The 121896-nt window shown below is 32.7% G+C and overlaps 2 protein-coding genes across 2 annotated transcripts; both read left to right on the top strand.

Annotated features, from left to right (window-relative positions):
* Nucleotides 1-269: 269 nt before the first annotated feature.
* LOC124361030 lies at nt 270-1076 on the top strand. Its single transcript, XM_046815066.1, has one exon. It carries the CDS (start codon nt 270-272, stop codon nt 1074-1076), a length of 807 nt encoding a protein of 268 aa, XP_046671022.1.
* A 5804-nt stretch (nt 1077-6880) lies between these two features.
* LOC124359329 (transcription factor E2F3-like) lies at nt 6881-74671 on the top strand. Its single transcript, XM_046811988.1, has 10 exons — nt 6881-7220; nt 17979-18048; nt 20572-20708; nt 29823-29931; nt 32314-32524; nt 34237-34337; nt 35373-35536; nt 40384-40551; nt 41758-41926; nt 72612-74671. The coding sequence occupies exons 2-10, from the start codon at nt 17979-17981 to the stop codon at nt 72755-72757; spliced, it is 1275 nt and encodes a 424-aa protein (XP_046667944.1). The 5' UTR covers nt 6881-7220; the 3' UTR covers nt 72758-74671.
* Nucleotides 74672-121896: the final 47225 nt, after the last annotated feature.

The raw sequence follows: 121896 nt of genomic DNA, 5'->3' as shown, positions 1-121896 counted from the left end.
TGTTCATAAATGTAATATATTTTATGAGCAAGAATATTAATGCATATGTGTGCAAGTGTATATCTGGCGTGTGTTTGTGCCTGTTGCAGCGTGACCTGTTGTGCCAACTGTCGTATTTGCAAATTAATTCCTATAGTATTTATTTACTTATCAACATGGCAAATTGTAAAACGTGTCTAACAGTAATTAAAAAGGGTCAGTTTAAAGTGCAGTGTGGCGATTGTTCGCAAGAATTTCATGGAAGATGTTTTAATACAACACAAAAAGACATGGACTACCTTAAGGAGCAAAACCTGGAGTTTAGGTGTGAGCCGTGCAACAAAACTAGAAGGAAAAGTATGCGTCTGGAGTATGCCGAGGGAGGGCTGACGCTGGAGACCGTCATGAACACTCTAAAGGAAATGCAGGAAGTGCAGAAAAACAATGCGGCGGACTTCAACAAAGTGTATGAGGCTCTGCATACTGGGCTACAAGAGAACACCGGTACTCTGAGAGGCGGCATGGAGAGAATTGAGGAGTACGTTAAGGAAATTGATGAACTGAAACGTGAAAATGCAGCACTAAAGAGTAAAGTGGTGAATCTGGAGCAGCGGGTTGAAGATCTGGAAAACTACTCTAGGAGGAATTGTCTAGAAATACACGGGATTCCTGAAGGGCGGGGTGAGAGGGTCTCTGACGTCGTGAAAGAGGTGGGGAAAGCACTGAACATGAACATTGATGAGGGAATGATTGATGCTTGTCACCGAATCGGTAGGAAAGGTTCTGAGAAGGACCGTCCAAGGGGAATCATCGTGAAGTTTGTGCGTAGAACTGACAGGGATGCGCTGATGAACAAGAGGCGAGAGCGAAAGAAGGACTTCTCGACCCGTCACTTAGGCTTGAACACCGACATCCCCATCTTCGTCAACGACTCACTGTCACCATCAAGGAGGAGGCTCTTCGCACTGGCTCGGCAACAGAAGAAGGACAAAGGCTACAAATATCTATGGCTGCGGAATGGAAACATCCTGATGAGGCAACACGACGGAGGGGAAATTATTGAAATTAGAACCCAGGCTGATCTCAGTAATCTGTAAATATTTGTAAGTAGGTACTGTAGAAAGGTTCTTTAAACATATGTTCATATTAATTAGTAGAAAATGTTTTATTTCCCTTTTGTGTATATTATGTTTTATAAATTATAAAATAGCTGTAAGTAGTGTTATTTTATAGAACACTAATATAAAAGGCAATAATGATGAAATAATAGATTCGCTGTTCATTGTACAACAAAATATCCGTAGCTTAAGAGCAAACTTTGATAATTTTTTGGCTGAAATATCAACTTGGGATAAATATCCCGATATTTTATATTTTCCTAAATATGAACTAAACAAAATGAGATTAATTTTTTCAATATTCCTGGTTACAATTTGATAGTTAATACAAATGAAAATCATCGGTCAGCAGGAGTAGCGGTATTTATTAGGGATAATTGTGTAAATATAGTAGAACAGGAAATTCCTCAGTTTAGGTCAGCAGATATAATAAGAATTAAGTTTAGTTTTTTAAGTAATGAGTTTAACCTTTTAGCTATTTATAGAATATTGCAACCGACAATAAATCAGTTTGTTGGCGAATTATTTGGTTATTTAAATGGGGAAAGTGTTAATAAACCTGCAATAAATTTATTAATTCTTGGTGATCACAACGTGGATATACTAAGTGGGGATATTTATGATGTAGATCATTACAAAATAAAGCTGGCAAGTTTAGGTCTAGAATCATTAGTAAATGAACCAACACGAGTAACAAATATTTCTCAGACTTGCATTGATCACGTGTTTGTTAGACTAGCCAGTAAACGTAAATTTGAGTGTAAAGCTTATGTATTGCAGACACAGATAACAGATCACTACATGACGGGCCTACGGTTGTGGGGTGTGATGGGGGGGATGCGGGGGGACCGGTCAGCTGACTGTGCTGCCTCCGCCCCTCCCCGCGTCACCTTCACTAGGGTCTGTTATGATAGACTGATAAGCTTACTTGAGACTGTAGACTGGTCTATAGTAAAAACACAAGGTGATGCGTCAATTGCTTATGATGTCTTTGAAGCGCAACTTTTTACTTGTATTTCTGCCTGTACATTCGAAGTTGGGAGTGACAGTGATGTTGACAAAAAACTTAAGCCTTGGATAACAAATAACATATGTAGACATATTAAAAAAGGAAATGAGTTATTTAAGAAAGTTAAGTATAGATCTAGTGATGATAAGTTTAAGCAGTATTACATACGTTTTAGAAATAAACTAAAGAAAGATATAAAGCTAGCGAAAATTAATTATTATACTGATAAGTTTTGTACAAATAACAGTAATCTGAGAAAAATATGGAATACTGTTAACGAAATAGCCGGCCAAAGAAAAACGACAAAACACGTTTCTTTAAATATTAATGGTAATATAATAAATGACTCAGAGGCGGTAGCTGAAGAATTTAATAAATACTTTTTAGCTGTAGTAAAAGATGTGGTAGGTAACTATTCTATTGATACTACAATCACAAACTTGGTTTACAGTAATAGCTTTACTGAGTGTCATGAAGTTAATTCTATATTCCTGGGGGTAGTTTTGAGCCGGGATGTAGAAAAAGCAATCAATTCTCTAAAAAACGGTAAATCACCAGGTCTGGATGGCATTAATACAGTAATGCTAAAGAAAATTTACCCCACAATTTTGGACGTTTGACTTTTTTAATAGATTTAAGTTTTAAAACAGGAGTTTTTCCAGAAAAATTAAAAAATACAGTAGTAATACCAATACATAAGAGTGGCTCAGCAAGCAATTGTTCCAATTTTAGGCCTATCTCATTAATTTCAACATTTTCAAAGATATATGAGAAGGTCATGAAAGAAAAAATGTTAACTTTCTTAAACAAAATAAAATTTTTTTCTGAAAATCAGTTTGGATTTAGGTTGGGTATGAGTACAGAGCTCACTTTATATAAGTTTATGGAATCAATAAATGAAGGTATAAATAAAGGAGATAATGTGAGGGGACTTTTTTTGGATATTAAAAAAGCTTTCGATACGGTAGATCATGATTTACTACTAAAGAAATTATATAATTGTGGTTTTAGAGGTGTAGCTCAGAATTGGTTTAAAAGTTACTTGAATAAGAGGCAGCAGTGTGTTAAAGTAAATGGTAAGATAAGTCAAATGGGAGAAATATGCTGTGGAGTCCCACAGGGATCAGTTCTTGGAGCGGTCCTGTTTATAATATTTATTAATGACTTATGCAATGGCACGTTTAGGGGTAAAGTAACAGCATTTGCTGACGACACTGCTCTTTGCTATGTTGGGGGGTCGTGGGACTTAATTAATTATAATATGAATGAGGATTTAAATTCATTAAATTGGTGGTTTTTAAACAATAAGTTAGTATTAAATACAGAAAAAACCATGTATATTGATTTTTCATTGCGAAAGAACGTTAAACTGCAACAATATTGTTTTTTCAAATGTATTGATTGTTTGCGAAATTCAAAAACCTGCACTCAGTGTTCAAAAATTAACCAAACTTCGAAAATGAAATACTTGGGAATAATTTTGGATAGTGAATTGAACTGGAAAACTCATATAGAGAGATTGAAAAACAAAGTAATTACCAGTGTGCGTTTGTTTTATTTTTTAAAAGATATTTGTCCATTGGCTGTTTTAAGATCATTATATTTCGCTTTGATTAATAGTAGGTTAGAGTATGGGATAATGTGCTGGGGAGGAACTTATTTTACGAGCTTAAAACCACTTGTTACATTGCAAAAATTATTTGTGAGATTGATTTTAAAAAAGGAAAAATTTTGTTCATCTTTTCCATGTTTTCAACAGGTAAAGATTTTGCCACTAAGATCTCTATTTCTATATAAAGTAATAAAAATGTTTTTTATTGGTGGAAGATTCTTAGTTCAGGAGAATATTTACACATTAAGATTAAGAAATGCAAATCAATGTCAAGTTCCGAAACCTAATTCAACATTTTATACTAAAACGTTCAATTTTATAGCACCAAGATTATTTAATAAATTGCCAACCAACATAAAAAGTGAGACAAATTGTATAAAGTTTTTGAGGTTATTGAGAGAATGGTTAATGATTCAGCAAAACACGGAGGCATTTTTACAAATAGTAAGTTAGTTATATTTAATTATTGTTCAATTTATATTTCAAAACTGCGTTAAAGTTGGTTGATTAGTTGTTTACTAAAAGTAGTATTATCTGGTTTTATTTTGTTTATAAATAGTAATTTTGTTATTATCTGAAATTTAATAATAGGCAGTAAGCACACGTATTGATTGTGATGTTAGATGATTTTAAATTTCTACTTCTATTTTAAATAAACTGTTTCGCTCTGAGCTCTGAAAACTTTAAGTTTATTTCTGGTTTTATTTTAATGAAGGAACCCCTACCTAATCAGATTAATTATAATCTTAGGGGCCCTATATTTTTCTCAAAGTTGTATTTTATTTTTAGTAAAAATGTTATAATAAGTTTAAAAGTTAAGTTAGTATATAGGTCAGCCTGGGAAAAAAGTATATTTTGTAAAGTGATATTTGTTGACTTGATATACATAATATTGTTTTTCATAATATTGCTATGTGCATTATGTTTCTTGAGAAAAATAAATAATTTGATTTGATTTGATTTCTTTCTGCATATTTATAACTCATGGTTAAAAAAATAAAGAATTTTGTTTTAATAACTGCATTTATACTGTGCAGACACACAGCTCACAATAATCAACTAAGACAAAATATAGTACTGTATACTCTTAAGCTTCCTCAATTCTTAAGCTGTGGAGTCATCCATATCTCTGGTAGGCATCAAACAATATTTAGGATATTAGATTAAGAAAAAGGTACACTTTAATCACATGCAATAATAAAATTATATGGCAATGATATGACCTATCAATGTGAATAAAATTTCAAGTTTGCAATTAAGTGTTACTGTTGATACTGTTTCATAGTTAAACATTGAAATAAAGCGTGCAAATCCTATTTAATAAAATAAATTAATAGAAGATATAAATAGAAAAAAAACTGTTGGAACTCTAGGCTTTTAAAATAGTAGTAAACTGTGTTCATGCCTGGCTCCAGACATGATTCGCAAAGATCTATTATGCAGCATGAGTAAGGTGAGACTGATGAGTGGTGCCCCCATACAATAGGGCAGTAACAAAGATGGCTATGAAAATGGGCATAATACAAACTCTTTTAAAACATCAACTTTAATTCACCCACTTAATCCCTGACGCATACAAATTCTTTTGGAAACTCTTTTTGCAACTGACTTTTCATAGTTATCCCAATTAAGATTCAACTGTATTTTAATGCCCAAAAACATTACTGTGGAAGACTTATGACCATGTTTAAAAGAAAATTGAATGTTTTGAGATTTTTACATTTAGCTTTAGTTTGTTGGCTGTGCACAAGTTTTACAGTTTCATTTTTTGATTTCTTAAACTATCTAATTCAAATAAATGATTGTGGTTTGAATTCAAAGTAATGACATCTGCAAAAAGGTATCAAGAAGTGTGTGGGCAATAATTAAGGTTTGATGGCAGGTCATTTATATAAATTATAAACGAAAGAGGTCCCAAAACTGATCCCTGTGGGGGATAATTCACATAGTTCAGGTTATCATTAATCTTTTGATCATTCCTTCCTTCTCCAATTTTGATTAATATTTTCTGTCTAAAATTAAAGAAAATAATTTAAGAATAGTTTGCAATAGTTTGATATGACTTTTTATATGTTTATATAATATTATGGTGCCAATATTACCCACTTACAGTTATTAACTACATTTACTATAACTACTTTCGTTGCTTTGCCATCGTGTCAGCATATTCAACATGTTCAACCGCTTGCTTAGATACTTATTTTTTTATTCATTTATTTTGTTTGTCGTAACTATTATTTGATTTTGTGGAACTGGGTGTGTGAGATGAATTTAGCTTATTGTATGGATATATAAAAAAGTCTGTTCTATTAAAATTGTTTTAAATAAGAGCTCGCTGCCACGCACAGGCCTCGGCCCATGTGGTGGTATTTTCATAATAGTATGCTTGAAATTGTAATTATTGTATATTTGAAAATAGAGAGTAATTTGATTTGATGTTAACAGAAATATAAATAATCACAATTGATATAGTGTTATACAACAAAATGGATTATAATTAAATTATTGATAATGCTTTCAAATCCATTATATGAAAACTTAGTGTTAAAAGTTATAGTTAAAAATAAATTAAATTATTTAATCGTTTGGTGCCTAATAATATCCTATGTTATATAGGTAGCCTAATTTTGTATTTTCACAATTATCATATACTTCATTTTAGATTATTACTAATTTGTGGTTGTTCAAATTGTGAAACTATAATTACAATAGTATTAGTATGAAATTAGAATATGCTGATACTGTTAAATGTGATAATTATAAAAATTTAATTTAATTTAAATTTGGTGCTTTCAAATTCAAATAAATCCCGCGAAATCCGTAGATATTTTGTCCACAGTTCCTAGTCTAAAAGTGTCATGGCTGTTCCCGGGAACACTGACAAAGCAATAACAAATCGGAATAGAATGAACAGTAATATAACGTAAATCAAGATTTAACCATATTTGTCACTGATATAAATGTAACAGAACCTAGTTGAAGATAAGCAAATCTCAAAAATGTTGCTAAGGATTTTGCATGAGGATTTATAATTACTATTATTCACTTATACAACACAATTGCTTGCTACAGGGCCTCGTAGTAAGTTCAATTTTGCGGGAAATACAAAGGTTCCCTTTTCGCGCCATTTCGATTTGATGCTTCTACTGGCTGAAGCAGCTGCTGGCTGCTGCAGATGGCTGCAACAAGCTTAGGTGTTCGAAAGTTGTCGTGTGGCAAATGCGTTCGTGTTAACGGAACATAACTCATTTAATACCTCTAAGTTATTAAGTGATAAACCTTGGATTGTGTGACGTTAAAGTTAGTGATCCTTAAACAAAAAACATTTAAGGAGACTTAACCACAAGCTCCACAATTATGCGGTGACGGTGGCTTGCAAAGTCGATCTAAACAAAAGACTCCCCTACACGTTCAATGTCGGCATCATAGGGGAAAGGTGAACATGTAGCACCTCTATATAATTCCTTCAAGGATTTATTAAGCCTTTACAGTCCTTCGAAGTGTAAGTTCAAAGTTCTTAAACTATTCTGATTGATTTTAAGTCAGGTGAAACCATTTTGGTCCCTCCTGAAATGATAAGAAAATCGACCTCACAGGATGTGATGCGTCGTTATTTTTGTCACCCGTAGGCGATATTTGTGGGAGTTTATTTTTGCCGAGGTAGATAAACTCAATAGCTAATATTCAAGCATGAGAATAATGTGTATATATTGAATTTTATTTTTATTGTACGTTTCAGAAACGTGAATTTGTATGGAAAGTTAAACTGAGTGTTTGTAGATTGTTGAATTTTCAGATTTTTCGTATTTCTTTAATAATATTATAAATTACCAAGAGGCATTTAAATAATAAAGTTAATAACTTATATTTCAGTTTGGATGATAAAAAATGGGACGTATTGAATTTTGTGCTTTATAAATGAACAAGAAAGAATGGCTTACAGCAAGAACACCCATCATGTTCAGTTAGGTAGTTCATGATTTGTGTTTTGACCCAAACTTGTGATGTTCTCTTTAAAGTGGATTATTTTGCAACAGACTTAGAGCTGCTTACAGGCCTTAGGTCCATGTTCAACATGTGTGGATATAACTTATTTTAGAATTCTGTTAGGAATTAAAACTAATCAAGCACATAGGTTAGGCCTAGCAAAGACTTTTGTTGATTGTGAAACAGAGGTGAAAATTAGAATGGTTAAAGTTTACAGTGTGCTTGCTATTTACCTCCAGGTGGCAATTTGTACTAGTTATTGTAATTTGGTGTAATAGAAGCCCAGTTAGTTTGATTTTTCTATTAGTTTTGGTTAAATTTTATTACTGACTCCTCATTTTTCTGTTTTATCCTCAAGGTTTGTAACTGATATGCTTAGTTATTAACCTATGATGTATTCTCTTAAAGATCAGAAAGGTCCTATCTGTTCTTAAATATAAGCCTAAACCTAGGCCTACGCCTATAGCTGTTACTTACACTCTTCATAGGGTTATTATACCCTCTTCTTTTTTAGTAGGCTAAGCTAATTTATCTTATGTTATTTTAGTTTGTTTTTAGTGGAGTAAGTACTTGTACTGTTTTATTGGTTTTGGGGAGACCGAGCTGAGACTTTAATTAGCGGCCTACATTCGTTATTTGATTGCTATTATCGAACAATTGGATATACTAACCAACTGCAATATGTACAAATTGTACACAATAAGAGTGATAATAAATTATGGTACAAGAGGAATCTTGTGCATTAAAATTTTGGGTACGGTCCAATAAGCGGACCCGGTTTTTTATATTGAAGAATATAATCATCGATACCTAATATTCGCATATCGAATCATAGACTATCAATCGATATAAAAGTAATAACAATCATATGTTTAAATTAAAATGTGAATTTAATGATAACAAATAATAAATGAACATAACCATAACTCATAACTTTAACTAAATGAAACAGAACGAAAACGTTTTTACTAAAGTTGTGTCCACCATTACCTTCTTTTTTTGCATCTGAAGACGACCATGTTAGCTCCTCTGACAGTTACATTTGTTACCTTTCCACAAATATCACATAATGGATTCTTAGGTACTAACCCAACATCCTGAAGCCATAAAAAACATATTTTATCGTCTTTTAAAGCAATTTCGTGAAGCTTCCTAAGATTGACGGCCATTTTAATACACAATGTTACGTGAAATTTAAAATATTACCTTAATTGTATTATTTGAAAGTGTTTACAGCTGTTCATATAGATTATTTAAGTTGTTAAAAATAATTCATCAGTATCGATTGATTATATCGATGGTTATGATTAAGTAATATCGTTTGCCAATTTCGATATAAAAAACCGGGTCCGCTTATTGGACCGTACCCAAAATTTTAAAAACATAAATTTAACAACATTACAAAACAACAAAACCAATATGGCCTAGACTTAGATATCAAAGAAACCTCACAATATATAAAACTTTCCCAGCTTGATATATGAGTAACCGCTTTTGTGTAATGGAGGAATGAATTCTCCCCATGTGTTACCAGGAGCCAAACCCACATGTTGAAGCCACTTAAACAAATCTTGTAGCTTGTGAGAAATATCTCATATATTTTCCTCATATTCATCGCGATTTTTAGAGTCTCAAAATGTTAGTTACTTCTTGTTGTTGGTTATTGTTTACATTAAAATTACTATAAATAACAAGTTGAAATCATATGCTAAGTTAAATAAATTGTAATACCAAATTATTCCTTCAGATAAAAACAATCGAACCATTTGATATAATAGCAATTGGATAATGAGTGTAGGCCACTTATTAAAGTCTACCCGAAACCAATAAGTGGCTTACGTTTGTTGTTCGATTGTTATTGAACGATTCAGTATGTTATCCAACTTCTATATTATATAACAATTGTACGCAACAAGAATTGTAATACATTATAACAAGACAATTACAATTTTCAATAACATAATTTAACAATAACATTACAAAAAAACAAAACCAACTGTGGCCTAGACCACATATAAGACAAACAACACATAAAAGACAAATGTTAAAACATTTATAGCTTGCCCGAATAGCAATGAGCAACAACTGCTTTTTGTGAACCGAAGGAAAGAATTCTCTCCATGCTTTTCAGGAGCCAAATCTACATGTCTATCCAGAAATAACTCACATTATTTCCTCATATTCATCACAATTTTCAAATTCTCTAAAAAAATTATTACTTTTTACTGTTTATATTGTTTACATAAAAAATTACTGTAACTAGTACTAATAAGTCTTTTGTATATTTATTTAAATAAATTTGAATGTTGGATTATTTATTTGGATAAAAACAACTAAATAATGATCTTATGCCGCTTATTAAAGTCTACCTAAGGTGTCTTAAACAGTTCAAAGTACTACTAGGTTATTGCAGAAATTAAATAAAATTATGTAGCCTAAAATAGTTTTTTGATCAATATTAACAAACAAAGTAGCTAACTCATTACACGTCTATACAATCGACCAATACTGATAAATTAATTTGAACAAATTTGACTAATCTGTTCCAACATAAAAACATTATTTTACTTCATCTAAATAAAAATGGGGGGTAGGGTCCAATAAGCGGACCCGGTTTTTTATATCGAAGAATATAATCATCGATACCTAATATTCGTATATCGAATCATAGACTATCAATCGATATAAAAGTAATAACAATCATATGTTTAAATTAAAATGTGAATTTAATTATAACAAATAATAAATGAACATAACCAAAATCAGGGAAACTCATAACTTTAACTAAATGAAACAGAACGAAAACGTTTTTACTAAAGTTGTGTCCACCATTACCTTCTTTTTTTGCATCTGAAGACGGCCATGTTAGCTCCTCTGACAGTTACATTTGTTACCTTTCCACAAATATCACATAATGGATTCTTAGGTACTAACCCAACATCCTGAAGCCATAAAAAAAACATATTTTATCGTCTTTTAAAGCAATTTCGTGAAGCTTCCTAAGATTGACGGCCATTTTAATACACAATGTTACGTGAAATTTAAAATATTACCTTGTATTATTTGAAAGTGTTTACAGCTGTTCATATAGATTATTTAAGTTGTTAAAAATAATTCATCAGTATCGATTGATTATATCGATGGTTATGATTAAGTAATATCGTTTGCCAATTTCGATATAAAAAACCGGGTCCGCTTATTGGACCGTACCCAAAAATGGGTGCCTTGGTATTGTCCGGAGCCCACTATTTTATGAAGAAATTTTTCTTACCAGAGATATATGTTGATTGGTTCTTGTTTTCTTCCTCCCAAAAGGACGTGGTGCCAGTGTGAAGAGGTTATTCTGTTCCTGTCTACTATTTGTTAGACTAGCTAAGTAGGTATAGATTAGATTATCATAAGTATGTTGTAGTAGTACCAGAGTTAAAGAAAATCTTTATGATTGCTCATGTGATCTGAGCTTAAATTAACCAGAGGAATCTTGGAGGGATGTTCTCTCGAGTATGGGGTGGTCAGAGGCGCCTCTGAAGCCTACGCTGATGGCCAGAGGCGCCTCTGAAGCCTATGCTGATGGCCAGAGGCATCCGAAAAATTTGGAGGGTAGAGTACAATAGCGGACCCGGTTTTTTTTATATCAATATCAAATGATAATTATTATACCCGTCGATATAATCAACCAATTGTTTAATTTGAACAATAACTAAATCAACTGTACATGCATTTTCATGCTCTAAACTCGAATTGTTCTACAAGTAACTTCTTTTAAATAAAAAAGATAGTTAAATTTAGAAAACTATACAAAATTACAGTAAAAGATGATTTACTTTACGTCTTTCTTGATTTCTAGGTGTTTTTTGTTATGATTTCTTTATTATTTAGATATAATTTTTCCTATCACCTGTTATTTGATCGTTTGATTAATGATGATTGTAATAAGCGATATAAAAACTGAATCCGTTTATCATACTCTGCTGAAGTTGGCTCTGGCCATCAGTGTGGGCTTCGGTGGCACCTCACCCCGCTCTTCCAAGTGAATATAGAAAAAAATTCCTCAAGATCACGTTAGCACTCATAACTTTTTATATGTACGTATGTACTTACCTACTTATATAGCCTAATCAAAATATTAGATAGTAGTAGAGTGGCTTCCTTCTCACCTACATTGCTTTCTTTAGTGAGGCAAAAAATTAGATTCACTGATCGTCATAATTACATTTAATTTTTATGATATTTCCAATAAAGTCCGTTCTTTCCAATACGGTAATGTAATTTTTTTAGATCTCCGGTATGAAAAACTTCCTAAAATAGTGGGCCTCTGGATAATATCAAAGTAGGCCTACCTAAAAATGATACTTAGCCTAACTGTAGAAAACTAATCAAAATAGTATTGGAAGACGATTTTGTGTGATTGTTGTAGTTCCTGTATAATTTAAGAGGTGTTGTCATTGTATATATCACATTAATTCTTTGAATTTTAGAAATACAACTTTTATTGAGTACTTTAGATATGTTGGTATTGATTGATAGTTTTCTTATTCAACTGTATACATAAAGTACCTGATGATAATACTAAACAATGTGAAAACCTGGTTTACTTACCTTTGCCGAACATTTCATTTAAGGTTAGTGAGATGCACATTTTTGAATTTATTAATCGTTAGTAGTATGATTTTTAGATTTTTGACCCATAGTAATTTTTTTGTATAGTGTAATTGGATAAGTAATTCTCTAAAATACTGTATCAACTTCCAATTTCCTTAATATATAAATAAGTTAACCTTTATTTCAAAGTTTAAATCTTTAACATTGGATGAATCGTCTCAAAGATACGTTATTTCCTAGCCAGTTGCTACTGTAATACATCACACATCACCTGTTCTGTCCAGGGGTGGAGGGTTGGCATTATGCTTTTGAATATAAACTATTTTGCTTGTTTATATTTATGTACAAGTTATCGTTCATGGAACCACTTCGATTGACTCGGGTCACATACTTTACTATCAAACTGTATTTGAAGCAAATATTTTAAATTACATTTTAGATTATTACGGGTCACACAAAGACCAGATCTAATGTAAACCATTTAAAAAATATCAAATGAAGGAAACTAATCTTCTGTTCCTTGCAAATATTGGTTGTTTTGTGATATAGGTAAGTAAGTGTCATAGATATAAAATTAAAATTAAATCTTTACCAGGGCTTCCATGATCTAAGCTTGAATTAAGGTACTACCTCGAGGAATGTTTTTCTATTATACCAGAAGTGCGGAGTGACAATGAACTGAATTATGTTAGTCAAAACTGTTTTGGACACATTATTATGGAATGCGGTGATAGTTCTTGATCTGATTAGAATGTAGACAGTCAACAAGACAGGATTAAATTGATTTAGTTAAAAGTTTAAAAGTTCCATGCACACTATTTTTGTTTATTATTATTTTAGTGAAAACACTTGAAGTGAATAATAAACAATGGAGAATAAATAAAAGTGAGGAAATACTGAAAATTTATAAATAACTCAAGAGAAACATTTCCGAAGGTGGGAAATTGCTAAGAAACTCAGGTCCAAAAAATATTTGAATTTTTAAACAAAAATAAGAAACACTTGCCATGAACGGTTACGGACATGCATTAATCTACCAGGACGGTTGGTGTGGGGTCTACATTCTATCCTGTCCCAACCTTCAATCTCTCTATTGCCATGAATTAACATGTCTAGTGCTAGTGAAATTGTTGGTCTGCAACCAAGAATAACACTTGTAACCTAGAATATAGCACAGGTACATAGAATTGCCAAGTTACTTTTGAAAATTTTCAAGAGTTTGGAGAAAAAACTGAAGTAATTATTCATACTATAAATAGGTTAATATTTATTGTATTGTGGGATTATCAAGCTTGTGTTTTTATTTTTATTATATTTGGTATTTATATAATAATACTTGGTTCTCGTGAGAAAATAATTGCATGTTTCTTGCCTATTTTTAAGTAAAAATAGCCTACTTGATGAACACGATTAGGCTGTACTGGTAATACACTCAAAATAAATATCAATTGTTCATAAATATTGTATTATTAATCAATTTTAATTACAGTTATTATTTTTAACTCATATGTACATTTAGTCTCTTAATATTAATCAATGGTTTAGATTGTTTTAAGTGAAAATATTGAATGTGTACTGTAATTAGTTTAATAATGAACAAAAACACTTATAAATTTGTTACATGCGTTTCGGAATTCCGCCATCTACAGTGTACATTAACCTCTAAATAAAATAATAAACAACTAAATATACACATGTGGACCATTTGATGAACGGATGGTAAATTTATATGACACTGTTGTAATTTTGATTAGAATTCTGTATTTAATATTTTAATTTGCTAATAAGTTGGGTTTGCCTTATTTTTCATGCTGTTTAGAATATTATGAAGATCTTTATTATAACTAAGATAATATGTAATTTTTCTCCTTTACTTTAGGTATCTAAAATATCGATGTTCTTTTCAATATTTGTGTAATTATGGTCCATTTCTAATAAATGTTCAGCGAAATTTGTTTTTGTTGTAGACATGTTATTAATTTTAAACCTTGTATATGTTCTTTTAAACCTTTTATAAAACTTTCTGACAGTTTGTCCAATATAATAGCATTCATAGTTAGTACAGGTTATTTTGTGTACTTCATATTTTTATTTGTGAATTTGTTTATCATCACTTTAATGGTCCACATGTTTATTTTTAGTTTATTATTTTATATAGATGTTAATGTATACTGAAGAATGTCGAAACATGTGTAACAAATAAATGTTTGATAAAAAGGGATTTTAGTTTATTATTATACTAATATAAAGATAACCTTATGATGTGCAGAAAATGACATAACTGAATGTGTAATGTTTATGTTATTGTTAAATGCTTGTTTTCTAATAAACAATCAACCTCAGATTTAGTCTTATGTATGATGTACACCTATGAATAAAAATTGATTTCACAAATTAAAGAGTAGGCATAAGGAGAGGGGTTTTGAGTGGGGAGAGATCTTTGCGCATCTCATTGATTTATTTTTGCGTTTCCTGATTGGTTACATTTATTATCGAGCCAGACACTGTTCTCCCTCTATTGTGGTCATTTTGTGATTCTAGTGAAAATGTTTATATGTTTTGTTCGAGGTTTTGAGAGGTTTTTTATGCTGTGAGCCCCTAAAGTAGGCTACTCTTTAAACAGAATAGACTTTTCATTTTAGTTTGTAAATTCTTTGTGTACCCAAAAGTGTGGAGGACATTATCCTGTCGCTTTGTAGAATAATAGGCTTGGGGACAGGCTGAGGAGATCTAGGATATGACTGACTTCTCACGGACATGTCTGAGCCACTGATCACAGTATCAAGTTTTTAAATATAGTCTAGAATCACTGTCATCCCTTGGTCTGTTACTAACTCTTCTACTATTTACCTCTGATTCAGAAGCAAAATCACAATATCAATTAACTTCATTAATAGCTAAATTATTTTGAATCATGTTGATTACTACTTTTATTATATATTTTACTCAGAATTAAAACATAGGCTGCTACGCCAAGACTTGTGTAGTACTGATAAAAGTCAAGTATGATTCCAGTTATCTCCTGTGACAATGCCAAATTCTAATTGGCATTTTTACTAGCTAACATGCTTAGTTTTATTTTGGGTAGGTTTCTTACACTGAGTGGCAGACAGTTGTACAGCATTATACCTAAAAAAGGTTCTAAGATCTTCAATATTTTGCCTAAGCCTGGGCCTAAATAGGTTTGGACTATTTCTCATGTTGTGATTGTGTACTTTGGCATTTATTATGACAATCCCTTAATGGCCAAGATTCAAAACGTCACATATTCACAAAAAACAATCCGAATGCTCATTTCCTCAAATAAATGTCTGCAGTGTTCTCTAAAACTTGCATTGCACAAAATTCTTAGTGATTTTTGAATTATTAGTACTTTGGCTGATACATAGGACAGTACAAGTATTTAGTCTGGTAATACCCACTTAATTTATCTGATATCCTTCTCAGCAAGAATAAAACATGGCCTAAGTGTACTGTACAGCAAGTTAGTATGTTGATTCAAAGCTAGGACGGAATCTAGCATGAAGGCAACCACCCCTCTCATCATCATGGTTCTTTGTTCGTATATTTTGAAAAATTAACCCATTCCCGAACATCTTCACACAGTTCATTACAGAGAGCAAAGTTTGTTTTGGATTGTTGTTACTGAATATTGCTTGGCTGTAAATAATTATGTCAGAACGCATCTCACATCTGGTGGGACTTTTTATTACAGAGGACATGTAAAAAATTCATAGAAAACTACTTTGCAATAACAGTTGTACTACCCCATTCACTTCCCATACAGGTAGTAAGCAAACAGAGGTTACTTTCCGAACGCCCTTGTAGCATTGTTGTCATTTCTTATAAACTGACATTCTCTAATAGCTATGTAAAGAACAGTTCTTAGAATAGTAAATGACTACCACAATTCACTAATAATTTAATATCTTTAATTTAATAAGTTAAAGAAAATTATTAATTTAAGCTTGGAAAAAAAGTATATTTGAGTAAAATAGAAAATCTGTCAATAGTAACTGTTATACATGTGGGCAGTGCTAAAATTTGCCATCCCCAATTGATATGGAGTACATATCCTGGTAAGTCTGTCTGTGATGCTTGGCAAGGAAACTGTTGCAATGTCAATGCTATTTACTTTTAAATCGGTCTTAAGTGTTTTGTAAACCACTGTCCATTTTTATATAGTAAATAATTTAAGGCCTGATTTTTGTTTTAAGGATTCTATAGACCTTAAGTATTATGTACTTCTCGAGCACTGCTTGTATTTAATGTACTCTAAACTCCTTGTATGAGGTTCCCTATACAATGAACAATAAATTATTAGCTTGAAAACTGGATATTCAGGTATAGTATCAATGTGTAAAGTTTTACTGCTTTATCTGCAATGGTTAGAAAAAATGTAAAACAGTCCCCATACATTTTGTACGCCCTAGATAAGTAATATTGTTTATTGTAGGCTAGATTATATTAAATAAAGTTCTATAACTTTTTATGTATGAAAAACATAAAACATGTAATTATTATTTAGAAAAAATATAATAACAATAAATATAATATTATGTTATAGCTGAGAATCAATGCTTTTGATTTATATAAAACTAGTTGAAAACTAATTTTTATCTGTATCAAGGTAAAATACTGAAATAATATATCAATGTTTTGGTGGGCTCAAACTGCTCATTATGTTTTTCATGCTATTTAAAATTCACTGACACAATTGTTAAAATTATAAGTTCCTCTTTTTGATAGTTTAATTAATTAAGAATACACAGATAATAAATCTATTGGGATTTATATTTGAATTGATGGTTTAATATGTTCTAAACGCATCACTTCAATTAGATTCTACTTGATATCCATTTTACAAACACACCTATTTACTGGAAACTAGTCGATGGTCAGTTGAAGGGTTATTAATAATTAATTTTAACTATAAATGATTTTAATTAGTGTCCGATTTATTCTAATCTGTATTTATTTCTTACTCCAGATAAAAATCGTAAGCCTACCTCTTTAAAAGTGAAAATACAGCATTTGTTTAAATTTTCTATAAAAGCACAATTTGCACATTTTTTACAAGTTTTCTTATGGTGAAACCTGTCATATCCAGGCCTTGTGATACCTGATACCTCTGGTGACGAACTATCAAATGCTTGTAAATGTAAGCTTTGCGAACAAGAAATGCCACACTGGCAAGTTACATTACTTTTTCTCGCACACATCGGACATGGGAGTGAGGAGGGATGTGCGCTTTGTTTTCCCTCACAATACACACCCACAATATTTTTAGAAAACAATTATCTACGCAATTTGTACTTATACTTTATTGTACGTACCTAACTATAAACATTAGAATATCCAGTGCATTAGTTATTCAAAGTTTGAAATAGAATAAACTTTTTTGTATCATAAGTTGATAAAATTTCATGGAAAATAGTTTCAATACAGTATTATGTTTTCATAATTACAGTAGTGCCTTCAAAAAGTTAACTGTAAGCAGTAGTTCAAAAAGTAATTAGTAGTTTATTTGCTATAATTTAACTTACGTGTGGCAATGTTCCATAGCCTTGCTTTATTTGATGTATCATTTGTAAGTTTATGTTTTGTATTTTGTCAGTCCGTGTATTGACTATTTTAAAAATATTGGGTGATTGATTGTTTTATATTTCAGATGTCTCGGGTGCAAAGAGCTCTCCGGCTTGACGATGAAGATACAGATCCAGATGTCACAGTCAAGTTGGGTAAGTTCTTTCAGCTCAATTTAAAAGGATTTTTTAGCAGTAAAGTTCTTAAAAATTCTATTACAATTATTTTTAGTGGAGAGTTTTGTACTATAAGAACACATTATATACCCCATACAACAAAAGATGTTTCTTAATTACTAGAAAATTTTTCATTCTTTGAAGTTTATTTTTGACAATGGAAGGATTGTGATGGAAACAGGATTTTTCCAGACATTTGCCATCGTTCAGTGAAACAAAAAATCAGTAACACTACAATTTGAGATCTGAAATCTGATCTCTTCTTCAGGTAAATAACTAACCTAATACATAATTACAAACTAGGTTAAAATAAACAAATCGTACCAAAGCATTGTGGCATGCCTAAGTCAGGAATCACAACCACCATGTTGTGTGTCAACTTCACCAACTCTAAAACATGCACTTAATAAAATACTTTACACAAAACTAATTATTAAAACCGAACTACAGAATACAGGTCACAATACGTCTGCATTCGTCTACCAACCACCTACAGTCTCGTCTACCGACGAAGATAGATAGGTCTACCACCACGGTTGTACCACGTATTATGACCTGTATTTTATTGCTTCTGCCACGTCCCATCTATTGAGACTGATATATCTCTAGATTCATTATTAGCTGCTACTGCATCTGATACAACAGCTCTCATGGAATATTTGCAAACTGTTTCTGAAACTGCAAAACTGAATTTTTGCAAACTTTTCCTGTGGCCCGCATTTCATACACTAATCTTAATATTTAGATCTTAAAGTTTAGTTGTTTTTCCTGATTGTAAGCCTAGTGAGATTTTCACATTTTCAATATTGTTCATAGTAGCGTTATTATCACAATTTATACACTGTAAAGCTATTTCACAAGCTAATTCTGCAATATGTTTTTTACTTATTAAAATTTTGCTAAAGCACACTTTGCATACTGCAACACTTTCCAAACTCGATTCTAATCTCCTCAAGTCAACCATATTGTAGTCAAAATCATTATCAATCTGATCTTACAACAATAAAGAAGGAGTCTTTTTGGTTTTTTAAGATGAATTGGTCACAACCTTCAAGACTGACTTCAGTCTGAGGTCTAGGGTGTTCAAAAGTTTCAAGGTTGTTCAAGGTTCAATTTCTAAATTTTCGCTTTCACTTGTAATATTTATATATTTGTTCCCACGGAATTTCCTTTTCATAGTAAGATGCTTACTTTTCATTATCTTAAAGCATTTACTTTACCAGATAAAATACAATCACAACTGGAAGTAAACCACAAGATTTCCTTCACACATTTTTAACAAGAAGCAGTCTATTGTTGATAAATACTGGCAGAAGACAGCTGTTTTTGTTTGCAACGAAGTAGAACAAAAAATACAGGTGAGCCAACCTACTGCAGGTCAATAAATTAGTACAACGTAACTTTTACTATATAAAACTTTGAAATTGTGTAAGCGGAGGATGCATACCAATATTTAAATATTGTTTTAGAACAGTTATTGTTGTAGGATATTTATAATTTATGCACCATTTTTACTGCAACACTCTCATCTATTAAATTAAAAATACATATTATAAAACTTTTCATACTTTTAGCCATGTGGTTCCCTTAAGTGGGTGGATGGAGTCAACATTAAAATAAAATAGTTGACAAATAATCATTTCTAATTTATCATCTCAGAAGTAGAGAAGAAGAATAAGAGAGTTCATCTCACAATGCTTGTTACAAGTGTTATGTTTTCTTTCTTGTTTTGAAGAAATGATGTATAACAGTGAAATATCAATGATTTCTTGTGTTAATTTTTACTGTGCAAGATTATTGTCATATTTATTTATCTGGAATTATCTTTGGAATTAACTGTTACCAATTGGGAACAAAAACTTAGATGCTGAACAGAGCAAGATAATTTCCTGCTGTGAAACAATATAGAATGGGCACTTGAATGAAGCCCCAGTGATGGTGTCACTTTCCAAGAGGGTGAATTTACCTTTTGCATTGTCTGCATTAAGGGCTTCTTGGACTTTCTTTATTCTTTTTCACTCTACCTTATACAGTTTCATAAAATGAATTGATTTGGGTTTTTAACATTGTAAGACAATTTTCTCCAAGTGTTAAAAAAAAATGTCTATACCAATCTCAGCTCAATTTGTAGACCTAAGATAACAAATTTTACTAATATATTACAGAAACGTTTATTTTACTTTTTTTATTGCTTCAGTGAAAACAGGATTAGATAACCAGGCACAAATAAGTTTTTGAATTTTTAAAATTAATCTCTACAAATAAATATTAGTTTGTATAAAAATCTGTACAGAACAGATAGTTGTTCTATAATTTTAGTAAATGTTATAAAACCTCAAATATGAAAACTGGTGTGGTAGAGAAGACAATTTGCCAAACAGAATAATTTAATTATTCGAACCTATACTATATGAAAATGATTTAAATATTTGATTTTGCAATTTTATTTTATAAACCCTAATTTGAGAGTAGGTATGATAGTTTTGCATGTTGGTGTTGCAGAGTATGTGGACCCGTCGGAGATGGTGAAGAGTGTGATGAGCAGTCCCTCACCCTATCACCTGCTGGACCACGAGTATGGCCAGACTCCGCAGAACCAGATCATGACTGGGCCACCAACACAGCCTCCTCGCTCACAGGTAACTCAGCAATGGAGCAGTTTTGTTCTTAAGAAATAATTAAACTCAACTCTTCATATGTCTGTTGATCATACAGGTAAGTTGGAGGTGGTGCATATACTATCAACTTTTCGGACTTAGCTTTTACAAGATTTTGTTCAATTGAAATGAAATAGGGCAGAAGGTTGTCTTCATATTATGTATGTCTATTGAATAGAATATAATTCAATTTTAAAATAAAAATAAAATTACTTAAAAAACCAAGGAACTATAGAGTAAAAAATAATTTTTGAAAACAAAAGTTAATTAAATTAGTCACTAAAAATGTTTGAAGGTTGTGCCAAATTGTATGAAACACATGAGTATTATAAAGTTAATTTAAATTGTAATGAATTAATTCCAAAATATCCTATATAGACAATACCCCCTTATTACAGTTCTTCTAAATGTAACGTGTAATAATTAATAAGCAACAAAATAAATCATTCACACGGTTTAGTACTTTAAATCATAGCAATAACAAATTTTTTTATTGAATATCAATAGGTACACTGCATTATCCGTTATGTACTGAATGTAGATACATTTGATAAACTTTCGTTTTTCCAAATTAAAATGATTTTTTTTCTTTGTAATTCCTTGGTATTAGAAGTCTATTTATTTTGATTTTAAACATTGTATTATTTCAAAAAATGTTAGTGGTTTATGTAGTGCATCTTCTCCTGTAATTTGAAATGCATATGATCTGTGCAAGTTATACGGGGATTAGAACCTTATACTTAATGAATATTTTTAATGAACATTTTTAGCAGATATGTTATTTTGTTGTTGACTGTGCCAGTTTTTAGTAAATTCAAGAGTCACCCTTTGACACCCCTAGTTAGTAGTATTTATTAGTGATAAGGGTTCCTTTTGTTAGTTTTTGTATTGTTCCTTGTTATGCCAATCAGAGTCACTAATGGATCAGAACTTAAAATTTGGACAGAAAGAAAAACATCCCATCCCATGTCATAGATTTGTGGTGATTAAAGTAAACCATAATCTCTGTACTACATACTGTCCCTTTTGCTCCATGAAATACATTCAACATGTAAACTAACTGAGGTGCTATCCAATAATATATTCTTATGTAAGTACATCATAATCTCTGCAATCTATACTGTCCTCCTGCTCCATGAAATACATTCAACATATAAACTAACTGAGGTGCTATCCAATAATATATTCTTATGTAAGTAAATCATAATCTCTGCAATCTATACTGTCCTCCTGCTCCATGAAATACATTCAACATGTAAACCAACTGAGGTGCTATCCAATAATGTATTCTTATGTAAGTAAATCATAATCTCTGCAATCTATACTGTCCCTTTTGCTCCATGAAATACATTCAACATATAAACTAACTGAGGTGCTATCCAATAATATATTCTTATGTAAGTAAATCATAATCTCTGCAATCTATACTGTCCTCCTGCTCCATGAAATACATTCAACATATAAACTAACTGAGGTGCTATCCAATAATATATTCTTATGTAAGTAAATCATAATCTCTGCAATCCATACTGTCCCTTTTGCTCCATGAAATACATTCAACATATAAACTAACTGAGGTGCTATCCAATAATATATTCTTATGTAAGTAAATCATAATCTCTGCAATCTATACTGTCCCTTTTGCTGCTCCATGAAATACATTCAACATATAAACTAACTGAGGTGCTATCCAATAATATATGCTTATGTAAATAAATCATAATCTCTGCTATCTATACTGTCCTCCTGCTCCATGAAATACATTCAACATATAAACCAACTGAGGTGCTATCCAATAATGTATTCTTATGTAAGTAAATCATAATCTCTGCAATCTATACTGTCCCTTTTGCTCCATGAAATACATTCAACATGAAAACCAACTGAGGTGCTATCCAATAATGTATTCTTATGTAAGTAAATCATAATCTCTGCAATCCATACTGTCCCTTTTGCTCCATGAAATATATTCAACATATAAACTAACTGAGGTGCTATCCAATAATGTATTCTTATGTAAGTAAATCATAATCTCTGCAATCTATACTGTCCCTTTTGCTCCATGAAATACATTCAACATATAAACCAACTGAGGTGCTATCCAATAATGTATTCTTATGTAAGTAAATCATAATCTCTGCACTCTATACTGTCCTCCTGCTCCATGAAATACATTCAACATGTAAACCAACTGATGTGCTATCTAATAATGTATCCTTATCTCGCATTTTTCTATTAATCGTAGTTAATGAAATTAAATTCTTATTCAGCAAATTAATCTGTTTACAATTGGAATATGAATGACAAAACATCTAGGAACGTTGGCTGTGATTTTAATTGATTAAATCATAACCTATTTACTCTATCCTTTCTCTCTACTCTACGAATTTTGTGGCGACCCGTCTCATGCCCAAATTATCGATTAAAATTTAATGGCACGAGCCAATCGATATGCCTAGGTCCTCGGCAATTTCTCTAACAGTGATTCGATGATTGGCCAATACCATTTTCTTCACTTCATCAATTTTTTCGTCTGTTGTTGAAGTGCTCGGGCGTCCGGCACGCTCTTCGTCGTTCACATCTTCTCGGCCTTCTGAAAACATTTTGTACCACCCATAAACATTGCTTTTGTCCAAAGTAGCTTCTCCGTATGCCACAGTCAACATCCGGAATGCATCCGCGCACGTAATTTCGTTTTTCACACAAAATTTGATACAGGTTCTTTGTTCCATTTTTTTGAATAGGTAAAAATTGAAGACGAACTAAAACACGTGCAAACAAAGCAGCTGTCAACTATTAACTGAACATTCAAAATGGCCGAAATTGTCAACATAAGTGAGAGACATATGTACCAACATAATATACGTAACCCGCGAAAATTCAAAATTTGCGATACTCTTTTTGAACACACCTTGTAGGTCTCTAAAAATTTGTAAACATGATTTACAATCTAAAACATTTTTTACTCAATGCTTTTTCTACCAGATGAAAACACTTTGTTAGCTCCATGCTGTTTCCCAAAAGAGTTATTCCATAACTTAAATGAGAATGAAAAAATGCATAATACGAGGAAAGCAACATTTGTTTTAGGGAAAATATAATATGTTCCGTTTTTGTACAGTTCACTATCAATCTACAGTATTTGCTCCAAGCCACTTTAACCCTAGAAAGTTATCGTGTTACAGCATGGCGCTAAGGGTATCGATACGTAAATTTGACGTATTTATTTAATTTTTTTATGATATAATTACAAAATAAAAAGTTATTTTAATAGTTTTTAGATATAATAGATGTTCAAAATGTTTTAATAAGATTTTAATTGCCAAAATATAATCCTTTGAATATGTCATACTCATCTCTAAATATTGAAATATTCAATTTTTAGGCAATGAATATTGAATGTGCCAACTATTATTGTTGCAATAAGGCATTATTATTGTACACCTGTTTTAAAAAATTATTTCGTGAAAGATGTATATTTTTGGTATATTTACCTTGCAAGTTGTTGTGTTTTATTTTTACCCAAGTGTAAGGCAATTCAAAGAAAATTCATGGAAAATATCATACAGTCATATATTTTACAGCTAATATAATTGAATAATATAATAATAATTGAATAATGTAATTGAACAATCGAATAACATCAAACAGAAGTTTACTTTTAGCATTTAGTAAATGTTTGTAACGTAAAAATGTTCTTCTTGTTTGCTTTTTTCGCTCTAACCGCAATCAGGGCAAAGTTTCTTCTAGTGCTCTCCACAGATTGCATTCCCACAAGCATAGTAGGTGGTTGTCATTTTTTTCTTTTTTGTGTCACAAAAAGAACAATATTTCCGTCTCCCTTGCTGATCTGGCTGAGCTGGTACTGGTATGTTGCATTGGCCTGTCAGAACTGTTTGAATTGTTCGTTTCAATGATCGGCTCATGTTCCTTTGGTTCAACCTAACCTCTTGCCAAGGTTTAGTTAGCTCTTTGTGTAGTTCGAACATAAATTCTTGTCTTGGCATGGGCTTAGCTGTACCTCCACTACGTCTAACAGTGTTGTGCGCATATATTACATAAGCGTTGACAACAGCAATATTCATCATGTTGTAGAAAATGCAAAGTGGCCATCGCTGGGTTTTCCTGTTGCAGTTCATGTGACCACACATTTGATCAAATGTGTCAACTGCTCCTTTGGTTGCATTATAAACCATTATCATTTCTGGTTTTCCATTTTCATGAATTGCATTATCATCATGCATTGATGACACCAACGTAACTACCTTATCATTAGGTTTGTATGATACAGCTGTCATTTCATCTCTGAATAAAAACACTGAGGAACCAACCTTACGCTTTTTGTACTTTTTGTCAGAAAATTCTGGTGGAAATTCTGGTTTGTTTCTTTTTATTGTTCCTACTACTGTCAAACCCTTCTCAAACAATAATTTTTGAACAAGTGAAACACTGGTAAATCAGTTGTCCATGGTTATGTTTCTGTTGGTATTTTCTACCGAAGTCACTAACTCTCCAAAGAAGAACTCTGCTGCTGATCTATTTCCAGGTACTGATCCTTTTCCTAAGTACACACGAGCATCCACCATGTATTTAGTCGAATTATCACAAATCATAATGATTTTTATTCCATACTTATTTGGTTTGGAGGGCATATACATTCTAAATGGACACCGCCCGCGGAACCCGACTAATTGTTCATCTATAGCCAGATATGTGCCGGGCTTGTACAGAGATCTACAGTTTTCTAACAGCATATATGCCAAATGTTTCTGATAGGAGCAAACTTGTCTGTCTTCTTACGCTCATCTCTAGTAGCCCTATCGTCAAATCTTAGACAGTTGATCAAAAATTTGAAACACCTCTCACTCATAGTGGCTTTATATCGCTCGCCACTGTATGTATTATCAAACATAATATTTGTGCTTAAATGATTGTCTTTTAGCGCAGCAGCTAAAATGATCAAACCAAACAAGGCATACAGCTCTTCTAAGCACAAATCTCTGACTATGCCATCAGTATTGTTTTCATTGTAATTTCTTTTTTGTTTTTGTATTTCTTCATTTGTATGTTTAAGAACTTGTTCAACAAGGTTAGGGTTAAAAAATAATGTGAAGCATTCCGATGGAATATACTTCTCCCTTGCAGGTTGACTAGGACCGGGTCGTATGTGAACAACATTTTTTGCTGGAGTTTTCCCAACTGATGTTTCGCATTCAGACCCCCAAAGAAACCCATTTTCTGAAACCACAATTCCGTCTTCCATGTCCATTGTAAGCACAGATCCAGTAATATCTGTGTGGGTTCCTAAGTTTGGAGAAGTTTGTCTATTAGGCCTACCTGTTGGAGAAAGTTGCCTGCGCAATTGACCAGGTTGCTTTTTCGGTCTAGTGGTAGTTGGTTGCTCAACTGTCTGGAGATGTTCGATTTCTCTGATTGCATCTATGTTGTCATTTTCTAGCCGAAGTAAGTCCTCTTCGTCAGGAATGTACTCTGGATCCGCATCGCTGTCATACTCGTCTGAAAGCTCATCGTATTCGACGTTGTCCTCTTCTTCCAGACACTCACGTTCGGCATCGGCTTCAGACCGATCGTTTAGTGCATTCAAAATATCATCGTCTGTTAGCAAATGATCCGCCATTGTTGAAAAACACTCAATATTACAACTTATAACAACACTATTTACTTATATTACAAAACATTTGCATATCTCATAAAGGTATTGACACGTAAACGTTACGTCTACTGAAGTCTACACAAAGGGCCTACTTAAGTTGACACGTAAGTTTGACGTACGGGTTCCAAGAAACCGGCTAGTAGGGCTACAAAGAAACGCGCTCCAATCTAACCAGGACAGCTGTCACACGGCAACTGACTGCCAAGAGCACTGCTGGAAGGAGGAGAGCCTCGGTGGAGGGGTAAAAGAGTGGGGTGCCAAAAATAACCGGTTATACGTCAAATTTATGTGCGATACCTATCTAGGGTTAAGGCCACTTTTTCAGAATTTTCTTTCTCTTGTAATAGAGCATTTAAATCTTTGTTGTGATTTAGTAAGGTGGTATCATATGCATAGAGAACAGACATACATGAATTTTTATGAGAAAAATCTTTTATAGCAATAATGAACAAGACAGTCCAGGAACACTTCTCTATAGTACCCTTACAACATTTGTTTTAAAAGCAAACTTCTTTTCCCCTTGAACCACCATTTATTCGCTTACAGTCAAATAAGAAAGTAATAACTTTAACTCATTGTTCTTTATACCAATACCTCTATACCATAATGTGTAATCTTTTTGTAGCAGTAGCTCATAATTATTAATGCAGTCATAACATTTACTAAAATCAATTAGCGTTGTTTCTGATAGTAATTTGTTCCTTGTTTGAAGTTTATTTTTGACAATGGAAGAATTGTGAAGCAAACATGATTTTTCCGGACATTTGCCATCGTTCAGTGAAACAAAAAATCAGTAACACTACGTTTTGAGATCTGCAATCTGATCTCTTCTTTAGGTAAATAACTAACCTAACACACAATTACAAACTAGGCTAAAATAAACAAATCACGCCAGAGCGTTGTGACACCCCTAAGTCAGGAATCACAACCAAGTGTGTCAACTTCACTAACTCTAAAACATGCACTGAATAAAAAACTAAAAACAACACTAATTACTCAAACTGAACTATAGAATACAGGTCACAATATGTCTGCATTCGTTGATCAACCACCTTCAACTGACCAAAGACCAATAGCAAATGGCGATTGTCACGGCAGAAACAAGATTGTGGCAATGAAAAGGAAGGGAGACAGGAATCAGCCTTTTGTTATTATTGGTTCATGCGAGATGAACTTCTTAAAACCATATTATGACTCCGCATTGGTTTATTACAAATATCTGATCCGTTTGATAATTTTGATTTTTTCTTTAGTTAATTTTTTAGAATTGGCAACCAAAGCGGCCTAATCATGACTGATGGTTGACTGATTGATTGGTCTGCCAATTTAATGAATGTTGCCTCTATTAATTTCCTTTTAAAAAATGTGGTTCCCGAAGTAATAATGTTGGCTTCATCCCAATTCATATGATGGTCTTCAGACCAACAATGGTGTGCAATTTCTGACTTTTCTGTGAGACCCTTTCTTGTATTTTCTTTGTGTTTATTTATCCTTACGTTGAATGATCTTTTGTCTTGCCTATTTATTCCCCATTGCAACTAAATTTTATACTATAAACACAGTTTTTGGAATCCTGTGTGCCATATTTTGGTTTTGTTTTTATGAGACTGCGTTTTAAACACTGTTCTAATGTTGTACTTTCTACCTACTCTTCTAATTTTCTCCGATAATCCTGGCACATAAGGGTTTGACATAGACGCAAATTTATCACTATTTTGTTTTTCTCACTCAGGAATGATTCTTCTGGTTCGTTTGCACTTGTTTATTACTAATTGAACGTATCCATTGCGTCTAAAATCCGATTCAACTTTCTTAAATTCCTCTTTTAATCCATCTTTATCTGAGCATAAGCTCTTTGCTCTATCAAATAGTAGGCCAAGTAGGCCACTCCTTCTTTGGCATATTTTTGATGGTTTGATTGATAATTTAAATATTTTCCTGTTTCAAAAAACAGTTGTCTTATGGACATCCCTATCTCTTAATACACACACATCCAAAAAAGGAAGCTTGTTTTGGACTTCCACTTCCATTGTGAGGCGGATGGAAGGAGAAATACTACCTGAGTAATTTGTTTTCAAAATTTATTATTTACTATTGTTTCTACCGCTTTTATTGTTCTTTTTAGGAAGGAAACCAAATAGTTCATTACAGAAAAGATTGCTATTGAAGAAGAAACTATATAATTGTTCCTTTAAACAGCACTCAAATATTTTACTCAATATTGGAACTAGGGAAATGGGTCGATAGCTAGAGGGATCCGATTTGACTCCTTTCTTAAAGACTGATATAACTTTGGTAATTTTAATGCTTTGGGAAATAAGCCTTGTGATAAAATCCAGTTAAACAGAAGAGTTATTGGTTTAACTATTGTAGCCTATAATTTCCTTAACGATTTTAGAAAAAAAACAAAATGGTCTTCACTTTTAGAATTGCTCAGCCTGGCGACATATTTCAATACTTCAGGTTTTGTTATTACTTGAGACTGGAAAGTTTGAACTGCTTAATCAAACTTGACATAAAGTTTCCGAATATTTCCAAAGCAGGTTCAAAGTTATTATACATTGTAATACCATTTATCCTAGATACCATATTAATAAAATAGTTATCAAAACAGAGTCTCTAATTGTATCAACGTTGTTAACATTTTGGTTCATTTCATTTTTTACAATACGCCAAGCTGCTTTGCATGGATTCTCATGGGCCACTGGCCTGTGCTAGGATCTTATCAAATAGATAAAGGGGGAGAGTCAATACAGTACAAGGTGGATGGTACTGATAAAATGTGCTAGTACCACAGACAGGATTTGAACCTGCACTATCTCTACTCAGATCCAAAAGTGTGATGTCTTAGACTGCGTGGTCATCAGACTCTTATAACAAATGTTTACATTAATTTTTTTATTACCCAATGTACAATGTACAATGATCTAGGTGAACATGCTTTCAATACTACTCTTGTGATTCAATAATTTTTTATTTGGCAAATTCTGTCCTATAATTAGTTTTAGCTTTTTTTGACACTTCTTTGATAATTCAGAATATGTTGTTTATTTTTATCATAGCTTAAAAAAGTATCATTGAATTTTTTCTTAAATGTAGGTTACTTACATTGTTAATAAAAGTTTAAGGGAAAAATTATTATTATTCTTTTAGGTACATATTACTGTTTAAATATTCAATAAAGTATTACACTGAAACAAGAAAACCTAAAAAGTGTTTGATTGCATATAAATTATATGCTTAAATCAAGACATCTCTTGTACGACCAAAACAAGGTCGTAAAAGTGTTTAATATTGCTCTTATGGGGTAAAACTCAGTCGTTCCACTAAAGCTAGCTTGTAACCTGATTTAAACCAATTAAATACCACCGCACATCATTTAATGTTTGAAATAAGTAAAATGTATGGCATTTGATTCCCAGGCAGTAAAGCGGAGGCTTAATTTAGATATCGCCTCGGGAGAAGAAGGCTTTAAAACACCAAAGTCAACCAAGAAAATGAGGGCTACTAGTGCCAGTCCAGCTAATAAGAGTAAGTGCATATAAATATTAGTATATAGATGTAGCCTTAACAACACTTAAACATTGTATGATATTATCTCTTCCTTGTTTTAGTATTACAAAATAATGTTATGAAAGGTATGATAGAGCGAGTGTTAGCGACTTTGCCACTTCGCAACATTGAAAACACTCGAGGTAGAACCTGAGAGTCCATGACACTTATATCTGAATTTTTTCAGATCAAATAAAAGTGATGAAAATATTAAGAACTTTGAATTTGCTGCCGTTAGAGAAAATGAGATAAATGTCCGCTATTAATGAATCAAAATCAAAGGCAGTGGATGCAGACGATGTATCTATTTAAATTACAAAAGCAGTGAGTCCATATGTTTTGGGGGTAATTTCTAAGATAGATCCTGTCCAAGGTATTGGAAAAAATTGCAATCAAACAAATCGTGGGATAAATGGAAGTAAAAAGAATATTTCCAAAACTATAATCAGGATTTAGAAAAAATCGTAATACCCATACAGCCCTCACAAATTAATTTATTGATGTAATTGAGGTGAAATGTAATGGCAAGTGTAGTATCATGGTGATAATCGATTATTCCCAAATATTCAACTCAATCAATCATGATATGCTGCCAGCGAAAATGAACTATCATGGTTTTGGAGAGGAGGTAGTAATGTGGATCAGATCTTATCTAGGTGATAGACAACAGGTCACTAAGTTTGGCAATGATACTTCGCAGTGACTCCCTAAACTGCGTAGTGTCCCTCAAGGTAGTTGTCTTGGCCCAATTTTATTCAATTTATACAGATCTCATACACATCTGAATTTCCAGGCTGTGTACAAAGTTGTGCTGCACATATATGTATGTAGATGTCAGCTGCATTTGGCATTTGAGCCTGCAAAATTGGAGTCGTTCATTAATCATGTAAATTATGACCTAAAACGCATTTCCACTTGGTCAGTTAAAAATGGTCTGATACTCAACATGAGCAAATGCACAGTCCTTTATGTTACACGAAACGATCGGGCACGGACCCTTAACGAGCGTGGGATTGCGGTCGTGCTCGATGGCGAGGCTTGACTGTTTGTGTGATAAAGTGAAGACTCTCAGTGTCGTGCTTGACTGTGATCTTATGTTTTCTGACCAAATCACCCACACTTCCCAACGTGTTCATGGCAGGTTGGGGGGTCTGTATAGATTCATAACGCTGCTGCCTTAGACTGTAAAGCTACAGCTCTCATGCATTCGTTATTTCTGTCAGTTCTTTGCTATTGCTATCTTGCATACGGAATCAGCATCTCAAGGAAGGATATAAATAGACTTCAAAAGTCAGTGATAAGGTTCATTTTCAATTTAAAGCGCTTTGATCATGTATCCTATCCTCCTTTTCAGAGACTGCCATAATGCTATCCGTGGAAGTGGTATGTAGAATGCTGACATATTGCATGATTCAAGAAAGCTCTTATTCTCACAGAGCCACAGTACTTATGTGAGAGGTTCTTATATTGGGAGAAGGTCTCTGAATGCATCACCCGACAGAACCGTAATCTCCATTTTCCCAAAGTAAAGCTTGAGATCGGGAGGAAGGGCTTTTCAAACTTGGACCCATAATTGTTCAATGACCTCCCCTAGTAAGTCAAAGTGTAGTTTCTTATGAAAACTTTAAACATAAGTTGAGAGATACACTAGGAAGAAATTACACGCTTTAAGTAAGAATAATTAATCTGTAATTAGTTTTATCACTTTATAATACCACAACAATTTCTTTATCTTTAAGGTTAAGTTTGGTTTTACTTATGTGTATTTATTTTTAATTTACTGGATAACAGTTGATTTGAAAAGCAATTGCAAGTTGAAATACGCTGGCTAAATAAAGGTATTTTTATTTATTTATATATCAAACTTGTAGTTTTTATAGATCTTGTTATTCATGCTCTCAAAAAATACCCTGTTCTGATGTTTAATAAAGATGTTCATAGTTATAACACAAGAGGTAAAAGTAATCTGTATTTTGGTCATTGTAGGTTGAGTAAAACTTTGATGAGTGATACGTAACGTCAAAGAGAGTTTACAATAAGTTTAGTAACCTCATTAATAAGTATAACATGCAGACCTTTAAAAATGATTTAATTGCCTGGCTCTTGAAGAACCCCTTTTATTCTTTGACTGACTTCCTGACATTTCAAGATATATCCTTTTAATGTAATAATTTGTTATTGTTTTATTAATTTATTAAAATTTGACATGCTGTTACTTTGTTAGATTCAGGACAGCCAGCAGTGTTATCTCTGTGCCATATTTGTTGTTTTATGAACATTTATGTAATCTTTCAAAAATACCAATACTTGTACCTATTTTATTTTATTATTTGTTGTTTATCTCTATGGCATTGATTGCAGGTAAACCGGCCCTGACGAGGTATGACACGTCACTGGGCCTGTTGACTAAGAAGTTTGTAGGTCTGCTGCAGTCTTCACCCAAGGGAGTGGTTGACCTCAATGTAGCTTCTGAGTGCCTTGAAGTACAAAAACGGAGAATTTATGATATAACTAATGTCTTAGAAGGCATTGGCATTTTAGAAAAGAAATCAAAAAACAATATTCAATGGAAGTAAGTACAACAAATCTAATTAAGAATGACATATAACTAGTTTAATTCAAAATGAATTCATGACTGACTTCGTAATTAAAAAATTAGTCATTATATAGGTTAGTTAAAATCAGTGGAAAATACTGATAGATAACAGTTTGTCTCAATCAGATAATATTTTTGTGACCTATTTATTAGTTGCTGTGAAATAGATAAAAATATTATTATTATATTTAATAATATTTAAAATGTAAAATGATTTAAAATGTTAATTTACTATAAGAATAGCATTTACATTAAATTTACAATAGATTATACAGAGTGATCAAAGTGGTACTGATATAATTTCACTCAAGTCAAAGTTTTCATAAGCATTCAGTTATTAAAATAAGCATATGAAAAATAGAGAAATGAAAGTTTTATGACATGTTTTTATTCTCAAGAATACTGAGCTGAAATTACTATTATTTGATAATTCTCTTTCAGATCTCCAATTATAATATAATTTCATTTTATGTATATATCTTTTTTTATATGTTCAAGGAATATAATATATCTCTTTTAGGAAGAGTTGTATGTCAACTCTTCCTAAAAGATTGGACCGATTTTGACGAAATTTTGTGTGTGTGTTGAAGGGGATTAGAGAATGGTTTAGATTTACAACTCTATCCAATTTAAATAGTTTATTTAATTAATTTTTTAATCATGAATTGTTGTCGATTTTTGGAATGTTTTACCTTTATTCCGGCAGACTGCGCTACGACACATTAATTGATACTTAACAGCTGTTAATACTTTCAGCTGATGTTCATCAAAGAGGCAGAAACATTAATAATAATAATTAATTAATTATTATTGTAAAGTGCTTGATCAGTAGTGTAATGCAGATTGCATAGACAAAGATATTACCTAATTTTAAATTTAGACTGCACCAATGATCAATAAACTATCTAATGCAAAGAAAATACTATTAAACACTGTTATAAAAACCACCTCATTGTACAATGCTGTGAATGTTTGCACATAAGGTAATCGAATTTGGTTAGATCGAAGGTCAATGAAAAGATCGGAAAGAAAGACGCTTTATGATCGAAATTGGTTTTTGTTGATACATTTTCTTGGATCGGAGCACAAGGCAAACTCCACAATAATACTGGAAATATCTTAGACAGAAAATTCATTTTAACAGACCAAATTTGATTCTTTATAATCAAATTAGTTTCTCGATATTCATACATATAAATTAATTGTACTGAATAACTTATCAACACCTAGCAAAAATCATGAAAGATAGTGGCAGGAAATATGGTACATACCTTCATAATGTGCCCGAGGCTCACAAAGGAATGACATCTATCTCAGGAGTGTTTAGAATGTGATAGAAAAAGAATACGTGTATATAGTGTACTGTTTTTCAACAGGAAATTGCGTGCGAAGCCGCGGACAACTGTTAGTATATATATTAGCAGTTGCCCGCAGCTATATATATACACATACACACAACAATCAGTGACTTAAATGACAAAGCAGAAAGATTTTTATTTGTGTCAAAAGACAAAACAAATATTATATAAACTGTTATTATTCAAGTTTGTTAGAAAATTAAGTTACCTTGTTTCTCTTTGATATAAAGTAATTATTTGTAGGTGGTCTTCAACATTTTATTTGCATGGAATATTGTCACAAAGACTGTGCATTATGTAAGAAACATAATTTTTCTTGAATTGCTTCAGAGGTGGTCAGATACCAATGGATTCACAAAACATTCTGCAAGCTGAAATAGAAGACCTTCAAAGACAAGAAAGACAACTAGATCAACTTATCAGAAATGCAGGTGGGTGTTGTTAAGAAACATATCCCTTCCGGCTCAGTCAGAAGAAAGATAGAGTTTACATGATGTTCAATATCTATATTAAGATGCGCTATTAAATTAAATGTTTGATTCTCACAACACTGATGGGACAATAACTCTCAATGCTGGCATGTTAATATAATCTGAACACTTACAAACATTTAGTAAGTCCGTAATCTAATAACCTTACAGGACAAACATTTGTATAACCCTATAAATTTCTTATTACAAATAATTTGGAAGTTTTAAAATTTTGTTATGGCAGCAATTTTTTCAAAATGGTGGCCAATTCAAAAATTTTAAACAACACCATTTTTGTTGTTGATTTCCTGAATAAAATCAACCACTGTTACTTCCCTCATTCAGTGGGGATTTTCAATGGACCAATACCTCATGTTATGCCATTCTAATTCTCCGTAGATATGGAATGTTGACTCATCACACTTCTAAAAAAATGGATTTTGTTGGAGGTCTTTGTCCAAATATTGAAGTTCATTTGATTAAGGTAGATATCTCCTTGAAGCTCCTGATATAAATTTTCTTTACATCAGGAGCTTATAAATTTTCTTTACAAGGTTTGAATTTGTTGTCTTTTAGAATCCTCCAAATTGTTGAGCTGAACACTGCTGAATCAAAAGCCCTCCTTTATTCTTTAAATCCTTTATATAATAAATCCTTTATATAATAAATCCTTCTAACTGAAACTAAAACATCAGGTGTTTTTTTATCCCTAACAGGACTGATAATCTGCTTATCTTGTTTCTGTTCTGGCTGAATTATTTTTTTATAAATATCCAGTATAAAATTATAAACAGTAAATAATTTTGTTTTAATTTCACTTTTTATTATAAAAAATGTACAAGTGCATAATAAAGTAAAAATAGTTTTAATCTCCTCATAATCATCATAGGAGACCATACATGTATTAAATGTTAGAAAAGTTATCCTTAGTTAAATTAATATTAATCCTGTTAGTTAAATTATGTATAACATTGAGATTTATTTTGTGATTTATAGAGCGTGATCTCCAAATTATGAATGATGACAAACGATATGCGTACATTACTTACTGTGATTTGCGCAATTCGTTGTCTTACAAGCAGACTACAATGGTAGTTAAAGCCCCACCTGAGTCCAAGCTAGAAGTACCTGATATGTATTATAATGAAAAGGAGAAACAGGTAAACTTTCTTAATTCAACCTGTGGTTTATCCATAAAAATTACTATTTTAAGATTAGCTTAATATAGGATGGATTGTTATTGTATTATACCGGGTGTATCAAAAAGAATGACCTGATTTTGTACGGTAATAATTACGAAACATAAGGCGTGCGGGCAAGGAAAGCTGTGTATTTGGAATGGGCGTGGCCTAAAGTTTTATAAAATCGCCGCTAGATGTCGGTCAGTGCATCTTCTTCGTTTCCAGTCAGTCTGAAGTAAAATGGCGTCCGCTCAACAAAAGGCGTTTTGTGTGTTGCAGTTTGCCAAGGATGAGTCAGTTGTTTTGGTCCAGTGTGCTTTTCGTCGTCGTTTCGGCATTGATCCGCCTTCACCTAAAAACATTCGTCGATGGTATCGCCAATTTGAAGAGAAAGGGTGCTTGTGCAAAGGTAAAAGTTCAGGCCGACCTCGCACTTCTGACGAAATAGTGGAAACAGTTCGGCAAACGTATGAGCACAGTCCACGAACGTGTACTCGCCGTGCAAGCAGACAACTGGGTATGCCTCACATGATTGTTTGGCGAGTGTTAAGACGTCGTTTGCTGTACAAACCATACAGACTAAAATTAGTACACGCTCTCCGGGTTGATGATAAAAGGAAACGTGTTGAATTTAATAATGCTCTACTTGAGGACATGGAAGTGGATACATTTTTATCACGATTAATTTTCAGTGATGAAGCAACATTTCATACTAGTGGTAAAGTAAACCGACATAACGTGCGCACATGGGGACTCGAACAACCTCACGACGTTATTCAGCATGAACGAGACTCGCCGAAAGTGAACGTATTTTGTGCAGTCTCTCGTAAAAAAGTGTACGGTCCCTTCTTTTTTGAGGGAGACACTGTTAATGGAATGAGCTATCTTCAAATGCTGCAGAATTGGCTTTTTCCACAACTTCAGGCAGACTCTGGTGACTTCATTTTCTAACAGGATGGAGCTCCGCCTCACTGGCACAACAATGTTCGGCAGCTTCTCAACAACACTCTGCCCCACTGCTGGATAGGGCGCACAGGACCTCGAGACAATGCCCTTCATTCTTGGCCTCCAAGATCACCAGACTTGACCCCATGCGACTTTTTCTTGTGGGGATATGTGAAGGAAAAAGTTTTTGTTCCCCCCTCTAACTCATGACATCGAAGAACTAAAGAACAGAATAACTGTCGCAATAAGGTCTGTGAACGCAGATACGTTGTGTAAGGTTTATGAGGAATTTAACTATCGTCTGGATGTTGTTCGTGCTGCTGCTGGTGTACATACAGAACATTTGTAATAACATACCTTAAACTTTAAGATTTTGTGAGTATTTTGCAATAAATATTATTTTTTTAGTACATTTTTAGCAATAGATATTGAGTTTTAAAATCAGGTAATTCATTTTGATACACGCTGTATAACGATGGATGTCCCTGATGTTATGTTGTATCTTTTGACACAGTCTACATTGTCAGCAAGTTACCTCAGAGTCGGGAAAGAAAAAAAATATTTGTCTTAAACTCTAGCTATAAAAAGATAAATCGTACATACAAATGCACAATGTTTGTCTATAGATACAACAAATATATTACCAACACTATACAATTTTTAATTCTCAGTACCATTAAGTTTTTAATTAAGCTGGTTGAAATGGCCAAAATATCTCCTAGTATGCAAAATGCATCCCTAAAGCTCATTCATCTGATTGCTCCAGAAAATGTTGCATTCTAGTAGCCTATCAACAGAAAGCAGTTTATCTCGTAACTCTTACAAGCATGCTCTTCACAGGAAATGTAACTCTGTACTGTACGTCTGCTGTTCAGAGTCTAATTCTGTACATAACTTTTTGAACATACGTAACTTCACCATTCTTATAGCCAATTTCATTATATTTAATGTCTTTTCGCAATGTTTTAAAATTTAATGATTGGTGAAGATACTTGCACTGCATTAATTATTGGAGTTCTTTCGTTTACTACTATTGAGTACTAGGCCTGAAGGTGATCTTAGCATAGCAGAAGCTTTGTCTTGTCAGCCTATTCCACTCAATGCCATTCTTCTCAAAGTTGTTAGTTTCATGTTTTTTATCACATTCTTTTACTATATCATCATTAAAACAAGATCTTCTGACAAGACCAAATAGTGGTTTGCCTTAGACAATAGACAATAGACAAATATTTATTGTACAATACGTTTTCTGGTATCACAATGTAATAAAAACTGGTACATAGTCAATGATTAAAAACTACATAACTAAACTTATTCTAAAACATTACTTTCATACTTATAAAAAATAACTTTTGATACATTGATCTATAAAACATAAAAAAACATTGATTAAATCCAAGGCTAAACCCATTGTAGATATTTTTAAAGATACATTTTTACTATTCGTTATCATCATAAACTATCTTCAAAGAATTCATTTACACTATAATATGTTTTTTGACAAAGAGCTTCTTTAATTTTTTTGTAAATGTAGATAAGGGAAGTTTTTTATATGCCTGTGGAATATTATTATATAATTTCAAACCTAGATAAAGAGGACTAGTTTCAAATTTTTTTAGTTTATGTGCCGGATATTGAAACAAATTACAATTTCTTGTGTCATATCTATGATTAAATTTGTATTTTTCAAATTGATCAGGATTCTTATGTACTAATTTAAGCATTTAAAAAATGTATATACATGGCAAAGTAAGGATGTTAAATTTTTTAAATAAAGGTTTACATGTTGTTCTTGAGTTGCAATGACCTATTGTTCTAATAATTGACTTTTGACTAATAAAGAGTTTTTGCACATCTGAGCAGTTACCCCACAAAGTAATTCCATAACTCAACATCGAGTATACATGGGCATAATATACAGCTAAACAAACTTCCAAAGATGTTATTCGAACTAGTATACTCAAAGCATATCTGGTTGAATTAAGTTTCTTATTTAACATATTGATATGGTCGGAAAAATTTAATTTAGTGTCTAAATGTATGCCTAAAAATTTTACTACATGTGTTATTACTAAACCCTTTACAAAAATGATCATTTCTTAATTTAAAGTGTAATGTATTAGTCTTGTCTCGATTTAACAACAGACCGTGAGTAAGAAAAATTTTGTGAAGTTGGTGTCAAGTTCTAAGTCACTTAACATTTTTCGTTTAATTAGAGCAATTGTATCATCTGCATATAAAAAGAGGCTACAAACTTCTTTAGGGAGGTAATTTGGCAGATCATTGACATAGACAATGAATAACAATGGGCCTAATATTGACCCTTGGGGTACACCATGTTTTACATCTGTCCAATTAGAATAATATTTTCCTGATTTATAGAATCCCTGGGAGTTGCGTCACTAAATTGTTTTTAACACTTAGAGTGCTAATCCCGTAATTTTACGGAGCAGCAAAACTTCCGAAGAATGCTAATCCCGTAGTTTTACGTGGTTGTCATTTCAATTGGTATTATATTACATTGTCCGTATTTAAACGGGTTTTGCCTACTCTACAATGTTATTTGGGTTTTTAGTAACACAATTCACCGCTAGAAAGCGTCAGATGTATTGAATGAGCTTGATGACAAAGCAACTTCGGTCGCTTTGGTTACATGCCGCTGACGTCAGCGCCCAAAATATGCTAAAGATCTTATCGTGATTGGGAATGATCTTAGTTTGTATAACCCTGATCTAGAACCTAGTGATTATCATGTGTATTTCTAACTAAATTATGAGTAAGATCAAATTTTGGAGGTCAGCACTACAACGACAACAGTAACATCGAAACGACCGTGTTGCAGTGGTTGTTGAAATCAGGTGGCAAATTTTTATTATAACAGTTTTCAAAAACATGTTTGATAAAACAAGAGTCTTAATGTTGGTGTAGATAGAGTAGATGCATTGGAAAGTAGATAAAAGTGTGAGCTTTCATTTAAAAATATCATTCTTAAACAAAATTAGTTGTTTTTTTATATTAATTTATCAAAACTTCTTACTTAAAAGCAAACCTTGTATAGTAGTATTTCTTTTAAATACAAATTAGTTTCTTTAATCCTATAAGAGCTGTTGCCATTTATTAATTAAATGAACAATAAGGGTCAATGTTACATAATAAATACCATTTATATCTGTATATAGGAAGTAATAAGTATTGTTGTATGTATCAGATATTATTTGGTGAAGAATTTTGATTTGTAAGGGGCTGGTCGAAAATAAAACAAATTATGATTATTTAAACATTTTATTGTTTTAAAAGCTGTGATGTTAATTAAAGAGGATTCTTCCTTTTTGAAATTTTTTGTTAGTCCTTAAAACATGGTGGTGTGGTTACTGATGAGCAAATTATTGCTGCGAGCATAAATACAAATGACGGTAGCAGTGATTATTTGAAGGAAGAAAACAATCAAGAATCTGCCGTTTTTGGTCAAACAAAAGTGGCATCTGCCGTAGATGGATTGACGGCTTATTTTGAGTGCCAACAGGTAATGATGATGACTGAGCATGAAATAAATGTGTGAACATGCTTACACAGCATAAACTAAAAAGTTCTTTTGCCAAGAAGTAAATAACAGTAATTCTTTATTTTGTGATGTTCTTTTTCCACAGTGTCATATGTTGTATTTTTTATGTGATGTTCCTTTACAATAAATATATATTTTAATCGTTTACAAATTTGTTTTCGTATTCTTCCTGGCGTGTCTGGTAACCTGGATTAAAGGGGTTACACCGTAATTAATTTTGTATGGATTGCATTATTTCTCAAATTCTTCATCTCTTCATTGTATCAGTATATTTTTCCATTTATTTTCTATTCTTGGAGATAATCCCAATTTCCATTAGTTACAGTATACAATGCACCTCAAAAGTGATACTGGAGAAATTGAGGTGTTTCTTTGTCCGGATGAGAAGAGCTCTAACCAAAAATTACAGTTTGAAGAACACATAACACCATCCACATCATCACAATCGTCAGAACTTTCTCGGCCAAGTACTTCTAGTGACCCAGCTGTAAGTATCTATTAATTTGTGTTTTCTAAATATAAATATTTAGAACTATGAGAGTATCAATTATAAATGTAGCTGGTTATCTAAAACATTCTGGAGGAGTCATTGGCCTACAATTGGTTGATGAGCAGGTAGCCTATACTGTTAGGGATAGGATAGAACTAACTGCAACTCTTGGTTCCCTTTACTATCAAAACAAAACATAATTGAATAGGAATCGCATGTCTCTGATGTGGTTTTATAGAAGTATGGGTGGTGGTTTTTACTCTTCTTGCAACTTTGTAACTGTTGCTAAGCTCACAACTACTTTATACATTGCTAAAGTCAAGTGATGTGGTTTAACGGAAATTTAAATAACTATTTGGAATAGTTTCATTCATTGGAAATACAGGTATGTAGATATCATATTTGTCGGGATCAAATACGTCATAAAATTGGAGAAGACACAGCGACTCAATACTTGCTTGCCATTACATAGTGAACTTAGAGAAACTCAAAATGAGATGCTGGCTGGTTGGAAGATTAAGTGGTCTCTACTCTAGATTTGAAGTCTTAAATGATGTAAGTAGTACAGTCTATTGACAAGGACGTGTGATATTTGAGATTTTATAAACATGACTGTAGACCTAACAATCAATATTAGATTAAGTAAACAAATACAAAGCAGTGTAAATTTTCCAATCTGTATTTTGTTACATGACTGTAGACCTATTTACAATCAATATTAGGTGAAATAAAATAATAAAAAACAATGTAATTTTCCAATCTGTATCTTTTTACAAAAAAATTTAATAAATATAAATATTAGAAAACAAAATAAAGTGGTAAAAAACAGCTGTCACCTGATGACAAACTTAGAGGGACTAAAGGGGTAAAAAACAGCTGTCACCTGATGACAAACTTAGAGGGACTAAAGTGGTAAAAAACAGCTGTCACCTGATGACAAACTTAGAGGGACATGCAGTTGTTTGTAAGGGTCACTTGTAACTATTGCTACCACTAATTAAATATGCATCATCTGAGACACATAAAAATATAAAAGAATGGTAATTTTTTTATTAAATGTATCTGAATGTTTTAACATTTTCTTTTATTGTTTAATCGAAAACAGGTTTTTTTTATTTGTTGTTTCCCAGAAAAATAATTGCCACATGCATATGAACATTGATAATTTATATGCCTTACCTAGCATGAACTTATTTGTTTTAGAGTTTATTACCTGATTCATTGGATCCTGAACAACTTCAAATGCTCATGAAACAGGAATATGTAGGGATTGAAGAAAATGCTACAAATCGAAGGTTACGTAACGCTCTCATCTCAGAGGCTGATGACTTACAGCCCTACCAACTGCAGACGGAAGATCAGCACAGTTCTGGTAAAAAGTTTCCAACTGTTTGCTGCATGTTGCCTCACGTTGTTTGAAATTTGCTTATTTGCAGTTCACTAATTCACTAGCATATGTTGTGTAGAATTTGCTTGTTAACATTGCTGATAATGTTGAATATCAATAGCTTGATGCTTATTTAAGTGTTGATTAGTTATTCAATTTAAATAATTGATTTTTATCGAGTGTGTGTGTAGTAAACTGTGTGTAAAAAAAATCGTTTCAACGTATCTTGTAAATATTTTTACTTTTTTACAATTTGGTGTATTTTATTTTGTGGACTCTTTCATAATTTTATAAAAATAAATATACTTGTTATTGATTGCTCAGTGGTAAAGTATTGTCATATCCTGTTTCCTATCCCTTTTGAGAATTCATTATCTCTGTTAAATGTTTACCAAAAATTAACCTTCTTAAACAGAAATCAAAATTTTTATATAATTAAAATTACAACACAAATCACTTAATTTAAAAACACTATAATTAATCTTGAATTTTAAATCATGTTGCCTTATGCCTTGAGTTAAAGATTGATGTTAAACTGGTCATAAATGATTTACTTCAGGGTTTTTCCAGTTAGAATATTTCTTTGGAACTCGTGGTTGTGAGATAAGTTTTGTGGGAATTCTACTTCCAAATAGAATTGACACAGTAGTCTTAACAATGAATGCACAGCATTAGTGACAAAGCTAAAATAACAAGAACATTAATGTGCTTTTTTCATAAATATTATTAAATAATGGATTAAAAAATACAAGCTTTTTATTTTATTAATCCACGTCATAATTAGGTCTTGTCATATTAATCCACTAAAAAGATTAGTCTTGTTCACTTGTAAATAATAAAAATTCTTTTTTATACAACAATCAAGAAGTTAAATCAGTAAAAAGCAATTTTTATATTCAAACTACATGATTCCATTACTCAACAAAACTGTACATGGTGATATTATTTTGTTTTTAATTAATTATGTCACAGTATAATAAAAAATGCATATTATTAATTTGGAAAACATAGCTTTAAAAATCTTTGGAACAAATCAAGATATACAATAATAATTAACCCTCCATCAGGCGCTTAAAATTAGAAACACCATCAGGCGCTCACGGAGGTTTCCTCCAGGTCAGCGAATAATGGATATCATAGTCGTTTAAACTGTTTTTATTTGTTCAAATATTCATACTGATTTAATTACAATGTAATATATTCATTTTTAGAAATTAAATAAAAATTACTCTCTTATATAATGAATTTTCCAAATAAGAAATTTACAATCTTAAAAAATGTTATTGTATAATAACAACATGATTTATTTTAAGGAATAATGGAATTAATTGTAAAAATGTTTAACCTACTGTAATAATATATGGAAATAAGGTTATTTTTTAGCTTCCTACAAATACAACTTACTTCAATTCTTGAGACATTATACAATTGTAATGTCAATTATTACTCTGAAATAAAAATGTATTCTTTACTAAAATTTTTTTAAACACTACACAAAGTTTCAAAACATTTTCCTTCTAGTTCTTATAACGACAATTTTTACTCCGTAAACAGTACTGAAACGTTCCCTAGCACCCCTAGCACACGGGTACTGTACTGATAAGTCTCTCGTCTTCATTCTCCATTTCAAAAAATTCAAATAAAATATATTGTAAAACTTAAAAAGATACTATCACAGGTCACACATTTAGGCGCACACGGATTATTACTCCTTAAAAACTAAACACAATAAGGCGCTCACGGAGATTTCGTCCAAGCACTACAAACACAACATCGGGTGCTCACGGAGGAATTGTCCAGTCTCGCACGGAAGTAGACCTCATACTGACAGATTTTGACAAATATAAGCGGGAGACTATTATTTCGCTTCCCCGAAAGATGCTCGTGAAGTACACTGCAGGAAACGACTACCAACATCAGAAAAGTAGTACTATTTTTAATAATAAAAAATACACGGAGGAAAACTCCGTTTAGCGCCCGATGTAGGGTTAAAGATTAGTACAAATTGTGTGCATAACAACTGTATGTACATTTTATTTAAAGCCAATATATTTACAAAATTGAGTAAATAATTAAAATAATTATTCATTTTGTATGTTTGGAGGTCTTTCATTGCAATTAGTTTTATGAAAAATTGGATTACATGTGTTTTGACACATTTGTACTTGACCTAGTGTATAATCATTGAAACTAAAAATTTACTGACTTAAAGTATTAGTTTTCAATAAAAAAAAGTAAACTAAAAAAGTAAAATTTTGCCAAGAAAAGCATTTTTTGAGATTGTGCGCAACATATATTAGTGAGAATTTGTCAAGTATACTGTGGGTAAACACTGATATTTATTGATGGTTTTACCTGTGGATATAGAGAATATAATTTTTCGCTAAGCGTATCAAAAGAATTGGATTGTCCTTTAAAATCTAAAGCCACATACAGAATATAAAGTTATACAGTGTTATTAAATAAATTTAGCAGTTTTTTCATCTATCATTGTGCTGCTAAATTAGTAGTTGTTAATAGTGTGTATTTGACATTGATGATAATTTGTATTGTTCTTTAATTACTACTGCTATTGTATTAGTACATGTTTTTGTATATTTAACTTTTCATTTATACAAATATACTTCATAATGTAACTATATGGAAATCAGTCTTTAATTGTTGTAAGTAGAGTAGATTTTATGTTCACCGATTTCACCAATGAAGTTAAACTACAGCTGGGATTGGACATGAGCTCTGGCAGTCGGGCCTCATGCTGTGACTTGTGTGTTTCTCTATCACATCACAGTCTGAGTCCTGATGTGCCAGTGCTTCATCGCTACAAGCTTACTTCAGTGTTGGACATTCAGAATAACAATAATGTGTGCAAACGATACGTTCGTTTACTAATTTTTGTTCTATCCAGTGTTTTGTTTATTATGTTTTGTCTGTAATTTCAAATTACATTTTGCCTTTAATTGTTCTAGTGTAGTATCAACAATAAAAAGATCGTATAGTATTTTTAACCAAAGGTATTAGTCTGTTAAGTGTGTATTCTTGTGTGCAGCAATGTTTTTCATGAGCATACACTATACACCAGGTCTTCTTTTGTTGTATGTATGCATACTGTATTGTTATTTCGTAGAGATAAGTTATCGAACACCAATAAACCATGACTCTCCTTAATTTAAGTGGTAACTATCAGTTTTTAAATAGCTATATATTATCAAATATTATAGTGTATTAATATTATAGGTAAACCGCTAACAAAAAAACCTTGGTTGATTTGAGTTCACGCAGGGTGGGGTAAATACCCCTCTGCCGCCTCTCTATTTGATCAGCTGACTAATCCGGCTCAGTCGGTATCGTTCACTGCTGCGACCCATTCAGTTGAACCGGTCTGTACAGAGTTACTAAGCCTTCCCGCTAGAGCGTGTTTTACCGGTCATCGTGTTCAACAAAATGAACAACTGAACGGAATGACCAAGTGAACGAAAGGATCCGCTTGCAAAAAAGTGTTTGAATATAGGAAGAAACAACATATCTTACAGTAAATGGATAGATATATAACAATAAATATATTGTTTCAGGAATCTAGTAAATGTAAATATTTATGTTATTACAACTGATTAAAAAATTAATTGTATGTTATATAAATTACTAAATATTTTAAATGTTAATACTTATGAACAATGGACATGGTTGATTGATATGCCTTTGATTTATCATAAGGTTACAAATGTTTCAATAAATTACTAAACATCAAACAGACACATGCTCGTTTGAAAATAATTTATTTTTATAAATAACACATTTTATACATTTAACCGATTAAGTTCCCACCACCTTTCATAATACCCAAGCTGGCTATAAATTTTAACGATTTATTAAAATGATATTATGCACACAACACCCCCACACACGCAACGCCTACGCGCTACTGCACAGAACGCCTCCTCTCAGATTGACCCTGCACATCGCACCTATATCGACATGTGTTACCACATGATAACCTTTTAAATGCTAATTGGCAATCAATTATTAACAGCAGTAATGTAAATGTTTTTGCACTACAACTTCAGAATATTATTACGATTTCAATAGCCAGTTGAATAAATTTAAAACTAGGTCAAAAAAGCTAAAACCTGGATTACTTTAGATTTAGTCCAAGCTATAAGAGAAAGAAATAAATTCATTAAATTGGTGGAAAAGCAACCATTTAATGTGGAGCTTAAACCCCGCTATGTAAATTACAGGAACATTTTAAGCAGAAATTTAAAGCAACTAAAAAATATTATTTTTGTGATAAATCCGACCAAGCTAATGGGGATTTTAAAATTTTTTGGGGGGTTGTAAATAAATTGAGTGGTAGAGAGGTCAACAAAGTTTCTTTCCAGCTAAATAAATATTTGCCAAGTACCAAATTATTCAGTGACAAAATTAAGCTTGAAGTAGCCAACAAATTTAATGAATTATTTACTAATATGGGTCAGAACTTGGCGAACTCTAATGGCTCAAATATAACAATTTTTTCGAAGACCGATCTTATAGGCTTAATTTGACCTTCAACTTACGCACTGTTACAAGAGGTTATACGTTACGTATCCAGATTGAGAGGAAATTCCGCTCCTGGACACAATTCAATACCTGCAATTATATTTTAAAAAATTCACATCATAATGTGAATGTGTTAAAATACATTAATTAAAAAAAAATAAAATCCGCAAGTATATTTTTGCCTTCTGACAATTATGAGAAGTACTCACAGATAAGGAAATTAAAGTGGCCTATCGTTTAATCCCAACTTTCATTTGGTATTATAGTCTATAGCGCTAGTTTCAAAACTATTCTTGAGCCATTAATTATTGAACAGAAAGCAATACTAAAAAAAATGTTCTTTAAAAGAGTACAGCATATTCTTCTTCATATTCTTTCTGTATTCATATTCTGTGTTTCAATTACCTAATCTTTACTGGTTTAAAAAACGCGTGAAGGATTGGTTACTATCGTTAGATGTCGAAGAAGTATATAGACTTGTTGTCCCTTATTATCACTGAAATTCTAACCCTTCCTCACTATTTATTGTTATTCGGTTTGTTCTTCACTATAATTACCATAACTAATACTTCATACGACAGTGCAGCAAATCTAGATTTATACTCGGTTACGTATCATTATCAATGTTACTTATCAATTGCCTGCGTGGTCACTGTTGTCATTGCCATCCAGCCGGAGTAAAAATACATTCTATAACCATTAATTAATAATCTCAAAAATTACAAAACTACTATTTTTTTTACTTATAATATCATTTGTTCTATTATTAGTTTTGAGTTCCAATATTCACGACCAGAGCCTAGCACAGGCCCTAGGCCCATGTAGGCTCTTCCCAGTTACACTGCTCTTCTTTTTTCAAATTTTAATTGAATTAAATAGAATTACTTTATGGTTTATATAATAAGAAATAACAAACAACGTATAAGTACCGTATTGTTACACTCTGATAAATTGTTTCAGACATTGTATGTATGTGCATATGTTTGTTGCACTACGTGTATATGTACTCGTATATGTGTTTTATTGTACTATTTTTGGGAAAATAAACCATTTTTATTTCATTTCATATACTTGATTTGGAAAAAAATATCAAATTTATTCAGTTGTCAGGCAAAATTGAACAAAACTTTCAAAGTGAACGGGTCTTTTGAAACACTCTGATCCGGATCACTCGTTCACCTGACTGACCCGTTCGAATTGAACGACACATCTCTAATGGCCACTGCCACTGCAAGGCTAACCTCAAAATAACAATGTTTCCTGTATACATCTATGGCTACATTAATCTGTTTAATTAATATTTTACGCTTAGACTTCGACACTTGTATATGCCTACACAAAAAAATATATAGTTATAGAACAGGTAAAGTAGCTGAAGTGTAAACAAAACTGTGAAAACGAGATACGATCCACACAGCTGATAAACAGATACAAGAAGGTGCTGGTCCCACTCCCCACCCCAACTCCCCGGCGGAAGGGGGCCCCTCCTGCGCGGTACTGCTCAGAAGTTTGCTTCTGCGCAGGTTTCTTAAATAGCGGTTGACCTATAGCATACTATGAATTATTAATTTGTAACAAAAATTAACTGACTGTTTATCAATTAATCTATTTTTGGTAAAAGAGTGTTTTGTAACACTTGAAAAATAAGTTGCATTTTTTGCCTTCAGATGAGGTATAACATAGATTTTAAAATTTAAGAATTTGAATTGTTAACATATATAGTGTAGTTGTTAATAACAATTGGTTAGTTTTTATAAATTAAGAAATTCAACTATATATTTATATTGAAGTTATCATATTTTATATAACATTACACCAATCATTAAAGTCTCTTTATTCTGTAATGCATTTTAAAGTAGATAAAATAAAGGTAAGCAGTGTTAGTTTGTTAATGTATTTTCAATGTTACACTATTTTGTGTACATATACACTTAAAACTAACTCTCAAACATTTTTGGTATTTAGCAAACAAACCTTTTCCTGAATTAACCCTTCCAGTGACAAACTTTTTTTGGAATATTAGTCATTAATGCCAAGGGTATTTTACAGGTGTTATTAAAAAATGCTGTGGCATTTTTAGCAATTTGCTTACGGTTATTATAGAATGTAATAACTTTGTTTTTATTGGGTAATTTTTTGTTTTGTACAAAAATGTGTACTTCTTATACTATAAGAAAAATAAAAAAAACAACAAAATCTTATCTTTTTTCTTTTGAATTTTCAGGTTCAACATTCAATAAAGTCATGCATACTAAAAAAATCATTTATTTTAAACAAATACACTATTTTTTAACCAAAGTATCACCCAAAATAAAAATAACGTTCTTTTAATGCCGCTCACTTTTTTATGAGGAACAAAAATGCATATCTTAATTAGCAAATAACCATCTCATTTTTACTGATTTTACTACTTTTCTTGAGTGATAACCATAATAATAACAACCATACAACACTGTAGATATAACAAAAGGAATAGACTTAACATGACATTGGCTATTTACAAATATTTACATAAGTTACTAAGTTGTCATTTAGGTGCTCTTCTCTCCACTACTCTTTTAAGAGTATTTTCACTCAGTGGGGATCTTGAACGTTTCATAACACTTAACTACACGTAAATATTACACACATGATTTGGTTATATTATAATAATAAGCGTAAACATAACCACAACAGTCTAACAGAGCACTCGCCAAAACAGCAGACTGACAACTATGAAAACAAAACATCTTGGCTATGACGGCATTGATGACAGACCAACTTGATAATAGATTTTTGTCATTGTTACTGACTGATCAGCTGTATTGTGTACTATACAGGGTGTCAATTAAGTCTGGAACCTCTTTTTTAATTTTTAAACCACAATATAAAAAAATACTAAAGTTCACACGTGCTTACTGGTGATAGTAACGCACATATCTGCCCAATTACCGACCAGATAATCCCTTTGGGGGACGGTCCACAAGGAGTCAGACAAAATTCTTAAATAGCAGCATAGGTCAGGTTTGGTATCAAATTAAAGGTCTTACTTAGCAGAGTACAATGCCGCAAACCGGACTTAAAAAGGTGGATTCATTCAGTAGTTATAGCTATTTGAATTTTAAAACGATTGAACAATGTAAATTATTAAGTATTACAAGTAAACACCAATTTTTAAGTACCTGTGATCAAAGTAAGTGTTCAAAATGTTCCCCTACCATCGTCTGGCAATGTCCTAGGCGGTTGTAAAAGCCATCCACTGCATTTTGAAGGTAGTCACGAGGAATATCTTGAGCTTCTTGAACTATGAGATTTCTTAGGTGCGCCAAATCTCGAGGCTTAGTACGATAAACTTTATCTTTAAAGGTATCCCCAAAGAAAAAAATCCAGCGGAGAAAAAAAATCAGGGGAACAAGCAGGCCACTCTACTGCACCACGTCTTCCAATCCATCTGAAGGAATATTGTATCCAAGTATTCTCTAACAAGGAGAGCAAAGTGTGGTGGCGCACCATCTTGTTGGAAATAAATTATTTGAAATTGTTGACCAAGAGCAGCAGGAATGTAGTGCAGGAATTATCTCATTTTGGAGCATTGCTAGATACGAGTCACCATTTAAATTACCATTGATAAATAATGGGCCCATAATTAGATTTCCTATAATACCTGCCCAAACGTTAAGTTTCTGTGGATGCTGTATATGACTCAATCTGCCACTTTCACATTCTAACAGTAGTTGTGTTATTGGTAATAATTATTGATTCATGGCTTCGATTACTACATTGTCAGATGATGGGAGGGGAACATTTTGAACACTTACTTTGATCACAGGTACTTAAAAATTGGTGTTTACTTGTAATACTTAAAAATTTACATTGTTCAATTGTTTTTATATTCAAATAGCTATAAATACTGAATGAATCCACCTTTTTAAGTCCGGTTTGCGGCATTGTACTCTGCTACGTAAGATCTTTAATTTGATACCAAACTTGACCTATGCTGCTATTTAAGAATTTTGTCTGACTCCTTGTGGACCGTCCCCTAAAGGGATTATCCGGTCGGTAATTGGGCAGATGTGTGCGTTACTATCACCAGTAAGCACGTGTGAACTTTGGTATTTCTTTCTATTATGGTTCAAGAATTAAAAAAGAGGTTCCAGACTTAATTGACACCCTGTATATCATGCTTAACAGAAAGTACATTTATTCTTTATATGAATTGATATAAACTGTGCATAAAAATATAATGTATTATATTTTTAATATATTTTCTTAAAACCATCCAGTTTCCTTAACATTGGCACTGAAAGGGTTAAAATGGAGCATTATATAAATTCTGAAAATTATTTATCAATATGATAATACTACTTACACAATACAATTGTGTTGATGATTGTTTCCAAAGGAAGAAGTTGTTTCCAAAATATACATGGGTAACTGTTCCATTCACAAATATAATATACTTTCTTATGGAGGACTATTTTGTTGTGGTGATAAAATTAACTTTTACTCTGTTAAGTAAACAAGTCATAATGTATAAAAACATTACACATAATGTTATGCACTACTATATTGTCACTGTTATTTCATTATTGTCTATATTTAATCTGTAGTATTGTATAAATTTATTATTGATTTCAATTAATTTATGATTTCATTTTGTTCATTGAATAGCAGTTAATATATGGTATTTTAAGTTACTAAGGAGGTAAAATTTTAAAAATATTCTAAATATGGTACAACTTTGTTTATCAGGTTAAATTGAGACGAAAAGTGATGTGGATAAATAAAGTTGTACTTAATATGTGGTCCAGATGTTTTATGAATGAAGTAATTAATTCAGTAGAGCATGTACTCAAGTAAACATGCAGTACAAAATATTGAAGTCTTATAAGCAATAATAAATAAATAAGTAGTGAAAAGCTTAGTTTAGTGATGGGGGAATCCAGAATTTATGAATCTTGAATCCAATTCTAAATCTTGAAAAATTGATCCCCGATATAAGTGTTCGTCTGAAAATGTTGCAGCAAACTAGCAGCAATGCCATTGTGCAAAAATAAATATAAAAAAATACTAACTGTATGCAAAATATCATTTGCAAAACGATAATTTGTTAGTTAGTTAGGCTATCTATTTATGGGTTTTCAAACACGAAGTGTAATAAAAACACAGTAATTTGCGCAATGTCAATCAGCTAATAATCACAGCATAAGCACAGCATAATCATGGTTCTATATGAACATAAATATTGAAAATAATAACTGCAAGCAAACTATTGTTTATAAAAGTACTAGAAAGGTTTTATAAAAGGCTATGTATTTAAGTTGTGATAAAAGAGTATGGGCAAAACACGTTCTAGTGATCGGTAATTTGTGTACTGTCGGTCAGTCGATAATTGATGTTGGATGTCCACATAATCGAAAGTTGAACCCTGACAATTGATTTTTGGATCTGAATCTTTGTTGTAGATTCGATGGATTCGAGATCCGGGATTTTGGTTTCGACCCAATACTAGCAACTTTTTTTGCATTTAAATTTAATGATGTTGACAATTCTTTTGATGGCATGAAATTAATGTATAAAGGTTTACTGACTTCTGTTATATGGTTAAATTCTACAATTTGGTTTTCAGCTGTATTAAATTTTAAAATGAATTTGTTTACTGTCATATAAGTGGGGATTGTGAAAAAGGAAAATACATTAGTAATTTGTGGTGCTAATTAATGGATCTTAAGTATTGGATAATAATCTTAAGTATTCAAATTAAGTCTTGATGATTAATTTCTTTTGAAACAAAACTCACAAAAATCTAGGAATGTCATCTAATTTAATTATAAGAGCTCAGATGGCTTGCACTATCTATGCATTACTGCATTCCCACCACTTTATTTAGTTATCATTCATCAGTCCCCCAGAAAAGTAGTGGCCGTTTTTTCCAATTTGCTTGTATTAAAAAATAAGATAATTATGCCTACAACACAAAGGCTTCAATTTTGGTGTGGTTTACAATAATAACTAATAAGTACTTATCCATAAAATAATTAAATTATGAATGTTTGTATTTAAGATATACATACATTATATATATATATATATATATATATATATATATATATATATATATACATTAAATTGTATAAATGGCAATAGCCTTATTTAATTTCAATAAACATTGAATCGCAAAAAGTACTTGCTCCGCCGGGAGTCGAACCCGGATCTCTCACTTGCCGGGTGAATGTGTTACCATTACACCACAGAGCGCTTACTTTTTCCGATTAAATTATTTTGTATTTGGCCGTATCTGTCACATATGCGTTTAAATAAGCAAACTAACATATGATCGGAAGACCAAATACCTGTCAAACGACTTTTATTTACATTAAATTGTATAAATGGCAATAGCCTTATTTAATTTCAATAAACATTGAATCGCAAAAAGTACTTGCTCCGCCGGGAGTCGAACCCGGATCTCTCACTTGCCGGGTGAATGTGTTACCATTACACCACAGAGCGCTTACTTTTTCCGATTAAATTATTTTTAATTTATATATATTATATATAATATATATATAATTTATATATAATTTATAATATATATATATATAATAGAAATATGTGTACTGTTACTAATATATTGTACTGAATAAAAGGCTATGTCAATAAAAGCCTTTAAAGTTAGACCTGTACAAAATACAATTTATACAAATTGAACACTATTACCTAAAAATTGATGCAGTTTAATTTCTAAAATTGAAATATAATAGATAAGAGATAAAATACCATCACATTCAAATATTAATTAAAATAATTACTAAGAAAATAACATACTTGTAATTAATTAGGAGTATAAACATGTTACTTGATTATTAGTCTAATGAATTATTGTTTTAAATTACCACAAATCTAAAATAAATCAGTAAATAACATTCAACACAAACTTTTTTTATTTGTTAATTTAAAAATCACACCAATTTACTAATACACATTAATTATAAGGGATGCATGTGGAAATATCTGAAATTTAATGTAAATATTAAAAAATTAATATTAAATGCAAAATCAAACAAAGAAAACTACTTCAACCAGATTGGTTTCATCACTGATGAGGGAGATTATGAATATGCTATAGTTTAATGTTTAGGTCTTCTTCTTATCCAAAAGTCATAGGATGTTTAGTTTTATTGATTCAACTCATTTTGGTAAACACAGCCAAGTAGTTTAGTGACAATCTTGTTGATTATATTGGTGTGTTTATAACAGCAGTCCAGTATTTAAAATCAGTAATTAATATTTCTTGCAAATATTATTTCACAATAATTAAATGAAAAAAGTATTACTGTTTATACCCTTGAGTATCAATTAACCCCTCGATAGTTTTCTTGTTGTTAAGTTAACTATGTTGTTTTGCTGATTTTCTTTCCTTTTTTAAATACAGATTGGTTTTTAGATTTTAGATCTGTATACTTTTATGGGAAAAAGTTATTTTTAGCCATTTCTAAATTGTTGTTGTTTCACATTATTCGCTGAGTGATTTCACTATCATCACGTAAACAAAGCCTATCATCAATTTGTGCATCAGATATTTTCCTTGGTACAAAAAACACTAGAAATACTTCAGGACAGGTGAAATGCAACAACACGTGATAGCTGTCTGCACTGTGCGACTAGCAGAATGCGAATGGCACAACTACTTGCGCAAGTGTGGTTATCATAGAAATGCTTCTTGTGCAATATTACTGCAGAATAAAACATAATCATTATAACGCTGCGGAATATTACGTCAGTAGCACACTTATACGCAATGGCTATGAATGTAGTATTACCAAAACCATGAAGGGATAAATTAAAGTAATTTATTTATAAAGATTTATTTTATTGTATAAAATTGTTTGTTTATTAATTTATTGTTTTTGCTTAACATTCTAAAATCTGGTACAAAATAAACTCATCATGGTTTGTCCATTTTAAAAGTTAGAAAGAAAAATATAATGCATTTATTAATGATCCATAAGTATGAAATTCATTTGTTGTTCAAATCAATCCAATATCTTTTAATTATTACAATTTTAAGACTTTTACATATGGTAAAATTCAAATACATTTTAAAACTTACAATGATAATAAATATTGACAGTTATTTCTTCATCTAAAAGTATTTGATTATTTGTTACTTATTTGAGTAATTGTTTTTTCGTAATTAAAAAATATTCATTATAAGACATACTATTTGATTTGATAACAAATTGTACTATTGTGTATCCAAATAATTACTTATCAATGCAATTACTACTACTAATTAATATCAATAGTTATAAACAACTGCTATTGATATAACAAAAATTTTTAAAATTAACACGTTCAAACTCTTATATCAGGGTATAGTACCCGAAATTCCAAGTTTAGTTTTTAGCCTATTGTATTCATTTAGCATTATAATTACAGAATATAATTACTTTTATGACAATTTTTTTGAAATATAAAAAGTTTATTGACGCTACCTTGTCACCATCGTTACTAAAAAGTAAAGTATACAATGTCTTATTTTACAAGGTGAAGTTATGGCTTAGAAGCCCTCTCTGACAATATTAACCTGGGGGATCAATGGCTTAAAGGGGATTTCTGAACCACCACCAATGGCCAGGTAGGCGGGATGCTCGTGAGGACATGATCGCTCAGCCTCAGTAGTCAACCATCAGCAACGCTCGATGTTGCTTGATTTGGTTATTTCGCGACAACCCCCTTACCCACTACACTGTGCCATTGGTAACGATGTGGATACATGTCATACTAACGAAATATTTGCATTGAAATTCTTTATATAATGCATACAAATTTATATAGTAATAACTCATTGTTAAATAACATTATTGTTTATGTTTGAGATGAAATGTTACCTTATACATAAAAAGTAGTACGATGTCATTGTGCCACCACCATTGGTTCTACTGGTATTCTTTTACCTCACACTCACTCATCTCCCAAATAATAATAGTGAAACATGCAAGAAAATAGCGGGAATCTGAGTCAGTTCATAGGAATAGAAACATCTAAGAGATTGGCAGGATTCGAGTCAACTAATCAAAACAGCTGATTACTTAATTAGATGACAATCAATAAAATAAAAAATGTCACAATAAAAAATAATATCATTTTTAAATCAAATGTGTCATTTAGTTTGGAGTACCATTAGATGAAAGAGTAAAGTTGAAAACTTTGATATGTTGGAAATTCGTGAGTTCTATATCTTGAGCCATTACAGATCTTAACACAAGCCGTTTGTGTGTATCTGTGTATCTGTGTGTGTGTGTGTGTGTGTGTGTGTGTGTGTGTGTGTGTGTGTGTGTGCGTGTGCGTGTGCGTGTGCGTGTGCCTTTTGCGTGTGCGTGTGCCTTTTGCGTGCGCGTGTGCGTGTGCGTGCGCGTGCGCGTGCGCGTGTGTGTGTAGATTTTCTATAAGTACTACGTGTACATATAGATAAATATGGAACCCATGTCAGTTCTTTTCAGCTTGTCTAAAAATAATTGTTGGTTATTATGTGGACAAAATAAACATATTTTAACAGAAAATCCAATACAGTGATAAAACCTCCTTAAACAGAGATATATCTCAATCAGAAGTGTATTATTTTATGAACTTTTATATTGTGATATACATTTATTTAATTGCACTCCTAAACCTTAAAAATATTAATGGGCCTTTCTAGTACTGTAGTGCCCACTGGGCTTAATATAAATAAATGGGCAGGAAATAACAGAAGCCCACTATGGCTTTTAATTATTATTCTATAACAGTACAACATTACTTTGATGTTTTTGTTGAAAACAAAACTGAACACAAATACAAACTGCCCAATAAAAAGTTGCAATCAACCAAGTTACAATTTCATAGTTACAGTCTTCTTTGATTACTAGCATGTTAAGGATTTTCCATCATTTTAAGCTGTTTCATCAAAGTTTAATTTGTGTCAAAAATAATGCTTTGTTATTATTTTTTGTTCTTATAATACTTTTGTTATACTTTTATTAATTTATTACACTCATATTAACCTTTTTTCATAAAGTATTTTTAATTAAATTAACCCTACATGTTTGTTATGTTAAACTTTTATTGTTTTTAACTACTCTATTACTTTTACTTACTTCACAATATTGTATCTAGTCTGTGTAATGGGAAACCGTTGAAATAAATAAATATAAAACTTTAATAAGATGATATTGTAACATTAATTACTTTTTCACAAATTTGAATCGGTAAGCGAGAACAATGTCCGTGGGTTTTGTCTTGTAAATGTAGAATTTTGTACATCATTTATGTTGACATAGCTGTTGGATTTAGATAACAATAAATATGCAAAATTCAAAGTTGCAGTTAGCCTCTGTTAAATAAACAATTATTAATTTAAAGTAACAGTAACAAAAATTGTATAACTTTGAATATAGGAAATTGTTATCAAATACTTTGTTCATTATATGATTTTTGTTTTGTTTTGAATTGGTTTTATCATACAAATGTTCTTACTTAGTTTTATGAGGCCAAACAAAACTTTTTGTTTTAAAAGTTTTACATAGTACTATTTCATAGAAACAAATTTTGTTACGAAGTTTTGAATTTGACCATTCTTTTGACAAAATACGCAGTAGTTATTTTTTTATGATTTTCATATACTCACATACTGTTGCTGGTGGGGGAGGATATTTGGTGTAGTACATTTATGTATAGTTATTTAGTTGGCCTTTGTGATGTAGCGTAACTATGAGTTTAGGATGTACTGTGCTAAAAACAATATCTAAATGTTAACCTTCAAGAGTTGACATTGAATAATCCAAATCTGCTTTAGACTTTTTTCTTAGTTATTTATTCCATTCAAAATTTAGTGAAATAACCTTGTTCAATTATTGATGGCAATCATTTTATTATGAAATTTGTAGTGACGTTTCTTGGATATTACTTAGGAAAAGCTGTGGGATTGTAGAAATTCAGAAAGTGTGAGCTTGTATTGACAGAAATAATATTCTGGTGTGGGCATTTTTATCAATTTTTAGTTTTTTCTTATATACTCTTAAATAATGTCTTCAAAATGTTATATTTATTTGAAACCTCTCTCTTTTCTCTTAAACATTATGTGTAGAACACTTAATTTAGTAGTAATGTTGCTACTTCTCAAATTGTTTTTAAACTTACTTTTCAAAGAAAAAAATGTTCTACATGTATAAATTTGATGTTTTTGGTATCCTTATGAAACTAAGTTTATAACCAATGAAATGTGATTTTTATATATTTTTTACAATATTATTTTAACTATTGAAATATAAATATAAATTGATAACATGGTTTGCAACTTTTACACAAAACTTACAAGACAAGTCAAACATTTAATTTTACAAATAAATAAAATTGAATCCTAGTAGCTAATTCGTGACCTAATAATAATAGTATCTTAACCTTTTCCTTAAAACAAACTAATCAATCAATCAATCAATAAATACTTTATTCAAGTAAAAATGCACACTGTACATTGAATAGGGTCAAAATAACATTAATTAGTTTAACATAATTTAAGCTTAGTAATTAACAGTTTACAATTAATTGTTCAAAGTATTATAGACTACTACTATTTTACCAATAAAGTTTATTTATCCAAACATATACATATAAACATACATACATATGCATATACATACATATACATACATATACATACACACACACACACACACACACACACACACACACACACACACACACACACGCACACACACACACACACACACACACACACACACACACACACACACACACACACACACACACATACATGTATACACACACAAAAAAAACCATTATTAAAATATAAATCAATTATCCTGAAAAGAACTCATCAAGTGAATATAAAGGAAGTTTTAACAGATGTTCTTTTAATTTCCTTTTGAATTTGCCAAGATCTGGTTCTAATCTCAGATCCCTTGGCAAATTAAATAAAAATTTTGTTCCCATGAATGTAGTTTTCTTTTCAAAAAAGTTTAATGTATGTTTTTCTACTCTTCTGTTTAATCTTGTGTTATATTTATGTTCATTGTTATTGTCTGTTGATTTGTCGTATTGTCTAACATAAAGAACGGTTTGGAAAATATATAAGCTATAAACTGTCAGAATTCCAAGCTCTTCAAAGTATTTTTTAACTGTTTCTGTATTTTTCAAATGTAATATAATTCTATATACCATAACCAGTTTTTAGGTAAAACATTTACTATAAATCTTAAAATATTTTATTGACTCAATGATAAATATATCAGCTAATACTAATATCACCTCAGTTTCATAGGAAATAAAACATTTCAATACAAAGTTTTGTTCAATATCTTGAATGAAAAGCATGGCAAATAATTATATACTTTCAATGCCATCAGTAACACTCCATCTTTTTTGTTATGTGCAACCAATAACAGTCGAGAAAGAATGACCCCAAAACATCTAATGTTGTGTTGTGGCTCTAGAATTTTTTTAATTAACCATTTTATATTATTAGCCATACTTGGCACTCAGTTCTCACCCATGGAAATTGATAAATAGATGGGAAACCTATGCTTGAGTGCCGGCTGTGGAATTAAACACACCTGGGACTTGAGCATAGACTTCAGTGTGTTAAATTACAAACAAATCAATGGAAATTATGTAGAAAATTATAAAAAAAGTGTGACTTTGTAGTTTAGCATCCAATATTTGAATTTCGTTTAACCCTCTTTCTGGTGGTCATTTAACTCCTGTATTGATAGGCCAAATCTTGATTTATTTTAAGAGTATGTTCAACAAAATATATAAATATTATAGTTTTATGAAAAAATCGAGAACTTTAGTTTGTTGAAATAAATTATTTGCAATACAATAAATATGGTAAATTTGTATTGTTTGTTTATTATAAATTGCAGAAAAATACTAATAGGAAGGGTACTATTCTTTATAATTATACTAATTTTGAGAAATTACAAATCTAAGATAGCTGTTATCTTGCTAATTTGAAGTAGTTTGTAAAAAAATGTAAAATTTGTTGCATTACGTAGAATAATAGGAACATTATTAATAGAAATTTAATAAGGTGCATAAAAAAAAACAGAATTTTAGTATTATTTTAGTTTAAAATAATTTTTATTATAAAAATGAGTGTATATAAAATGTTTTTCTAAGTTAATTGCCTAATTAAATATTACTGTGACAAAATATAGGTCTATTCTGTAAAAGGTGCATATTTAATTTATTTATAAATCTTTCAAAAGATGGAAAATAGTTATATGTGAGTAAATATAAGTATCTCGGAAAATCATTAGACACAACACTTCATGTAGTTTCTAGAAATGTATTAATGTATTCAAAGCCAATAGAACAGAATTCAATTTATAACCCAAACCCTATAACACAATATGTCATCAATATCTGACTCCTACTAACATCACATAGATCCGTGTATTAACTCTTTAATATCACTAGATGTTGCCAATTTTATATCCTAATAATCTTAAGTCAATAGGGTAGTATAAATGAAAAGTACAGTTTAACCATAGAGTGAAAAGAAACATAACTAAAATTTCAGTAAAAAGTGATTTTTCCTTTTAGCAAACTTTGTTCACAGCTACTATAGCACTAATTACAACACTATCTTTGAACTTGCTCCTTGTGAAAGACGTTTATTTTTGGTATTGGCCATTTTACGATCTTCAGCTTTCAGCCTTGTGGTTTATTTGAGCATGTTTGTTGTCATTATGGAATCTGTTCCATGTGAATAAATTGCTTCTAATAAATATTTACAGGGTTTTGTATGTTTTATTATTTTTTATAATTTAATTTGTAGCGAGTCAATAATATCAACTTACAAATTTATTTGATGCAATACTGGAAATTAATTTTTTACTATGTTCAATTTAGTATTTTGTTGTATCAAAAAAGTTTCATAAACGTTTACATTTATGAAACTTACATTTTAGAAATATATTTTGTATTTTTAACTCAATTCACAATGAATTCATGAATGTTGTTTTCAGCCTCTACATTGTTTTCCCATTGTTATTGGAAAATTGAGTATTTATTTTATAACGTAATTGGTATATGTCAAATTAAAAAAAAAAGAAAAAAAGTAATATGATTTCTTTTTTTGAGTGAATTTTTTTACCAAATGTACTTCTTTAGTTTGATAGATGTGCAATGGATTTTTGAAATTATTATGTACAAAAATATTTGTTGTAAAATACAATTTTAGTATTTAATAACATTTTGTCCTAGGCTTAACAGTTATCTCTTTTTTGGGGACAGTGCTAAAAATTGTACACCTCTTCTCAATATTTTGTTTCTAAAAAAGCTACTTTACAATGACACACGATGGTTTGATTATTAGAACCTGTATTGCAAAGCAGTTTTTCACAGCATTTGTAAAAATATTCAAATTCACTTCATTTATCTGATCAACAACACTACCTTCTTAACTAGTTAGTATACTAGCTAGTTTTGTATATCTATGATGTGGCTAATTTTACCAAGCATTGCTAATGTTATTCAAAGAAAATTCTTTCTATCTGTTTTGTTTCCGTTGAGTTTGCTGTTATATTCTATTGAGTATTCTATTCTTCATTCTAGTCACCAAACGGAAGACTGATCACTTAGTTTATTTATGTACCAGCTGTTTGTTTCCGTTGAGTTTGCTGTTATATTCTATTGAGTATTCTATTCTTCATTCTAGTCACCAAACAGAAGACTGATCACTTAGTTTATTTATGTACCAGCTGTTTGTTACTCATGGCTTCTCATGCATTTTTCTAAATCTATACTACTTATTAGAAGCACTTATAATGTAATGTGATGGGAGTCCTGACATTTTTTAAACGTACATAGGCATACATCAGGTACACATTATTTCAGTGTTCATGGTTAAGAGTATCAGTTTAACCTGATCATGTTTTGCATGTGTAGGAGCATTACTGATTCGAATTAATTATATTTCTAACGTCACAGCTGAGTCTGCCTTATAGTTCTGATCAAAAATACAAAAACATAGATCTCGGAAACCTACTTTGGTCAAAAACAGTTTACTTCTAGCCGTTGTCATATACGAGTATTTCCAGTCTAAGATATAGAGTGCCATAGTAAAGTTTTCTTTGTCGTCCTGATGCAGAAAAAATATGTAAATACTTACAACTGTCAAATCACAGTGCTACAGTTGAGTTTGCCTTATTGTCCCGATAAAAGCTATGTATGTATGTAGCTCTTACTAATTTACTTCGGTCAAAAATCAAATATTTCTGACTCTTTTACTATTTTCGGTCTAAGGTATTTCCAGTGCCATAGTTGAGTTTACCTTGTCCTGATGAAGAAAATATGCATACACACTAATAGGACTGAGAAGCCTATTAGGGCCTAGGGGAAATCCTAAATATTTCCTATCAACTTCACTTATAAGAGGAAATCCTTATAAAGTTTATGCAATTTTGCAAAGTAATCACTTATAAGGTTTTGCATTGTGAATTCTTGTTGTTTTTTTCGGATTTTTCGGTCTGTAGTCTGGGAAAGAATAGATCGATATGCTGTATGACAATGTCAAGGAAGTCCACCAATTTGCAGTATTACATGCGAAAACAATCACAACGTTATTCATTAAGGCTGGCTTTATAACAGTGTTTAAATAATATTTACAATGCATTAGAAGTTTTAAATTCATCCCTATTATAATCTAGAGTAAAAGTTAGATATTAACTTTGTATTTACTGTCTGCATTGTACTATTGATGAAGGACTGTATAATTAATATTAAACAAATATAAATGCTAACAGACGTTTCGGCAAATGTTTTGAAATTCAGCTGAAAGCGTCAGTTAAATATGGGTTATGAAACATAAATACTATTTTTCAGAATTCCAAAATACTTGTATGCCAGGTAACTCTTCTAGTCTTTGTCTTCATATAAACCTTACTCGGATTTTAACAACTATTTCACAAAGGGATTAGCCAAATTGATGTAGCCTTTCTCTACATTAGTACTTGGCAGCTCATTTTGTAATTCATTTTTATTTGTAAGACTAAACAATATAGTGCTGCTCTCAGTTTCATTCTACAGTGTTTGTTTCAAATTAATAGTTTAGGTCTATGATCATTTGTTTGGTAAATGTAGGACGATGTTTGAATTCTCTATGATGTATATTTAAATAAATTGGTCTTCTGTGATTGAATTGTGATGGGGAGGGGGAGAGAGGGATGTAGTGGTTAAGATGTACGTCTGTGTGGTTTTTAGCTCATGGTTATTTATTCATTTATTAATTCGAGTCTTATCAAATGCCACTGACTGTCTCTCTAGCCTCACAATTTTCTGGTATAGAACCTGAAATAGATATGTTCAATTAGTTAATTTTTTGGAAATTTTAAAATACTAAAACAAAATTGTTGTTACTTCTTAAAGTTATCTTATAAATATAAGTAGTTAAGAATTTCATTGTAAATTCCCCTATCTATTACACTGTAAGCTGTGCATTCAGGACATTCAGAACTAGTTAATAAACTACATGACACTTTGTTTCTGTATTTAAAACTCCATCCATCCAATATTTTATTGTGAGATATCTGTTGTATGATAAGAACTGATAGATACGTTATATACTAACATGATTTTACTCAATTTGTCTTCTTGTCGGGATCTTACAGTAATTTGATGTTGTTATTATAAAATATGATCACAATTGATTTGTGTATTAATAATTTAGGCATTATGTAACAAAAATTCTAAGCTATAGGTTTTCCTTTGGAATTCATCTAAATTGGTGTTACAGCCACTTGGTAAGTGTAAGTTTATTGCTTATTGATGTTATAATGATAAAAAATGGTTTGTTGACTGCTGTTGTAAATCAGAGGTATACAAGTTTGAATTTAATTTTAATAACATTAAAAATTGGTTTAACAAATTTGTATGTTGCTGTATGCAGAATGTAAATGTTTGTTGTGCTTTCAATTTAAACCGTTTTTGTTGGACATTTTCTTTCTGAGCATTTGATGTTCATATAACTTGTCTACATGGTGTAATTTATGTTTCTGTTTAATGCTATTAATCCTTAACTTGGCTATTTAATATTAAGACACAATTTTTATTGTTTATGCGTTTACCTCGTATAAAGCTTAAGTAAAGCGGGGAGTGACGTGAAGGACCGTATGTAGCATGCAGGTTAACGAATGTGTGCCGGCGTACGCTGGGCTGAATGCGTGAGTGCCTCAGACTTTATAATGCTGTAGCACCATTGCATTCAGCTTAGCGCGCGTCCACTAACGCTTTCGCGCATGTGCTACGCATGGCATTCATTCGACGGTAAGTCAGTCCACCAGTTACGTGTGCTTTAAACGTTAAATGTTTGTTGTGTTGTTGCATGTAAAGTTTTGGTGTTTGTTCGTCATATATTTAATGTATAGAAATATCTTTCAGGCAGAAGTTATTAAGCAATTTGTTTGTTTTACTTTATAATTACTTTAATAATGTTAATCCTATTTTGTAGTATATGATTCAAGAAGTAATTGTATACAGAAAACTGAAAACATTTTCAGTTGCTATTATTTTTTTCTTTCTGCGCTATTTTCTAATGATGTATAATGTATTTGACTAAAACATGTGATGAGTCCTGATTTATTAACCATCAAAGTCAGGTTTGCAGAAGTATACTTGCTATTTTTTCATTTGTGTGAACAAATGATATGTGTGTCTTAGCCCAATGTAACATGGTAAGATAACATGTAGTGTGAGCAAATGGTGTAATTCAACTAAATACTAAACGTAGTAGGACTGAAAGGTAATTATACAGTGTGTCCCATGAAGAAGTTTACATGCGTAAACTTCCATGAAATGCTCATTTACTGACTGATCATTTTGAAACTTTACATACTGTAATTAGAATATAAAAATAATGGTGTGTATAATTTGCAATTCATAGAAGTGGAATGGTGATGAAAAGAAAAATGTTTAAAGTCAAATGCATACATTGTTTTATTTGGTTCACAAAATAAACTGTTAACAATAATGTCATAGTGGATGAATTTCAGTTTGAAAAATTTGGCTTTACAGTCAACTTTTCACAGGTTTTAGTTAAAAAAATTTTCACATAAAATTAGCAATAAAAGAGTGTGATCCAATAAAACAATTTATGCATTTCATTTTAAATGTTTTTCTTTTGACCACCATTCATTCTGCTTCTAATAACATAAGAGGGTTGTGAATTTTACACACACTTCATGATAATCTAACCAAAAAGTGTGTAAAGTTTCATAATAATCACCAGTAAATGAGCGGAATGGATAAATTGTTATAGGGGTTTCACTTAGAACAAGAAACTTGAGTATATCCCGCATTGAGCTTAGTTCTGAAAGGACCTCTGTTTATACTTCTGAAGTGACAGGATGTTCAGGACGTGTAAGGTTGGGCGTAGAGACTGGCACTACATCTCAATTATGTCACCTTGGAAGAATGGAAGACTAGCTCTCCCCAGTCAAGTGGGTAGAAGACAGCACTCCCTTATGTCCAGGATACTAACAGCCTCTAACACTAAGGGAGTTTCACCCACACCAACAGTCATCCTCCACAGTAAACTAGACTTACTGATCTACCCTTTTACCCCAATATGTCGTCATTTGTGGTTCAGAGTTCTTCATGATTTCCTTAATAAATTGGGTCTCACGTCTCAAGTGTATAGGGAAATCATCACTAGTGTTCTCTTAAGTAGATATACAAACTCACTAGCTGGAGGAATGTGACTATCAGTGTAGTGAAAGATACATGGTGTTAAATAACATGGGCACTTCATTTCGTACGTGGGAGTTGAGTGAGTGAAAGTGAATAGTGATATGGTATGTTGTTTGTTAACGAATAATATGTTTAATGTCTCACGTCACAAAATATTTTTTGGTGTTGTTTTTTACTTAGTAACTGGTAGTAGTTCACTTTTTTAAATTTAAAGTTGAAAATTAACATTAAGAAGTAACATTTAAACCGTGCCTATTATTCATTATCTCTCTGATTTCTAGTCTGTTTTAGTTCATGTTTATAATGGCAATGTAAACATTAGAAAAAAATTACTTTGGACTGATTGAAACATCTTGATTAGATGATGAATGCTTATTTGGAATTATAGCAAACTTGGAAATATTGCACCTCTCTTCTGTCTTGCCTCACGGGTTTTGTGCTCGGTAAAGAAACATTGTATGTACGTATATCCTACACCGTAGTCTCGGATAACAGTGGCCAAGGCATTCCTCCTTTGACTTTTACAATCCCTGGTTTGATACTTAGCTAACTGCAAACCTGTTTAACCCATTTCTGGTTGCTGACAAGCTATCTCGTCACACAGTGGTTGGGCCTAATGACAAAGTGACGAGCTCAGTTCCGAAAGTGATCTGCTTTGTAATTTACATCCTAATAGTTATAATCATATCTGCTTGATAGCATGATTATGTTAATTAGTTAAATGGTGTGTTTTTAATAACAATAAATAAATTTAATTTGTTATTAATTAATTGTTATTTAATTTTCTAATAAATAAGCTTTCATAAATATCTCATTGATCACAGTTTTATGTCGATGTAGAGCAGTATCACAGCAGATTTGATACTCTGTTTGTACCGTTACTATTTTATTATTTCCCTCAGTTATATAGAAAAATATTAAATATTATTATTATATAGAAAAAAATAACTATTTTCACATTTTATGGTAAACCATCTGCATGTCATTTTGTTATATCTTTGTCTGAGCTGCATGTAATATGACTCAAACGTCACTCCCACTTTTCTGAAACTGTGTCTGTTTTATTATCACTTCTAAATTACCGGTACTCCAATAGCCATTTTTAAGTATACAGATGAAAATATATTTCTAAACCAGAATATGTAATGGGACTAGATATTAAGTAGAGTATAATCAGTAAATGGTTTAAAAATACAGTCTCCCAACAAGAGGATACTGAAAGAAGGAAGGCTAAACTTGGGCAATACAATACTCATGGATTAGCTATTTATGTGATTTAAGCAGCCATATAATTCATGTTGATTGCATTGAACAATATGATACTATTTATAATTTTTTAATATTACAAATAATGCAATAAGTTAACAGTCATAATGTCATATCAAATGAAAGAGTCAATAATTGACTTCTATTAATTTTATTTGAACAATTTGATATTTGGCCTTAAAACAAAAAAAAGTGATTTCTTCCAAAAAAGGAATAAGGTTTTTATTTCATGCTGACAATCTATAACTTAAGTATGGAGGTATCCATACTTCCAAAGTATGTTAGATAAAAATGTTAAAATATATATTAGTTTAATATAATACTGTCAGCAAAATAAGTAGCAACAACAGGGAGAGGAACACTAGGAAAGGCAATACTTCTCTTTTAAAATGTATTTGACTTCTATATGTGGCTAAAGTGGACTTGGGCTTCCATAAATTCTTCCCATAGTTATTTTCTTCTTGCTATTGAACTTCATATGACTTTAGTGTGATAGTCTAGTCAGATTTGGATGAAGCCACAATCATGTGTTCTACATTATAATGCTGATGCAGCCCTTGTGTTTTGTAGTAACATTTCATAAACTTTATAGTAGTCCAATACATGTTAATGTCTCAGCACTGGATATTTAAATTCTATCTTCTCGTGGGATGTGTATTCTTGTCAGGAAGTAGTTGATGTAAAGGTAAATACACTAAACACAGTGATACCGACCTGGGAGGGGCAGAGTCTATTCAGGTTATCGTGATCATTGGATCTCCTGAGTTCAGAACTGACCACTGGTTCTTCACTTCATTTGCAGATACAAATTAGTAAATGATAGTAGGATAAGAAACATAATTGGAGTAGAGCCTCAGGATTAAGACTATCCAAAATGTTTATCTCTCCTTACGTTAAAGGGTGAACAGCTCTCTTGGATCACAATGAGGAGGATATAAGACTGATATTAGGGATGTTAACAGGACATGGCCCCCTAAGGAAACATCGTTTGAGGGTGAGCTTTAGCCAGACTGACGAATGTAGACTCTGTGGAGAAGATGAGGAATCAGCAGAGCATATTTGGTAGGATTGTCCTGCCATCTTAGAAAGTCGGATAAGATTCCTTGGAGCATATCTCCTCAGCCCTAAGGACATCAGAGAACAGGAGCCCTCAAATCTGATCGGTTTTTGGATTAAAGGAAGGGAGGCGCAAAGGTCCTTTTAGGACTAAGCACAGGGACAAACTGTCCTTTTCCCTCAGGAAAAAAAAATGATAGTCCTCTACCATCACAACTAAAAACATTATGAAACCAAGTGATGTTTCTAACTAATCGGTTTGTAACCATGAGTGTTTGTTTGTACAATCTTAGTATTCTGCAGAGTATAAGACCAGATTTAGTCCACTGTCGTACAATTTTGGATAAAAAGAGTTTACACACATTTTTGATCAGAGACAACCATCTTAGCTTTCAGAATTTAACTTTACTTGGGAAAAATCTAAAACCTGGAGAACGCAACTGTCTTATCTGTACATCTGATTTATTTGAATATATATGATTTATAACGTTTTAGGTGGTGTACATCTTTGTTAAAAATATTCTTAAACCTTCAACTTAATCTTCTTTACTTATCTAACCCCTCTCCTCCCTGTGGGGATTAATTTGGAAATTTTTGTTAGATTTGGTTTTTAATCTGTTATGTATGATATTCAAGTTTCTTTTTAGAATTAAAAAACACAATGCATTGTTTTAATTACCTGTTAAACAACGCAATAAACTTTTTTAAATCACCGGACATAATTGTAATCGACAACTTTTGAAGTAGAAATTTAATTGAAAAATTATTAAGTTTAAAGGCAAACAGAAGACAAGTCTCTGAGTTGTTGTTGCCTACACCACTCTAACCAGAATTACCTGAATACCTCAATTCGGTAAACTAAATTATTTGCAAAAATGTTGAAAGATATAAGTAGATAGATGTCCTTGTTTGGAAAAATTTATTATCTATGAGAGTGTACTACTGGGAAATTTATTCTCTTGGTATTTTCTCCAGTTTCTTGCTTGTTCTTGTTTCTGCTGGCAGATTATGATAGAATGTTCTGCCCATGTTTGTTGGTTTTCTTTCAAATGCAGTCAGATGATAAGTGTGGAGGATGAAAGAACTAGTAGTACTCATTGTGTTTACTGGTGTACATGAATGCTTCTCTCAAGATTTTCTCCTTAACATTTATGATTGTCTTCAGAATACAAATTGTGGCAATCGTTTTCAGTGATTTAAAAGCTTCCTTGCAATTTGTACAGTGTTTCAGTCCAACACTTATTGAAAGACGTTCTTTATATTCTTATATTTTTGTTTATTGTCTTCTTCTGAAGAACCAGTATTTATTTTAAATTTTCATTAGATTTGCCATCCCTAACAGTAGCCCATATCTTATGTGAGTTGAAGAGTGCATGGTATACTATTACGGTGGTTTTTGTCATTGATATTTTTTATAAAAGAAAATCAGTGGGAAAAATCCCACTGTTTACATCACAGTACAAAGCTTCAATGTATTACGTGGTAATTCAAGCACCATCATACTCTCGAACACCAACACATTGGAACTAATCCAAAGAACATAACAAAGTTGCGCACACAAGTCATTCTGTAAAACGTCTTAAACTATATCAAACATGTTATATGAACATGACATTTTTGAATATTCTTCTAAAAAATATTAGGTACAAAAATATTAGGTACTCAGACTTCCTTAGCATAACTTTTGTCAATATATTGACAACTGTAAAAAGCATGTTTATTTCAGCTGAAATATGTTGTAACCTTTAGTAGATTTCATGAAATACTAGTTATCTTTTAGTTATTCCGTGATAAAGAATGACTCTTAATTACTTTTCACTTTGATGCACTTTATATATATATTCCAAAATTTACCTTGTGATGGTAGTAAAGTGCGTTGTCTAATGCTACTCTCATTAGACCACAGGCTAAACAGCAAAAAAGACAGTAAACAAAGTGTGTCTTTTAATGCCAGTTTCTACAAGCCAAATAATCATGACAGGAAGTAAATAAGTGAGTCAGATTTTGTTAGCAGTATGTGTTTTCAATTAAAATTACAAAATCAGGTTGTGCTAGACAGATATGACCAATACTTAATAATAACATTTATTAGTAGCAAATACCTTCGGATTTACACACAATTTCATAGGCTTTGCACGTGTATGAGCACTCCTGTTTCATGTGAATTATATTTCTGATGTCAATTTTGAGATTGCCATGTTGCCACGATCAAGAAAAATATATATATACCCAGATCTGGAAAGCCTACTTCAGTTATAAAGCGTATACTTTTGGCCATTGTAATTCATTTCCAGTGTAAGATATATCTGGTGCCACAATTGAGTTTGGTTTTGTTGCCCTGATGAAGAAGATATATACACGCGCGCGCGTGCGCACACACACACACACAAATGCAAAAGCAGGTCTGAAAAGCCTACATCTGTCAAAAGACTTTAAAATGGGTTTTCTTATAACAGTTTTTAAATTTATTGTAAAAGTTAAACGGTAACTTTGTCTTTAATATCTGCATTTCAGTACTGACCAAATGCTGCATACTTGTTTTACTGCACACATACAATATTTGTTAATATGTACAGTTTAAGTATATTATTACTAAAACTTTATTTTCTTCTCTTAATATTATTTTACACTGTGCTCAACAGTGGTTGTAGAAAAAGTTGAAAAGAAGTGCTGTTACTATTAAGCTTACTCTCTGCTTTCACAGTTGTGGTTTTAGTTTTGTTGGTAATATTCCAATTTATGATATTATGATTAAGGACTTTAGGATGAAAGTTAGATGAATAAATTACTTTTTCTAACTTTAAATATACAAGAATGGAAAGTCAGGTAACATGGCATTTAGAGTTAATTTTCTGCCTCTTACATCGGATTTTCATGAAAAGTGTGGCCCAAGTTCACTTTAAACCTGTATCTGCCATCAGAAAAGTCAATTTTTGCTGTTAAATAAGCTATATTAAAAAAATTATTACAGATTATAATTTCTCTACTTGCATCCATTATGTCAAGCATATTCTACTGTATTCTCAGAGTGAGTTCATCTTTAATAATCGTGTATAGAATTGAATTTTTAAAATATTATAGTGGTCTTATCATGAAAAAACATTATTAACTGAACTAAAATTTTAAGTTTAACCGTGTTAAGAAACAAAAATTTGTTTTATTAGAAATTTTTTATGTACCATAACTAGTACAGTCATATCTACTAAAAAGTACATGTATCTAAAAAACTACTAATAAAAGTTATGTAAGGATTAAAGAAATAAATACATAACATATTTAAAATACCTAATTTTTTTTAAACAAACTTCATACAGACGTTGGAATACACTGGCCAAAATCCAGTGTACAGAATAACATCTAAATCTTAATAGAAACCAATATTAGTCCATCACAAGAATTCGAAAAATTATTTTGTGGTGTTGCGTTTAGAATATCAAAATTCTTGATCTAGGAGAGATAAGTATAAAGGCTTTATTACCAACAAAACTAAAACCAAAACTGAAAGAATTATAAAAATGTATGTATTTCTTCAAATTAAAACTAAGTTATGATAGAGATTAATATTAATAAATCTCTTGTGCAGACCAGATGTAAAGGAAAAATTAAACATTTGCGATGTAATACTAACATGCTTAGTGGGGTTCATAACAATCTTTATGATGGTTTGTAAAACAAAAATTCAAAAGGGGTAAGAACTCTTGTGGTAATATTAAACATTTTCGATGTAATACTAACATGCTTAGTGGGGTTCATAACAATCTTTATGATGGTTTGTAAAACACAAATTCAAAAGGGGTAAGAACTCTTGTGGTAATATTAAACATTTGCGATGTAATACTAACATGCTTAGTGGGGTTCATAACAATCTTTATGATGGTTTGTAAAACACAAATTCAAAAGGGGTAAGAACTCTTGTGGTAATATTTCTCTCAGTAAAAGTTCTTTCTACTTTTACTAATTTTTCTAGAATTGCAACAATATTTTCTTTTCATTGACTGTCAGTACTATCTAGTCAAATCATAAAGTGCCTATTTCGCAGCTCTGCCAACATCTTTGCTATACTACTTTTGCATTTTACCTTTGCTTTGAGAGGGTCAGCAAGAGAACACCACATTTTTAATAGTACAACTAACTCCAAACCTAAAGAAATTTACTCTGGGATCTTTCTTGATACCACTCTTTTAAGTTCCTATTCATGAACTCCAGTGTTAGATAACTGATAAAGCTCATGAACTGGCCATTATAGCTAATAGTAGAGCAATTAATTGTCCTTGCACATAGCATTTTGATGAAATTAGCAGAGATTACGTATGGGTACTTCTCTGAAAGATTGTCTACAAGACACCATCGTGGCTTATCTTCTGGATCAACATATGTAGCTTCCTATCACTGAGCTAAAAACACCTAAAACCAGGAGTGTTTATCAAAATTATCTATCACCATTTACACATTTCAGACAAGCACATGTTTAGGCAATACTAGCCACAACAAAGTTCGCAGGGACAGTAACAGCCCTCACTGGATCATTTTCATAAACATTTTAAAGCCAAGTTTTTTATATATATCTGAGTCTGAAATTATGGCATGTCTTATAATGACTTTTCTTCCTTATATTATTTTAAAATGGATTTAATTTTGTTGCTGAGAATATAAAAAGTGGTTTTGCTTAAAATAAAATCCAGTTCCTTTAATAATATATGTTTTATAAACAGAAAGATTTTGGCTCTTGATCTCTCACGTACAATTTCTGAAAGTATAAACTGGGTACACTTTATCAGGCTTGAGGATATTAAATAAGATCGTAATGGGGCCAAAACTGGAAAATAAATCAGGACATCAAACAGATTTATTTATAGCAAAGGGGTTCTGTAGTTTTTAGCAGTAAAACTAATATGTGTTATTTACAATATTTACAATTTATGTAACTATTGTATAAAGATAAAATCAATATTTATCCCACGATTATGGGGGAGAATACCACTAAAGAATAGGTTTTGTAATATGTGTAGCTTCTAAATTTGTGTAGCTTCTAAATTTGTGTAAGTGACAATGTCCTTTTGGTGACACTGTTGTTGTGTTGTAGAACCGGATGACCTGGAAGCTGCTGTCAATTCACTGACTGCAGAACCATTCCTGCAATTGGAACCACCATTGTCAGAAACCGACTACTCCTTCAGTCTTGACAACGATGAAGGCTTCAATGACCTCTTCCTCGACCAAATATTTTAAGCTCACCAACAGTAACATTGTTTATTCGCTTACTTTAACACACTAATTTTGTACAAGTTAACCCTTTGAGGACGAGGTTTGTCTGTTAAAATATATGGAAACAAACGCTACTTTATTAAACTGCCGTTAAGTTGTGTCTATAAATGCACAATATTACGTTGTTTGACATTGTCTTTTTTTATATAACAGAGGTTCAAAGAACTAATCTGTGTTATCTTTTAAATTATTATAAATCCATTAGAATATTTTTATTATTGTCTCAAAAACTTTTTGGATCAGCTGATATTCATTATTTTCTTTCTATTATATCAAGTTTATTATTAAACAATTAATTGCTGTTGTGTTAATTTTCAAACACATTTCTATTTTGAGATATGTGTTGTAATAGTACCGTCTGTGCTAGTAGAATAGATCATGTTTAAACCTGATCTTTGTGAACAGAGTTTTAAAATAATTAAGTGTCAAATAACAAGTGTACATATTGTAAATAGACATTTTGTGATTTTTTAGTACGTCGTATAAAACTTTTTCAACAAAAATACACGATTTATAGAGACTTCCTTTAATTTATAAGCACCCATGTTTAGCAATATTATGTTATTTATGTTGGTTCTCTGTGTCCATGTGTTGTCCTAGATACTACTTCAATGTGCTCAAGGTGAAGCATATGCCGTCATATTTCTTACAAACCCTCAGCAATAATACAATTGTTTCAGATTTGTTCCACATCTCACTGGTAAAATAATATTTTGAAACATAAATTAATACATTTCTTTAAAAAACATTCATCTGTATAATCTTTATAAGAAGTACACTTCTTATTTTCAAATTTACATAAAAGTCTATTCTAGTAGTATTTTAAATTCTGATTCTTTCATGAGACATTGTTTTATGCAGCATTTGAGGGAAACATGTAACTTATTTAATTGTGCAAAAAATTAGGAATAATTATTTTCTACAACGTCCTGAAAGGGTTAAAATACTGTAAATCAATTTTAGATTTTGATTGATAAATGTTCAAGATTAAAAGGATAAATCCCTAAAAGTTAATAGGCAGTACACATTACATCTGTATTCTCTAATTAGCTTTTATCCTAATTTTAAAGTTCATTTTAAAAAGCTTATTTTATTATTTTACAAGGATTTTCAGTTACCAACAAGATTTTTGTTTCTATAGTTATTACAAGTACAAGTGAAGTAGGGAGCAGAAGTATGAGAAAGGAAACTATCCCAAACTTAGTTTAACCAAGTCTGAGATATATTATATTGGTGACAGTGCAGTACATTTATGCCAAGTATGTAACTCTCTTTCTTGTAAATAGCGGTTTTCTGCCTAGTGAATACATGCTCACTCTTTTTATTAATTGTAATGGCTCATCTTTAAACATTATTGAAGAATTATCGGAAATTAGAATATAGTAAGCTACATTTTCCTTCTTTGTTGGCATTCATGCCGTGATTTTATTGGCCATTGCATTTCAACTGTGGTTTTGTCATGCCATCTTGGCATAGTTTGTTTTGTTGCCGGCAAGTATACGAGTACCATTATCATTGCTGTTTTATTTGGTATTACGTCATGCATTGTGCTAAAATGTTTGTAAATACAATATGGTATGAATTTTTGCATTTATATTTTTGTCAATTGACAGTTAACGTCCATTATTGTATTTGTTTAATTTGTACGCGTATTATCGAATTTTTATTTGTAAATATAGTATGTTTCTACTTAATACAACAGATATTATGTTTTTAAACAATCTTTAAAATTTAATGGCTATTTTTTAGGGTGAGTACATTTCTTAAGACTAGGTAGTCCTCTCAAAATTTGTAATTTTTTCATTAACTTTATAAATGAACAATCCCAATATATGGAGGGTTCACAAAATGGTGTCACTTTGATGTGAGTATAGTACACATAATTTCAAACAAAAAATGTCATCTACCATTTTGTATTTTGTATAAAAAAATTAATATCTCTTGAACTAGTGAAGCTAAAGCTATCAAACTTCTCACATTGCTAGTAACATTTGTTTATTTATTTATTTAACACATAAGAGAAAACACTAAAAAAATAATGGTGTGATTTGCTTTAATAGTAATAAAATAGAATTTGTTTTTGTTCAAATTTTTAAAGTCAAACAACAATAAAACCAATATATTTATAAAATATTGGTTATCAAATAAATATACAGGGTGGTTATAAATTATTGTACACATTTTAAGATTGAATAAATAAATAACCAATCAACTTAAAAACATGGGAATTGTTTTTATTAAATTGTAAATTTAAAACAGTTTTATATACTGACTGAAAATTAATAATTGTACACATTACAATAAAAAAGTAGTTATAAAAAGAAAGTTAAAAATGTCACTTAAACTGTGGGTGTAAGGTATGATTCTTTTTAATGACTTGTGTTGTGACATAGTCAGCTGGTCAACAATGGATCTTTCCACACCAGCTGTTAATTACAGTTGACTAAACAAACACTAAACTAACCTCAGTATCAAAATGGCTAGTGTGCAAGAAAAAAGCAAGGTGTGTTCTTTGGTTTCATGAAAGCAGATCTGTAATAACTGTTTCAAAGAAGGTTTCGTTTAGAGTATGGCCGCAATCCTCCGAGTAACAATTCTATAAAATGCTGGTATAGGCAGTTTGAACAGACGGGAAGTGTCCAACATAGAAAAGGTGCTGGTAGACCTCCAGTTTCTGAAGCTATTGTTGATCAAGTAAGAGAATTGTTTACGAGGAGCCCTGGTAAGTCTACTCGGCGTGCAAGTTTGGAATTAGGATTACCTCGATCAACAGTCTTAAAAATTTTGCACAAACAACACCTTAAGCTCCAGCCATACAAAATTCAGTTATTACATGAACTAAAACCTAATGATAAACCTCGACGCTACGATTTTGCTGTTAGATTACTTGACCTCGAAGAACAAACAATAAACATTGGAGAAACCAATTTCTTGAAAAAAGTAATTTTTTCTGATGAAGCAACCTTTCATGTTTCTGGTAAGGTGAATAGACACAATTGTAGGATTTGGGGTACTGAAAATCCTCATAATGTTCGAGAAGAAGAAAGAGACAGCCCTAAAATAAACGTTTGGTGTGCATTGGCTATAGATGGTCACTAAAGAGGTATACCTCGACATGCTTGAACTTTTTTGCAATACCGCAAATTGAGCATAGACAACCAAATGTTTACTGGCAGCAAGATGGTGCCCCTCCACACTGGGGTAAGATAGTACGTGACTACCTAAATGACACGTTTCCTGGTCGTTGGATTGGACGGGATGGTCCAATTCCTTGGCCTCCACGTTCCCCAGACATTACACCCTTAGACTTTTTTTTTGTGGGGGCTATGTCAAGGACAGAGTCTTCGCCAAAAAAAGTTCAAGATATTGAGGAACTCAAGAATAGAGTTCGAGAGGTTATTGGAAGCATAACTCCAGCAATGCTCAGAAAACACATGGTGTGAGGTTGAATTTAGACTACAAACTTTGCGTGCAAACCTCAGAGAGCACTTGGAATTAGTTTAGTTTCCTTGTAAAAGTATGAGTAATCTTTTTGTCCTTCATTGGTAATAAAACTGTTTTAAATTTGCTATTTAATAAAAACAATTTCCATGTTTTTAAGTTTATTGGTTATTTATTTATTCAATCTTAAAATGTGTACAATAATTTATAACCACCCTGTATTATATATTTATTTTTTATAAAAAATACACAAGATACCAACGTTTTAGCCACTTCTATAACAATTCCAACGGTACCTTTTGCAACCGCATAAGCGAGCATGATCACTTTATAGGTATGTTTGCACAAGCCAGGAGCAACACAGATTTTAACAGTTTGATCAAATAAGCTGATTGATTTGATCAAAACTGATAAAATCTGTGTTGCTTCCGACTTGTGGAAGCACACCTATAATGTGATTGTGCTCGCTTATGCGTTGTTGGATTTCGTTGTAAAAGGTACCATTACAATTTTTATATAAGTGATTAAATAGTCTGTACCTTGTGCACTTCTTTACTGGGTTTTCGTTATTTGGCAACAGGCGCCATTTTGTTGGTATTAAAGAAAATCACTTCATTATTTTTTAAATGTTTTATTTTTATGTAATATTACTTATTTTCTAAGTTTGGTGTCTGTAGCTTAACTAGTTCTAGAGATATTAATTTGTTTATAAAAAATACTAAATGGCGGCTGGCGGCTAAATGAGACATATCTCAACCTATATTTATATAACATTTCTGTTTTAAATTATGTGTACTACTATTCACAGAAGTTTGTGACACACTTTTGTGAACATCCTGTATGTGTATGTGTAAAAATAGAGTCAAAATATTAATACTGAAGTAGTATATTTCGTTTCACGATTCTTCAGAATATGGAAAAAAATACATAACCAAAACATAAAATATAAATAAATAATAAGCTATATATTTTTTTAAATAAAACATTTGTAAATAATTTTTTTTATTTGTGAAAACTATGGTATACAATATGATATACTATTGTATATTTATAATTTTTGCTGCTTAAATCTTTTTGCTATGATGCTTGAAATTGGTCGGTATTTAAGAGAAAAGACTGCTAAAAGAAGGACTAATAAGTGAAGATTTGAAGCCTAATAATGTTCTCACTAGATTAGTGGTACAGTATGAATGTTGAGCACTTACTTGTATGATTTAAGCTTAAAAATTGTACAAAATCATAAAAGCATACAAAAGAGGCTCAAAATTGAACAATTTGGTGTCCTAATTTAAGTTTTTTAATAGACTGTGAATACATTTAGAATGTTTTGAGGGGTTTACTTATTTCATTAAAGGTGAATAGTGTATTAAAACTACTTAAATTGTAGAAAACTGTGAATAAATCAAAGTAGTGTCCTTTCTATCACCAAAAGAGCATTTGGTTATCAACAAGTTTGTTTTAAGGTGGGTTACATGACTTAAAATCTAAAAAAAACTGGCAAAAAAATTTGACAGGTTTATGGTTTGATCCAAAAGTGGGGGCAATCACTTTTCGCTTGGAATTGAAATACCTTTTGACAACAAAAGGGTCCAAAACTATGCTCTTAAATTAAAAGTTATGATTTTAAAATTGCAATGATTGGTAGAATTTAATTTTTAAACATTTGAAAGAATATAGTAAAAGAGTTATCAAGTTTGATATTCATAAATGTTAAAGCAAAGGGAGAACAATTATTCTGAGATGTCTATTTCCTCCCCAAACTTTACCCACCAATTATTTCCTGCACAGTTGTCTGCTTCATTCAGTATATTAGCTGTGGAAATGAGCTGATCATTCTAAAATTCTTGAGAATCTCCAAAGCTGAGGGTATGGAGAGGAAGAGGTACTTGCACTGGAATGATGATTGAGATGAGATGGGAGAATCGAATATGGTGTATTCACAAGCATCCCTGTATTTGAATATGTATTCGAATACTTTATCTGCGTTGAGTATTTCTAACAGACAAGTATAGACTTGTCTTACTTCCTTCCTGTAATTCGTTTTGGTTATTTGGAATTACCCTGCCAAAAAGGTGGGGAAATCCTTTGAATTTTGGTGCCTCTTACAAACATGTCATACTCATGATTTATGAACTACAGAAAAATAGATTTGTTTACTTGCTACTTCAGTCCTGTCTGAAAGATTCTTTTCTACTGCAGGTTTTGTCACCAATGACCCTAGAAATATATTGAAGCCAAAAACCTCAATCATATTTTGTTTTTACACAGCAACATGAAATAAACACTCATTTTTGTCTTTATTGTTTACAAATGTATTTATTAATTGAATATTAAATTTGTACAGTTATACATTTTGTCAAGTTTCAAAATGTTTAATTACTTATTCAAAATTATGAATCTCTTCCTAATTTTCTTTTCATAGTCTATGTATATTCATTTAAAACCCTCCAATGAATACTTACTTGTATGTGAATACAAGTACAGCTCTTAAATATTTTATTTGAATACTATTAGTCCGGTTTGAATTTGATTCTTCCAGAAAAATTGTATTCATTTCCAAAGTGGTGTTATTCATTTTGAGGTATTTGAATATCTGAGTTACCTGGGCTGTATTCGATTCTCCCATGACTATTGGGAGGTGGAAAGTCACATTCCTATAGCTATGATGCCTATCAGTCACAAGTCAGTGATTGTGCAGAGTATTTTGATGTTAAACTAGAGTTGTTCATGAACTATTGTCACTACTGAATTGCTACATCATGGTATCCAATATCACAAATCATATAGTTTCCATAAAGTTTTGTGATAACCCTTTATACTTGACTTTTTATAAATTACAAAACTTACCTAAGGACCTTAAATTATATTAAGAAAAAACTGTTATTTTAAATTTTTCAGACAACACCTCATCTCCAAAATGAGCAGTCAATATAAGAAGATTATTTTGAGCTTAGCATCTCTGTTTATTAACTTGACTATAGTGCACAATCATCAGTGTATCTTCTCCTATGTTCATGACCCATGTGTCTTATCACCCACTTCCCACATTCCAACCTGTCAATAATTGTGGTTTGCTGCCTACTTCTCTCAGTACAATAACTGTGAAACAAATTTCTTGTAAATATTTTTATAAGCCTCAGGTATTTGACAAACTTATGTTTTAATCTGTAATGAAAACGCTAACAATTCTATTTTTAATAATATAATTCAATTGATATTGATTATTGCTGTTAAATGGTACACAATATTTCTCCTCCTAGTTCCAAAAGTTAATTGAAAGCATTTTCATTAAAATAATGTTGTGGTTTAACTTTGTATAGACTATGATAAAATTAAACAAATGAATTCTTATGAAGATTTCAAAGAGTTTTATACGTAATTTTATACTTTCAGTTGTATAATTATTTAAATTCTTATATTTGAATGTAAAAATTGTCTTCAGTTTCATCAACGTAAAAAAAATATAGAAAAGAAATATTCTAACCCAATTAAAGCTACATCTGTACTATTTCCCCTTTATTTTAATATAAATTAGAAGTGATAAATCATAAATTTCAAAGTATGAATTTCACCAATCAAATTAATGATTTTCCTAAATTATAATTATTTTAATAATTTGTTCACAATAATACACTCTGCTTCTAGTCCTTGAAATACCTTATATATATAAAAATAAATTATAAAAGAGAATTATGGTCTTGTACAGTGCCACATTTTTGTTTGCCTTATGCTCTGTCAAATGCTGATTGTAACTGTGATGTATTGCTTTGTTTGTGTCTGTTGGTTCGAGTTGTCAGGAGTAGTCATGTTTGGACAATTGATGTCTGGCTTTAGTATGGTCTGGCCAAGTATTCATTACTAGGTTTCAGTAGTAAATGAACAATAATTCTTCCTCTGTATATTTTCCCCCAATTACATTGGATTGGAGGTGGGATTTAACTGAATTGGCTTCTTTATAAAAATTAGTATATGATCTTACATAATTATTTTCATGTATTTTATCATATTCTGTAGGATATCTGTCTCCCAGGTGCAGTGCCTTTTTTGACTTGTTATTTCCACTGAAGGAACAAATTACTGTTAAAAATGATATTTTGTTCATCCTATTCTCTCTAAAAGGTGTATGAACACGGACAATGACTTTGTACTCTTTAGTTTGTACATTTTTTAGATGTCTTATTTTAATTAGTGTATGACTCAGATGTACTACTGGCATTATGGCAGGCAAGATCGATGTTTCTTCGAATTTTCTTTCAGCTGAGCACAGCAACTTCATTTTTGAAGCTTAGTTTTTGTAGCGTGTTGTTAATCGACAAATAAGCCAGTTTTGTCAAATCATCTGTTGCAGAATTAAATTGAACCAATTTTTATCTCCCATGTATACAACTGTTTACTGATGCTAGCCAGTTGTAGTTTCAACGCTTTTTACCTTTCAGTTTTGTTTTGACACTTGCAATGTTTTATTGCCCGAGACGCCCAATTAGTTCCATTTTCTTATAATGAAATCTGCTTTACGTCTTGATTACTTTTCAGGTTTGATTGGCATACCTCAGATAATTAACAAGAAAAATTAGGATAAAAAATGTTAAAAATTTATAACATTTGAACTCTTAAAACATACGATATTTGCAGTCAATAGTAAACTTTCCCTATGTTATAGTATCCAGTTAGTACTAAATAAATACTATGCTGTTCGAATTAATTGGGACAAATGAAAAAAACCAATTTTTTCCTAAAACATTAGTTTTTAATCATTAGATACCTTATTTAGATTGAACAATCAATACATTAGTATGAAGTATGTCCTCCTTTAGCAGAAATGACCTCACCTACACGTCTTGGCATTGACTCCACTAGTTTAGCACACATGTTCTTGACTTCATCATCGTGAAACCAAACTTGTATAGCACTTGTTATCATTTTTTCTTTTGTAGTGCAATCCATCTTAGCTAAACGTTTCTTGAGAATATGCCATAAGTTCTCAATCGGATTTAGGTCGGGTGAGTTACCAGGCCAATCAAGCACTTTTACTTTGTTTTCCCGCATAAAAGTCTTGACCAATTTTGAATTGTGGCAAGGGGCTAAGTCATGTTGAAATGTTCCATCAAATGTTTCCATAAATGGAACTATCCGACTGCGTAGTATGTCGATGTATTTGGCTGAATTCATCATCCCATTGATGGGAACTAAGCTCCCAGTACCATTTGTGGTAAAAAAACCCCAAAACATCTGTTTAGAAGGATGTTTAACAGTCTGTTGGATATGACCTTCTCGCAAAGGTTCACCTTCACTCCGCCTAACAACACTTGATAGATATCCCTGCACAAATAAATGTGATTCATCACTGAAAATAACTTTTTTTCCAGTCATCTACAGTCCATGATCGGTATTTCTTAGCCCATACTAAACGTTTTTGCATCATTTTCTTAGTAAGAAATTGTTTTTTCTTCGGTTTTCTTGCCTTTCGACCAACTTCCAGAAGTCTTTTCCTTACAGTTGAAGTACTCACTTCAATACCAGAATCCAACAAATCCCTTCGAAGGTCTGTGCTTGTCTTTCTTGGATTTATTTTGCTATTTCTTATTAGAATTTTGTCAGTTCTTGGAGTTGTTTTACGTTTGCGCCCACATTTTCCTTTTCTTTTTGGAGACAATGATCCGGAATCTTGATATGTTTTTAAAATTCTGGAAACACTAGATTTTCCCACACCAACTGCTGTAGCTATATCTCTCACAGTCATAGACGTGTGTTCATTAAGAGCAACAACTTTAGCACGCTTCCTAGGTGTTATATCCATCTTTGAAGAAGCACGTAATAAACGGAACACAGTACCACAACCACCGACCGCCACAAAGAAAGGCTCACAACTGAAGGAATGACACTCCAAAACCAGTCAAACAAGTTTTTTACAGTCAAGGTCAACCCAGCACACTACTTCTATGCAGTTATAACCGGTTTGAAGCGGTCTGGGACATCACCAGTTATCACAAACTAACAAAGACCAGAAAAACATGTTTGTCCCAATTAATTCGAACAGCATAGTATTTGTACTAATACTACCAATATTCATTATTTGCTAAGTTATCCCAACAAAGAAGCATTTAGAACCAAAGTTAATAGAGTTTATTACCAGAACTATTGTTTATAAACAGGAAATTGCACATTCCTTGCAATTTTGCATATAACTTCTGAAAAATACTCAAAATGTTTATTTACATCATTCCCATGATTATGAAATATAAATACTGTGAGAGTTAATTCCCATGGTTTGTCTGGAACAAATTATCTGTGTGAATATCTATAGTTGCCATAAGTTTCCTGTTCTCGGTACTAATTCTACGTGGCACTATTTCATTTAAGGTAATAACACTACTGAGTGAATGAATTTGTTGTTTATTGTTAAGTGCCAGTTTCTATTAACAGAAAGCGAAATAACTATGTAGGTTTTATTTTAAAATTAAAAATTATATTTATTAATTCTTTAGTTATACTTAGTGAATTAACTTATAATTTGACAAAATCTTGTTATGTACCAATGAATATATTAAGTATTTCTGTTATTTTTTTTACTGTATATACCAGTACTTATAATCCAGTTTTCCATTTTAATTTAGGTTTAGCTTTATTAGTGTTATTTTTCTAATAGTGTGATTTGTTTTGTGTTAAAACATTTTACCCTCTCAAGTGGTTTATACAACCATACATATTATTTAAAATTGTACATATCGCTTCACATTTAATTTTTAAGAGTCAACAATAATTGTATAATTTCCATTATTTGTACATTTGTAAATAGTAGTTGTTTGTTCGACCGCTGCTCAAAGCATTGTTTATTAGCTGTTTTGTAATGTTATTAACATTAACTGACTTTGGTTAATTTAGTTCATTAATGAGCCCTAATAGGGTATCTATATTGACTAATAATTATTAATAGTTTTGGAAAGTAATATTTGTTTTATTTACATAAATCAATGTATAATATTATTGATTTGATATTTATGATGAAATTCATTAATGTAATTAAACATGTTGTTTGTGAATATGTTCACATGTAAATTCAAATTAATTTTTGTTATAAAAACTGTTGTTATTAGGGTACCTTTAGCCCTGCAATGTTATTTTCTTTTAACAAATAAACCAGTCAGAACTCAATACTATGATGAATAGCAGGAGCAGGAGAAAATTAGTCTTTTATTCACTTAAATTTGTTTTATTTCAAATTGATATTTGATTTGCAATTTTTAAATACCATTTATATTTTAAGAGTATTATTAATAAATTAAAGACATTACAAATTGGTTTAACATAGCTTTACCAATAAATTAAATTAAATCAAAGTTCAAATGGTTTTATGCTATAATTTAACAATCAATTTGAACTTTTACTTTTATCTTTTTAATTATGTTAGTGTTTGGCTCAATGTATATTCAAGAATTTACATGTTCTCTTCCAATACTAGATTCCTGTAAGGATTCTATAATGTATGAATTAACACTTAATAATATAGGTTTTCATTCGTATTTCAATATGGTATTTGAGTTAGTGGTGTTAATAATATCTTAAAAACCTGCTATGTTGTATTTTATATTAAGGATCTGTAAGTCTTGTAAAATGAATTTTAAGGAACGATCAGTTATTTACTACGCTTAATTTCCAATAAAAGACTCGCATGAACATATTTGTACTTATGTGTTGTCATGTTGGTGTGCTTATACAAAATTGGACTTTAATTCAGCTTGTACATCAGTGGTTCTACAAATGGCTGTCTACGCTTATCACCCCTACAGTCACCTGGTCAGTTAAAACTTCTCAATGGACTCTAATACCTATTGTGCCTTTTTAGCAACCATTGGTTTACATTGTAATGTGTTTTAAAAATTAACTGATAATAATATTAGAACATAAGTTGTTAGTTGCCATCACAAGAACCTTTTGACACATCACGGATTTAGATTAGTACAAAGCATTGTTGTATATATAGCAATAGTAAATGTTTCTACGATGTCGAAATATGATTTACTCACTTGTGAGTTGTGGCAACTTAATTGTGGATGATTTTTAACTATTAATTTCTCCATTACTACTGTGCCTTTTTACCTATAAATTCATTGAAAGACTTAGAATCGTGTGCCTATCTCTTTAGAGTGTAGATTGGAGAGGCTGATTATTCTAAAAATGTATTAATTTAAAAAATTTGAATGTATTTAAACTAAAATCAGTTGGCTTATTTTATTGTAATTTATTAATGTTTTGTAGTTTACTGTCCACATAAAGTTATTTTTTAACTTGTTTAGATTGTGTAGTGTTTGGTGAGTGTTATAAGTTTTAAAACTTATGGGTTTGTTGTGCCTTTTATTAATTGAATTGTGCCAAAGTGTAAACTGTGTAAAAATATCCACAATTAAGTTAATAGAGATGTATAGCCTTAAAAATTAGTTTGTACTATCATATATATATATATATATATAAATATATATATTAATATATTCACTTCTTGGTTGTTATACAACTGACAATTGTATGTACACATACAGGTTGTTAAAATAAAATAGTTTTGATGGACATGAAATATATAATTTTTCTTTATGAAAATCTCCTTTTTAACTTTTCCTTGTAATTGTACTTTTTGTTTTGCTTAAAACTACATTAGGATAATCATATATTTTCGAATAGTTTTTCGTTCTGTTCTTTGCGCTATTGTTATTTCATAATCAATTGTGAGTAGAATATTTATAACTTATATCTAACATCAAAAGATAATTCATTGATTTAATTTAATTTAATGGGTTTATTTAACTTTAACCTCAGAACTGGCTATAGAAGTAGAATCCAGTTGACTCGAACAGCAACAGTGGGCATCCTAACTGAGTTATCTGCACATTCAAGTCAGGATGGTTGTGTGATAAAAAGTGCTACTCTCGGACGTGGGAGTTAGTTAGCCTTGTGGAGTAGTCTCGGGTTTGATTCCCGTGCCTGATGTTAAGGGTTTTTGCAGTCTTGTGCACACTTATGAGACTGGTCTGTGGTAAAACCAGTGGGAGGGATTTTTGTTGGTCTTGGGTCAGTGTCCAACTGTGTCTTTTTTCACTTTTTTCACGCATGTTATAGTACTAACCCTTCAGCCCTCTCCACACACATTCCACTTGCCTCGCATTTACTGTAAAATGCAAGTAATGAGTAGGGGGGGGGATAAATGTTCATAGTAGTGAATGAGTGCTAATGGAGAATTCGTTGTAAGTGTTCTAAACGGCTAAAGCAGCCCTTACTGCAGGATACAACGATAATCGCACTCTCAGCGCATGTTATAGTACTAACCCTTCAGCCCTCTCCACACACATTCCACTTGCCTCGCATTTACTGTAAAATGCGAGTAATGAGTAGGGGGGGGGGGATAAATGTTCACAGTAGTGAATGAGTGCTAATGGAGAATTCGTTGTAAGTGTTGTAAACGGCTAAAGCAGCCCTTACTGCAGGATACAACGATAATCGCGCTTCAGCGCATGTTATAGTACTAACCCTTCAGCCCTCTCCACACACATTCCACTTGCCTCGCATTTACTGTAAAACGCGAGTAATTAGTAGGGGGGGGGGGATAAATGTTCACAGTAGTGAATGAGTGCTAATGGAATTCGTTGTAAGTGTTCTAAACTGTTAAATCAGCCCCTACTGCAGGATACAACGGTAATTGCGCTTCAGCGCATGTTATAGTACTAACCTTTCAGCCCTCTCCACACACATTCCACCTGACTCTACTTACTGTCAATTCTCGTGTTCACGTTGGAATTCTCACTTAACAGTATTCACAGACGAGGTGTCTGCCCTGTAAATTTGTTCTACACGAATTCTCTTACTAATTCACAAGAGTTTCATCACCGCAACATTCGCTGTCATTAATATCACGGTGTAAACCGAGTGTCCACTGCCTATCCCCTTCGTAGCTCTCTTACCTCACGAACGAGAAAAACACTAAACAACTATTCTAGACCCGAAGAACTGATACCCATGAGTAATTAGTACCCAGATCTTCCACTCTCTGCATTCTCATACGAGTTTGGCCGGAGGTACAAACAAATTTTTAAGTCGTTACAGGTCGGGTGTCCCACACTGATATTGGTGAAGGAAGCTGTCAATTGAACCCCCATGGAAAACAAACAGTTTTCCCCTAAATCGACAAAATGCAGCCCTTACTAACTTCAGTTAAAAATTCTTAAAAAATTTAGGTAGGTCACGTGTGACCTCCAACTTTATGTGTAATCGTTTGGGTTTACTCGTACGCTATAGGTGTTATTATTGAACCATTATTCTCATAATACTTCAGTTATGAGATTTAAAAAAATTCAACAAACCTTAGAATTATCTTGGTCTATAGAATCTGATAGTTTGCAGAAATACAGTTATGTAGATTCCTACATGTTTGGTTCACCATTTGTGTAAATCACCCAGATAGAAAAAGAGTATGTATCTTAAAGAGGCTCTTAAAGTCTACCTGCTTTTTTAAATATTAAGGTTGAGTAGAAAGATTTAAACTATTTTTAGCGTACTTATAGAATATAGCACCAAATCTAATGATAATAATCACAAACGTAAAAAAAGTGGGTATATACTAAAAAGTGCCAATATTTAGTAGTTTAATTTGTTTGAATTTTGTAAATTAAACCGTTTATTTTTTATTTCATGTATTGAAAGTAAAAAAATCACAAAAAAAGTTCTTAGCGGATACTTATGGATACAAAATTTGTATTGGAATGAGAAGTTTCAAATTTTAAGTAAAAAAAAAATGATATAAAGTAAGTTTCTAATATAATGGTTAGATATTTATTGATGAAAATACAGTACATTAAGCATAGTAAAGCACATTTGCTCTTAATATATTACATTATTTTATAAAACTTGAATGGGATTTTATCCAACATATATATTTGATCACGAATTAAATATTTAAGATTTGTAAATCTGGACTTTTTGAATTTTTTCATATAAGAGTAGTTTTTACCCCAAAATTTTAAAAGCATATATAAAGAGAATATCATTTTTGAAATTTAGGGTCAGGCGAGGTGGTACGAAAATTTTCAGATAAATCCATGCAGTTAGAAAAAATTGGGGAAATAAGTATAAACACGATATTGCCATAATTTCTTGCCTATTCAAATTAAACTTGATACTAGATATAATATAACACATTGCTTGGATAAATTGGTTAGCCAGTGTCAACGATTAAGAAGTTTTAAAATGTTAACCCATTGCATTTGTGCAGAGGTTCTAATTCGCTGTTATACTTTTTTAAATATGTTTTTAATATATAACGACCTTCATTTCTTCAAAATGGTGGCCGTTAAAATTTTGGAAAAGGTATTGTATCAGTTAGGCACTGTAGGGCAAAGCTAACAAGTGTTTTAGAATCCTCAAGTCATTTTTAACAATGTTTGTTCTTGAGTATATTTTCAAATCTCTAAAGTTTTCAAGCTTTCGATCATAAAAACCTTTTAAAAGTATATTACAACATCAAATCATTATAGGTGATTACTTTTACAAAATATAATTGTTTTGGAAATACCTTAAAGCCGTTGGTCCCCAAATTAAGTTTCAGAGAGGGCTTCTTAGACCTAACTTCATCCGGTGAAATAAGACATTCTTTATTTTACTATACTTTTATTTTATATGCTTGATGTGATTTTTTCCATTTAAGGTTTAAATATTATAGGTTGTATACATTTTTGAAAGTGTTACAAGCATATTTTAACTTACCTTACAATTAAATTCATCGTACCATCAGTGTTGTATGAATCGACCTTTTTAATTAAAGATGGAAGTGGGTTGAAAACTCTTGAAAAATAAGGACAATGGAGGGAGAGTTTCATACATTGGTGCAAACTCGAGAACATAAAAATGGCTACATTACATAACTGTATTCTGACAGATAAAAGTTGGACAAAAACTCGTGACAACTTTGAAAATCAATGCAGTGCAAAAGAAACTTAAGAAAAAAGACCAAATATCTTCCATATACTGTCTCGGGTTCGTGAAGGACATGTGTGGACTTGCAGGTTGAATGCCGCGCCGCAATTCATTCACCATACGATGGGCGACGGCCGATTCACGTTCAGGGCTCGGTACGGGAATGAGTGTCCCGAACTCTTAAGGCGTAATGTGAGACAGAAAGATGTGCTGTTGTTGATGCTTTTTGGACATGTTGTTTTCAGGGCCGTTGCACAGGTTTTGAAATAGACAAGAGACTCAACGCAGTAGATTAAATAAAAGATCTCTCGTTAGTCTTAACTGGGTTCTTCTGGCAACTCTAAATCAGTTATAGTTTGTCCGGAGCCTCAATAGGTCTGAGGATTTGGCGACCCTCGCTCCCTCCCTTTGTTTCGATGACGTATATACTGCGCTGTAGTCTGCAAAACTGCTATAATTTTTACATTTTTTATGTTAGGTTAATATTTTTGTAGTATTTAAATTCTGCATTTTATTTCATGAGCATAGAATCCAAATATAAAATGTCTACGACATTTCTGACTCCTGACGTATTTTAGAAATAAAGGAGCCCAACATTGTAATACAAGTTACTTAAACGTTTTATTAAACCTGTTAATAAAGCAAATAAATAATATATGTTACAAAATTACAAAACGATATTATCCCTCAAATCAAGAACCAAACAGCTTATTGGCTAGCTTAGAGCTTAGAGCCAGAGCTTATTGGTGATTAGTTTTTTTTAATTTTGGTTGTATTTATTATTGTTAATGATAAATAAAAATAGTAACACATTTTAAATGTTATCACTTATGTTAAATATTAAACAAATAGATTAATCATTCTCGTTGTTAGATTAACCGTGCACTAATCTCGTATATACTGGGGGGGGGGGGGGGGAGCGTCACACCTTGGCTTTTAGGGGATCAGTGTCTACAGTTAAATTCTTAAATTTTTTATTTTTTTATTTACCCATAGGAATTAATCTTAATAAATAAGACTCGTGTAGTGTAAAATACTTTTATTAATACTTGCAATATACTGTAGCTTCACAATGGGAATTCTAGTCAATTAAATCTTACTGACATTGGCATGAGAAGCAATTAAATCTTACTGACATTGACATGAGAAGCAATTAAATCTTGCTAACATTGACATGAGAAGCAATTAAATCTTACTGACATTGACTTGAGAATCAATTTTATAAAGTGTTTTTAAGGATCCATTGAAAATAATAACAGTAATAATTTAAAGATAATAAAATTGTCAGAAACTGTAGCTTATTCTTAATAATTATTTACATTTTGTAGAGCAAAGGCTAAATGCATTTTTCTTGCCTTTTAAGCAGCAAAAGTAGATAATATTTTTCAAGCTCGCCGTTTTCCTCCAGAGCCAAAGCAATATTCCTAGATCACTAATTTTTAACTCGAGCTTTTTTTAAGTATCTGCCACTTTAAAATCCTAAGAAAATATGCTCTAAGCTGAGAGATTTTTGCGCTTGGGCTGCGTACGGACCTGTCTTCATAGTAACCAAGCCGAACCCGCACCGACACTCGGCCGACTCACGTGTCGGGCACAGTGTACGTATAGTACGACGTCTCGCCTACCGCTTCAAACACATGAAACTTCGCTCTTAGAGTGTTTATAACTAAACTCTCAAATCTTTAAAAACGTTAGCAATTATTGTAAAGTAGCTAACTCTTTTGCAGTAACTAAAATCGCAAAGTAAGGGAAACGCCGCTTCTGACAAGATAATACTTAACTGTGATATTTCTTATCACATAATTGTCAGTAATTATTGCCATTTTATTATTAAAACAACAATGCACATTTCAACGTTAACCATTTGAGAATGGTCTTAAAGAAACCTTATACGTGAAGAGTGTTTAGAATGTTGTTTGGTTTCGTTTATTCCCATCAATTGATGAAGAGGATTAAATCTGTGTTAGGGTAATGTTATCTAACTCATTCTTAAGAATTAAGTATACAATTCAAAGGATTTACGTCAAGTAATAATAAAATATGTATGCTCGTGAAATATATTCTTCTAATGTTAAATAAACAAGTTAAAACAGGACCAAAAACATAAGTAAAAATAAATCAGACAAGATATTAGTAAAATTATAGTTGCTAAAATTATAAAGATACGACTAAAGTTAAACAAGTTTAATGGAACTATTTTATATCTTGGAGTTTAGAAATAAATGAATGAATTTTAAGTGATTAGTTTTTGTGATGTAAGAGTCTATCTGAAGGTTAGCTGATCCAATGCGAAGTGCTGGAGTAGTAATTGAATTGAACCACTTGCACTATAGGCAAGAACTGGAACAAGAACTGTGACCCTTACAGTTAATGAATTGTCTGTTCTACAAAACCCTTCAACTCCTCTAAATTAACTCTGGTTTGGAAAGTAGTCCAATCTAGCGATACTGTTTTGCTTACAACGTTTTCTTTAAATTATACCCAGAAAAACTTATAATTAATTCAACACTGTATTTTAAGATGTCACATGCTCTCATAATAATCAAATGCAAGTTTAGGTGACAAATTAAAATTTTAGTTCGAACCAATAACGTAATAACTGTTATTCTGTATATACTTGAAAAGCCCCGACTTAAAGGTTAATTTTTGCTTTCACAAAATTATAGTCAGCAGTTATAAACTGTACATACTCTTGGAAGTACTCTGTACATATTTCAAAGTAGTGCTACAAATGGTGGAGGGGAGGGGAGGGGTTTCTGGGTCCGATTAGATACACGAGCACTTAAAAAGACGAGCTCTGGAAAGGGTAATTTTCCACACGAGATTTGAACACTATTTTTCTTGATAATACACCATAAAATAAGTACTATAATTATTTATCATTTTATTTTGTACCAAAATGTATGTGAAGAATCAAAAACCCAATATATAACAAGAGCTTTACATACCTCAACAATTTCAAGAAGAAACAACGTTTTACAATTCTCTAATATTTTAAAGCAGCGGTTCCATTTAATAAAATAATGGAACTAACAGCTTATTTTTGAGAATATAATATCCCCAATACTTATAATAATAGTATACACTGGAGCTGGAGGTGAAAGCTCTTTTTCTGCCTCTTAAGTTGAGTCTTCACCTGATTGGTTAAGCTTTGGCGAAGCTTATCACTCGTGGTGTTGAAAGAATTTCATTAATTTCTGTTTGTCTGTCTACAAATTATCTTGAAAACTAACTGACCTGTGCACTTGAACATTTTCATGAAGCTTCATTTATATATTAGAGTTCGATGATGGTGCATGTCACTCCATGGGATTTGGCGGAGCGTTAGCAAATATTTTTACATTGGTCTTATGGGTAACTATGATGGCAGACGAGACAATAGCAGAATAAATAGAATTGTAAACAAACTCAATACACTCGTCCGAGATTCAAACACGTGACACATTAACACAGGCAGCCTACCTATCCAACACGTACAGCATCATCTGACTTCGTATGTAGACTTGTATTATTTAACATTCATATGAAAACCACTTTAATGAACAAAAATATGAATGTTCTAGCAAAATGTGCCGAGAAAGATTTAAATTTCGCATGTTATTTCATTTGTATAAGAATGAGTTCTATGTTGCGCCATTTTTTTGTCACTTCTTTATTGTATGACTGTGTGTGCCTATCTGTCAGTAGGACATCTAGAGAGTGAAAAGTGAGATATAGATTGTAAACTGTATCAAATAACTAGGATACTTATGCAAATTAGTATAAAAAGGTTAATAAGTTACGTTTACTAACTCGAATACATCTTCGATCATAAAGCCAAGGCCGTTAATTGATTTCAACCAATGGAAAGCTTTATGATTAGAGTAAGTTAGTTTTTGTTTTGGGTTGTAATTCCCCCATAAGAGCATGGGAAATGACACCGATATAACCTGCGAATTTTCGTTTAGCTCTCCACAAGATTAGGGCCGATTGATTCATCGGTACCACAGATAATGGTCAATCAAACCTGTGAAGGCACATAAAACAATTTTTTTGTTGAGTTTGTACATATCAATGCAGTCAAAAGAATCCCAAATTCCAATCTACTTGAAATTGATAGAAAATTGCCTATTTTGAATACAGAATAAGTTAGAAACTCCTGTTTCCTTCACAATCCTTCCATCGTCAAAAATAACCTTCAAACAAAGAATAAGTCAGATGTCGTTCTCTAAACGTGTATCGGGAAATCGATTAAATCTATTAAAACATAATAAAAAAAATGTAACACTGCTAAATCACGTACAAAAAAGTCATTAAAAATTAGTCATATTTTATGTATAAAGAATCCCAAAAATAGAGGTTCCGAGTACGAACATTAAAATTCTCAAATGTAGGTAAGTGTTACATGGTACTTCATTTTAAGCTTTCTTACTGTATTACTAAAATAAATTTATAATGTTAATAAATCACCTACAACTGAATATTATTTAAATATGGAAGTATTTGAAATACAAATACCTAAATAGAACTAAACAATTTCTATAATGTCAGATGTTTTTACCTCTAAAATGTTTAATAGCTTTTAGTAACAATATAGGTATTATAGCGTTACACACAAACACACACACACACACACACACACACACACACACACACACACACACACACACACACACACACACACACACACACGCACGCACGCACGCACACGCACGCACGCACACACACACACGCACACACACGCACGCACACACACACACACACGCACACGCACGCACGCACGCACGCACGCACGCACGCACGCACGCGCGCGCGCGCGCGCACACACACACACATACACAAATTGTATATATACAGTGTATATATATATATATATATATATATATATATATATATATATTATGATGTGAAAATAATAAGTAATATATTATTTGGAAAACTTAAAAGCGTGTATGTCATTTAAACTAATTACTTAACTTTGTATTGTTTAAGTGTTTTAACTATTTAATTCCTTATTTAAAATGTTTTAAAGTAGAATTATTTTGAGATGTATAAGTAATGGAATTACGGAAACTGCTTATTGGCCGTATCTGATTTCATAATATTATAATTTTATTTAAATCACAAATAGGTGTAGTGTTGTGGAGAAATACATCGATAAGCAGCTGTTTTAACGATATGAACAAAACAGTGTCGATACTTTACTAAGTAATTAAGGACACTACAACGAGTTTAACTAGAGTTATTTTTCGTTGTTTGAGATACTCATAGGTCGACCTATCACAACTTTGAATGTTGTCGTTGTTCTTCATTTCATATACGATGCAATGTACAATAAAGGGTAAAATGTGGCCTGATTACAATGTAGGCTAAAAAGTTGGAACTCCGGTAAAGTGACTAGTAACAATGGCTTCGCAGTGCTACTCTTGACACAAACGCGAGTTTTAGTGCATTCACATTCACCGACTCCTTAGATAACTAGAAGAGGTTTAAGCACTCGACTCGCAACAAGTGATAAATTACTTCCGGTTCCGTGGCAGCCAAGTGAAGGCGCTTTTCCCTAATTACTGCAAGGCGTCCATTGTACTGGTAAGTTCTGTATGCGGCTCCTTCACGGTACAGTTTTAATTATTTACTATCAGTATAATGATTGAATTATCAAAAGCAAAATGTAATCTTATTATTTAATTGCAATGTGTAAAAACTATTGTTGCCACTGATAAATGAAAAGTTAACACAATCTCTTTTAGTCAAACAAATATTTATTGCAATGTGTTTCAATAAGGTATTAATCAAAAAGTTTTATTAATTCCAGATTAAAATCCGTTATAGTAGCTGGGGTTGAATATTACTTTCTATTGTAAATAAATTTTGTGAAGTGTCTAGCAAATTTAGCATATGGATTTTGTTTAAACTTTTTGGTCAACCTGACAACTCGATTTATTTAACGTGAATTGAGAGATAGTACAGGCAATAACGTAACCTCATAACAAGAACTAAATAAAAATGTATTTCCGTGAATAAAAAAAAAACATTATCAGCCTTTCCTATTTACTTTAAAATATGTTTACCCTGTGAGCCATGATGCAATGAACCAGAATTGAGTACCTGAGAAGTCAATGGAGATAATACCCTTTTCTAAAAGTTTCGGGAAATTAATATTTGAACTGTCGGATAAATCAGATACAAGAAGGTACGGACCAATGTTTTACAACATAGATTTTAACTTTACATGACTTTTAATTTATTAGTACCACCTAATTTTGTACTAATTTAATGCATTTTATGGTGATTTTATCAATTTAAAAATAAGGTTACATTACTTCCATTTCTTGTTGTTTAAAGTACAAACGCTAAACATAATTGAACAACAATATTGGTATACATTTAACATTTATTGAAATAATAAAATTAAAATAAATCAATATATTATACTCGTAATAATACAAAACCAGGTCCTACAGTTGTAACTTTTTGTCTGTAAATAAAATGTTTCTTGTTCTCTTTAAATTCTAGAACATCGTTGTAGGTTATTTTGTAATTCTTTGATAGGTTGTATTTCCTATCAAATCAAACATCGTCAATAATAAATTTAAACAACGAATTTTTGTAATGTTAGGAGGTAAGCTTTCGATAAATTGTAGCAAGTAAGAAACAACCCTGGATCACTTAGACCCTCATGCTACACGAACACAGTGGCTGTACTCGTATTAGTTTGTAGGTCCTGAACACAAAAGTTAGCAGTCCACAAATGCCAGCAGTAAACATTTTACTGTATGTTGAGGTTTAACGCGTAGTACTGACAGGTGACTGCAGTTGTGTCATCGTCTTTAAAGCGAGCAATAGCATCAGTTTCAGTTTGCTTTACTGCTTCAGCTTTTCTAAGATGTACCGTATCACTTATTCAGTTTTACGAGGGTTTGCATTTTCTAAGTGCTTTTGTTAGTAATGTGTTTCATGAATTCGGGATTGTAATCTGGCAAAAAAGCGCAGATATAAAAGTTTCTTTTTTCAAAGTGTACATTTAAAATGTGTGTTGTCACTAAAAAAATATATCTGTCATATAAGCCTGTTACTTGTTCATATTTTGAATGAAAACACGATTCTTGTCTGCTCAATAAGTTTTGTGAGGTTTTTGTTTGATTTGGGTGTTCGTTCAGGTGTAATGACATATATTTTGGGAAACTCCAATCGTTTTCTTTTTTTAAAATTAAGGTTTTCTTGAGTGCAACTTTGTTGCCTCTTTATGCTCGCTTTGGTCCTTTTGCTGAGCGGCACTGACATGTTCAACGGAAAAAGTTTTTTATATTATTTTTTCACATAGATTAATAGATAATACTTCGCAGTTATCTTCATCGCTCTTACATAATATTTTTCTTCTTGTGTCATTATGCCAATACCAAACCTGAATAAAGACAATAAAAGTTGTCTTTGGATCTTGGTTGCCTAGTTTTCAATAATAATCAAATACTTCTAGCACTTTAATACATAAATGTTTTGTTGGAATCATCTAAATTAGTTCTTATACTCCTTTAGGGAAATTAAGCTTACCTTTTCTCTTTTCTGTCAGTATAATATTTATCTAGGTTTCTATTTTTGTGTGACACTTGAGATCTTTTCACAGTGCCTCTTTTAAAGGGGTTTTCTTGATTCTAGTGTCCTTGAATAGTCCTCTATCCATAGTATCTATGGTTGATCACTATTACGTGAAGTTTCATTCTTAAAAAATTCGGGTATCGCTGTCTGAAGAATCAGCAACAAAACCCGTAACACTGTTGCGGAAATCTACATTTTCAAATCGTTATGTGTATATATGTTACACATTGCAAGTTAAACAAAAAGTTAGGATACAATATTTCCCTACAATTCACGTTCGTGATAAGAAGCAGTACTTTGTCTTAGGCTTAGATTAAACCCTTTTCATTTGCAAGACTTAACTAGGTCCATAAGTTTCGTCACTCACTACATCAATTGAACAGTATCTCGACAAGTTTAGACATTATTTAGGTATATATTCACGATTTATTTCCTGCCATCTCCAGAAATCAAGTGATCTCAATTTGTTCACTCATACAACAATATCATCAAATACTATGTATTAATAATGCAAATGAAAATTTGTGTCAAAAGCTTACGTACCGTCATATAAGAGGGTATGTTCATCAGAATCCTCCATTTTAGTAAATGTACAACTTTCTAATGAAATATATTTTGAGAACCACTTTGCTTACAACAACTTACAATATTAAATTGTAAATGTAAGCATACGTTTACCTGCATACAAATACCTTCTCAAATGGTAAAACAACCACTTATTTACTAAACAATGTTAGAGGCCTTTGTAGGTAAGTGGAACACATAATCCCCATGGCCATCAAGAGATTGCTCTATATCCAAGCTTCCTAGCTAATAAAATGTTTGCCACCAGATTTAAGCACGTATTCAAAGACCCTTGACCACGCTTTCTTAAATTTTAAAGAAGCTAAACAAATTGTCCTACACAATATTCTCGAAAAAAATTTATAACCATCCTCTAATATCAAGTGGATGAGTGGATTAAGCACAATAACAGGCTAAGAAACACGAGTAATCAGCTGTTTTAAACTCATAAAACACATTCTCATAAGATATTATACAGATTCTCGTAAATAAAACATTAGAAATTTGGAAGTCCGTGGAGTCAGATGTACTTCCAATCCATAAAAGGTACATCTAGAGTGTATGAGCTTTAAATTGCTGCCAAATATGTAAATAAAATAAGAGCCGTACAGAAATCATAAAATTCTTTTAATAATACAGATCCTGGAATTTTACTTCTTGGTTTCTCAGTGTTTTACAACTATCAGGTATTTGTCAACTATGGCAGATCTTAGCCTCTGGCCTCTACAGACTGCAAAACCCCTGGTAACTCCCGACCTTAGGGAGCTTCCAGGTCCTGAGAACTTTCATAATCTAAGATCTCTCAGTTTCCATCTGTTTAAGGCCTCTGAAATCTTCCATTATTTGGAAGTTTCCAGCAATTTGCATACAACCTTTTGGAGCTCCGTACTAATAAAGCTTTGGGGATATTCTGGCATAGGGAACTTTTAATCTCTGGCAAATTCCGGCTTCTGTAAGGTTCCGACTTCTGGCAGTTACTAGACTTTGGGAGTATCTGGCTTCTGAGAGCTCTTGGCTTATGGGAGCCGCTCAGCCTCTGGTAGCTCATGGCTCCTGGAGCCTGTCAGCCTCTAGCAGCTTGCGGCCTCTGTCAGTTCCTCGCCTCTGAGAGCTACCAGATACTGTCAGTTCCTAGTATGTGGCTATGTGGCAAAGTGAGGACTGGTAGCTCACGGCTCCTGGAGCCTGTCAGCCTCTAGCAGCTTGCGGCCTCTGTCAGTTCCTCGCCTCTGAGAGCTACCAGATACTGTCAGTTCCTAGTATGTGGCTATGTGGCAAAGTGAGGATGGTTGAATCATAATTACCAGCCACACATCCTACGCTTTTTGTATTTTCATACTTATTAAAATTTACTGCAACAAAGTTTATTGTAATCTGACTGAAGGTATGAATGTATCCATTTGGGGGAAATTATTGTTATATTTCTAGTCATCTTAAAATATATTTTGTATCAATTAATTATTTTCTGCTTTTTAATCGTTATTGTTTTTATACTCTTTAAACCTATTTAGAAATAATTTTTAAATTAATAGTTATTCTTAAAATTATAAGAAATAGCAAATAACAATAATGTAATAAATATTTTAGTTTCAAACATTTCAAAAACTTAATGAAACTTTTGAATCGTCTTCAGTGACGAAAATCTTATACATAGTTACCACCTTCCATCTCTTTTTTGCATTTTCATTTCATATTTGAGTACTAGAGATCTTTCATTCCTGATCCGTCCAATACTCTGACTTAATGCGACACATGGCTTCCTTTTAGCAAAGAGTGGAGATTCAAGCTTAGTAAAAGCACTGTCACTGTACACCCTTATACCAAGTGTATGTACACACCATACTGTTATAAATATATATAAATGTCTTTATTTATGGGCGTTTCTCAGTTACAACAGGTTTTCAGAATGACTCGTGTCAAGTACATAAATTACATTAAAAGACACATTAATAGATATCATAGAATATAAGTTATACACTGCAATAAATAAATACATTTTGTCAACGGATACTTAATTAGATTGCCTAGAGCTATCAAGAAGGCTTTTCTTAAAATTAATCTTAAACCTAACGTTTGACAAACAATCTTTGAGGCACTCGGGAAGCTCGTGCCCAAACAACTTTGGCCCAAAGTGAGAGAAGCTCTTCCTACCAGCTTCTAGCCCCACTCTGCGGAAATGAAGCTGTCTATCATGACGAGTCCTTCAATGGGCACCAGTCTCTCGCAAAGATATCGCGGTTCCCCAAGCGGTTCAGTGTCTTGTGCGTCATGCATCCAGTCATCAGCCTGCATGTGCTCTCCATGGGAAGCATTTCGATCTCGTCCCGAAAGGAGGAAACGTGATCAAAGCGTCCCAGAGAGAACACATAGCGAATGGCTGTATTTTGTAGTTTTTGGATTCTCTGAGAGTCCTCTTTGAAAATGCTATTCTCGTAAGCGGGATAGCAGTAATAAATTACTGATAGTACTAGAGATTGCATGAGCTGAAGCTTAACTTACTGTGGCAAGAGACCGCGATATCTATACAACCCCCTCAGCCTACCAACTGCACGCTGGATAGAGTAAGTGACATTCCCCGAAAATGAGATCCCACCGTCTAGCACGACACCGAGAGTTTTCACGCTGTCGCACACGCCCAAGCTCCCACCATCAAGCATGACAGCACCCAGGGTTCGTACAACGTTAGGTGGCGCCAGATGGAGTGAAGTGCACTTATCCACGTTTAGTTTAAGGCCATTTCCGCAGACCACTTTGGGATGGTTGTGTGGTCTACGTTTATTTGATTTATGGCCTCAATACTTGAAAAAGGAAAGTAGGACAAATGCAGTTGGCAATCATCCACATACTGATGGACAGTGCAGTTCTTAACACAAAACAGAAAATCAGATGTAAACAAGTTGAACAGCACTGGTCCCAGGCAACTTCCCTGTGGCACACCTCTCCTTCTTGTGAGTGCGGTAGAAGTCTTATTACCCACCTTGGTAACCTGCACTCTGTCTTGTGGGTATGATTGAACCCATTCAATCGATTCTCATTAAATCCATAATAGTGCATTTTTTCTGCCAGTAAGCTGTGGCTCATAGAGTCAAATGCTTGAGAATAATCTAACATTACTAAGGTGCTGTATTTCCCCCCATCTTTGGCATCTACGAGGTCACTAAATAAATTAACCAGGGCAGTGCAGATACTGTGACTCTTTCTGAACCCAGATTGCATCTTTGGTAGAATCTTATATTCTTCTATGAAAGGAATCATCTGGTGCAAAACAATCTTCTCTAAGAGTTTAGAAATGGCTGGTAAAATTGATATGGGTTAACTGTTGGACACTTTTAGGGGCAGCTACCTTCCCCAGTGGGCGAATTATACTAGATCTCCATTTTGTGGGGAATATTTCCTCTTCCAGTGATTTATTTATCAGATGAGTTATGGCACCTATGGCGTACGGACTTGCAGCCCTTATCATTTGAATTGACAAATTGTCACTGCCAACTGCTTTGCTTTTTATTTCATCCATGGCACAAATTACATCACGTTCTGACACTGGAAGGAACTCGAATTTAACAATTATGTTATCTTTTTCTATTGATTCAAATCTTTTAATGACATTTTCACTGAAATGACAGCCACCGCCCATATCCACGAAGTATTGGTTTATAGAATCCAATCCTAAGGTGTCAGGTATTTTATCATTAGTCTTTTCATTCAAAATTTCGCACTGTGTTAAATTGGCCCAGAAGTCTTTAGGGTCTTTGTTTGATCCTAGCTTGCATGTAAAGTACTTCTTTTTTGCACGCCAAATGAGGGAGTTCAATTTATTTCTTATAAGCTTGTAGCTTTCCCAATCTTCATCAGCCCTGGTTCTCCAGAATTTATTTCTCAATCTATTTTTGTTTCTTAACATTTCCTTAATTAAATCAGTCTTCCAAGGTGCCTTCCATGTGTACCTGACAGATGGAGGCCTGTAAACTACGCATAACCCAATCTTTTGACTTTTTGTCTTTAATACTACACAAAGGGTTTCAATACCAAAAACAACATCTGCAATAATCTGGTATTGCTCGTGAGAAATACCATCTATTATATACAAAGCCACGCCACCTCCTGTCACGTCATCTTTAGCTTGACCTGTATAGGGATGGCACGATCTTTTCTCAGGATTGTATAGCCCTGTATTTTGTAGTTTTCGCTTGAAGTGTCAGGGTCAAGCCAGGTTTCAGACACTGCCAGAACATCAAAGTCAAAGTCGCACACAAGAGAACGCATCTCATCGAACCCTGTGTTAAGCGATCTCATGTTCAGATGTGCTATGCTGAGTTGTCTGTCACCCCCCTCCCCAGATAGTTTCCCCAGACCTGAGAAACATTCAACGCGCCGCGAGGCTCAGGGTCACTACGAATGTCATTCTCCGGCTCAGGATCCACACTGGGAGCTTCTGTACCATGAACGGATGACGCCAACTCGGTCTGCTGCCGTATCGCTGTACTGATGGTGTTCACAAAGAGTGAGCCGAGTCGAGTTATAGGTTTCCGGCAAAAGTGGACACCATCCCGTGAGAGGTCTCATCGGCTGACACAATTATTAGCTTCGACGAACTCCACATTAAAGTTGTTACACATCAGATCGAGCTGTGTGTTGAAGTAGAAGTAGTGGAGACCCATAGCTTATGTCTTGCCTGACCAGGACACTGCTCAAGAAAACCTTCGCCCCCGGAAAGCTCGTCTTGGCAGCGTATAGTATGTCCGCCATAGAGTGGAGAGTTGACGATGCAGGACGCACTTGGCTAGATGAAGCAGACTCTACTGTAGGCTGGCTGGTGATATTTTCTGTGACAGCATTCGTGCAGGTCTTAGTCGAGGTCGTGGGTTAAGTGGCTGAAGATGCACACGACGTCTCAGAAGCAAGAAGCTCGGACATGAGATCGTCACAAGTTGAAGATTTGCTCTTTCTCGCCTTCCCCTCAACTCTCCTCGAAGACACTTCATCTCTGCCTCCAGCACCTCCACTGTAGTCATCAAGGCCCTCCTCTCCGCCACCAATGGCTCAATTTTTGCCTGGCTCTCCTGAATTAAATTTGCATTATGTTCATGCATGAGGTCTAGCCGCTCTTTAAGTGCTGCATTTTCTTCTCTGCATTTTGCTAGAAGGTTATTAAGGTTACTAATATCAGCATCATATTGATCTTCCAGCTAACCACATGCTACAGATTTATCCCTGAAACTAACATTTAGATCAAGACAGCGCTCCTCACTGGCTGAAAGGCTGGAACGAAGAGAATCAGCTTCCTGTTTCAAATCAGAATTATTCTTTGATACATCATTTAGCTTGTTGAGTAGGGACGTTACGTGGGGAACCAGTCGCTTGATGGATCCATCTCCAAAGTTTGCTGCCGCAGCTCTCAGCTCTGCGTAAAGATTTGCAGCGAGATCAATAACATCTCGTTCAATGAAGAATAGTCCATCGATTTCACTCAAAATATCACGGGACCTAGTTACAGGCGACATTTTTAAGTCAACACTTAAAAAACACTTAAACTTAATTAGTTTACAAATACATAAATTAACAACATTAAACCTAAACAACTATTTAGTTTGCACAGAACACTGAGTCAATAAATAAATAAATATTAAACTAACAGTTACACAACAACAACAATACTATAAACTGCAGACTTGAATTTAATAACATATTTTTAAATACAACATCAATGACTAGAGATGAAATACAAGTTCCTTCAAATTGAGGGCAGTGCAACTACGCAGATATGGCATCATGGTGCGGGTGTAAATTTGAAGGCGCTGCATAAATCCGGCCGTAGCGTAGTTGTTGTCCAGTTGGTACCTGCTCAGAGGCCCTGCGCAGATGACGAGATAAGGCTTATTATGCACGCTCAATGTCTCTGTGTGTTGATGACCAAGTTAGTATTGAGTTGATAACAACTATTACTTACATAGAAAAATATTTTTGTAACTGTGTATTGATTGTCCAACACTACCACAACACTTCTGAACGTACGTACTGTACAGTTATTTCATAATTACTTGAAAATGTATGAAAGTTTAAAGAGCAATATATTAGTCAAACTTATCAGGCAGACCAGGTCTACCAACCTCCTGCCCGTTGTTATCTGTGTATATAATTAATATCTAGTTATCATCTTGTTATAAGCTATGTTCAACATTTCAAGTGTCTACAATATATGTTTGCGAATTTAATTTGATATAAAATTGTACTTAAGAGACAGGCAATAGTTAATAACACCTTTCGAGCTACCGTACAATGGAATCTATTACATAAAAATGAAGAACCTGCAAACATGACTTGTTTATTTAGTAACTCAACTCATAACGTGAACATAATACTCGATCACATTTCTGATCAACAATTAGTAACAGCAATTTATAATACAACAGCAGTTTATAATATTTGTATTGAAACAAAGAGTTCATAGAGAATAAATATCAGAATACATGCTCCGGCCGTCCTTTTTCATTCTAATTCCAGTTAACAATTCCTGGTAAAACAAGTGAACCCTTTTTCATTTAACTTCATATGAAGATTGTATTGCAGATTAATTGAACATGTGCATGATGTTTCTATGAAACGAACAATCAAACAAAGTAACTTCATCGCATGTATGTCTACTGTTAAATTACTAAAAATAGTGAAATTGAAAAATGTATTATGCGTTTTTCTCGTTGCTATCATACTTACCCACAGTCAAAACATCACCTATGTCAAAATGTTACAGTTTTTTTATTCTTACTTAAAAATATAGAAATGTTTATATTACTGTTAATGCAAAATATTGCATTGTGGTCCAGTACTGAGTAGTGTAGGTCTTTTGAAGTTGGTTTAAAATAGTTTAAAACGTTATACAATTCAAACAGACAAGACATAAAACTGACAAAAACGTTTTAATATCAATTTAAAATAAACAGTTTCAGACGGATAGATGACAAGATGAAAGTATAATTATAATAATAACCACAATTTTTCATATTGTTATTGTTTCATTGCCAACTATACAATATTACTATTACTGTAAGTGTGATCTTATCTACTTTCCGATTATTTAAATAAGTTTACACCTTTTTATATTATACTTTAAAATTACCAAAACACTCACGTACACAAAAACAACTACACACATGTAGATACTCGTATTTATTGTTCAATAAATCAATGTTACATTGGTAATTTGAAGCTGAAGGGAACAACACTCCGTTGTAGAGGAAAACAAAGTTTTTGTTGCCTCTGTCGAGCTGCGGTCTAACGTAATTAAAAATTTAATTAAACCGATTCATGGTCACCCTCCATATAAGGGGAAACATGTTTCGTATCGGAATTGGTCTGAAATGACATTTCTTTATATGTCTCGAAATGAAATAATAGTACTGTTGTCCGAACAATTACTTTTATTTTTTAGGGAGTATGATAAACCACCTTATCTTTCCTCGTTGACTATGATAATATGCGGTGGAAACTAACAGTGAATAATTATTGAGGGGAGTTATCGATGCAGACGTACTGATCGTTTTGTGAGATTGAGCTTGACCTTTCTACACAACGTTGTTGGGGAACTGATAAATGCTGTATATTGAACCTGTTCAAAGAGAATTTTTAGTTTCCTAGCTAGAGACAAACCAATGCCACTGAAGGCTGATGCAAGGCTTGCCAGATAAATCTCACGATTCTCTTGTATCATCGGCTCTGTTATAAATGACAAAAACAACGGTCTAGCTTCCAAAACTAAGGAATAAATAAACGTCTTAATCAATTGGGAAAGTCGCTGATTCCAGGTGACTCTTTTTACAAGTATTTGGGCTGCAGTGTTGGAGAAGTTCCACTACAGTGGTCGCTCTAGAAGACCAATTATGTCTTATGATTTGTTCGTTAGGAAAATATAATCCAAAATTTCCTCCAAAAACTTCTGGGGTTCCCAGTACTTCTTTTATAAGCCCTATTATGCTTCTGGTTTATGCAAACGATGTTAACTTCCACAAGAAAGTTAAATTTATACAATATTCTGATGATGCAAGTCTCCTCAATCTCCAAACATAAAAATAGAAATATGTTATATTTTGGTATGTTCCACAATTGAACATCTGATTCCGTCTGGTGTTACTCAGTTATTTAATATAATTACAGTTGTCTCCAAGCACAGGTTCTGATTTAAATTATAAAATTGAAAGCAGTTTTCCTCTTGAACATTTATTACAGTTTTAAATAAAAATATATATTTACAAAATGCTACTGTAAATATTATTGGCAATAACCTCTCTTCTCACTGGTTCTGTGTGGTGCTTATAATCGTCATCCTCAATCATCCACGATCTTCGACTGGAGAAAATGATGGCTTTGGTCTCAGAGGTCGGGAAAGTTGCCGTGAAGTTTTTCCTCGAGAACATACACTCTTCTTTGTTTATATGTTAAGTATGCATTTATACGTTAAAAAACTGTCTTCTTTCCATACACTTAGTGATCTTACTCACATCTTCAAACGTATGCTATGTTGCCAATTCATTGCCATATAATAAATAAAGTTACAATATTACGTGTCAAAAACAGAAACAGTTTAATAATAACTAATATAAAAGCTCATGTTAAGTATGATGGCTGATCCAAAGCAATTCTGAATTAATTTTAAAAACTATACAGAGTAAACAACTATCCAACGCAAAGAAGACAACAACATATAACAATAGCAAGATAACAATGTCATAGCAATCAGTATAACAAAATACACCCATCTGATTGTATACGTCCGTTCACTGGATTACGAGCATATGCTATCGTTAAATGTTAACGATGGTAAATGTTCATAATGCTGATATGCTTTCAAATAATCCACTGACATTAATAAACTTTAACAATGAAGTGGTATACGTTATTTAAAGCAGAAATTATACTAAAAATAGTCGATATGGTTGCTTTTGAAGAGAAAAAAGGCATAATAAACTGGAGAAAAGTAAGATTTGCACAACGAATAAATTATGGTGCCATTGACAATGTTTGGCATTTAAGTCTCTGCAATTCAGAGAGTTAGTTAGATAATTCTTGTAGCGTAACTTTAGAGATCAAACATCTTATCTGGGGGAATATCAAGGAAAGATTGTGTCATTCATATGGTTGGTTGAAGTTAAAGTACAGGTGGAATTTGAAGAAGAGGAGCACTATAAGATGTCAACCTGACAAAACGTTTACCGGTTTAGCTAATAACAAGGGCTGTATTAACAATTTAGGTCACTTAATTAAAAACTCTTTATTTTATTTTATTTATAATTGATTCTCATTTATTTAACGTGAACATTTAACCCCCTCCTTATGTCCCCCACTTCATTAAATCCCAAATTCTTCCTTAATAAGTGTTACTTAATAGGTTATTTTCATGTATGAATATATGGCACTCTCAATGAATGTTTATTAGTTATTTCCAGTTTAACAGCCCCGATATGAGCATTATTTGTGTATTATAACTTTAAATAGTAAATACAAATCGGTAAACTGGAAAGATCAGAGAAGAAAACTCCTCCCAGGAACAAGTTTAACGATAGAGGAGGGAATTATTTAGGAGAAGTTAGTGCTGTGAACTGTCATTAAACTGCAGTAAGTCATGAAGCCGCTAACAATGGCTTTGTGACGGGAGAATGGGCATCGCACCGCACAGTGGCCAACTGATGTATGAATATTGCACTTTTTATTTCTTTATTCATTAAGGCAAAGGATACGTTCAAACTCCCTTTGGACCATAATACATATAATTATTCTATAATACATTTTTTATTTTAAAATGTTATATAATTAGTTCTAGTAAAAAACTGAGACTTAGACTTTCTAAATTGGAGATGTAAATATAGATTTAAATTGATTTAATTAGATAATTTAAATAGTTAGATGACTAGTAACTTCAATTTTATTCACGCCAATAATTTATAATTTCCTAAGCATTTTCTCATACAATAGACTGATCTATCGCATAAAAATAACCAAAGATTTGATACTTAAAGTATTCAATTCGAACAAGTTTACTTCACAAAATATACGATTTATGTTAATTATTCTTATTTGTTACATAGGGCATTACCTTAACTCTGACTTTCCCTTCAGCCACGATTTGGAATAGATGAAAGGCTATACATTCGTTGCTATGAAAACATTAAAATCTCCTATAGTAACTAAGGGACACATTATACTACCCTACATACATCCTACACACCAATTAGCAAAACTGATGTTAAGTTTAAAATGTCTACAACTTTGGGACAATTATTACCAGGTCATCAAATTACCGACTACTAGAGCTGATTGTTTATTGAATTTATTATAATTGATTGTATTCTAGTGAATGATATTGGTGAGGTCAATACTAAGTATGATCACCTTGTTGAGGCCTCAACAATAGTGTCGTTGTATGTTCATCCCTCATGAAGAAGGTTTCTAGAGACTTTAAATTTGTTAAGTAGCTTTCCCATGGCACATGGAAGAATTATAATGATTTTGGGGCCAGAAAGTCAAAGTTATTATAGTAAGAAGCGAAAAGTTTTATAATGGTCTTACAGTTAACTATGGTTCCAAAAAGCGCAATGTAAACAAATTAGTTATAAAGAGTTATACTGTAACATTATATTATATCTCAACATGATATTTTTCAGTAAGTTAACAAAATTGTAATGTATTTACTTTGTTGAATTGATTAAGTTTGTACATATTTTAACTTAACCTGCAATGTCGCGTCATTGTCGATACTCCGTTCTATTGGTTTATTCTAATGAGCTTAAACACTCAAACATAGATGAAAATTAAGAGACAGGTATGAAATTGTAGGATATACTATGAGATTTGGAAAATGAGAGAGGATAAAATGTTCTCACTAGTGAATGAGTTTTAATGAAGAAATTGTAGTAAGTGTTCTAAACGACTAAATCGACGTTACTGCAGGATAGAACGATAATCGCGCTCTCAGCCCGATGTGTTATGGTACCACCCCGTCTGCCCTTCCCCTTTATTTACTGCCGGCACTCGTGTTACGTTAGAATCCTCGCTTAATAGTATTTGCAGACGAGGTGTCTGCATTGTGAAGTTGTTCTACATGAATTCTCTTACTAACGTACAGGATCACTGCAACATTCATCGCCATTCATAACAATGCTTCGAATGAGTTTTGCCAAATATCTTAACGGGTGAACACATCGCAGTCTCTTTTCCCTCGCGAGAATAAACGTTAGGTCACGCCCTTTCAGACCCGAAGAATTAGTACCCTAATCTATCATACACGGCATCCTTATACTCGTATTTGAGTTTGGCCAGAGCTACAGACGCTTCTCCAAGTCCTGACCGGTCGAGTCTCCTACACTATATTGGAGGAGGAAGCTGTCAATCGACTACCCGTTGCAAACAACCCCAAACCGACAGCAGAGTGCTAGGCATAGCATGCAGGCAGCCCTTAATGACCTTAGCTAAGGATGACTAAAAGTAAAATTTAGGTGGATCAAGTTGACTTACGTACGAGTTTAGGGTTTCTAGCTGGGGTGCACTGTAGATGTGATAGTTATATCTTGCACAGTTATGTTATAATACATTAGTTGTAGGAGTTTTACAGTTTTAACATACTTCCAACTCATTTTAAAGTGCGTTGAATCGGTTGAATACAAGTTGTATGCTCCTAAATGTCTGATTTACCAATCCCGTAATCACCCAGATAGACAAAGATACTTAACATTTTATGGTTCGATATTGTGAAAATGTTAAAGAGGCTCTTACAGTCTACTAGGTTTTAATGAATAACTACGAGCAGTTAAATTATTTGTAATATACTTCAAATAGAAAATAACACCTAACCTACAACAGGAAGTAGTTAGTGATGTGTGTGTATAATCTTTTTTCACAATTTTATTGAAGAATTCTTATTACTGATCGATAATATTACATGAAAAATAAATGATCTTTTCTGATTTTCTGTGATTTAAATATTCTCTTGAGAATGGCGGTTTCGATTTAACAACTTTAAATACAAGAAAAAGTTGCCTCATATAATATTAGTATCATGTATTAATTAAGTTTTATTTTTGAATTTCTAAGAGATCACACTTCGCATCAATACGATGATTGAGTTGTAGAAATAGTGCGCTGTGTAGTGTGCCAGTTCTACTGAATGCGTATTTTTCAATTCCGTCCTCAACGTTGTAAGTCTTTGTTTTTAACCTTTTAAGTGTTTACATATAAATGTGTTTTAAATTGATTGTAGTATCAGCTTTTACTACATTTACAATGTTAACAACGCTGTGTAATATATTCATATAATTACTGTCTCTGAGGTTCATATTATGTGTAATATCTACGGTTCTACGGTTGGAATTACAGTTTTCAGTTACCCTTCTTTATATGCCATACTATATTTAGAATGGATACTAGTGAATGTCCACCCAATGTATTGTTAGTACTGAATTGGTTTACATGAAGTGATGTCTGCAAAAATGGCTTCAATCCCTATTCCGAAAAGAAACAGCAGAACTGTTCAAAAGGTGAGATAAAGCTACAGCTCACCATTCACCAGCACCCTCGTGCTGTATTAGTATACTGTAATCCTGACATATTTGAGACGCAATCTCCTGAACTGAACAGGGAGACAGCTTTCATGGAGGATTACCTCACATTCAGTGAAATATTAACAATTTTACCCCTTATGAATACTTTTCCCTCGCGGAGTGTTTATATCGTGACTGAGACCAATGATACTGAAATTGTTCAACTAAAATTATACATAATTTTAATCCTGTTTACGTCATTACTATGATAATAGGACAGTATTTAAACATTTCCGCCATTGGTAACAAATTTAAATCTTGGTATTTTATTTAAATAAATAATAGAATACTTTTTTGGCGAAGAATACTGTTATTAGGCCGCAACGAAGCTGAAACAAAAACACCTTATTTACTCTCTTTGAAGCGTAAAGGTTAAACCGTGTTTCAAAGTGCGTTGTTTTTTTCCACAATGAATATTTTGTAGATTTCTAATTTACGTCTCACATTGTGTTCGAGTTAAGAACTCAACCATTGTTTACACAACTGGTATTGGTGTCTTAACCAACATCTGCATAAACCTTCTACAAGTAAATGTTATGTTCATTTGGTTCCAATATGTCCAAAGAAGGTGGAGTCCTAAGACAGCGATTGTTTTTTCATAGCTATTATAGTCGCCTTGTGTTTGGACGGATGTTCAGAATTTACGTTAAAGTTGCAGGGTAGGTTTTTGGCACTAAAAAAGGCGAGGCCATATGTTGAAAATAATGTTATAAATACTAATTCATCTAGAATTAGTCCAGTTGGTCTAGAAATGTTGTAGCTGGTTGAGTTTTAAACAATATTTGTATCAACGTTCGTCCATAGGTATTTCAGCCACGAGAATGCAGTGTCAGTTCCAAAAACAGTTTCTGCTCAACTATACTACACAACTAATAAATGATTAGCTCCCAAATTTCGAAAGCTCCAAGAGACAGAACTTTCAAATACATGTAGCTGCAAGAGACCGAAAGCCTCTAGAGGCTAGGAGCTGCTAGGGGCCGAGAGCTCTTATAGTCCACATGCTTATAGAGCTTAAGTGCTCTTAGGTGCTGAAACTTCCTAAACACCACTAGTTCAAAGAGGCTGGAAGCTCCTGTAGAAAGACAATTTCCAAAAGCCGAGAGGTGCCATATGTGTATTTAGAAAGGCTCTGAAATGTTCAGTAGAATTAGAAGTAAATATTTTTTATAGCCAAATAACCAGTATTTGGCTTTCAGAGTTTTGTGTGTTTTGAGTGTTTTATCGTAAAATCTAGAGACTTTAAGGAGTCCTGAAGTCTTACAGTGCCAAGTGTTCTGAACTACAACGAAAATCTATCTAAATGTACACAAATGCGTAGCAAGTTCACTGCCACGGTATACATTCAACTACTGTGGAGGGTCTCTCTTCCTCAGAAATATCGTGTGTTTTACAATTGGACGGTAAGGAACTATTCCTTGGGGTTTAGTCGATTTTGGTTTATCTGTCTTGTTTATATTGAATGGTATGATCATCTACGACTTATTAGACAAATGTTACACCGTAGCAACCACAATTCAGGTAGAGCGTATAAATTAAGTCACGCACGCATCAAATTGTCACTAAAATTGGATTTTAATCAGCCGTTTCATTAATAAAAGCAAAACATAATTATGAACTAAATTTGAATCAAGTGAATACCTCCAAAAATAACGATAATAGACGCCACCGATGTACCAAAATATTCGGTTCATTTTCAAAGTGCTTTGCAGAAAGATTTTCATTATAACTACACAAAGAGGTACAAAATATTTTGTACAAAAGATAACAAAATTTAAATGAACTATAACTTCGATTTTAAGGATGTTAGAAATTGTATGGTGATGCTTGTGTCGGCAACATTCGAGATACGTAAAATAGCAAATTGAAAATACTTTATGTACATTGCAGCAAAAGCGGCGTTGCCAAAATAAGATACCTCTTTATTGAAGCACATGCTACAAATGGTAGTTAGAGATTAAGTGGTTTAAACATGGGAATACGAACTTTACTCAACAAATCTGACTATTATAACTGTTGAATGAATGAAACCGATTAATTAAACAAATTTTCTTATAACGACAAACAATTGAAGCAAACAAATTGTATAAGCCGAAAATAAACATTTTGTTAATGAGAGAATGAAAACAAAACAACATTCCATTAAAACGACGAAGAACATAATTAAACTCGGCTCAATGACGATATTGACTTAATAGCGTAACTAAGCAAGTGATTGCTTCTTACGGTACAGCCCATCTCTCACAGAAAGTTCAAAAGATGTATTCGTATAAGAATAGGAAATGATCGCAATAAGCATATTTCTGTGAAAATAACCCATTCCTTTCAATTCAGTTAGAAAATCTAAAAGGTGCGGGTATGCAGGTAGCGGTTAGGGAACCAATGTGTCTTTACTGATGCAGCATATATGCAACAAGCAGAATGGGTGTTTGTCCGTTATGCATCCAGCCACAGGTGGGGGCTATTTGTACGGTGTGGTCAGTAGTGTGTTGGTGGTGTGTGTTGTAAAGGTTCTTGAAGTTCGTTACTAGTCTGGTCAGTATGGTGGAGGATTAGTTTTTTGTCCTCGTGGTGTCTAGGATAGTCCTTCCAGGATAACATTCAGTTGGGGGATTGTCCTCGGATAGGTGACCCTCTGGTCACCCATTCTCGGATAGGTGGCCCCTCTGGTGACTCAACTGCTGCCGCGTAGACGGCTCTCGCCCAGACTCTGATGAGGTCAAGCAGGGTTGGGATCCCTGAAGACCATAGGACGACCGTGTTTCTGACGAACTGTGGTGTGTTCGTCAGTTGCCGGATTCGTCCAATTCTGGAGAGCTATCAGTGCCGTCCTGTGTATCTTGGATGTGTGTGGTTACCAGGCGGGTTCCACCAGCAGTCCGGAGTGTGGCATTAGTAGGCCAGACAGTCCTTGACGGGCGGCCATACTGAGGTGGATATTTCCTTCAACAGAGTCCTCCCCTTATCCCGTTGTGAAAGTCCTGTTGAGGACGACTCCTAAGTATTTGATGGACTTGTTGCGTCATAAAGTCCCCTTGCAGGTGGATCTTCTCACGCTCAGCCAGGTTCGCACGGTTTTTGGTGAATATCTGAATTTAGCTTGGTACTAGGTCCAAATTACACTACTGAGTGACAGTAGTATTTGTTTGCTAAATTGCTTTTTCACAAATTATTAAATTAATGAATCGTGTTAGACAAAACAGTAGTGCATATACTGTAGGAATTAGTCCTATTCGAATGTTGTATTCAGTAATTAGTTCTAATGTGTTGTGCATGAATGTTTTACAATATGTTTAATAAGATTTCAAATCGCTACTTATTACGCTTTCGCCTGAATGAGGGGTTGATAGCTTTAGATTTTCTCTGTCAATTTTCAATAAAGTCCTTGTTATAATAAGTTAGAAGATATGTTTGCATTTAAAATTCAATAAGTCACTAACTTGTTTCAGTATTTATTTTCTAGAACAATAACTTTTATCGGCAATTGCTTGTTTATTACCTTTTTGAACATCTAGCGTTCTTACACATTGTAATTATAATAGGCTTTAAAAATATAATTAAATTAAATGTTTTTAATTTTTGTGAATGTATCTTTTTAAGTTTGTATACATTGTTTAACGCTTTGCTGCCGTGATCACCGTTACTGTTTGCCCGTCGTTTGTTTACGGCCGTCTGACAGTCCTCAAAGTCAGCACCCTCACCGTCCACATTTCTGCCAAGCTCTTGCACCTTTTCCAAACTTCTTGAAGGCGGCTTACGTCAATGCACAGTCTTTGTTTTGTCACATCGACGCACAATTTTTCACTCTTGTGATTGTGAACATATTTTAGTTTCAGAATCATGGCTAAGACCACATGTTAATGACTTCTCTGATGAGTTACCAGGTTACAGGTTGTAACAAATTGATCGCCTGCACAAATGGAGTGGAGGAATTGCTATTTTTGTCAAATCTCACATTCAAGTTTCCATTCTACACTCCTCCAACACTTCTCGTGCGGACATATCCGAATATATGTTCTTGGATGTATGTGTTAATAGGACACATTTGATTTTTGGTTTATGTTAAAGAGATACTGGCCTGGGTTATCTCACAGAGTTAGAATCTGTGCTTCAACCCTCATGACTCGGTATAATCATGTCATTGTAATGGGTGATTTCAACCAGTGGCGTACCCACAAAATCTTCTCTGGGAGGTGACCGGGGAGTTGGGAGCATGGAAACCCCCCATACCAATAGGGAAATTCGGGGGCTCTCCTTCTAGAAAACTTTGAAATATATGTTCTAGAATCGTTATTTTATAGTACTTGTGAAGTAATAAAAAGACGGCAATGATCAGGTCAAAGTATATAGCTTAAAGTAAAACCACTCTACCACCCATCACCAGGAAGTTTATACAGGGATAATTAAAATAGTCGGAAATAAATACGGTTTATATAAAATATATGGAACTAAAACGAAATGTGATACTAACATTAACAAAATAGTTAAATTTAAATCTCAAATCAAGTCCAAAGCTAAAACTTGAAGTCCATTCTCGGATCAAAAACTATAGGTATCCTAGTTTAAAAGTTGACCACAATTTACCAAAATAGGCTACAATATGGGGAGTTATATTAAAGTTTTGTTAATTTATTTCTGCGTTTCTATATATAAAACTGTTCACTAAAAATTACCTCCAGTTTTTATATTGATAACAAAAACAATATACCGGTTTTTTATGATTTTCAACAAAACTGCGAATTTGCACATTCATAATTCGGAAGCCTCTGATCAGATCAAGATCAAATGTTTATACAAGATAGATATAGGTGTACTGTAATTGAATATGAAATTTTAGAATTTATAATAGCATGAAAATAAAGTTGTTATTAAATTACCATCTTGTCCATTATTATTGACCGGATGGGTCACAAAATTCGGCACTGGTCACGTCATGGGGCATGAGTGTGCAATATTGTAAATCACTATAACGTTTAATTTTTTAATACATATTAAATTAATCAGGTTTTGTTAATTTACCGGCAACTGCTCGTTTTAACGCGCAAATCGCCAGACTGCACCCAGGACGGTATTGCCTCGTGGCCACAACGAATGACGACAAACTAACACAGCGCAGAACTGCTCATGCTCCGGAAACTTAGTCACTTCTGTGACAACTGATCACGCAGGGGCTACAGTTGGAGGAAAGCTGCGCTCATGGAACCCAAATACTACCCTTTCAACAAATACACGCTATCTGTGTGGCGGATTGCGTTTATATGCTAGCCGCTGAGATGAAGGCGCAAAAATGTTTTTAACGTCAGTTTGAACTCACAATTTTGATTTGTCAAATAGTACCGACAAATAAGTTATTTTGAAAAACACGATAAGCGAGACTATAAAAATTGGAAAAATAAGAAGTATATGTCCTATTATTGCTATTATTTAAATTTGTCTAACTATTTAATTTTTGGTGAATTCATTAACATTTAGTTAATTAAAACACTGGAATAAATATAATTTTATAATTATTGGAATTCTTTAACCCCACAAATGGTCATCCTCTTCTGGACTACTGTCACTGCTGTCTGTATCCGAACTATCTCCTACTGATATAATAAAGGATTCTATAATATTGTCAATCTGGGATTCTGCGGCTACAAAGTCCTTTTAGATTTTCTCCACGTGCATGCACTTTACTGACCACTCTTCTGCGCCCATACTTGGTATCTTGTCTTCTCAGAGAGCTTTAGTTTGAGGCGTAGATACGATGTATTCCTTTTAACTACGTAACCTTTGACTTCGACACAAATTAACTCAATGGATTGACGTCTAGGAGGTAGGGTGAAGTCGTAAGATGTCATGACCCTCCAGCTAAACTGTCTTTTTCCCAGACGTTTATATAACTACACAAGTTTGTACAGTTCAGGTATAAACATATCGTTGCTGAATGGCATTCCGGTTTTTGAAAGCCAAGCCTCTATCTTGCTTCATACTTTTTAAAATAGGCGCCTTATCAATTTATTTTTTGTGGTAGGGTGCGTTATCGACGATTCGTAGTTAATTTGGTTCTAAATTCAGCAACACCTTTTCCTTCACCCACTTCACAAATATTTCCCTGTTCACGTTGTCGTGGTAGTTCCCACTTTGGTTGCTTACTTCGAACAGGTGCATTAGGCACGAACCCTCTCTCTCCATCCGCATAAATAATTATCAGTCTCTCGCCCTTGTAAATCGGAACATGTAGTCCTCTATTTGAGCAATCAGACCAAGTTTGGTTAGATACATATGACGATTGTATATAAGACTCATATAAATAAATTATTGGGCATCCTTACTCCCCGTAATGTTGCAATGCTCTGAAATATGTTATCCTTTTCTCTCTGGTTTCTGTTTTTTCCGAGATACTTTGTACCGGATACTAGTCTGTCATGAGAGTAGGTTCAAGTCACCACAAACCGAAAGTACCTGGCCAGGTTACTGTTCAAGTTACTTTTACGATGCAGATACTTTACACGTTTACTACCGTTCCTACTACAAAGTAATCGAACTCGTTTAGTAGTAACAGTAACATGCACCTTTACATTTTAGGATACTTTTTTACTTATGATTCTAAATCAGTATACGTAAGTACCTTTTGTATCGGTTACTGAAAGTACCAGATACGGGTAGAAACCACAAGAAATAGTAAGAACTAACCTCATTTTCATAGTTTCTGCGTGACGGTAAAATTCAAATACTTAGTGTTTTGAACAAAACTGAAATTATTATATGTGTTATACCGTGTATTTCGTAAATAAAAAATGTATGACATTTGAATTTTGTTTGAAGTTTGAATTTATATAATGTATTATGACTGATTTCAAAGTCCCAACATGACTGCTGATTTGAGCCGAAAAAAGACTATCAGGCAATATACTATTTTGAAATAAATCGCTCTTGGGAGAACCGGTCCCGTTCACGCCCCCACGTCAATGTGCCCCTGATTTTAATACAGACTTATACGGACCTACGAACAAACAAATCCGACTGCCATGTTTCACTCTTGTAGCTTAACCGTATTTTCTAAAAATGCACTCACCACACTGCAACTTCTGTCACTCTACTGAATCTCATGGTAGTCAGTGACGCGGTCCATGTCGCGCACCATGGGCAACTTCCTGCTCCAGGGATTTCAAAGCATGATTTGTGTCTTGTTCTCAAAGTGAAACCACAGCTTATTTATTACAGACAATATTAGTCTATAGACTTTGAAGCTCTGTTTGCTGACGCTCTTCAGCTTCTCTGGCACGATGTAACATTGCTAGAAACTGGCAATAATATGGTGGGTGCTTTAATCGATGCTATTCTCGGACTTCTCAATAGCCGTGCACCAATCGTCACCAAAAGGATGACTAAGAAAGCAGCTCCTTGGATCAACGATAGATTTCAGCAATTGCAAAGGCACAGAAACTTTTTTCGAAAGGATAAACGAACCAAATATCCTGATAATTGGCTGATGTATAAACAACCGAGAAGTCGAGCGCAGCAAGAACTCATAAATGTTAAAACAAGGTTTTATTTTAGTTTTTTAGAAGAAACAACCAACAAAGTTATTATGGTCAAAATCAAAACAGCGTAGAGTAAGAAAATTGTCTAATTCAGATTCGAAAACATATAATCTCGATTCCACAAATAATGTCTTGGTAAATATCCCAAAGTGTGTGTGGCGCTCAAACATATTTTAATGAGCTTAATATTACCCCTCGAGATATCTCTCCTTGTCAATGTAACTTCACTCCAGTTTCAGAGTTTGAAGTGATGTGGGCTGTCTTGAAAATAACTAGCAATGCGGTTGGGTCTCTTGGAATTCCTATCAGATTTATTCACGATATTCTACCGTGAAGTAAACAGGATTTTCCGGACATTTGCCATCGCACAGTGAAACAAGAAATCAGTCAAAACAAAGAATATTCTACAGGTTATTCTACCAGAGATTACTGCCATTTTCAACAGGTCTCTAAGTTTTTCTATTTTCCCACAGCTATAGAAGTCTGCAGTTGGTTGTTGCAAAAAAATCTTCTCCCCAATCGTCAGCTGACTTCTGTCTTATCACTATACTTCTTGGTTTGTCAAAATGCCTTAAACGATTACTTCAAAATCAAATGTCTTCTTTCACTGAAAGAATCAATATTCTTTCTAATGTTCAATCAGGCTTCCGATCTGTACTCTCAGTACTGTCAGCGCGCTCCTTATAGTTACATACGATATATGTATGGCATGGACAGGGTACAAGCTATCATTTTGAGATTATTTGACTTTTCTAAACTCTTTAACTGCGTCTGTCATCCTCTTTTTCTCTTCAAGCTGGAAATGGTTGGTTTCTCGAATAGTTACGTTGACTGGATTATGTCTTGTCTAATCGCAAACAGTGTTTGAGAGCCGGAGGCAGGGAGTCTTGTTGGAGATGTTCCTCGTGGAGTACCTCAAGGCTCTGTGCTTGGGTCTTTGTTGTTTTATTATTACATTGATACTGTTACTACTTAATTTACACACTCCAAATGCTACTTATATGCACATGATTTATAAACATTTTACAGTTAGAGATCTTGATAAAAGTGTTACAAACAACGTGTTTGATGAGTTCTGACATAAACTCTATCACTTTATGGGCAAACAACTAAGAAATTGATTATAAATGGTCAAGATCTTGACTAATGTGATAAGGTGAAAAATCTTGGACTGCTGATGAACAAAACGTTAAGTTGGACTGATCAGATTAACGAAACTTGCAATTTATGAGGTTAGTGAGTTTTAACTGGAGTCCGTGGCCTCAAAGCTTTGCTTTGCTCTTGCCATTTCATGGTAAGGTAATGCTAGTAAAGCCAATTATTTCCCCTCACTTTAATTACTGCGATTTAGTAATAAATGACATGACTGTGCTCTCAGATAGGCTTCATCATGCAAAAAATTACTGTCTTCGTTTCATCCTTAATCAAAGATAGGATGGTCATATAACTCTATATTTTAAGCAATGATATATTCTTATACTAAGTGAGCTTCGTAACTATCACATCCTTACTCTTCAAAACTATTATAACTGGATCTCCTAGTTACCTGGCCGAGCGATTCGCCTTTAAGTTTTTAGTAAGAGCGCGCAATACCCGGCATGGGTTTCCTCGACTCGTTATTCCTATCCATCGAACTACTGTGTTCAACAACTCTTATAACTGGATATCCTAGTTACCTGTCCGAGCGATTCGCCTTTAAGTCTTCTGTAAGTGCGCACAATACTCGGCATGGGTTTCCTCGACTCGTTATTCCTATCCATCGAACTACTGTGTTCAACAACTCTTATAACTGGATATCCTAGTTACCTGTCCGAGCGATTCGCCTTTAAGTCATCTGTAAGTGCGCACAATACCCGGCATGGGTTTCCTCGACTCGTCATTCCTATCCATCGAACCACTGTGTTCAACAACTCTTATACAGTTTCTGCCTGCAGTCTGTGGAAATCCATTCCTGATACCATAAAAACCACTGAAAACCGTGCAGGTTTTGGGGCGAGTCTTAAAGATTGGTTTGTGTATGGTGGGCTGGCGTGAGCGATGGTGCTTTGGCGGTGGCGAGGCTCTGAGTGTGAATAAGAAAAACACTGTATGTTAAATTAAGATTTGAAATTATTGTATTTAATTTTTCCAACTTTTTAGTATATAGTTTCAGTTTTTAATTTGTGTTGCATGAAATGATTACATTTATTTATGTTTTATGTAAATATAATATTATAATATTTGTTGTAACTTTTGTTTTAAAGTTGAGTGGTAGAGAGGACTCATTATTTCTAATTCCACCTCTGAAAATAAAGGCTATTTGATTTAATTTATTTTTTCAACTTTTGCCTTGTGAAAATAAGGCTTGATGGTTGTGCAGACCAAACCCTTGATTAATTGTGAATATTGTGAATGAACTGCCTATTCATACCCTTCTGAATATAGTTATCTTTTAATCTTACTTTGCCTACCCATCACTTGCTTATATTTTATATTTGTTTCTAGGACAGTGAAATTCAATTTATATACCTGGCTCGATAGTTCTATTTCCTCTGGACTTGTTCTGTACCCATTTGAATTTAGATCTTTCTTTATTTGTATATAATATTACAAGTCAGCAGTCAGCAGTACGCCACACCACGTGTCGCGTAGCAGACGTAGCTGAGGTTGCATGCAAACTTTCACATCTGTAGCATATTTTATCTTCAAGAAGTCCTGCGACAGGTACATAATCATAAAGACATTTTTACATCCCCTCAACTGGCAAAAGAGAAACTGTGTCAATCTACTCAAATCAAATCAAATCATTTCTTTATTGCTTTTAGACAATATATAACATTGTATAGCAGTCGTCATATATTCAAACAGCAAATACTCTACACACTCACACACAGTCAGACTTACATTTCACTCATTCACACTAATTCACACTATCTTTGGATCCAGATTTTAAATTTTGGTAATTTAAGATATTTTTAGATATCCCAGCGACTCATCATAAACTCCTCTAGCGAATAAAATGCTTTTGACACCAACAGGCATTTGATACGAGTTTTGAATTGGATTTGATTAGTTGCATTTTTTACACTTTCAGGGAGCTTGTTGATTAAGCCGACGCCAACCTGATGCGGTAAATGCTGAGATACCGCCAGTCTATGACTATGGACTCTAAAGTTGTCCCTGGCTCTAGTTTCATACTGATGAAAGTCCCTGCCCCGGACTAAAGTGCACTTCGATTGACAGTACAGGATCACATGAAACATATAGAGACAGGGCAATGTCAGCAAACCTAGCTCCCTAAAAGAGTCCCTACACGACTCTCTGTAATTCAACTTTGCAATAATTCTAATTGCCTTTTTTTGAAGCCTAAAAACGCGTTCCATCTTGTGTTTGGCACAGCCCCCCCACAGTCTCAAGCCATACGCAAAGTGCGGATATATGAGACCGAAATATGCCGTCATTAAGACTTCAGGGGAACAGTATTTAGCTAGGCTTCGCAAGGCAAATATGCCAGAAGTAATTCTAGCACATATATTGTTAACGTGGTCGTCCCAGGTCAGACCTTGATCAATGTACATCCCCAGGAATTTCGTGGATCCAGTGTCCTCTAAAAGGACATCGTCCACAAATACAGCAGGTTGCCTTGCAAATTCCCTTGGTCTTAGGCAGAAATTGATGACATTTGATTTTGATTGGTTCGTTTTCAAATTCCTGTCAGTAAAATACTGAATGCATGAAGTCAGTTCCACAAATGATGTGATTTCCAAATCTTGTGTAGTTTTTCCTTTGAAGCAAAGAGTCGTGTCGTCGGCATACTGAATCAGATCACCATGCTGGATCACTGAGTTAAGTATACAGACGTAAACCAAAAAAAGAATAGGCCCAAGAATAGAACCCTGAGGGACACCGTGGGCTATTTTAATTTTACTAGAGATGACATTCGAAATCTGCACGCATTGATCTCGATTCTTAAGATAAGAAGCAAGCCACGCGTTTGGCAGACCCCGAACGCCACATTTCTGTAACTGGTGCAACAGTGTTTCATGATGCACACAGTCAAATGCTTTGGATAGGTCAAGAAATATGCTGAGCACTTGTTCTCGCCTTTCCAAGCCATCAACAACATTGTTCAAAAGACTGTTTACAGCGTCAATTGTTGATCTTTTTTTCCTGAAGCCAAATTGTTCAGGATTTAGAATTTCATTGCTTTCTAGAAAGCTTTCAAGTCTTTCACAGAAAACCTTTTCAAAAATTTTGCTGAAAACTGGAAGAATTGAAATTGGACGATAATTGCTGGTTTTGCAAGGATCGTCTTTTTTAAAAATCGGTATAACTTTAGCTGTTTTCAGTAGACATGGAAAAGTTGCAGATTCAAATGAAAAATTTATCAATTTTGTGAGTGGCCTCAAAATGTACCTAAAGCAACGTTTGAGTAACCAAACTGACATCCCGTTAGCGTCACACGATTTCTTTGAATTCAACCCCTGTACGACACGAGCTAACTCCTCCACACACACAGGGGCCAGAGCCATGGATGCAACCGGTTCCCTAACACCAATTTCATGATATCGAGGTTCTGAAATTGACGAATCAGTTGAGGCCACAGAAGAAAAATAATTATTAAACTCGTTGGCAACCTGCAACTGATCATCAATTACGCGTTCATTAATTTTGATTGATATAGACTCAAGGTTTCGGTCCAAGTTTGATTTTTGTGCCGATTCATTGATTATTTTCCATGCAGTTTTAGAAAAGTTTTCACAATTTCTCAGGGCTCTATTGACGTCATGAGCTTTAGCAGCTTGAATGACTTTTCTATAGATCCTTCGATATGATCTGTAAAATGTTTTAAAATTTCGTTTTGTGTTTGGACAAATATTGAGTGAAAAAATTTGAGTTTATCTCTGGAAATGAGAATCCCTTTGGTTAACCAGGAATTATTTTTGGGTTTGCAAATTGTTTTTGGTTTTTTTTAAAGGACACGAAACGTCTAAATAATAAATGAAACGGTCATTGAAAGCTTGATACGTGTCATTGACATTCTCAAAGCTGTTCAAAAAGCTCCAGGTTTCGTTTTTTAATAAATTGTTCAAATTGGAAATGTTTTGGAAATTGAAAGCTCTTTTAATTTTAAAAGATGATTTTTGAGTTTCTATTTTACATCCATGTATCACAACCTCCTGCGCAAAGTGATCGGAGACAGCCGTATTCAAAACAGAGACCGTGACGTTAGGAATGTTTGTAATGACGTTGTCGATGGCAGTACTCGTCATAGCAGTCACTCGTGTTGGGGAGTTCACGGACCAATTTAGATTAAATGAGCTTAAAACATCCCGCAGCCGCTGGGTCAGTCATAGCCTTCAATGACACTCATACAAAATCCATGGTTGGACATTCACCCGTATAGAACACTTTCTTGTGTATGTAAAAATGAAGTTTCACGCAAATTTGAAGTCTACTGAAGAAATCTTTCTCAAAA

This window comes from Homalodisca vitripennis, chromosome 4 (assembly GCF_021130785.1).
Source record: "Homalodisca vitripennis isolate AUS2020 chromosome 4, UT_GWSS_2.1, whole genome shotgun sequence".
Classification (NCBI taxonomy): domain Eukaryota; kingdom Metazoa; phylum Arthropoda; class Insecta; order Hemiptera; family Cicadellidae; genus Homalodisca; species Homalodisca vitripennis.
The sequence above is the reverse complement of the archived record's forward strand: the minus strand, read 5'-3'. Positions and strand labels throughout refer to the sequence as shown.

What these genes read in the sequence shown, in the direction of transcription:
- LOC124361030 (XM_046815066.1), top strand. Translation starts at nt 270, where the DNA reads ATGGACTACCTTAAGGAGCAAAACCTGGAGTTTAGGTGTGAGCCGTGC.
- LOC124359329 (XM_046811988.1), top strand. Translation starts at nt 17,979, where the DNA reads ATGTCTCGGGTGCAAAGAGCTCTCCGGCTTGACGATGAAGATACAGAT. An exon ending in TCAACTTATCAGAAATGCAG is followed by an intron (nt 34,338 to 35,372) that starts GTGGGTGTTGTT and finishes TGTGATTTATAG; the next exon opens with AGCGTGATCTCCAAATTATG. An exon ending in GGAAGATCAGCACAGTTCTG is followed by an intron (nt 41,927 to 72,611) that starts GTAAAAAGTTTC and finishes GTTGTGTTGTAG; the next exon opens with AACCGGATGACCTGGAAGCT.